The sequence below is a fragment of the Schistocerca nitens genome, chromosome 2, assembly GCF_023898315.1.
Source record: "Schistocerca nitens isolate TAMUIC-IGC-003100 chromosome 2, iqSchNite1.1, whole genome shotgun sequence".
NCBI lineage: Eukaryota > Metazoa > Arthropoda > Insecta > Orthoptera > Acrididae > Schistocerca > Schistocerca nitens.
The window spans coordinates 490,963,218-491,107,396 of record NC_064615.1 but is presented as its reverse complement, the minus strand read 5'-3'; the positions used below and the strand labels follow the sequence as shown (position 1 = coordinate 491,107,396).

Here is a 144,179-nt window from a genome sequence, read left to right as displayed (position 1 = left end):
GTTCTGGCCACTCACATGAGCCAGTGTCAACTTAGTTTGCACAAACGACCATGCTTGTTTTCATGAAATTACTGGGATTACATATATTGACCTGTATAAAAGAAGCTTTCATTAGGCATTTTTTCCATTCCTTTCATGCACAGAGCATGGGAAAAATGATTGTTTAAAATCCTCTGTATGTGCAACAGAGTTGTATGGGAGGTTATCGTATATTCCCGGAGTCATCATTTGAAGCAGATTCTTGAAACTTTGTCAGTCAGCTTTCATGGGATACGAGGGGCACTTGAAAAGTCCTCGCAAAAATAGGAACTACTTATGTGTTTGGGGTAAACCTTTTTTATTTTTCGACAGTCCCCTTTTAGACTTATACTCTTCGTCCAACGCTGTTCTAATTTGTTGATCCCTTCCGAATCATGGGAATTGTCCAAGTGTGCAAAATAGATATTAGTTGCTGCAATCACCTTCAGGTTTGAATAAAATCTTTGTCCCACCAGCCATTTCTTCAAATTGGGGAACAAAGAGTAGTCCGAGGGAGCCAAGTCTGGAGAATAGGTGGGATGTGAGACGAGTTGCAATCCTATTTCCATTAATTTTGCGACCAAAACTGCTGAGGTGTGTGCTGGTGTATTGTCGTGATGGAAAAGAACATTTTTTGGGGTCCAATTGCCTGCATTTCTCTTGCATCTCGGTTTTCAGACAGTCCAATAACGATGAATAATATGCACCTGTAATAGTTGTACCCTTTTCCAGATAGTCGATGAGGATTATCCCTTGCGAATTCCAAAAGCCAGTCGCCATAACCTTTCCGGCCGAAGGTCTGGTCTTCACCTTTTCTTGGTGCAGATTCTACCTTGGTAACGCATTGTTTAGATTGTTCTTTGGTTTCAGAAGTATAGTAGTGTATCCACATTTCATCCACAGTGACGAAACGTCGCTTTAAGACCTGCAGATTCTTCCTGAACAGCTGCAAACCATCCCTGCAACACTTCACACAATTCAGTTTCTGGTCAAGCGTGAGTAATAACGGAACCTATCTTGCGGATAGCATTGTCATGTCCAAATGTTTATGCAAAATATTATGTACCCGTTCATTCGAGATGCCCACAGCACTAGCAATCTCACACACCTTAACTCTTCTGTCATCCATCACCATATCATGGATTTTATCAATCATTTCTTGAGTCGTAACCTGCATAGGGCGTCCAGAACGTTCGGCATCACTTGTGCCCATATGGCCACTCCGAAAATTTTGAAACCACTTATAAACTGTTCTAATCGAAGGTGCAGAGTCACCGTAATGTTTATTAAGCTTCTCTTTAGTCTCCTGAGGCGTTTTGCCTTTCATAAAGTAATGTTTAATCACCACAGGAAATTCTTCTTCGTCCATTTTTTGACAATCACTCGACTTCCTGATTCACACATATGCCAAACACAAAGAAATAGACCATTGTGGCTGAAACTTGGTGTGCGTTCTTTCCAAAGATGCTACTAACTAAACATGACCTCGATACACACCGGTGGTGAAATCTCTCGGACTTTTCCCTCGTAGTTTCCATCAAATCTCCAGGAGTCTGCTAGTTCAGTTCTTTCAACATCTCGGTGACTTTTCGCGAGTCAGACAAACTGTGACCATTGTACTGCCTGTCTCTGTATATATTCAATATACCCTGCTATTGTCAGTGACTGTTAATGTCCTCTAGCCACACAGCTCACAAGGAATGCTGCATTGTCAACTTGGCAGGAAGTGCAGAGACAGTCACTGTCGTACGTTACGCTCCTGCACCCTAGCAACAGTGCACACTGGCTCACTTTAAAAATAAGGTCCCTTGCCTGTTTATTTAACACTTAGTGCCTTCTAGGTGTTTCAGCTATTATGAGAAAACTCCAGAATGTTACAGAAAATCAGTCAACTGTAGTTTCACACAAGTAAAACATAAGTGTGTAAGACAAGGCTGTAGCCTTTCGCCCCTACTCTTCAATCTCTACATTGAGGAACCAATGATGGAAGTAAAAGAAAGGTTCAGGAGTGGAATTAAAATACAAGGTGAAAGGATATCAATGATACGATTCGCTGATGACATTGCTATCCTGAGTGAAAGTGAAGAAGAATTAAATGATCTGCTGAACGGAATGAACAGTCTAATGAGTACACAGTATGGTTTGAGAGTAAATCGGAGAAAGACAAAGGTAATGAGAAGTAGTAGAAATGAGAACAGTGAGAAACTTAACATCAGGATTGATGGTCACGAAGTCAATGAAGTTAAGGAATTCTGCTACGTAGGCAGTAAAATAACCAATGACGGATGGAGCAAGGAGGACATCAAAAGCAGACTCGCTATGGCAAAAAAGGCATTTCTGGCCAAGAGAAGTCTACTAATATCAAATACCGGCCTTAATTTGAGGAAGAAATTTCTGAGGATGTACGCCTGGAGTACAGCATTGTATGGTAGTGAAACATGGACTGTGGGAAAACCGGAACAGAAGAGAATCGAAGCATTTGAGATGTGGTGCTATAGACGAATGTTGAAAATTAGGTGGACTGATAAGGTAAGGAATGAGGAGGTTCTACGCAGAATCGGAGAGGAAAGGAATATGTGGAAAGCACTGATAAGGAAAGGGACAGGATGATAGGACATCTGCTAAGACATGAGGGAATGACTTCCTTGGTACTAGAGGGAGCTGTAGAGGGCAAAAACTGTAGAGGAAGACAGAGATTGGAATACGTCAAGCAAATAATTGAGGACGTAGGTTGCAAGTGCTACTCTGAGATGAAGAGGTTAGCACAGGAAAGGAATTCGTGGCGGGCCACATCAAACCAGTCAGTAGACTGATGGAAAAAAAATAATAAATAAATAATGGAATGCTCAAATATGACAGAAGTTTACACAGTAATGAAAGCGGAGAAAAACTGAGCGCTGATTGGCTATCTGTGTAGCTGTCTACTGTGCATCCCAGGCCCAGAGGCCATAAACACTGTTGCAGATTATAGTCCTGTTACATTTCATTAATACTTGTTCCATATATCATGAATATGACATTTCATAATGACGTGGAGTGTGTCACTTTAACATAAGGTTCCTTTAATGATTTTTTTTTCCAATTACTACCTCACATCTAAAAATTCATCTATTGAGTAGAATGAGTATTCATTCAAAACTTCTTTTAATTTGTATTTAAATGCTGTTTGGCTACCTGTCAGACTTTTAAAGCTATTTGGTAAATGCCCAAAGGCTTTTGTGGCAGCATAATTCATCCCTTTCATTGCCAAAGTCAGATTTAACACAGAATAGTGAAGATAATCTTTTCTTCTAGTGTTGTAGCTATGTGCTTTACTATTCTTTTTTAATCAGGATGGGTTATTACTTATAAGTTTCATAAGTGAAAATCTGCATTGTAAACATTGTGTGAATATCCTAAGTTCCTTAAATAAATGTCTGCAAGGTGATCTTGGGTGGGCTCCATCTATTATTCTGATTATTTGCTTTTGTGCAATGAATATTTGAGAAAAGATGAATTACCCGAAAATATGATGCCACATGAAAGTAGTGAACGAAAGTAAACATGGTAGGTCAATTTACTGATAAGTTTACCACCAAAACTTGCATTAACCCTGAGAGCATAGGTACCTGAACTCAAAAGTTCAGCAGATCATCAATGTGTTTCTTGCAATTCAATTTCTCATCAATGCACACATCCAAAAATTTTGAATATTCAACAGACTTCTGTTCAAAGTCCATAGTTATAGATGTTATTAAGCCATTTACTTTACAGAACTATATATATTGTAGTTTCTCAAAATTTAGTGAAAGTTCATTTGCAGAGAAATACTTAATAATTTTCTGAAAGACATTATTTACAATTTCCCCAGCTAATTCCTGTTTTTTTGCAAGTGATAACTACACTTTTATCAGCAGCAAAAAGAACTAACTTTTCTTCTTCATGAATACAGAGCGGCAAGTCATTAACATACATTAAGAACAACAAGGGACTTAAGACTGAACCCTGGGGGACGCCAGTATTGATACCTTCTCAGTTAGAGAACTCTGCTGATTTTTGCGAACTGTCTGTAGTGCTAGTTACAACCTTCTATATTCTTCCAGTTGAAAATAAATTAAACCATTTGTGCACTGTCCCACTTATACCACAATACTTAAACTTATCTAGAAAACATTTCATGAGTCACAAGTCAAAAGCCTTTGAGATCAAAAAAATCCCAATGGGTGATGTTCGGTTATTCAAAGCATTTAATATCAGTGAAGCATGTATAGTATTTTCTGTTGAAAAGCCTTTGAAATCTGATGTAACATCATAAAAACTGTAATGTATTTTTGATATTTCGTCCATTTGAAAAAATTGTAAGTAGGAACAATTTTCATTACAAATCCAATAGTTAAATTTGTCGGTTCAGTTAAAGAATTCAGTAATAACATTACCATTATATGAATGGGAAATGCACTTAAAAGTAATTTTAGGTTCGTATGGGGTGTGTAACGCAGCAAGTTATAACGAGATAATATTCGTTGCATTAAGTCACGCAGCCATCTAGTACAGTGGCTACTGGATGGCTGTTTTTTTTTTTTTCGCTCTGCTCACAGTACAGCAGACACAGCCTCCATGAGAACTGCATAGCGTAACATTCAGTCAATATGGAAGGTACATACCCTCTATGAATCTAAATAATCCTATTATTAGATTTTGTTCAAATTTGGTGCACAGCCTTTTGTTATTAATGGAATGATGCTGTCAAAATTTCAAATTTATATTTATGATTGTTCCAGAGATAAAGTCCTCAAACCTATGCTTGTTTTTTAAAACTAGTTAGGAACAATAACAGATTAACTTTCATTATCATTTGAAGACATTACCAAGTTGTCAGTGCATAAAAAACAATTAATTAGAATTTTTTAAAAGCTTTAGTCACTTTGCATTACGTAATAAAAAGTCGGTCAAAATTATTATTTGATTATATTTTGTTGTGCGAGTGCGTGAGAATGATTGAGAGAGTGTACATGGGACATATGTTAAAATTTAATATTTAAACCATGATAGACATGTCTATGTGAGCATGCTTTCGTATAAAAGCAGCAGGAATGGAAGTTAGAGGCGGAATAAGTTTATTTATCAATTTGAAGAATATTTCGCCCTTTGCTTATTTTGATTAAACATAATACAAGAAACTGAAGGTTTGCTGACGTTAATTACTATCGAAATAGTGATTGGATAAGGCAAGATTTGCTGCGAGAATGATCAGGAAGGAACGTTCTGATTGGTTGTTTAGATCAACAGCCAATCAGAATTAACCTTCTCCAGCGCGAATAGAGAGGAGAGTACTTCGAGGGAGTCACTTGCTAGCCGGCCTACCGATAAGGCGATGTTAGATCGCTCTTAAAAATACTCTGTAAGATGAGGAAATAGTGAGCTAATTTCAGTTCGAACATATCATGACTGAAGCGACTGGAGTTACGAACATTTTAATTAAAGTTTGGTGTTTCTAAGTTAAATAGTTTGAGAGATATGAGCATGTGAACTTTCTGGTTGTAGTAACGACTCCACGTGACGTCTTTCGTGCTCTGTACGGAATATTTTGGCGAGCACTTCTTATGAAGAAGACCACTGAAACGACCGAATGTTTAACTTGCGAATAGTTGTAGGCCTGTGTCCTGGTTGCTTTTCGCGTGAAAATTTGTTATACAGACAGTGAACTTTCAACGATAATGTTTCGCCATATTAAATACGGACTTGATAGCCATTTCATGTGTTTCAATATAAATAAGAAGAGAGTTAATTTAATTTTAAACGCTTTTCTGCAAGCAGACTGAATATCCCGAACGCTCGATTTTTTAATCATGAACTTTCAAGAACTGACTTTCAACTTGAGTTACGCGGCCTCTGTGTGGTAGGTATTAGGTAGTGGTTTCCTCGACGCTGCTTTACACTGCCTCTGCTACCACAGAGTGAAGGGGCCGCCGCAAAAAGAACCCGGTAGTCAGCTAGTCATGCTACTGACCGTTGATTTTCTTTGAATGACTCTAGAACTGCCACAGTGGAATAGAGGGGCTGGTAAAAACATTCAACAATTAACTTAGGCCGGCCGCGGTGGACGTGGGGTTCTAGGCGCTGCAGTCCGGAACCGCGGGACTGCTATGGCCGCAGGTTCGAATCCTGCCTCGGGCATGGATGTGTGTGATGTCCTTAGGTTAGTTAGGTTTAAGTAGTTCTAAGTTCTAGGGGACTGATGACCTAAGATATTAAGTCCCATAGTGCTCAGAGCCATTTGAACCAATTACTTAGTATCACCTACACCTGTTATACGCGACGAGACGACTTCACTGTCACATTCAACTTTGATCTCAATAGAGACAATGTTTTTGTCAACTTCAATGAAAGCTCCCCCTCCTACAGCACTTGCTAAACATGTTACAGCTTTCCACTTCGGGTTTCAGCCAGCTCTCAGTCCCAAGAGAGCACGAGAACTTTCCTGGAGAGTAATAAATTTGGAAACTTTATTAAGAATACTTTGACAGTTTGCTGATAAAATTGTCACTGTTCAAGTGTCTTTATTCTGAATGCTGTTTCACTTCCCTTGCTGTGAATCGCCTAGCGTAAAAAACCCTCCTGTGCACTCCACAAGTACTCTGCTACTCAAGTAGCTGCTTTCTTTGTATAGTGCACCCCTGACCTATCAAGGGGAGTCCTACAAATCCCCAACCAATAATGCAGGTCCAGAAATCTATAGCCGTCACAGAGTCAATGAAGATTTTGGTTGAGAGCCTCCACTTGGCTCCAAACCAAAGGACCCCAATAAACTCTGGAAACAATGCTGCAAATTGAGAGCTCTGCTTGCACCCTGCAGGCAAAGTCAGCAGTCTTCACTACCTCCTCCAGCTGCCTGTACGAACTGAGGATCATCTCAGAACCAATGCAACAGGTATTGTCAGTGCCAACGTGAGCCACAACTTGCAGATGACTGCACCCTGAATGCTCGATGGCCACCACCACATCTCAGATGAGACCCCTCATAGACATACTGCACGCACATAGGCCTTCTTTCAAGCTTTGAACGCTATCTGCCTAAGGGCTCCATAACACGCCTAACATTGGAGATCACAAATAACCAGTAAATCCCTTCCCCAGTGTACCTGCTCAGACCCTACTGAAGGGGCAACCACCTGTCCACTCACAGGATGCCGGCCGAAGTGTCCGCGCGGTTCTGGTGCTGCAGTCTGGAACCGCGAGACCGCTACGGTCGCAGGTTCGAATCCTGCCTCGGGCATGGATGTGTGTGATGTCCTTAGGTTAGTTAGGTTTAACTGGTTCTAAGTTCTAGGGGACTAATGACCTCAGCAGTTGAGTCCCATAGTGCTCAGAGCCATTTGAACCACTCACAGGATGAATGGGCGAGGCCAAGTGGCCAGTCCCCACATTGGTCACAAGCGATGCGAACGCGTTACCACCTGCCATGGATCCACTGCATCGTGTGCACTAGGAGATGCCTTGGAAGCAGAGCCTGTGTGCAAAACAAGTGATGTGCCACCGCTACACCTTGAGGCAGCAGCCTGAAGGTAGGTGACTAGCCAACAGCACATTCAGCTGTTCGCAAACTGCGGCCAGCTCCTCCTGCGTCCGCATACAGCATGCACAAATCCTAGCAAGACTAACTGAAGAAGTGAACTATGGAAGCAGACAATCCTAGATATGAGACTTGGTACTCTCCTGATGTGTCACCAATGGACATTGATGTGTTAAAGAGCTACATAGCTGGCTGTTCAGTGAGCAAATATTGCGCTAAGACTGAATGAATTTACACTTATAAAAGATTAACCCTCTTCAACAGAGAAACATGCATGAAATTTAATAAATATATTACGTGGAAAAACAGTAAAAGAGAAACACTTGAGTTGCGGCTCTGTAGATGCACTCGCACCACAGCCAAGAGATTGAGCATGACTGACTAATTTACTAAATAAGTGGATGGTTGCTTTCAAAGCAAATGAGCAACTAATGCGCTTCAGACTGAATGAATTTATACTTACAAAAACGTCAGATTAACCTTCTTAAACAGAGAAACATGCATGAAATATAATAAATATACTACGTGGAAAACAAAAGAAAAGAATGAATACTTAACTTGCTGCTCTGTAGACTCACCTGTATCACAGCCGAGAGCTGGAGCCTTCCATAGTCTAAGCCCCGCCCCTGACCAGCCATCAATTCTGCCCACTGAATTTACATCAAACTTCAATTTACGACTTTTCCAATACAAAATATAAGCTAAAATTTTTTTGTTAGCGTCACTTATCAGTTAATCTTTACAATGGATAAGTGCCTGGTCATTTATGAATTTTGGGCATTTGTCCACATATTTATCCTGGGCATTTGCCCTAACTTATAAATGACCAGGCTTTTTACACCTCCACATAGGCCAGGCAGCAATAATATTCTGTTTCTTTAGTCAAAAATAGCTCCAGTCTGAACACAATGCTACACTTTACTTTTGAAACTTCAGTTTGGAGGCAATGTTACTGTACGGGAACACACACGGTAAGAGATTGACAAGCTGCCAGTGTCCAGAGAAGATTGGTGTCTCACAGCAGCCAACAGACACAAATGGACCTCTGCCTTTGTCGCAGCATCCTTCGGCGCAAAATCTAGCATCTTTGGATATTTTCCAGAAGTTCCTGCAGTAGGTGCTTGATGCGACTGTCTCAGGTTAAGATCTGGTTACTGGGACACACAACAACCTGCTTGCAGTGCTCCTTGCCTGAGTCACAGATGACTAAAAATACACACGGGATAATTAGAAATTCTACTTTTCTTCTTTGAAACTGGGAATTTCTTGCAAACTGTGCTTCTTTATCTCTTATGAGCAACTTCTATCTCACCCCCTCATCTACATCTCTCCTTGCCTGGGTCCAAAAGGAGGCAATAAAATCTTCCTTACATGTGTGTGACTGAAAGTAGTTTATGTTGAGAAAGACCCCAACAGCATCAAAAATGTTAGCCAGTTAGGACAGAAATGAGGCCAGGAGTCGCCTCCACTCACCCTCCCCTCCCCAACCCCATGCTCCAGCCACCTACTCACACAGTCCTCACTCAAACTCTGACCATCTGTAACGCACTGTTCCTGCTCCAAGCTTTAGCTCAGTGTGCACTAAACCAAGAACCGTATGCTAAAGCACAATGACTGCTTGTTAGTGTTCTAAAAAGGGCGTTCAAAAAGAAATGAGCTGGAGTCTGGAATGCACAAATAGGTGACAGGAGGGTAATATCATAGCGTGTGTAACGAGGTGTGGTTCCAACCAGAGCGTGGAAGTTCACAGCCCGTCACTAGAGGGCACGCGTGCACATCACGTGACTATACAGAGCTAGCAGCAGCATGCATCAATCGTCCTACGCTGCCAGTCGCATTGGAGTGACATGGTGGCATCAAAAGACGAGCAAAGAGGCGTTGTTCGTTTTCTGGCAGCAGAAGGAGTAGGAGGAACGGACATCCATCAACGAATGTCACAAGTGTACCCCTTGCAGGGGTCTTGTGTGGCACAAGTGCTTCAGGGAAGGACGGGTGTTGTTAGCCGATGATACACGGTCTGGAGCACTACATTGCATTACCAATGACATCGTCCAGCTGGTGGACGCACTCATTACCAGGACACCCCGAGTGACTGTGAAAGCCAAAGTCCCCTTAAAAAGGCTCTGAGGGGCAAATGATTCACCTGGGACGACAACGTCGAGCTGTACGTGCGGAACTGGTTAACATCGCAGACCCAGGAATTTTATGAGACAGCCATTCATCACCTTGTGTCACAGTGGGACATGTGTCTGCCTCGTGATGACTGGGTGTTGTGTGATGTCCTTAGGTTAGTTAGGTTTGAGTAGTTCTAAGTTCTAGGGGACTGATGACCATAGATGATAAATCCCATAGTGCTCAGAGCCATTTGAACCATTTTGACAAGTGTCTCAACAGCCAGGGTTAATACTTCTTACAGGTACAGGTTTCTGTAATTATGCCTCCGGCTCTTTTCTTTTTTAATGCCCCTTATAATTACACTATTTTATGTCTACCACTGAAGAAATATAATCAATCCTATTTGTACACAATTTAATCAGATTGATAGGTGTTGGCATGTACAAATGTAATTTTTCAGCATACATACAATACAATGTGATGTATGCAAACCTATCACGGCCTAGTATGCCCGATTCAAAATAAACTGGTTCAAGTAGGCCACTATCACCTAAAAGCACACATCTTTCAGATCACATCATGCAACAGGGTAATATTTATATTTGAACAGATGTAAATGCAAACCATACCAAATAGTCATCATCACAGATAGTTGCTGGTTACACTGTGTCACAAACACACAAAACTATGACACAACAAATCAGTGTAACATGGGCAGGCTGCAGTGACAGGTGTGCAAAGCCATTCCCTATCTGCACAGCTTGTCTGTGCTTGGCCAGGCCAGGCTGGCCACTGCATTGGACGGATTGATGGGAGGGGTTGGGAGATTGCAAAATCTTGATGCAGTGTGGTCACATAGCACTCACCTGATGGTAACTGGCTGAATTCTTGATATGGCGACATGAGTGTCCTATGAGGGGTTTTATGAACCACAGATAGATGTTTGGACAGTCTACATGTGACACTGTTGAGCCATCAGCTACTGGAAAACTGTCAAGGGATCAACAACAAACTTGTCAACAGGGATGAAGGTTATTTTATTTATTTATTTACTTATTTAGCAGCTTTGGATGTACATATATGGATCAAATTCAAGAACATTTTTGCATTGTCAGGAAGGGAATAATAATCATATACATTATTTAATTATCATTTTTAAATACAATAGCATCATGCATAGTTGCACATTTTGTAACCGCAGTACAGTATACCAATGAACTTCAGTTTTGTTCTACCATTCATAAGAACAAACATAGAATCCACTAAGTATCTATCTATGCACATTTTAATTCGATTACAGTGTACGCCCCCCCCAGGAACCATGGACCTTGCCGTTGGTGGGGAGGCTTGTGTGCCTCAGCGATACAGATAGCCGTACCGTAGGTGCAACCACAACGGAGGGGTACCTGTTGAGAGGCCAGACAAACGTGTGGTTCCTGAAGAGGGGCAGCAGCCTTTTCAGTAGTTGCAGGGGCAACAGTCTGGATCATTGACTGATCTGGCCCTGTAACACTAACCAAAACGGCCTTGCTGTTTTGGCACTGTGAACGGCTGAAAGCAAGGGGAAACTACAGCCGTAATTTTTCCCGAGGGCATGCAGCTTTACTGTATGATTAAATGATGATGGCGTCCTCTTGGGTAAAATATTCTGGAGGTAAAATAGTCCACCATTTGGATCTCCGGGCGGGGACTACTCAAGAGGAGGTCGTTATCAGGAGAAAGAAAACTGGCGTTTTACGGATCAGAGAATGGAATGTCAGATCCCTTAATCGGGCAGTTTAATGAAATATATAAAAAAGTTATATATTTATTATTTAAAAAAAATGAAAATAAAATGAACGAGAAAATGGATTTGCAAATGTGGGGATGGAAATGTTGCTTTAAATTGTTTTTTGTTATTCGCTCTTTCAGTACGAACTTTGTTGTAGAACCCCCTTATTTACGTGTGGTAATAAAAATTCATTTAGACAGAATTAAGCACGTTTAAAATTATGTGAACCTTAGCAACCCTCTCATGCTGATAAATTCATACTAACTGATTAATAAAATTTATTTGAAAATTGTATAAATTAAATTTTTACGTATTTCGGCCTTGGCACACATTTTCTAAATGCAGTGGTTTTTTAAATGTTTACTGAATTCTTTCCCGGCGTTAGCTATGGAACACAAGACTGTCTCTGTTAGCAGAATGTGGTTAAATATTGCCAAGCCGACCTGAACGTTTAATTATCATTGACAAAACACACTTCACTATATGTTAAAGTTATTTGCTTTAGAAATTGAAAGAACCAACACATTAACAACTTCAACATTAATTATCCGCCTATGAATGCGCAAATGTAAAACCAGTAATAAATTCCGTCAGCCTCAGGATCGCTGTAAAAGAAAAATATTTCGTAATTCACTGCTAGTTTTATCTGCTCCCGATTTACGGGTTTGGTTAATTTTTTTAGCGGAACAATTTTTTAAATGTGCCGCCGCTGCAAATCGTTCGGTCGTGGCACAGCCCAGCAACACCAATGATAATTGCTAGAAATGCTGAAAATTCTTTAAAGAAATATTATAGATGACATGGGCAAGCTAATTTACATTAGTAATACACAATTTTGATAAATTATAATGTATTTAGACCACAACAACAATTAAACTTACATTAGTTTGTAATTTCTCCTCTAATGGCGGCTAAAGATAAATACAGACAAAAGAAGTCTACTCATGGATAAAATGCTACGTCACAGGTTCCTCTCTCTCTCAGCTCTCGAGGAAGACGACAAAGAATGCACATTATGTATTCCTATTCATACCACTGCCGACCGTTAATGTCTCTTTGCAATCTTACAACATTACTCCCCTCTGTGGCTGTATTTTACATTTTTCTTATCACAGATATTAACATATTTCGTAATTACATTATGAGTATAGAAATATTACAATCATAAATACATCGAGAATATTATTACAGAAAATATTACAATAATAACGAATGTCCTTTATACAAAATTAAATAATTTTTTTTAAACAATTATGGTACAAACAAATTGCTTCATAGCTTACATAGTACAATTAAATGTCATTTCATTTTATTAATAGTGTGTGTGTGCTGCCAGGGAACGTTACATTGCCTCCTGGCAGCATTTGGCAAAGAGTTTGTATACTTTGACACAATGGTGCCAGTAACGTTCTTTACAATTCTGTATTTTTTTTATGGAATGACTCTTTTAATTAGTCCCAGGGTTATATATGTTCATGGCTCCCCCATTTGGGCGAAGGCAGACAGGAAACCTGGGCAAAACTGTGCCGGAGCCCAGCCATCCCAGTTGGTTCATGATTAATCTTGTGTCTTTAACAGTCATTCTTTCGAAATGATTTAGCAGTTTGTCATCAACAGTTACATAATATCACCGTCACATACAGTTAAACGAAAGTTTGTTGTGTGTGATTAACAACTCGTAATTATCATTTTTGCGAAATACTGCAAGGTTACTTGTCCTAGGATATATCACTTAGTTTTTTTAAATCATTTAGTACAACGTCACTTTTCATAATGTTCTCACTACCTACGTGTTACAAATCCATCTCCTAAACTTGTTAGTGTTCATTTTCTCTCGTCAATTTACGGGTATACATAATAAGTGTTCAAAGTTTGTCAAACATAGAGTTCATTGACATGTTATGCAGTTTGGGTAAATATTTTGGAATGTGTCAATAATGCTGTAGTTGGTGAGCGGTGCGGAGTGATTGTTGAGCGGTGCTCGGCACGGCGCGTCGGCTCCGTGTAGGTCACCACCCCCGGTGTTGACAGCCACGGCGTGGAGAGGCGTGTGGCTGTCTGGTCTGCTACGGGCTGCTGCGGCCGCGGCATGGCTGAAGTAGCCGGATGCGCGTTGTATATCAGCTCGCCCGTGTGACATCTTCTTGCAGTGCTCCAGCAAACATGCAACAAGTTCACAAACAGTGTACTATCCTTATGGGCATTTTTCCTGCTGTGGGAAAGAACGCACATAGTTATTGGCAGTTATTATTCAGTAAGCCTTCACCAGTCTGGTTTGCACAATGTTTCGTTGTCACAGTAACGCGTTTTATGGGCACACAATATTTTTTCTCCATGTCATGACTTGTCATTAGTCACATGCAAGTTTTCACCTTAGAACAAAATGTATCTCTGTAGTCAATGCACTTTCCTGGCGTCCCTTGACACACAAAGAGTTATAGTTTGACACTAGCTTGGTCCACCGTCTGTTATCGGCTCACTGTTCGTGTCGTGCTAGTTCCTTGTCTACTTGCACACACGGCGATGATACAGTTTCTTATTGCTTGTTAAAAAAACCTCGTGACGTATTGCTGCAGTTGTAACAGTCTCTGTCTGTCTTTGCCACACAATACTGCACTTTTGTTTAAGTTTTTTCAGTTACAATGTCCGTTGTGCAATTTTTTGTAACAGCACATGCGTAACTTCTTTGTTCACTCTTTACCAAGGTGTGTGATAATTGCGTACATGGTAACAAATATTAAAATTTCGTATTAGTTTGCCCAAAAATCATCTATATTTATGTTCGAGTAGATTTTATTTGCGCATTCCAGCCGGATTCAGGCATAGTATTGTTCAATAACTCCTTTGAAATTATGTCTCACTTTACTTGCAAGGTACTATGTAACTACAGTGTAGTCTCTGTAGGCTAAAACTGACTTGGACTGTATCAGGCTAGCTCTTTTTACTGATTCGATCTTCACATGCTTCAATTGAAGCTTCTTTGTGCGCAACTTTGCGTTACTTAAATTTGCAATAAGTTTGCCTCCCATGGTGCCCTCGGGTCACTACTGGGTGCATTACTCTCTTTGATAATACTGGTTGAAAATAAAGTTCCCAGGGTTTCATATTATTGATATTATTCTGGGTTAGAACCTGTCAGTCTGACAGCTACACACTTATACATATAATAGAAAAGACTGTACCAAGAAATATTTCAAGTGTGACACACATACAGAATATTATGCAGTACACAAACTAATCACTACTAAAATGTTCCTCCTGACTGATCTCTGCCACAATTTAACACTACAAATAATTGCACTAATCAGGTTATCTGTGCAGACATTTAGAGCATGTTTAACACTAATTAAAAAGAAGACATAACACTAATAATCATAAACAAAAGAGAAAGTCAATCATATTCTTATAACGAAATACTTCTACACTAGTACATTATCTCTACAGATCACACATCATTAATGTTCATTCATTTCCAAAAGAATGGTGTACCTTTTTACACATAACACATAGGACTATTAGTCATTTACTGTAGGAATATTTTCACATCCTTACGCGGATACAGTCCCCATACTCTCCCTGACTAAGAATCTGCTAAGAGATAGCTACTATTTCCTTCTTGGACCAAGTAATAGAGTATGAGGCTCGACAGTAGGTTTTGTGAGGCTTCACCTCGATATTGTATTGATATCCCTTAACAATTCCTGGTCATTCTGAAAATACATTTGCATAGTTAGATAATAACTGTACCAAATCCTGCTGTTGCATTGAGTTCAAATTTTCGGACTGTGATACTTTGTTCACAAGTGCATCCACATTTGCTTTTAATTGATCACTTTGTACGTCTGGATAATAGAGATTTTGTCCTAGAGAATGATTGTCTAAATGTAGTATCCACTGATTCCTACATTTTATGTTAATAGCATTACAATTAGGCACAGGTACCTCTTCAGATCCGAGCATGGACAATTCTATTCTCCTACCCGTGTTCATCAAACTTAGTTTTCCCCGAGAAAGGTCGATTACTGTGTCCCTTTCTCTCAAAAAATCTACCCCCAAAATGCAGGCTACCTTTAAACCCTTTACTACCAGGAACGAGCACGCTATGGCTTCTCCCCCTATATACATCTCTACCCGCACTTGGAGTTTAATTATTTGTCGCTGTGCACTGATGGCTCCAGTGACTTTGCAATTGTTCACAGGAAAAGTCAGCATACGGTTTTCTTTCCCCAGTACTCTGAATAAGTCCATACTCATGACACTAGCATTAGCACCTGTATCTACGATTGCTTGCACATCAATATTGTTAATTTTGATCTCTATTATCGCTTGTACTTTGTCTTTGTGCTCCTTTATGCACGTGGGTGGTTCAGTTATTAATTCATATCCCATCTGTCCCCTGTCATTATACCTGAGGATACAGATTTCCGATGTTTTGTTCTGTGTCGGGCTGCTCTCACTCCAAACCTCAGCCGACGATGGAGAGCGTATCTCGGCTGAATCTAGTTTGTTGGATTATTACTGGTGGATGGGTGTGGCTGCTCTGTGTCGCTGACCTCTACTATGTGTAAGTTGTGTTGCGTCGGCCGCCACGGTTGCGCAATTGGCGCATTTTGTGGTGGCGGTCGGTTATTGTCATATCCTTCACTGTTTCGCCGGTCCGGACTGGGCCTCTGGTTCTGTGGCCAAGTTCGGTTTGCATCGTTATAGGTATTGGTGTTCCACGGCCCCCTGGCATTTTTCCATCTACTATTGCTTGGTGGGCCTGTTTCATATCGATCATTGAACCTCCTTTTCCGGTCATTGTTCACCGGCGGACTATTGCCGTTCCGGTCTCTACCTCTATTCCCGTTTTGTACATAATCTTGTCTCCTATTGTTACCTCCGCCGTTTCCATTATTTGGTGGAGGCGTGTTATTTCGACCATTTCTGTAACTGTTTCCGTTACTTCTAGACTGTTCAGAGGCTGCCTTAACATCCTCCTGAATCAGGTCAGTTGAGTCCAGAACAGACAAGAAATGTTCCATGTCGTTCTCCGGTATGTGTATAAGTTTTTCCTTTACGTGTATCGGCAAGTGTGATTTCAAAAGTCTGATCAAATCCCGGGATGAAATCTGCTCTTCCCAGTAACGGGTCTTATTAATGTATTTCTCAAAATATTTTCGCAAATTGCCTAATAATGGATAATACGGCTCTGGATTATATACCTCTTTCCGTAATCTCTCCTGAATACATGTTGACCAATATTTGGCCAAGAATGCCTTTTCAAATTGCTCATATGTGTCGCAACTGTCAGCTGCTTCGGTTGCCCATAATGCAGCATCTCCTTGTATGTAAGCCATAACGAACTGTATTTTCTGTGTATGACTCCAAACGCTAGGCAAAATGTTTCTAAATCCTTTGATAAATACTACAGGGTGAACAGATTTCTTCTCCGTTGTAAAGATCTGAAACTGTCGGTTTTTAATTAGGTTTTCTTCAATCACTATTTTGGAGTGACATTTGTTTGTTTCGCAAACATTGGTTGCCTGTTCTGTCTCGCAGTCGCAATTTTTCACTGCTGCATTTATATGCCTATCATTGTTGGACCTGGCTGGCGTGACACACGCCTGTCCGTCGTCGTGCAACAAGCTGTTTTCCAGCTCCGCAAGACGACGGTTGACATTCCGCTGCCACAGCGGAATGTAAGTGTGCACCGCCCTTTTTAGGTCCTGCACTTCCGCACTCGAGCCCAAATCCTTGGCCTCAATCGCGGCGTGCACCTTCTCGTCTATTTTTATTATAAATTCGTTTTCAATTTTGTTCGCCTGTTCGGACATTTTCTGCTCTATTGCTTGACTTGTGTCAATTTCTAATTTTTCCATCCTGTTAGCCAGTACACTGATTTCACCCATGATACTGGCGTTAGCCACCTGGATATTATCTACTCTTTCGCTCAGTTCTTGCACCGCTTTGGGTATGGTTTCATAGTTTTGTCTCAAACTAACAATCTCACTTTGCATAGCTTCCAAAGATTGCATTAACTGCAAGTCTCTCTCATACTGGCATCGATCACGCTCTGCTTGTTTAGCATCACGTTCACTATCGCGTTCTGCTTGCATACGTGCAAATTCAGCTTGGAAATTGAGCATGCGCTCGAACATAACCCTTAATGATTGCACTTGTGACACCTCACCACTCTCTGGTCCATGTCTAGTGCTTGTGGGTGGCACAGTATTTCTACTTTCAACTGAATCACTGGCTGGCAGTGGCAACATTTCTTGCCCTTCTGCCCCCAGATTCTCACATTGTACTTCCTGAACTACGCCACTAACATTATTTTGTGCCCCACTTTCTAACTCGGTATCACTGCTTGCTAACTGTTGTTCATTATCCATGTTTATATTTTTCTGACAACGCAATCTAACCATAGTCAACAAAAGAAACAAAATCTGAACTAAATACCCTAATACTCAGGTGTCACTGACATAGTCACACAAGAAATGGTCATTTGTTGAAACACACTTATTATATACTACGATGACTAACTACTCAAATGTACTGTTATCTTAAAAAAGGAACACTAACAACAAGCACACCACTAATGATCCGAGAACACCGCACTGAGGCTACTTTACTACCCACAGTACAACTACACTGTAGCTTTACCTTTTGGTGATCTATCTTGGGTGCAGCTGCCCCCTGGTATTGTGGTAGGTAATTAATTTTTTGATATAATGAGCTCTCTTCTTCAGCTTGCCTCTGGGTATATAGTGTTCTCATGCAAAAAATCATATACAGGTATTAGCACACAATATTGGTTAGGCAATACATACAATACATGAAAAAATTACTAATTGTTCTCCAACAAAGTTCGACTACAATAATTCCCTAGTTATCTCATGGGTATTTTGTGGCCACTACTTATTCGAGCCCCGCATTATTGGGCGCCAATTTAATGAAATAATATATAATGTAAAAAAGAAATGAAAATGAATGAAAATGAGAAAATGGATTTGCAAATGTGGGGATGGAAATGTTGCTTTAAATTGTTTTTTGTTATTCGCTCTTTCAGTACGAACTTTGTTGTAGAACCCCCTTATTTACGAGTGGTAATAAAAATTCATTTAGACAGAATTAAGCACATTTAAAATTATGTGAACCTTAGCAACCCTCTCATGCTGATAAATTCATACTAACTGATTAACAACATTTATTTGAAAATTGTATAAATTAAATTTTTACGTATTTCGGCCTTGGCACACATTTTCTAAATGCAGTGGTTTTTTAAATGTTTACTGAATTCTTTCCGACGTTAGCTATGGAACACAAGACTGTCTCTGTTAGCAGAAAATGGTTAAATATTGCCAAGCCGACCTGAACGTTTAATTATCATTGACAAAACACACTTCACTATATGTTTAAGTTATTTGCTTTAGAAATTGAAAGAACCAACACATTAACAACTTCAACGTTAATTATCCGCCTATGAATGCGCAAATGTAAAACCAGTAATAAATTCCGTCAGCCTCAGGATCGCTGTAAAAAAAATATTTCGTAATTCACTGCTAGTTTTATCTGCTCCCGATTTACGGGTTTGGTTAATTTTTTTAGCGGAACAATTTTTTAAATGTGCCGCCGCTGCAAATCGTTCGGTCGTGGCACAGCCCAGCAACACCAATGATAATTGCTAAAAATGCTGAAAATTCTTTAAAGAAATATTATAGATGACATGGGCAAGCTAATTTACATTAGTAATACACAATTTTGATAAATTATAATGTATTTAGACCACAACAATAATTAAACTTACATTAGTTTGTAATATCTCCTCTAATGGCGGCTAAAGATAAATACAGACAAAAGAGGTCTACTCATTGATAAAATGCTACGTCACCGGTTCCACTCTCTCTCAGCTCTCGAGGAAGACGACAAAGAATGCCATTTTGTATTCCTATTTATACCACTGCCGACCGTTAATGTCTCTTTGCAATCTTACAACATTACTCCCCTCTGTGGCTGCATTTTACATTTTTCTTATCACAGATATTAACATATTTCGTAATTACATTATGGGTATAGAAATATTACAATCATAAATACATCGAGAATATTATTACAGAAAATATTACAATAATAACGAATGTCCTTTATACAAAATTAAATATTTTTTTAAACAATTACAGTACATACGAATTGCTTCATAGCTTACATAGTACAATTAAATGTCATTTCATTTTATTAATAGTGTGTGTGTGTGTGCTGCCAGGGAATGTTACAGCAGGTAGGCTAGAAAATTTAAAAACGGAAATGGATAGGTTAAAGTTAGATATAGTGGGAATTAGTGAAGTTCGGTGGCAGGAGGAACAAGACTTTTGGTCAGGTGAATACAGGGTTATAAATAAAAAATCAAATAGGGGTAATGCAGGAGTAGGTTTAATAATGAATAAAAAAATAGGCGTGCAGGTAAGCGGTAAGGATTAAGGAAAGCTATTACAAACAGCATAGTGAATGCACTATTGTAGCCAAGATAGACACGAAGCCCACGCCTACTACAGTAGTACAAGTTTATATGCCAACTAGCTCTGCAGATGATGGAGAAATTGATGAAATGTATGACGAGATAAAAGAAATTATTCAGGTAGTGAAGGGAGACGAAAATAAAATAGTCATGGGTGACTGGAATTCGAGAGTAGCAAAAGGGAGAGAAGGAAACATAGTAGGTGAATATGGATTGGGGGAAAGAAATGAAAGAGGAAGCCGTATGGTAGAATTTTGCGCAGAGCATAACTTAATCATAGCTAACACTTGGTTCAAGAATCATCAAAGAAGGTTGTATACATGGAAGAACCCTGGAGATACTAAAAGGTATCAGATAGATTATATAATGGTAAGACAGAGATTTAGGAACCAGGTTTTAAATTGTAAGACATTTCCAGGGGCAAATGTGGATTCTGACCACAATCCATTGGTTATGAACTGTAGATTAAAACTGAAGAAACTGCAAAAAGGTGGGAATTTAAGGAGATGGGACCTGGATAAACTGAAAGAACCAGAGGTTGTACAGAGTTTCAGGGAGAGCATAAGGGAACAATTGACAGGAATGGGGAAAAGAAATACAGTAGAAGAAGAATGGACAGCTTTGAGGGATGAAATAGTGAAGGCAGCAGAGGATCAAATAGGTAAAAAGACGAGGGCTAGTAGAAACCCTTGGTTAACAGAAGAAACATTGAATTTAATTGATGAAAGGAGAAAATATAAAAATGCAGTAAATGAAGCAGGCAAAAAGGAATACAAACGTCTCAAAAATGAGATCGACAGGAAGGGCAAAATGGCTAAGCAGGGATGGCTAGAGGACAAATGTAAGGATGTAGAGGCTTATCTCACTAGGGGTAAGATAGATACCGCCTACAGGAAAATTAAAGAGACATTTGGAGAGAAGAGAACCACTTGTATGAATATCAAGAACTCAGGTGGAAACCCAGTTCTAAGCAAAGAAGGGAAAGCAGAAAGGTGGAAGTAGTATATAGAGGGTCTGTACAGGGGCGATGTTCTTGAGAACAATATTCTGGAAATGGAAGAGGATGTAGATGAAGATGAAATGGGAGATACGATACTGCGTGAAGAATTTGACAGAGCACTGAAAGATCTGAGTCGAAACAAGGCCCTGGAAGTAGACAACATTCCATGGGAACTACTGACAGCCTTGGGAGAGCCAGGCCTCACAAAACTCTACCATCTGGTGAGCAAGATGTATGAGACAGGCGAAATACCCTCAGACTTCAACAAGAATATAATAATTCCAATCCCAAAGAAAACAGGTGTTGACAGATGTGAAAATTACCGAACTATCAGTTTAATAAGTCACAGCTGCAAAATACTAACGCGAATTCTTTGCAGACGAATGGAAAAACTGATAGAAGCCGACCTCGGGGAAGATCAATTTCGATTACGTACAAATGTTGGAACACGTGAGACAATACTGACCCTACGACTTATCTTAGAAGAAAGATTAAGGAAAGGCAAACCTACGTTTCTAGCATTTGTAGACTTAGAGAAAGCTTTTGACAACGTTAACTGGAATACTCTCTTTCAAATTCTGAAGGTGGCAGGGGTAAAATACAGGGAGCGAAAGGCTATTTACAATTTGTACAGAAACCAGATGGCAGTTATAAGAGTCGAGGGACACCAAAGGGAAGCAGTGGTTGGGAAGGGAGTGAGACAGGGTTGTAGCCTATCCCCGATGTTATTCAATCTGTATATTTTGCAAGCAATAAAGGAAACAAAAGAAAAGTTTGGAGTAGGTATTAATATCCATGGAGAAAAATAAAGATTTTGAGGTTTGCCGATGACATTGTAATTCTGTCAGAGACAGCAAAGAATTTGGAAGAGCAGTTGAACAGAATGGACTGTGTCTTGAGAGGAGGACATAAGATTAACATCAACAAAAGCAAAACGAGGGTAATGGAATGTAGTCGAATTAAATCGGGTTATGCTGAGGGTATTAGATTAGGAAATGAGACATTTAAAGTAGTAAAGGAGTTTTGCTATTTGGGGAGCAAAATAACTGATGATGGTCGAAGTAGAGAGGATATCAATTGTAGACTGGCAATGGCAAGGAAAGCGTTTCTGAAGAAGAGAAATTTGTTAACATCGAGTATTGATTTAAGTGTCAGAAAGTCGTTTCTGAAAGTATTTGTATGGAGTGTAGCCATGTATGGAAGCGAAACATGACGATAAATAGTTTGGACAAAAAGAGAATAGAAGCTTTCGAAATGTGGTGCAACAGAAGAATGCTTAAGATTAGATGGGTAGATCACATAACTAATCATGAGATATTGAATAGAATTGGGGAGAAGAGGGGCTTGTGGCACAACTTGACTAGAAGAAGGTATCGGTTGGTAGGACATGTTCTGAGACATCGAGGGATCACCAGTTTAGTATTGGAGGGTAGTGTGGATGGTAAAAATCGTAGAGGGAGACCAAGAGATGAATACACTAAGCTGATTCAGAAGGATGTAGGTTGCAGTAGGTACTGGGGGATGAAGAGGCTTGCACAGGATAGCGTAGTGTAGAGAGCTGCATCAAACCAGTCTCAGGACTGAAGACCACAACAACAACAGTGTACGCCTATTTTCAATTTTTTTGCATTTAGTATGCATTCACTGACTGAACAGAAAGGGCTTTCTATAAGCAATAGTTTTATGGTTTAGTTAATTTTTTCTTTCAAGCTTAGGTTTGAAATATGAAATGGTAAACAGTTGTACAGTTTTACTGGCATATAAGCAGTACTTGTTTCTAGTTTACCTGTGTTGTGCTGTGGAGCTCCTAACTTTTTATTGTTTCTGGTAGCATGGTTATGTATATCTTCATGCTTACGGGACTTGTTTTTATGTTCCAATGCTAACAGCAGTAATACATATAGAGTAAAAACTAAAAACTTTAAGTTTTGAGTAGTGGCCTTCAGCTGTGTGTTGTTCCTGTAATATCCAATATGTTGTTGGTTACTTTTTGCAGTTTGAAATTTATTTATTGTATTTTTTTTTTGCATCACTCAACTAATCCCATATTTATGTTCTATAGGTAATTATAGAATAAAAATATGAGAAACACACAATTTACATCGCATCATCTGTTACTAGTGGTTTAATGTTTCTGAGAGCAAATATAGCTGAACTTAAGTTTGCTTGTTAGAGTTGCAATGCAGTCTCCTTCCACAGTAAGCAGTTATCAATGGTGAGCCCCAACAATCGCGTGTTTTGAACACATTCATATCCAGTTCTTGTAATTGTGGCAATTCCTCTACTCTCCTTCTGTTGCTGTTCCTAAATATTACTGTTTTAATTTTCTCTTTTATACTGAGAATTAGTCTATTGGTTCCTAGCCACCGAGTGATGGACTCAATATCAACATAAAATCTTTAGTGATAGAAAAATGTAAATATTCATTCAACGAATTTTAAGACTGTGATTGCAAACAGGAACGAGTAGCATATCTACTGTAATGTAATAAAGTGCAATAAAGACATGATTAATTCGTTGTGTGCTGCAGTGTTATTGCTGACTCCCATTTATTCTCTGTTGTCGTACATTTTCCCCTTGCCTTGTAATGCTTGAGTTATTCAAGCTCTCACATGTTTGTGCATATTTGAATGTTGTTAGTAAAGTAAACAATGGAAAACTCAGGATGGAATGTAACAATATTATGAAAAGAAAAGTTGCTACTCACCATATAGCGGAGATGCTGAATCGCAGATAGGAAAAACGAAAACACACACACACACACACACACACACACACACACACACACACACACACACACACACACAGAGAGAGAGAGAGAGAGAGAGAGAGAGAGAGAGAGATTACACATACGACTGCAGCATCAGGCAACTGAAGCAACACTCAATTTATTTGTGACAGTCTTTTTGTTGTGCCTATCTGCAACACAGCATCTTTGCTGTATTGTGAATAGCAACTTTCCTTTTCATAATATTGTTATAAAGTAGTTATACTAAAACCAGAACATTTTTTGTGACCACCAATGCTTCAAGCCATGTCTCACCATAATATGAAACAACTGCTTTGACCGTGCCATGTATCTTCCGTGTACTGGTACCAGTACTGAATTGTAATCATCCACAATGCAGAAGCCGAGACTGCCTGTTGACGTGCCTACAACTGCACTGCACTGGTCAACCATATAATAGTTAAACCATCACCATGGTGTTCACAACTCCGAATCAATTTGAGTTAGTGCACGGAACTTCCAACAGAATCAAATGTAGTTACATCACTACTGTTCTCAATGAGGACATGGCTACAGAAGTGTAGGACATTTTGACCCCTCCACTAAACATCGATTAGTATGTTGCCATTAAAAATGTTCTAATCAGTTATTTGTCTCAATCTGAAGCCAAACAATTACAAAATTACTTCGCACAGAGAATGTAGGCGATCACACACCTTCACTATTGTTTTTGTTGCTTGTGGACCCTGGCATGCAGTGCAGTTAATAAAGATATTCTATGAATAATCTGGCTGTCAAGCCTACTGCCCCATGTACAGAAAATACTCACCACATGTCCCGACGATTGCGACATTTTAGCATAAATAGCGACTGCATTCCAGAGATGTACTCGTCCATATGTGTTGCAGGCACACGCCCACAATCAGATAATGTGCTTGTAATGAGCTTACTGTACAAGTCACAGTCCTTCAAACACAACTTTCCAGTCACCAGTAATGGTGCACTGCTCACCGAGGAGATGCTGCCATTCACCTTTAGCTGAAAAGGTATGTTTGTACCCCATAATATTTGGCTCCGATGCTCTAATGTGCTGTGCCCAGTGTGAGATGGAAAATAAGCCCAGAAGTCAGTAATGATGGCAACTGGCCTTGGACTGTTGGTGCAAAATTGCACAAAATTGCATTTTTAGTGGACACAGGCGACAACGTATTGGTATAACTGTCTTCTCAACTGCTTCGCAGCAGCATTGATGATTTTTCTCCTCTGTTTTGCCACCAGCTGTGCAATTAAGGCATATAGATGTTTTACACTCTCACTGAACTTAAGCCTTCATCCTAAGTAGCTGTGGCAATTCATTGTGGTAAACGTAGTATACCCCACACTTGGAGCAGACATTTTATCATTTCAGGCCGGCTTCCAGAACTATGCCGCTGCCATCTTCTCGATACAACTACTCACTCAGATGGCCGTGAATGCTTACACTGTGTGGACAACACTGCCAAACACATGTTCACTGGTGAATCTCTGAGTTTAGAACTCATTAAACAGTTCCTGGAGATTATTCAGCAGCTACACACAGTAACACATAGCACCAGTACCGCAATCAACAATGCACTACATTCTAACCACACCAGGACCACTGATTATACTCGATCTCAAAACTCCCACCTAAGAAATTGAAGGTAGCTAACAAAGTATTTTCCTGTATGCTTGTGCGAGAGATCTGTCATACATTGAACTGCAGATGGGCATTGCCTTTCCACATAGTTCCAACGGAGATTACGGTAATGGAAGTCAACCATGCAGGATTACCAGAAACTTAAATGCCAAAATAATCCCCAATCACTATCCTATTCCACATGTTGAAGATGTAACGCCGGAAATGCATATCCTCCTATTTCCATCTATCTTACTATAATTTTTTCCTTGTTTTGTTACCTCAAGATATGACATTTCTGTGTCTTTATATATTGTAATTGTTTTACTATATATATATATTTGCATTTATGTCGATGTATAATTGGTTTGTTTTGTAAATATTATTTGTATTTTACGCTGGGTCTTGCCTAGGGAAAACTATGCTATTGAACGAATACATCGATAGGTCGTGTGAAGAACGAAAGTGTTTAGGATCTTTGGTAGTGTTAACTCTGCCGCGTGGAGCGCGGGGCAGGGAGAGTCTGGCTGGGGTAGTGCAGTGGAGCAGGTGTGTTGTGTGACGCTCCCGCGAGTTGCCGCGCTTTCAGGGTTTGGCAGCATGTAATTGCGCTCGACTTGCGATGATAGTTTCTGACATGGTGTCGCGGACGGGAAGCATTAGCTGGCGCACATCAAGAGCCCGTTTCGTCTGGTGACCGTGTCGAGAAGAAGGCGCGCCAACATCCAGCTTCTGCAACAGCGACGGCCGACAATGAGTGACTGTCGCCACCTCCTCGATCGACAGCTTCAAACCTTCAATCAACCAACAAGGAAGACTGGAAGCACGTAAAGTTTCAGAACTGTATGGCAGGCCTCAGCTTTTAAAATTGTTGCATCATAAAATTACAGCAACTTAGCATGAAACTTTGTTGATCATTGTCCCAATTGCATTGCCAAGGAGGGTCCCTTCCTTTTCCGAAATGAACCCGAGTGTCGTTGAAATTCAAACGCCAGCATTAAAATAATATAATTCAATTTCACTGCTTTAATTTCAAAGTTCAGTTAAAGTATTCATAGCTGGCTACAATATTTAGATTACACGAGCACAAATTAAGAGTGCAAGTTTTGTTAGCATATTTTAGCTTACCTGTGACTGCAGCTCAGCTTGGTACGTACTAAATTTTACTATTGTTAATTGTTCAGAATCATTTAATTCAAGTTCGAAGTTAAATCTCTTATTTCTAAATTGCATAGATTCAAGTAGCTTTTGAAATGATTGTTGAGGTAGCCCAAGACTAACTGTATTTTAGTGAATTTCGATATGCTTCAGAAACAAAGTTCACTATTAATTTCAGTCACTAAATTAACTTTCAGTCTTCCAGTTCTATTAATTATTTTGCTAAATTAAGTCAGGGTGTAGCGAAATTTATTACTTCAGACAAGCATTCAGTTTCCACACAACACGTGTCAACCTTCAGTTGCCACGCTTTTAGTGCTAATTATATGTGCAATAACCTTTCTTTTTCAGTTATTATAGTAATTGTCCATAGGACTGGCGACCGTAATTTTCCCCAAATCTCAAATATCTAATTACCGCTAGTTAATTGTGAACGTAACAGCCGCACATTTACTTTCTTTATTAACTTTACCCCTTTTCAAAATTAATTTCCACCAGTTTCATTTGCATTTTTCCTTTCATTTAGATGTAACCCTTTCCTCCCTCTTTACCGACAAATTAACTTCGGTGACGATTGCTTTTCCCAAATTTCCATTAGGTACACGCGGTTTAATTTTTCACTGTCATTAAGGTCGATAAGTGAGGGGGACGTTACACGTGGCGACCTGGTGACAGGACAATCTTCAGATTTGAGGTTGTTCTGGACCCGAATTTTGCATTGTGCAAATCTCATAACAAAGTACTGGTTACAAAATGGTCGATACGTCAGCGAGAATATTAGTGTGAAGAATCCTAATTAGATTTGAGATTTGGCATTTATATTGAAAATTATTAAAATGAGTGAAGGCAACAATTACCAAAATTGGGTAGACTTGAATACGGAACAATCGGTCGAACAGTGGGAAACGCGCACCGCGGTACCCATTGTTCAGGGGCAGGCGGCTAGCATGAAAGACGCGACCGCCGAAACGCAACAAAGAGCAGAAATGGAATTCCAAACTTTAGAAAATGTTTCGGAATCGGAAGTGAAAATCAAATCTGAACCCCTTGATGACGAATACGGGGGGACAATTAATGAGGAAGCCGCTACGGAAGTAAAACCGGTAGTTTCCGGGAATTTAACTGATTTATTGAATGTTTTGATTAATGAAATCAAGAGTCAATCGGCAGAAATTAAAGCTCAGGCTGCCAAGCAAGAAGCTCAGGCTGAAAAAATTGAACGGAAGCTAGACAATCAGAACAAAGCTATTAATGTTGTTAACAACAATGCTGGAGTTGTTAACACAAAAGTTGATAAAATGAAAGAAGATATTGTCGTAATTGATACCGAAATCGGTAATCTTAAACAGGAAATGGTAAGCGTTCAGGCGGAAATTGCGAGCATAAATACTCGTTTTTATTCCGAAATTAGCAGAATCGAGTAAAGTGTAGGAGAAGCAGTTGCTCCGATCATCGAGAATAAGGTGACGGAACAAATTCAATTAGTGAAAAAAGAGGATCAAAAGAAGTAGGAAACTTTAAAGGCTTTAGTATCCAAAGTAGATACCAAAGTGACGAAGCAGGCTAATACCTGCGAAGAGAAAACAAGGGAAGTAGAAACGCTTGCGACAACCACTTGCCAAGTAATTACGAGAGTGTCGGAATTAGAAAAGAAACTTGACGAAAAACAGAGCTACGTGCCAATCTGTGCACATAGTTCGGAATTGTTGACGAAAGAGGAGCGGTTCGACCCCTTAAAAAAAGGCGGTATACACCCGACGGATTTCATTGAAAAATGTGAAAGAGTTTTACCCAGATCATGGACTAATGAGAGAAAAATTAATGCGGTTATTGATGTGTTGGCTGGTGATGCCAAGCGTTGGGGCCGGCCGCGATGGTCTCGCGGTTCTAGGCGCGCAGTCCGGAACCGTGCGACTGCTACGGTCGCAGGTTCGAATCCTGCCTCGGGCATGGATGTGTGTGATGTCCTTAGGTTAGTTAGGTTTAAGTAGTTCTAAGTTCTAGGGGACTGATAACCACAGCAGTTGAGTCCCATAGTGCTCAGAGCCATTTTGAACCAAGCGTTGGGGCTTAAACCTCAACATTACGAACCTGACTTTTGACGAGTTTAAAAATTTGTTTCTGGCTGAATACTGGTCAGAGCAAAAACAACAAAGTGTCTGGCGCGGATTTGTCGTATCGAGGCCTTTCGATGCGAATTCGCGCGTTTCGATGAAAGAGTTTTGTGAGGGCTGGATCCGCAAGTTGGAATATTTGCGTGATCGCCGCACGGAATCCGAAATAGTTTGGGAACTCTACAAGAAGCTTCCAGATGATAACGCTACGTAGGAAGCAATTACAAGACAATCAATGATTTCCTGGAAAGAGTTGAGGACGAGGACAATTGGCGCAATGATCGCGACAGTGGTAGAGGCCATGGTAGCAACAATGGGTACCACAACAACGATAACCATGGGAATAATGCATACCGCAACCATGGCAGCATTAACAATAATGGTTCGGACCGTAATAACAACCGGTACAATGCAAATAATAACAGGAATGACGGAAACCAGTGTCATACTAACGTGATACGGGCTTCATAGAATAGTGATAACGCCAGAGGGTGTGACCAGCCGCCTCAGCAGTATCTGGGGAGCGTATCTGCTGGGACGAGACAGGGAAACCATTAGCCGCGCCGGTGAGGGGCCGACCGGGCGTGGAGAAATTTTGGCGGCCCAATAACAGGAGAAAACCCAGGTGTCGTCGTTATGAAAATTCCGTGTGGAATAATCAACGGCGCGAGAGTGTGCCAGTGTTAGGAGAAAGGAGTGCGCCCACGAGTAGTAGATCAGCTGTAGACACGGCAGGAGAAAATACATTCACTGTCAGTGAGAACAATTTAAGTAGTGTTCCGGAAATTGATTATAAAGTGGCAGCTATAACACCCACAGCGAAACTGGAGATTGATTTTGAGAATGATTCGCAATTGTTGAGAGAAGATCAGATGTCGGATAACACGTCCGTCATCGAGCGAGGGGATGCAGAGAGGGATGAGGTCTGGTTAAGGCAGTTCGGTCGCTTATACGACGAACTAAGAGATTATAGGGGCCTGTACGGGAGAAGTGTTAATGGGGAGCGCGGGCAGGATTTGCCGCGTCTCGTCCCGCAGGAAGATAGTATTTGTGAAGTGATAGAAAGTTCTGGCCCTAACCGGCAGACTTAACTAGAAATAGTTGATGTTAATGGGGAGCACGAGCAAGATTCGTCGTGTTTCGTCCCGCAGGAGTTGGATGTTGAAGTAGTAACGGAAAGTTCTGGCCCTGACCGGCAGACTTTACCGAAAGTTATAGTGTTAGAAGTAGCCGACCCATCCGACGCAAACCTCCAGTTTAAACATTGCGAGAGTATTAAGGAGAAAGATTACGAAAATTTTAGTGATAGCCGGACACGATTGGTAGAAAAGCACATAGATTACAGCGTGTTTGAGGTTAGAGCTGACATTATATGGTCAGACGATAGCAGTGTGTGTTGCGCAGATCTAGAGGAAGTAATTGCAGATACTACTGGGCACATTTCTCCAGGTAAATTGGCAGACGAGATCAGTCTGACCAAAGAGGAATCAACGAAGGCGACAATTAGTGAATTGATAGCAAAGCAACACTCACTAGTTGACGAGTTACAGGAAAAGGTTTCGGTATTGGAGGCGAAGCTACAGACTAAGCCTCAGGACAAACGTGTTGAAATTAAAACTGTATGTGAACAGAGGCTGAAGAAGCCGCCAGATAAGCCGGATTTAGGATCAAAGCCGGATGGTTTTTTCTGGAATGACGTGGATATAGACGACGATTTACTGTGGGAAAATAAAGAAACAGTCGAGGACAAGTGTAGACAGATAGTAGTGTCTGTTAATATGCACGGCCTACAACTAAACGTGTTGATTGACACCGGTGCAGAATTGAGTGCTGTATCTGGGAAAATATTTGAGTTACTGAAAGACAGACTTGGTATCGTAGTTATGCCAGTAACAGAAGTGAAAATTATCGGTGCTACTGGGAAGGCCAGTAAACCGGTCACAAAACAGATTTTTGTCAACTTCGAGATATGTGGGGCACGATTTGAACAAGAGTTTGTCGTCGTGCCAGACTTAACTACGGAAGTAATTATCGGGTTAGATTGGCTATTAAAGTACTGTGCAGTGATTAATTGAGAAAGCAAAACTTTGACATATACGTCACAAGATAAAACAATAGTAGTTAGTTTTGATGAGGCAGGAGACGGTGTGCATAGGCAATACCAGCCTATACAAATTGTTAAGTGGCCGGATGTCATTGACTTAGGTATGAATTTGAACTACTGTAATATGAGGAATCTCGGCATTGACAACAGTGTAGAAAGTGAATTGGAATGTATTGTAGACGGTGTGTCAAACGTAACACACGAACAAAGATTAGGCCTGTATGAAGTGATAATGAAGAATAAGAGTGTGTTTTCAGACAAACCGGGACTAGTGGAAGAGATAAATTCCCTCCACGGATTGACGTTAGTATTGGTGTGAAAAAAGATCATTTGCGAGAAATAATGAAGCTAAAAGCCGATGCTCGCATACGACGTCATGACGCTAAAGCGCGTTTTGCTAAGTTTGCAATCGGAGACTTAGTACTTGTAAAAGATCATGAGAAATCGAGCGAGATAGACAGTGAAATCTCTAAATTTAAGTTTGTTTATAATGGACCATATAAAGTCATTGGTATACCTCACACAAATGCTTATTCCTTAGAGTATCCAAGCTCTGGAAAACTATTAGGTGTAAGGAACATTGTAGACTTGAGATTGTACCAACCTAGGATTGATTAATACCACAGAATGGGTAATTTGTACAGTATGTAAATATAGAGTGTAATATTTAACGATTTGCTAGATTGCCATACTTTTGCCTGACCAAGAGGACATTAAAGAAATTGTAATTAATAAGTAATTAATTTTGACTAAATGATTTAAGAGAGAGTGATTATTTATCAATTGAAAAATCCAAGCTGCTAGTTTAAGTTTTCAGCTGAGTCACAGTAGATTAAGCAATGTAAATATGATTTTGTAACTAGCTGTAAGATTTCATGAATATGTTGTGGGGCGGCGAGTATGGTAAATTGAAAATTAATCGTTTGCTGTTTAAAATGTTTGTATGTTGAATCAGTTTCTGGCTATTAGAATGTTGTTAATGCTGTCTTTCGCCGTTCTCAACACTGGCTCTCTATTTACCTTTTAGGCACCCAGAAAGTGATTTAACAAAACGTGAAGCCTGTAATTAGAGTTCCTAGTGCCCACTTCATCTGAGAATCCCATTATAGCTGCACCTTATAGCTCTGAGAAATTAGGAGATTGTCCGGGATTTCTAATCAAAAACGATTTTCCAAAATAGTTGAGTATATTCTCAAAGTCACAAATAAAAAAAACACAAGTATCCCTACAACCTAACTAACAGAGCAGTTCAGAGTCTAATGCGCTGATGCAACTATAAATGTCCGAATTAAATGTTAAAAGAATGCTCGCCATAATTTGATGAGAGTATTTCATCAAACGCCACGCTAAATTATTGGTAGAATGTCTGTCCCGCGACGGCACGTGAAAATACGACAATACGCAAACTGAAGCTAGATAATGAAAATCACTTGAAATGATTTCATGGTTACGCGCATCTCGAGTAACTGAATACGGCACCCGAGGCTGTTTGTCGTAGTGATACCGATGCGACGCGACTGCCGACACAGATGGCTTGTTATTCAGCGTCTGGAGAGAACTGGGGCCTTCCTTCCTCGCGCAGCGCTCTTATATATAAAGCCGCGGTGCGGACGGCTAAGGGAACGCCTGATCAAATCGGCTGTCCCGACTAGCCGCTGGGCTAGTAACGCACCACTTCAAGTTACATAATAAATTATAGCTTCTCTTGCTGATGGCCAAATGTGCATTCAGCACGCAGGTAAGTATTGATAATAAAATTTTGACGTGGCTAACTTAAATATTTTGGGCGAGAGAATTAATTTAATTGCACTGCACGCAGCAGATGAGCTCTGAACTGTCCCTTTTGAGATCCGCTATCGCTATAATTTTGTAGGTATTCAAAAGAAACTTTTCACATCTTCATAGTCATAGCGGACCTCCAACCTATTTAAATCTAAACATCCTAGCCTTATTTACTAGCCTGCTTAATCTATCTTGCTTCCTTCAGTTTTGAGACGAAAACCACAAAATCATGAATCTCCACTAAAATCTTACTCTGTAAAATCCAAAGTACTGTTTTTATTAAATCATTATGAAAGATGAATCTAAATATAAATTTTGAAGTCTCTAGCTCTTTTCTGTTGCGCCAATGATTTTTACAGAAAAACGTCCAAATTTCGGAAATGGCTTAAGTTATCGAACTGATATTCAACACACATTAATTTAGTATTATTTCAGACATGCCAGAAAAGTTTTAGGTTATTTGCTTGATTTTTAACATATTGCGCAACATTTATGACGTCAGAGCTATTTACAGCAGACTGGCTGGCACACAATGGAAACTGATGTGAATTTACTACATCGTGAGTAGGCTGCTTCCCTACAATGTGTTTTACTTGTCATTGCCGATGTACTTAGACGCTGTTTTAAGTTTCAGGCTAGTACATGCTTGTGATGATGGACAGTGTTGAGTTATCCACTGTGATAGTGTTAATGGACTCCTTGAGATTACTCGGGAGTGAGTTTTTCCGAAAAAATTCAGTGAAACGGACGTTCTGGAAATGCCGTTTCACAGGCGAGTGAGATCAAGCGTGCCGCACAGGTGGGCGCAACAATACTGGCGAGGCGGAGCCGCTGTCGGCTCTTGTACCGCTCTCGGCATTCCTTGTACTTGCGGGTACGAAAGGCGGAATAGTTTTTCTTCCCGGACAGCTGATGTGAAAGAATTCTGCTGTCAATATTTATGTTTTTTTCGATCCACTGAATATTATATTCTTGTTTAGCATTAAGAGGACTCTCATGTCGAGAATGATAATTATGAAAAGGTTACATAAAATGTGTATTCTATGTAATTAATTGTTAATTTTGCGTATTTTGATAAACCTGTTTTTTTTTTTACCATGTACTCTGGTTAATTTTGTAAATAGAATTTCATTTCTTGATACTGTTAGGAATTTTGACGATTTTAGAATAGCTAAACCATTTTCTTTGTTTTCTATGAGTTTTAATATGTTGTCAACCTGTTTTATTTTGTGCAAGATGACAGAGTGGAATAAGATTAGGAGTGTCTCCACACAATTATTATGGTCTAAAAATTGATTTATGCTTAATTAGACGAATACTAAATTTTGTTGATGTTTTGAGCACATGCATTTCCGCTGTTTCTTTTTTGGGACATTTTCTGAGTTTGTTTAGGTTACACGAACATCTTCAGACAATGTGGGGCACGTGTAACGCCGGAAATGCATATCCTCCTATTTCCATCTATCGTACTATAATTTTTTTCCTTGTTTTGTTACCTCAAGATATGACATTTCTGTGTCTTTATATATTGTAATTGTTTTATTATATATATATATATATATATATATATATATATATATATATATTTGCATTTATGTCGATGTATAATTGGTTTGTTTTGTAAATATTATTTGTATTTTACGCTGGGTCTTGCCTAGGGAAAACTATGCTATCGAACGAATACATCGATAGGTCGTGTGAAGAACGAAAGTGTTTAGGATCTTTGGTAGTGTTAACTCTGCCGCGTGGAGCGCGGGGCAGGGAGAGTCTGGCTGGGGTAGTGCAGTGGAGCAGGTGTGTTGTGTGACGCTCCCGCAAGTTGCCGCGCTTTCGGGGTTTGGCAGCATGTAATTGCGCTCGACTTGCGATGATAGTTTCTGACATGGTGTCGCGGACGGGAAGCATTAGCTGGCGCACATCAAGAGCCCGTTTCGTCTGGTGACCGTGTCGAGAAGAAGGCGCGCCAACATCCAGCTTCTGCAACAGCGACGGCCGACAATGAGTGACTGTCGCCACCTCCTCGATCGACGGCTTCAAACCTTCAATCAACCAACAAGGAAGACTGGAAGCACGTAAAGTTTCATAACTGTATGGCAGACCTCAGCTTTTAAAATTGTTGCATCACAAAATTACAGCAACTTAGCATGAACCTTTGTTGCTCATTGTCCCAATTGCATTGCCAAGGAGGGTCCCTTCCTTTTCCGAAATGAACCCGAGTGTCGTTGAAATTCAAACGCCAGCATTAAAATAATATAATTCAATTTCACTGCTTTAATTTCAAAGTTCAGTTAAAGTATTCATAGCTGGCTACAATATTTAGATTACACGAGCACAAATTAAGAGTGCGAGTTTTATTAGCATATTTTAGCTTACCTGTGACTGCAGCTCAGCTTGGTACATACTAAATTTTACTATTGTTAATTGTTCAGAATCATTTAATTCAAGTTCGAAGTTAAATCTCTTATTTCTAAATTGCGTAGATTCAAGTATCTTTTGAAATGATTGTTGAGGTATCCCAAGACTAACTGTATTTTAGTGAATTTCGATGTGCTTCAGAAACAAAGTTCACTATTAATTTCAGTCACTAAATTAACTTTCAATTTTCCAGTTTTATTAATTCTTTTGCTAAATTAAGTCAGGGTGTAGCGAAATTTACTACTTCAGACAAACATTCAGTTTTCACACAACACGTGTCAACCTTCAGTTGCCACGCTTTTAGTGCTAATTATATGTGCAATAACCTTTCTTTTTCAGTTATTATAGTAATTGTACATAGGACTGGCGACCGTAATTTTCCCCAAATCTCAAATATCTAATTACCGCTAGTTAATTGTTAACGTAACAGCCGCACATTTACTTTCTTTATTAACTTTACCCCTTTTCAAAATTAATTTCCACCAGTTTCATTTGCATTTTTCCTTTCATTTAGATGTAACCCCTTCCTCCCTCTTTACCAACAGATTAACTTCGGTGACGATTGCTTTTCCCAAATTTCCATTAGGTACATGCGGTTTAATTTTTCACTGTCATTAAGGTCGATAAGTGAGGGGGAGGTTACAAAGACTTCTCACTCAGTATCCACAGTAAACAAGTCTTCCCAACAACAGGATTTCTACCAAATATCCATTGCTCCAGAACACCTATTTAAGACCACTGTCTTTACCTCATTGCCCTATTTCAGTTCACTAGGATGCCTTTTGGAATATTAATGCTGTGCAAACCTTCCAGCATTTTATGGATCCCTACTTCTACTACATCTATAGTGATGATGTTTTGGTTACGTCCAGCTCCCAATTGAAACATCTGGAACATCTATGGTAAATCTTCACTTGCCTCGGTTCACATGATTTACTCATCAATCCATTGAATTGCATATTCGGGGCTGCTGATGTTCAGTTCTTGGGTCATATAACTAACGTTCAAGGAATTCAAAGGTGTAGGAGAGTGGATGCCATAAACAACTTCCTACAGTCCATGACAGGCCTTGAGTTTCTAACTTTTATTGCTGTTCATACACAACCTAACACTGCTGGCTGCTTCAGTGAATAACTTCTACAATGTTCACATAAACCAAGTAGCAAATTACAGTGGACTAGCAAAGCAGAAACTGCCTTTAACAATGTGAAGACTGCTATTGCTGAGGCTGCATTCTTAGCATACCCTGTTGCACAGACGCATCACACTTTGATGGTTGAAGCATCTGCAACTGCAATAAGGGCCCCACTTCAACAACAATACTGGCAGCCCTTGGCGTTCTTCAGCTGGTAACTATCTCCATCACAGAAGAGCTGGTCAACATGTGGCCAAGAGTTATGTCTCTATGTTTCCACAAATAAATTCTGACTTGTGCCTGAAGGTTGACAGTTTATGCTGGTCACTGATCACAAGCTGCAGATTTATACCTTTCATCAGAGACCAGACAAAGCATCACCACGTCAACTATGACACTTTGACTACATAGGCAATTCATGATATGTGTCGTCCACGTTGACGGAGAACTCACTACACCAACAGACATCTTTTCCCATGCAGATGCAATTACAAAGTCTACTACAAGGTACTCACCTTGGTACAACTGCACAAAAGTGAGCTGCAAGATTTATTTGCCTGTTCATCTAGTTTACAGCTTTGTTGCATCTAGATTCAAATATAATGTTGTATTATGTTGTTTCTACATTAAATGCATGCCCTTCTGCGACAGTCAACTTCAGACAGCAGATCTTATTTCCGCACAATTTGTCCCAATCTGGGGTCTGGAGTACAACATGACTGGTTATGTGCTTTTTATTGTGTCTGAATATGGAAAGAGACTGCAAAACTCTTGTGCACCAGTGAGTGTCCTGTCAACGTAATAAGATCACCCATTACATAGGTGCACCCCTTGACACTTTCGTTCAACCCAACTCACAATTTGAATGTGTGCACATAGACATTGTAGGACCATTACCACCATCTGAAGGACTGCCTCTGCTTCACTCGTTGGCATGGAATGTTCCCCAATAGTCAATGCCACTGCTGAAATAGTTTCAATCACATTGTTTCATGCATGGGTTGTTTGTTTTGGAGTGCTCTCTGTATCAGCACCAACCAAGGCAGGCAATTTCAATTGTGTCTATTCAGGTCACTCACTGCTCTGTTAGGCATGAAGCATATTCGAACGGCAGTGTATCATCCAGCCAGCAAATGGCTTAGTTGAGCGTTTGCACCGCCAATTAAAAGTATCCCTGTGATGACATGGATCATAATATTAGATAGAAAGTCTGCCAATTGTCCTACTGGATCTCTGTGTTTCTGTCAAGGAAGAACTTACCATCACAGCAGCAGAACTGGTTTATGGCCAACCAATTCCAGTGGCTGGTAAATTCTTTGGCATTATGCCTAACAACCCTACTAAGGCAAGAGACTTTGTTCAAAAGTTTGTAATTTTTACAAGTTATTCATGCTCTTGTATGTTTGAGCGTATTTAAATGTTGTTGATAAAGTATTAATATCAAACCCACAACAGTATCAAATAAATACAAGATACACCAATTTTAGTATGTAACATTTTGTAAGTATAATGATTGGCATACTATTATTTCTGACTTTCGCAGAAGCTGTAATTGAGATGGCTCCATGGAAGGAGAATGTACATAATAATAAATATATAAATAAATAAAAGCTCTTAAAAATGTATCAGTATCACATATGAAATGAATATTATTAAGATTTTTGACTTAACATTACCCTGATTGTCCCGCAACAAACTGAAAGTTTTCTCCAACAGATAACATTTTATTTATTAAGACAGATGCAAAGAATAGGAAATAACACCACAAAGCTAAGCTTCTTCAGCTTCATAATTTTGGCGTGCTTATGTCCCAACTCTTTCTTCCATTTCTATCAAGAATTTTATAGAACTATAATTCTGTGAAGTATAATGTTTGAGTCGTAATTCATTTCATTATAAATGTAATGAAGAGTATCATAATTACAGACTTCAGAGTTGTAATCTTTCTTTTTCAGGAAGATGATTCATAGCACAATAATGATCCAATGACTTTGCTTAGTTATACAATATTTAACCTCAATGACAACAACATGATAAAGAAATTTCCAATAATAATAATAATAATAAACCACGTGGAGGCCCGGGAAAAGAATAGGCCTCCGGTATGTTCTGCCAGTCATAAAAGGCGACGAAAAGAACAAACCACTAATAGGGCTAACCCCCCTTTTAATGTGATTAGTTGGTTCAGGATAGAACTAATGAAGCCTTGGACAAGCGCTGTCATGGTCGGGGACGACGCTTGAACCCTATGCCCGTCCACAATGGTAACGACACTGCTAGCCACATGGAAAATGATTTAAATCCAAATAGAGGTGTTTTGCAGGATATGCTTCCTGCAACCACTCTACAAGGAAAACAAAGACAGAGGATGAGATGGTCAGATGAAGTTAACCGACACTTCGTGTTCTGTTATTACCAAGCAACAAACTTAGGAACCAGCACAACTGGATACAGATCACAAGTATACACAACATTTATTACCAGATACCCAGAATTAAAATTTTTAACAGAACGATGACTAGCTGATCAGATCCGTGTAATAATCAAAAATTACAGTATACCTCAGTCAGAATTAGAAAACATCAAACAAGTATGACAAATAATGGAACAAAATAATGTGCAATCAAAAGAAGAAGAAAATACAGTCATGGACTCAAACATCCCAGAGCAAACAAACAAACAAAGAACAACAAGCATCAATTAAACAATCAGAGGAAAACGAAATCTTAAGACAGCCACCAGAACAAACACAAACAGAACACGAAGTGACACACATGTTAGATATAGAAGAAAAATGTCAGCTGACATATATAGAATACAAAGACACAAATACAGACATTAGACCATTCTTGCATAGCCCCCCAAATAACCCACAAGTCGAAACAACAATAACTATCAACACAATCATACACAACAAAATAAATGAAAACACAACTATGGAAGAGTTACAACTACTGGTTTATATAGGAGCACTCATTACACTAAATATACACACTAGGCAGAGATCAGAACCAACCAACACACAGAAGAAGCCCACAAAACCAGCATGACAACCCAGGCTACAGATCAGAATAGAAACATTGAGAAAAGACATCGGACAGCTAACACAATTTATAAGAAATGAAATATCAGACAAAAAACGAAAAAGGTTAGGTAAAATCTCACAACAAGAAGCAATAGAGCAATTAGATGAAAAGAAACAGAAATTACAAGCATTGGCCAAATGACTTAGAAGATGTGAAAATAGAAGGAAACAAAACCAAACATTCAACACAAACCAAAAGAAATTTTATCAGACAATAGATAACACACACATTAAAATAGACAATCCACCAAACATAACAGAAATGGAACACTTCTGGAGCAACATATAGTCAAACCTGGTACAACATAACAGACATGCACGGTGGATACAAGCAGAAACAGACCCATACAAGATGATACCACAAATGGCTGAAGTGATAATTTTGCAACATGAAGTCACCCGAGCAATTAATTCTATGCACAATTGGAAAGCCCCTGGAAAAGATAAAATAGCAAATTTCTAGCTAAAGAAGTTCACCTCAACACATTCACATCTAACTAAACTATTTAACATAATTGGGAAACATTCCACGCGGGAAAAATATATTTAAAAGCAAAGATGATGTGACTTACCATACGAAAGCGCTGGCAGGTCGATAGACACACGAACAAACACAAACACACACACAAAATTCTAGCTTTCACAACCAATGGTTGCTTCGTCAGGAAAAAGGGAAGGAGAGGGAAAGACGAAAGGATGTGGGTTTTAAGGGAGAGGGTAAGAGGTCGTTCCAATCCCAGGAGCGGAAAGACTTACCTTAGGGGGAAAAAAGGACAGGTATACACTCGCATACACACACATATCCATCCGCACATACACAGACACAAGCAGACATTTGTAAAGGCAAAGAGTTTGGGCAGAGATGTCAGTCGAGGCGGAAGTAAAGAGGCAAAGATGTTGTTGAAAGACAGGTGAGGTATGAGCGGAGGCAACTTGAAATTAGCGGAGGTTGAGGCCTTACCCAATCTATTACCCCCGGAAACCATCCTTGTAACCATTAATGCCACTTCCTTATACACAAATATTCCGCACGTCCAGGGCCTCGCTGCGATGGAGCACTTCCTTTCACGCCGATCACCTGCCACCCTACCTAAAACCTCTTTCCTCATTACCTTAGCCAGCTTCATCCTGACCCTCAGCTTCTTCACTTTTGAAGGCCAGACATACCAACAATTAAACGGAACAGCCATGGGTACCAGGATGGCCCCCTCGTACGCCAACCTATTCATGGGTCGTTAGAAGAAGCCTTCTTGGTTACCCAGGCCTGCCAACCCAAAGTTTGGTACAGATTTATTGATGACATCTTCATGATCTGGACTCACAGTGAAGAAGAACTTCAGAATTTCCTCTCCAACCTCAACTCCTTTGGTTCCATCAGATTCACCTGGTCCTACTCCAAATCCCATGCCACTTTCCTTGACGTTGACCTCCATCTGTCCAATGGCCAGCTTCACACGTCCATCCACATCAAACCCACCAACAAGCAACAGTACCTCCATTATGACAGCTGCCACCCATTCCACATCAAACGGTCCCTTCCCTACAGCCTAGGTCTTTGTGGCAAACGAATCTGCTCCAGTCCAGAATCCCTGAACCATTACACCAACAACCTGAAAACAGCCTTCACATCCCGCAACTACCCTCCCGACCTGGTACAGAAGCAAATAACCAGAGCCACTTCCTCATCCCCTAAAACCCAGAACCTCCCACAGAAGAACCACAAAAGTGCCCCACTTGTGACAGGATACTTTCCGGGACTGGATCAGACTCTGAATGTGGCTCTCCAGCAGGGATACGACTTCCTCAAATCCTGCCCTGAAATGAGATCCATCCTTCATGAAATCCTCCCCACTCCACCAAGAGTGTCCTTCCGCCGTCCACTTAACCTTCGTAACCTCTTAGTTCATCCCTATGAAATCCCCAAACCACCTTCCCTACCCTCTGGCTCCTACCCTTGTAACTGCCCCCGGTGTAATACCTGTCCCATGTACCCTCCCACCACCACCTAGGTCCTGTAACCCGGAAGGTGTACACGATCAAAGGCAGAGCCACGTGTGAAAGCACCCACGTGATTTACCAACTGACCTGCCTACACTGTGAAGCTTTCTATGTGGGAATGACCAGCAACAAACTGTCCATTCGCATGAATGGACACAGGCAGACAGTGTTTGTTGGTAATGAGGATCACCCTGTGGCTAAACATGCCTTGGTGCACGGCCAGCACATCTTGGCACAGTGTTACACCGTCCGCATTATCTGGATACTTCCCACTAACACCAACCTGTCAGAACTCCGGAGATGGGAACTTGCCCTTCAGTATATCCTCTCTTCTCGTTATCCGCCAGGCCTCAACCTCCGCTAATTTCAAGTTGCCGCCGTTCATACCTCACCCGTGTTTCAACAACATCTTTGCCTCTTTACTTCTGCCTCAACTGACATCTCTGCCCAAACTCTTTACCTTTACAAATGTCTGCTTGTGTCTGTGTATGTGCGGATGGATATGTGTGTGTGTGCGCGCGAGTGTATACCTGTCCTTTTTTCCCCCTAAGGTAAGTCTTTCCGCTTCCGGGATTGGAATGACTCCTTACCCTCTCCCTTAAAACCCACATCCTTTCGTCTTTCCCTCTCCTTCCCTCTTTCCTGACGAAGCAACCATTGGTTGCGAAAGCTAGAATTTTGTGTGTATGAATGTGTGTGTTTGTGTTTCTATCGACCTGCCAGCGCTTTCGTATGGTAAGTCACATCATCTTTGTTTTTAAATATATAAACTATTTAACAGTTACATTGCAGACCCGTACACAGTCCCTGATACACTTACACAAGGAATAACTTATCTGAAACCTAAAGATCAAGCAGACACAGCAAACCCAGCAAAATATCGCCCCATAACATGCCTACCAACAATATACAAAATATTAACTTCAGTCATTACACAGAAATTAATGACACATACAACACAGAACAAAATTATACATGAAGAACAAAAAGACTGTTGCAAAGGAGCACGAGGATGTAAAGAGCAACTGATAATAGATGCAGAGGTGACATATCAAGCTAAAACCAAACAAAGGTCACTACACTACGCATACATTGATTACCAAAAAGCTTTTGATAGTGTACCCCACTCATGGTTACTACACATATTGGAAATATACAAAGTAGATCCTAAATTGATACAGTTCCTAAACATAGTAATGAAAAATTGGAAAACCACACTTAATATCCATACAAATTCAAATAATATCACATCACAGCCAATACAGATTAAGCGTGGAATATACCAAGGAGACTCATTAAGTCCTTTCTGGTTCTGCCAGCTATCCAACATGCTAAATAATACAAATTATGGATATAATATATCTAAAAAGAAAAAGTGATGAGACTTGCCAAACAAAAGCGCTGGCAGGTCGATAGACACACAAACAAACACAAACATACACACAAAATTCTAGCTAGCTTTCGCAACAAACGGTTGCTTCGTCAGGAAAGAGGGAAGGAGAGGGAAAGATGAAAGGAAGTGGGTTTTAAGGGAGAGGGTAAGGAGTCATTCCAATCCCGGGAGCGGAAAGACTTACCTTAGGGGGAAAAAAAGGACGGGTATACACTCGCGCACACACACACATATCCATCCGCATATACACAGACACAAGCAGACATTTGTAAAGGCTTGTGTCTGTGTATATGCGGATGGATATGTGTGTGTGTGCGAGTGTATACCCGTCCTTTTTTTCCCCCTAAGGTAAGTCTTTCCGCTCTCGGGATTGGAATGACTCCTTACCCTCTCCCTTAAAACCCACTTCCTTTCATCTTTCCCTCTCCTTCCCTCTTTCCTGACGAAGCAACCGTTTGTTGCGAAAGCTAGCTAGAAATTTGTGTGTATGTTTGTGTGTCTATCGACCTGCCAGCGCTTTTGTTTGGTAAGTCTCATCACTTTCTTTCTTTTTAGATATATTTTTTCCACGTGGAATGTTTCCCTCTGTTAAATTATGGATATAATATTACTGGAACATACCAACACAAAATCACACATTTACTATACATGGATGATCTAAAACTACTGGCAGGAACAAATCAACAACTCAACCAATTACTAAAGATAACAGAAGTATTCAGCAATGATATAAATATGGCTTTTGGAACAGACAAATGTAAGAAAAATAGCATAGTCAAGGGAAAACACACTAAACAAGAAGATTACTTATTGGATAACCACAACGACTGCATAGAAGCGATGGAAAAAACAGGTGCCTATAAATATCTAGGATACAGGCAAAAAATAGGAATAGATAATACAAATATTAAAGAAGAACTAAAAGAAAAATATAGACAAAGACTAACAAAAATACTGAAAACAGAATTGGCAGCAGCAAGAAACAAGACAAAAGCTATAAATACTTAAGCAATACCAATATTGACCTATTCATTTGGAGTAGTGAAATGGAGTAACACAGAACTAGAAGCACTCAATACACTTACACGATCACAATGCCACAAATATCGAATACATCACATACATTCAGCAACAGAAAGATTCACATTAAGCAGAAAGGAAGGAGGAAGGGGGTTTATTGACATAAAAAACCTACATTATGGACATATCCAAAAACAAAGATGATGTGACTTACCAAACGAAAGCGCTGGCGGGTTGATAGACACACAAACAAACACAAACATATGTTTGTGTTTGTTTGTGTGTCTATCTTTTCCCACGTGGAATGTTTCCCTCTATTATATTAACTACATTATGGACAGGTAGACAATTTAAGAAAATTCTTTATAGAACGAGCAGAAACTAGCAAAATACACAAAGCAATCACTCTACATCGGCTACACCAATGCAATTTCATAACCACTTCTACAACCCTTTAGATCACATCACAACAACAGATACAAAGAAAGTAAATTGGAAAAAGAAAACACTACATGGCAAGCACCCGTATCATCTAACACAACTACACATCGATCAAGATGCATCCAACACATGGCTAAGAAAAGGCAATATATACAGTGAGATGGAAGGATTCATTATTGCAATACAGGATCAAACAATAAACATCAAATATTACAGCAAGCATATTATTAAAGATCCCAATACCACAACAGATAAATGCAGACTTTGCAAACAACAAATAGAAACAGTAGATCACATCACAGACAGATGTACAATACTAGCAAATACAGAATACCCCAAAGACATGACAAAGTAGCAAAAATAATACATCAACAACTTGCCATACAACATAAACTAATAAAACAACACGTTCCCACATACAAGTATGAACCACAAAATGTACTGGAGAATGATGAATACAAATTATACTGGAACAGAACCATTATAAAAGTAAAACAACACCACATAACAAACCTGACATCATACTCACCAATAAAAAGAAGAAATTAACACAACTAATCGAAATATCCATACCCAATACAACAAATATACAGAAGAAAACAGGAGAAAAAATTGAAAAATACATCCAACTGGCTGAGGAAGTCAAGGACATGTGGCATTAAGATAAAGTTGACATTATACCAATTATACTATCAAGTATAGGAGTATCCACCAGTACATCAATGCAATACAGCTACATCCAAACCTATATATACAACTACAGAAATCAGTAATTATTGATACATGTTCAATTACCCGAAAGTTCCTAAATGCGATGTAACATATACCGTACAGTTAAAAGGAAGTCACGCTTGATCAAGGTCCGTGTCACTTTCCATTTTTAACCAGACATAACGTCTGAGAAAGGAAAGAAATAATAATAATAATAATAATAAACTATAATGATTTAATAAGTTTAGATAATTTCTAAAAAGAAAAAGATGCAATAGACTTACAGACTAATAATAGTAGTAACTGCTACAACACTGTAATCTGTTAACCCTTTCCACCCGAACCCACACAATCACCTGGTCCAGTTTTGAATTTTGTATGCCAACCTGCTGCTTCTGCTTTGCTTCCAACCAGCCTGAAACGATCGTGCAACTTGTACGCTACAAGTTTCACTTGTTTTTATTCTGTTTCTGCCCTAACAGAGCACAGCAGCAACGTAGAAAGTGAGTGTAAACAGAAGCGTCAAGTGTTCTTCAGGTTAGTAGCTGATTTATTTGTGTTATTTAAAGTATAACCGCTTGTGTTTGTTTGATATTGTATATACAACAGACTGGCAATGAAAAAGTCAGTAATCTCATACTTCTTAACAATAAATTGGCACCAAACCTGTACCAGCATGATTGTGCCAGTTAGATTTTACCTTGTGCCGCATCCGTTTTTACTGGGCAGGTTGTTACGTCGCTATTTAGTTGGTTTTACTTCTGATTTCCATACAACAATAAAAACGACTTGATACATATCATTTGTTTATACATGCAGGTTTAACAGACGATTAGATTCTGTCTCTGTTAGAGGATTACGAACTAAGTGGTGTCTCTTCTGATGAAGATGAAGAATTCGCTCCTTCTCCTACAAATGTTAAACAAATTCACAACGAAATTGAAGATGATTCTATCTCAGATGAAACATGTGAAGTACAGAACACTTCAGATTGTCATAGAAGAAAATCCAGACCTTTGCTTTATCGTGAAATGGATTTCACAGAGAAGTGTCATCCACCACAAATAGATTATACTCCTGTGCAGGTCAGTAGAAAATATGTGTCACATGAATTAGGCTTTATATTTATTACTTACCATACACCTTAGATTTTTTCTTCTTTGTTACAGAATCCTTCGCCCGTTCAGAGCCCTGCTCAGTATTTTTCTGAATATTTCAGTGAATATTTCTTCGAAAATGCTGCCAAGTTCACAAACATGTATAGTGTGGCTAAGAGTGGCACATCATTAGATACAACAGCTAGAGAAATTAAGCTGTTTTTTGGAATTAACTTAATTATGAGATGCACAAGGTATCCTAGGTTACCTATGAATTGGCAGAAAAGCATTTCTCAGGGTGCAGTCAGTGACAGTACATCTCGAGACCATTTTCTTGCCCTGCAATACAACATACATTTTGTAGATACTGTAGCACCACCTCAAGATGCCCAAACGAATAGACCATGGAAGATTCAACCACTCATTGAAGCTGTGAGAGAGATGCCATACTTTATCCCATACATTATTACAGCATTGATGAACAAATGATACCCTTCACAGGGCATTGTAAATTAAAACAATATGTCAAAGGCGAACCTAGGCCTTTAGGGCTAAAGAACTTTGTTTTGGTTTCATCTTCAGGTATAGTTTTAGATTTTGAGATATATCAGGGTGCCAGCATGAATTTTCATGACAAATCATTAGGCTTAGGACCATCAGTGATTTTGTGGCTTCCCCAAACTACCTGAGGGAAGTTTTATCTATTTCTATAGATATTTCACTATCATTCGCCTCTTAGAGAAACTCAGAGAGAGGGGAATCGAAAGTACAGGGACAATATTGACAAAAAGAATAAAAAATGTTAAACTGAAAGGTAAAACGACTAGAGGAGAATGTCATCAGTATGTTAGATCAGATGAGGCAGTCATTATAACTCAGTGGCAGGATAATCAAAGGGTTGTTGTGGCATCCACTTCTGCTGGCATAGAGCCAAAGTGCAAAGTCCAAAGGTGGAGTAATAAGGAATATAAATATTTAGAAATAGACTGTCCTGCTGTCATTAAGAAGTACAATGGGTGGAGTAGATATTAATGACCAACAAATTGAATGCTATCGGACATGGTTCAGAACCTAAAAATTGACTCTTACTTTGCTTTATAGACCTGACTGTAGTAAATTATTGGTCTATGTATAGACAGCACTGCAGGGAACAGCAACTTCCATAAAAGAATGTAATGGATTTGCTGAAATTCAGGATGTCTTTGGCTGAGGCTCTATTGTCATGTCCAGATAGGAAAAGGACAGAAGAATGTGAAGTACAATCAGAGAGAGAACTAGTTCCACCTAAAAACGCAAAAATGTACAAACCCCATCAAAAACCAGGACAGGACAAGAGGTATGATGGCTATGACCACTGGCCAACAGTGGATGACATTTATTCCCCAAGGACTTGCCAGTTTGAGTACTGCAACAGCAGGGCAAAAACTAAATGTGTCGAATGCAGTCAGTACTTATGTCTATCCAAGGAAAAAAACTGTTTCAAGTCATTTCACAAAAAAATAATGTTTGATTTTGTGATGTAATTTTTAATTATTGTAACATTTTTGCTACAATTTTAATATTTTTGATAAATTTTATAATTTGTAATACCTTTTTGCTGTGATTGTAATGTTTTAGACGAGTTTTGTAATTAAATATGGAGATAAAACATGATTATGTTGTAATTTATACAGTAAACTTCAAAATTTTGCCTAAAGTAACAGCATGAGATCTTACGAACTTTCTACTCAATTAAAACCTGTCCCGCATGATCATACCAGTGCTTTTTTTTGCATAATTATACATGAAAAATTTTTTCAGTATTTTTTTCTGTAATCAAGGACATCAGGACACTATAATAATGCTTCTTGCAGTACTTGCACACTGAAAAATATTTTCAGGGTGGAAAGGGTTAAGTGAATGATACTAAGATCAGCTGATAACTATTGCAATGTATGTGGAACTTGTTAAAATGTTATTCAGAAAGTGAAAAAGGTATACATTACAAGAGATAACAGGTTATCTCATGAGAGATTTGTATATTTCAGAGCATGAAACAATCACAGTGGACAATATACAAAAGGTGTAAGGCAGTTACTAAAAAAAAAAAAAAAAAAAAAAAAATCAAGTTATCGTATGTGGTTTTGAAAAAATATCTTCAACATATTTACTATGATAGTGTGTACATGAATCATTCACAAATTACATCCTACAAATAATGATAATGAGAGAGATTCTGCATCTTAACATCAAGGACTTACACCCGAAATTCCAGAAGCAGTGACAGTGAATTTGCAGCAGCTCTGCTGCAGAAAAGGTGAAAAAATAACACGTATGTTTCTGATGCCTGTTTGCCTATTTCGAAACATCTGGAGGCGTGTGGTCACCATATTAGCCCATGCCAGACCAAGTGCAGGAACAGAGTTTTGTTCATTGTTGCTGACTCCAGCTGTTACCTACAGGGTACAAATTCGCATGTGAGAAATTCATAACAACTTGTAACATTTCCAGAGAAAGAACAATGAAACCTCAAATTTGTTCTATGTGGTGACACTGGACTATATCAAATCCATATAATGACAATACAGTATTATGAGAAGGTTAGATTGCTACTCAGCATGTAGAGGAGATGTTGAGCTGCAGACGCGCACAGCAAAAAGACTGGAATACATTTAATCTCTTGGACAAAAGGCCCTGCAAAGCAGTAATTCACACACAACATACGACCAATGCCCATAGCCTCTGAGGCAGGTCTCTGCGGCCAGAGACAGTGTTGTTCGTGTGTGTGTGTGTGTGTGTGTGTGTGTGTGTGTGTGTTTTACTTTGTAAGAAGGCCTTTTAGCCAAAAGCTTAAATGTGAAGCAGTCTTTTCGCTGTGCCTGTCTGCAACTCAACGTCTCCTCTCTATGGTGAGTAGCAATCCATCCTTTTCATAATATTATCGTTATTTCATCCAGGTTTTTACATTTTCAAAACCATATAAGTCATTTTTTGTATTAATTCTCACTGTAAATGTTCATGTTAATTTTACTACTGTAGGTCATAGTGGCCTATCAGCTGCAAAGTTTGAAGCATTAATTTTCCTTTAATTATTAATTTTATTTTTATCATGCAATCAAAAACATCTCATTACATTAAAGAAATAATAACTGTACAGAACAGCAGCATCAGCAAATAATATTTTCTAATTCCATTTTCATTTACGATTCCCGTCACAGTAAAATACGACACTTTGTATTCTTCCAGAAAACAGTACACTGCAAAGAGAAAGCCTTTAATGCTGGTTTGAAATTACTAGACTTGTCATGAAGTCCTCTAACTCTGAAAAACACAATTTTCTGAATTATAGAAGTGGATATATTGCCAGCAGAAAGATTATTTTTCCATTTTGTGTTCACTGAAAGGACATGGTTATTCCTTTGAAATGAGTGAGAACAGTGAACAATAAACCTGATGAGTCGATGAACAGCATACACTGATAAACCAAAACATTATGACCACTGCCCACCACGGCGCTGGATGCTCCCCGGTGACGTTGCGGGCACATGACACAGTAACAAAAGTGTGTTAGCGGAGCAGGCACAGACAGAGGATCAGCCTAGTGAAGATATGGGCTGCAAATGGTAAAATCCATTGAAATACAGGACTTTGACAAAGGGCAGATTATTGTTACACAGAGCGTGTAGACAAGTATCTAGAAAACAGTGAAGCTGGAAGAATGTTCATGTGTTGCTGTCGTGAGCATCTACAGAAATAAGTAGGAGGACAGTGAAACTACCAGTAGGTGGTGGTAAATGGTTGGACATCCACAACTCTTCACAGAACGTGGGGTTCAGAGGCTTGCCTGCTCTGTAAAGTAGGGCAGATAGTGATCCTTGGCATCTTTGCCGAAAGAACACAGTGCTTATACACGCACAGGTGTTTCGGAGCACATCATTCATTGTACATTGTTGAGCATGGAGCTCCGTCGCAGATCACCTGTACGTGTTAACATGTTGACCCAGTGACATCGTCAATTACGGCTGCAGTAGGCACAGAATGGTCATGATTCGACCATCGATCAACACAAATGTGTCGACTCTTTGAGTGAACCACATTTTTGCTACACTAGGGCAATGGGTCATCTCCACAAATGCAGTCATCGACGTGAACAGTGCCTCGAAACATGCAGAATGCCACAGATGCAGGCTGGTGGGAGCAGTATCACGCTAGGGGAGACATTCTCCTGTGCTTGCAGGGGACTCGTGATAGAAACCAAAGACATGCTGACAGCTGCAAACCATCTGTATCCCTTCATGCTCGATGTCTTCTCCGACAGCAATGTCATCTTTCAGCATTATAACTGTCCATGTCTCGGAGACAGAACCATGCTACAGTGGTTTGAAGAGCATTATGGTCAACTCATGTTGATGTCTTGGTGAACAAATTTACATGATGTAAATCCTATGGAAAACATCTCAGTCGCTATTGGGCACCATCACCACGTATGCAAATTGTGGTTATTTACACAAATTACATGACCTGCACATAGACATCTAATGCCACATACCTCCACAAACCTACCAACAATCTGTCAGATCCCTGATACACAGAGTCAGTTATATATTTTGTTCCAAAGACGACAAACAAGCTATTAAGCAGGCGGTCATAATGTTTTGGCTCATCAGTGTATAAAAATCCACAACATGAATTAACATTTTGTGTTTCCTGGATAGTAAACTGCTGGACTAAGTATGCTCTTATGCCTGAAATGATTTAACTCCCTGGTATAGTGTCAAAGAATGAAAGCAGCAGAGTAAATCATCTTAAGTTGTGACCAGGGTCCAGCTTCTGCCTGAGACACACCACCGACAGAGCAGCAAGTTACACATTTAGGTTCTTTTTTCTTTTCTTTTTTTAAATTAGTTCATTTCTTAAATTCATTGCATGTTTTTGTACTTAAGATGTGTAATCTCATGTTTTAATAATTGTAAAGTGTATATTCACATAGTGTGTAGCACAGTTGTCATTACATCTGAATGGCCAGCTACACAGCTTAGTGAGATGTCAGCTTCTTTTGGTGTCACTTCAGTTGGGTTGTGAGTTACCTATTTAGCTTTCTCTGTGTGCTTTCATTGTCAGTTCTTAAGTTAATACTATTAGGATGGATAGGACGTGTGCATGCTGTGAGTGGACGCAGGAGGAGATGGACACAGTTCGCGAACAGCTGAAGATGCTTTTGGCCAGGGTTGTCTGTCGACAGGCTACTGCCTCTGGGTGTAGCAGTTGTGGTTAATTTGGCACAGCACATGGGACATCTCAGGTGTCACTTGTTTCACCACTGGGCTCTGCAGCCAAGGTACCTCGCAGAGTGCCTGATGAATCGGATCCACCCTCACCGCAGGATGAATGGCAGGTGGTAATGTGTTCCCATCGCTCAACATGGACAAAACCTGGATGAGAATCTGTGGGCTGAAGTGATAAATTATGTGCTCTTTATACTAAATCAAACTGGAAGTAGTTCATTAAAAGGGATGTGTCCTGACGAATTGTGGTTTGAGCTAAAAACAGATCATACTAAGCTGGGAAGTTTTGAATGTGACTCCTGTGTTCTGATGAAAAAATAAATAAATAAAATAAAAAAAAAGCTCTGAAAAAAGGAACCTTTGTCAGGTTTGATTTGGATTTGCCCTGCTGAGGATGAAAAGGACATTGTTGCCTCTGACAATGTTATATCTGACAATAGAATCCAAGATAAAAAAGAAGCTACTATAGTTAACAACTTCACAAGAGAAAAAAGAATGAAATCGAGTATCCAGAAGGAAACCATATATCTACTGATTCAATCTGTGATGTCTATGAAGATTGCAGCATGGCATCTGATCACATAACACAAAATAGTGTCTCAGCACCAAAACTATGTGACTGGCAAAGCCTTAGGTGGCCTTTCACATTTACAGACTATAAAATGGATCCTGTGGAATACCACCATAGTGCAAATTTTGTCACAACAGGCAACAATGAAGAAATTTCTATTTCAAATGCCTTGAGAACAAAAACTACTACAGTGCAATGTCTGACTATTAAAAATCCATAATAAAATTGAAAAGTTGGGAGTCTTGCAGGATTTCCAAAGAACATAAAACCTTCACCTGCCACCGGGAACTGCATAAAAAGCAAGATGGACGTTATAAAGCCAGACAAATAACAAGAGGTTTTGAGCAAGAGGAAGGACTAGACTATATGGAAACCTTCAGTCCTTAGCACGTTATGCATCAATTAGACTGCTACTTAGTCTTACAGCTACAAATAAAACGAAAATAATTTTTCATGTGAAGACAGCATTTCTATACAGCAGTCTGCATAGGGGATATCTAGATGAATCAACCTGACGGATTCAACAATGATACAAATGGAGTTTGTGGGCTGAAGAAGATTTTGTGTGGCCTAAAACTAGTTCCAAAGAATTGGAATGAGAAACTCTCAGACTACCTGATGGCATTAGGATTTGTAAGTACAGTACTGGTGATGAGCCTTGTATCTATTACAATAAAGACAGAAGCATCATTATCACATTGTTTGCTGCTGATAGACTAGTTACTGGAACAAGGACAGACAGAATTACTGAAGTTTCGAACAAGATGAATCAAAAATATGAAACAACATTTGACATAACATTTCAAACTGAAATGCCATATCTTGGAATGGAAATTAAAATAAGCCCACATGAAATTTTCACATATCAGTTTAAGTATACAAAGAAAATCTTAAGATAGTTACAGCTATGGAGTGTGGAATGGTGACAGATGAAGAAAATCTTGGCAATGATAAGCCACTGGAAAGGATTGTATCCTATCAAGAAGTATAGGGAGTCTACTTTTCGTTGCAACAATATCTCACACTGATACCAGTTTTTCCATTAATTACTTGAGAAGATTTAGCAATACACCAATGGTTAGTGACTGGGAAATGGTGAAATGCATTTTTCACTACCTAAAAGGAACTATGATGTGTAGTATATTCTTTGTGGAGGTTCAACACTGCTTGCCCATGCTGATTCTCATTATGTAGCTGATATCTTGGCTAGATGCTCCACCAGCAGAGCTCTTATTATGCGAGAAGGCTCTGTCATATGGTATGCTCGGAAACAACATACTGTGGCAACTTCAACAAATGAAGCAGAATACCGTGCCGCTCTCTCTTCATCAATGATGCATGTTAGATATGACACCTTGGACAAGGTTTTGAATCAGCTGACAGAACTGTATATTGACAATCAAGTTGCAATACATATGATGAAGAATACCTATGAAGGAAAAATAACAAGAGTCAAGAAACACTGAAATTCCATAGAAGTTCATTCAACAACATATTGGAATGAATATCAAACCAAAATATGTTGAAAGCTCAAATCAACTTGCTGATGCACTGACTACACCACAGACTCAAAGTGTTTGAAGAATTAAGACGAAAAATAACTGAGGAGGTGTGCTGAGGGTTAATTATTTTTGTGTGTTTTATTGTTGTATGTTATGTAAGGTGTTCTTATACACATTCCACATTTTTTAAAAATAATTTTGCATTGATGCCTGCCCACTTCACTCTGCCAACATGTTACATACATTCTCGCCTACTGGCGACAGTCTTTATTCTAGGGTACAGAACACTCCCCATCATTAGTTTAATGATGGCTTTTGTGTTGGGATGGGCGAAACTATGGATACTCTCAATAACTGCTCTACATTGGGTTTCAGGTGTGAATGGTCTGGGTGTGGGTCTAGACAGATCACAACAAATAAGGTCCTTTGCACATAATAACTGTAGTTGCTTAAGCTGTACAGTGATTGCCTTGTTTTGAAGATATTCTTGCAGCTATTTATATGCAGCTTGCACTGCAAAGAGTTGACTGTAACCAATGGTACACTAGATGGCACCAATCATAGAGAAGAAAAAAAAATTATTACATTTCCTATTCTTCTTATACACCTTATGTCTGCTGTAAACTGACTAATAAATTCTAACTGTCCAAACCGCCGCGAAAAAAAAAATCCTCCTTGAGTTTGCTAAAAGCAAATGTGATTGATCTGTGATCTGTATAGATTATTGAGTAGCCTGGCCTCCACATATAGGCAGGAGTGCTGCACAGCTTCGTATATGGCTAACAACTCTCATTTGTATCCATTCCAATTGGTCTGAGCCTCCTTCAGCTTATGGAGGCTTCCAACTCTTCTCCACATACTGGTGGAAAGCTGTGCCGACTGCTTGTTAGCTAGCATCTACCACTATACCTAATGACACATCCCAGACTGGGTTGGGACAAGAGAATTGCTTTTTATAAGCTTGCTTTTACTTTATCAAAGGTGCACTGCATCTCTGGCATCCTTGGTAGGGGGGTCAGCCCATTGCATTGATACCTGACAGTTCTGATGTCAGTGGTGCCTGTATCTCTGTTGCTCCCACCTCGTGTCATTGGTGGGAGTTAATGATTCCCCTGACTCCTAGGAATCTTCTCAATTGCTTGAAATCCACTGCATGTGGAATGTCTTTAATAACCTCAATCTTCTTTTCTTGTGGCCATTCACAGCCACCAAAACTGTATGACAGGAAAGTTATCTGCTTCAGGCGCAGAACACATTTTGCTTTGTTTACTATCAGACCATACTTATACATTCTGCTGAACACTGCACTGAGGTGCTCCTCATGTAATACTGCCACTTTGGAAAATATCACAATACCATTGAGTTAGACAAAACAGACATTCAGACCCCTGAGTACCTCATCTAAAAATTGCTGCCATGTCTGTATGGCATTTTTTAAATTGAATGGTATGCACAGGTTGGTTGGTTGGTTGGTTTGTTTGGGGAAGGAGACCAGACAGCGTGGTCATTGGTCTCATCGGATTACGGAAGGATGGGGAAGGAAGTCGGCCGTGCCCTTTGAGAGGAACCATCCCGGCATTTGCCTGGAGTGATTTAGGAAAATCACGGAAAACCTAAATCAGGATGGCCGGACGCGGGATTCAACCGACGTCCTCCCGGATGCGAGTCCAGTGTCTAACCACTGCGCCACCTCGCTCGGTATGCACAGGTATTCAAAAAGTTATTACTGTGGTCTTGAGGGTATCCTCTTCTGCAACTGGGATCTGATTATAAGTCTTTTTACCGTTGATCATGCTGAAGATCGTAGCTCCAGCTAGCACATTTGTGAAATCCCCTGTGTTAGAACTAGGTAGCAGTTGGACGATGGTATGTGCGTTTAAGGTGTAGTAATCTCCACAGGCCCCCAAGTGCTATCCTTTTTACCAGTTTCTATAGGGAGTCCAGGGCTGTCCGATCTGCATATGGTGCCAGTTTTAACATTTCTTCAAATTCTGCCTTTGCTGCAGAAAAAACAGTTAGGAGCTAATCTCCATGGCCAGACAGACCAGCTGTCCAGGTTTTTTCTTAAAACAGCACACTGTGGTATGCAGCACTTTACCTAATTGGCTGCCAACTTCCTGTCTAGTTTCTGGTATAATCGAGCAACAGGTGAGGCAATGGTATTGGTAGTGCCACTGTATATAGCACCTGTGCTCACCTCACTGTTCACCTTAATCTGTGCCATACTGAGATTTATCTCCGAGCTATGGTGATGATTAAAATCTGCCCTCAGTGTTGGCTCATCCAATATTCTTCAGCACAAACTTCCACTTGAACTTTCTACTGAAACCAAGGTCAACTGTTACATCACAATCATGATATGTTGTTGGCTGCCATAAGGTGGAGAGGCATGGGTACCATTGCATTTTAGCTCTGCCTGAACAGTGGCAGACTTACGTCTGAACCCGAGCCGATTAAATAGGAATCATTTGCTTTCTTGTCCTTCGCATAAAAAATGCCATGATAATGTAAGCAAGCAGGACTGGTTTCCTGCACTTGTGGGTGAGCTGCTGTTAATAACCAGTCCAACCACGGATATTGTGTCTTCAAATATGGTTAAGTTCTTAATGCTGCTGTCAGGAACTGTGTCATTTCCTTCATTTATAATTTAACACACTTGTGGAAACTTGGGGCTAGTTGTGCCTACTGCAGGCCACTATGGCTATACGGGAATTTGGACAGGGATGTCAGCCACGTGGCCTTTTTTTCCTCCTTTCTCTTTATTTAGGGCACAAAAACAACTCAAGTCATAAGTGCCCATGTCATACCTTTAGAGCACCCATAAGTAAAAGAAGGTAAAAGCGAATGTATGTTAAGCCCGATTGATGGAAGGAAAGAGAGTTACAAACAAATACTTCCCTTGAGGTAGGGAACACAAAACATGCCGTACGGAAAGCGGAGATTAAATGTCCTTTACTATAAAGCTAAGACAGGTAAAAAGTAAAACACGGCAGACAGCCCATGCATCATTCGCTAAAACGGCCAAAACTGTAGATAGCAAAAATATAGTGGAATTTAAGCAGTTAAAAAAGGGGCACTGGGTCAGTAAATGGCAAACTGTCAAAGGTTGATGACAATGAGCACAAAGTGGTGAGGGATCACCATGTAACAAATGGTGATGGCTAAAATGCTAATGCCAAACACACAACCTAGCTAAAATGATATCAGAGTGACACCATCTGCCGACAGATGGCAACAGGGAGACTATCTGAAGGAATGAAAGAGCTAGCATCTCAACGTAGGACGACTGCAGCCTCAATTCCCGTCACACCAATGTGATCAGGAAACTACATGAACATCACACAGTGCCTCCCTCAACAGCGAGCAAGTGGACCCATTGCACCACAGGATGGCCTGTGTGCAGCACACAGAGGTTCTGAAGGCCACTGAGAGGATCAAAGCATATTACACAATTAAAGAACCCCATGTCACCAGATGAACTGGGTGGCCTGATAGAGGGCAAAGAGCTCTGCTGCAAAAATCGAGCAGTATTCTGGAAGCCCATACTGAAAATGGTTGGTGCCACTGACGAAGGCACAGCTGACACCATGGTCGGTCTTAGAGCCACCAGCATCAATGGAGGTGCTATCGCCACATTCTGTGGGAAGGTCAAGAAACTTACAGCAATAGATCGAATATGGAGCAGTGGTCTTGGGAAGTGAATAAAACCCAAAATGAACATAGCCTGCCACATGAAGCCACGGCAATGGATGGTTCACGCCCATTGGGAACATAGCAGGTGTTGCTGGAACAGTCACTGAAAACGAAATCAGGGAGGCAACAGAGAGGAAGGGCGTGCCCCATACTCGAGGTCAAGGCAATCATCGAAAAAGGGGGGATAGCATGGGTGGCCCAGCCTTGGCAGATAAACGACATGCATACCTGCTGAAGAGAACATCACGCACGTATGACAGTGGTAGTTCGGCAGCTTCTGCATAGACTCTCTCGATCAGAATAGTATAAAAAGTGCCAGTGGCCAAATGTATTGCACGATGGTGGATTATGTTAAGGGGGCATAGGATTGGCAGATGTGCAGAGAAATAAATGGAACACCCACACTCTAGTTTCAAATGGACAAGGAATCTGTACAAGCATAGGAGGGTGGTCTGCTCCGCTCTCCAGGAAGTATCACTTGGACACGTAGGACGCTGAGGGACGGGGTACAGCTTGAGGCCAGATAAGACACGTGGGAGGACCAAGGAAGTTTCCTATCAAGCATGAGCAACAGGAATTTTGTAGTTTCAGTGAACAAACAAGCAACAGGACCAAGATGTAAAGATGGTGGAAGAAACCTATTGCAGTGCCAGAATTTCATGCAAACGGTTCTGCCAGAGGAAAAGTGAAAGCCATTGTTGATTCTCTATGAGTAAAGACAATCACGACATCACTGAAGACATTGCTCAAGGAGACAAGTCAGTGGAGAACTGCAATAGATCACAAAATTGTCAACAAATAGGGAGCTGGAGATGTCTGGCAGCAGACAGGCCATAATATGGTTAATAGCTATAGCAATGAGGTTGATGTTCAGGACAGATCCTTGGGGCACCCCGTTCTCCGGATAAAGCTGTCTAACATGGCCAAACCAACAAGTTCCTTGAAAACTCTGTATTTTACAAATTCCTGAAGGAAATGGGGCAGGTTGCCTCAGAAGCTCCACATGTATAGAATATCAAGGATACCAGTCCTCCAGCAGGTGTTGTATGCTTTCCCCAAATCAAAAAACACAGCCTCAGTCTGTTGTCGCCACAAAAGCTTTTCATGACTTGGGTTGACAAAGTGACGTGACTGTCAACTGCAGAACTGCGTGCACAAAATCCACATTGTGCAGTGATTAGCAGATTGTGAGACTCGAGCCACCATATCAGCTGGCCATGAACCATACAAGTTGGGAATACAAGATAAACAGGTTGCAGGTGGCATTGTGCATGCTGCTCTAGTTCCTGGAAAGAGAGAGTTTCAAGGAGTGAGACAGAATACAGGAATTTGGAATAGCAGAGAAGCAAAATTTTACAGATGGAGAGGAGGCACTGCAAGGAGGTTCAGACCTGATTTACATGGTTTGACTGAGTTGCTGAGGCCTAAGGATTGGTGAAATCTGAACAGATGTATGTCACTGACGAAGGAGGGATTTCAGCTAGATATGAGTAATTAGATGGTAAGGCCATTTGGGGAGATTCCATGAGCCAGGCACCAAAGCAGGAACCTCACAGCTGACAAACCCTGTTGAATCCTGAATGAGTCAGTTCACTCCTCCACCCAACCATGATCCATCCTCACTGCCCCAAGATCACCCCCTGTTAACTTCTCAGAACTTCTTAACCTTGAACTTTGTTTCAGCATCATTCCCCAAATTGCTCAACTTATAAGATAACCTTACATCCGCAAAAACAAACAATTTTCTACCTAAAAACTGAACCTGACCTTATGATCCTACCTGCTGATGAAAGCTCCATCATTATAGTTTTGAACTACAGTGATTGCCTGGCAGATGGACTCTGCCAACCGTCAGATGCGTTCACAACGATTCCATTCCAGAAATACAACAGGATCTCCCGTCTCTCCTCAAATCCTTAGGCCTGTTCAAGAACTTCTCCCTGAATCTCTGGGACCAATGACCTAGCAGTTTGGTCCCCCCTCCTCTTTTTGATCAATCGACCAACCAACCAACCAGAATCTCTCTCTCTCTCTCTCTCTCTCTCTCTCTCTCTCTCTCTCTCTCTCTCTCCCTCCCCTACCACTCTCTGCACTCCTACACTTTACACACTTCCTAAAATCCATAAGCCCAACCACCCAGGATGCCCCCCATTGCAGCCATTGAGAGAACCTCTGCTCTTGTAGACCAATACCTTCGGCCTATTACTTGCAACCTAACCTACTGTATAAAAGACACCAACCATTTCCTCCATTGATTACATCTCCATTGGTACTCCAGAATCCACCTTATGGCATGTTGCACCACTAATAGTCATTTCCTTTCCTGTTCTACTCATAAATAGAATGAGGGAAAAATGATTGTTTATATCCCTCCGTAATAGCCCTAATTTCTTGTCTATGTTATTCTTACATACAATGTATATTATTTTTCTAGAATTCTTCCAATAAACCAAAGATGACCATTCACTTTCCCTACCACATTCCTCACATGCTCATTCCATTTCATATAGTTTTGCAACATTACACCAATATATTTACACGATATGACTGTGTCACAGAGGACACTACTAATGCTACATCCCAACATTGTGGTTTCTTTTTTTCCTACTTATCCGCATTAAGTTACAATTTTCTACATTTACAGTTAGCTGCCATTCATTACAGCAACTAGACATTTTGTCAAAGTCATCTTGTATTCTCCTACAGTCACTTAACATCAAGGTCTTCCCGTATATCACACTGTCATCAGCAAACATCCGCATATTGCAGCTCACCCTATCCACCAAATCATTTATTTATACAGAGAATAATAGCGAACCTATCACACTTCTCTAGGCCACTCTTGACCAACATACTGGGTTCAATAACTTAAGAAGTTGTTGAGCCACTCACATATCTACAAACCTATTCTGTATGCTCGTACCTTCTTTAATAGTCTGCAATGGGGCATCATGTCAAGCACTTTCTGGAAACCTACAAATATGAAATCTGCCTGTTGCCCTACATCCATAGTTTGCACTATATCATGTGAGAAAAAGGAAAGCTGAGTTTTACGTGAGCAAGTGCTTTCTAAAACAATGCTGATTAATGGACATAAGCTGCATGGTCAAGAAAATTTATTATATTCAAACTGAGAATATGTTCAAGGATTCTGCGGCAAACCGATGTTAAGGATATCAGTCTGTAATTTTGTGGGTCTGTTCTTTTTCCCTTATTATATAGGAGTGACCTACATTTCACTTGAGACTTTGTGCAGGGGCGAGACATTCATGATAAATGCAGGTTAAGTAAGGGGTCAATACCATAGAGTACTCTTTAAAAAACATAACTGGGATTTATTTGTTTTCAACTCCTTCAGTTGTTTCTCTAAACAAGAGATCCTTATTACTGCGTCATCCATACAGGAGTCTGTTCGATGGTCAAACGATGGGATATTTGTAAAATTCCCCTGAATGAACACTTTCTTCAACATAAAATTTAAAATTTAGGTTTTTATTTTGCTATCTGCAACTGCCAAACCAGACTGGTCAACAGGTGACTGGATGGTAGCCTTAGACCCACTAAGCAATTTTACACAGGAACAAAATTTTCTTCAGCTCTCTACCAGATCTTTTGTTAAGGTATGACGGTGGTAGTAGTTGTATACTTCATGCATAGGTCTTTTCACAGACACACAAATCTCTAATAACCTTTGCTTGTTGTCATTTGTACATTCTCCTTTGAACTGAGAGTGCAACAGTCTCTGCTCCCTCAGCATTTTCCGAATCTCGTTATTTAAAGAATCGTGTGTCTTTTCTGTTTCTAAATCACTTCCTAGGTACATAATTCTCCAGACCACAATTTAAAATCCATTTAAACTCTGCCTGTAATTCCTCTGCGTCCATCTTACTGGAACTAAGTGATGGTTGGTTGGTTGGTTGGTTGGTTTAAAGGCGGGAGAAGGGACGAAACTACGAGGTCATTGGTCCCTTGTTCCTAATAAAACAATGCTACAAGGGTGAGAATAAAATGGACAAAACATATAACACAAAACGGAAAGAAAGGAAAAGCCACAAGAACAAAGGGAAGGCAACAAATACTAAAAGGAACAAAAGAGGACAAGAAAACAACAGCGAACTGCTACAAACAGAAGGGAGTAAAACATGAAAGCAGATTTCAGTGGCTGGCCAACCACAAGAATAAAAAGGGAAAGCCAGCCACTCTGCAACACATTAAAACCTCCACCCTAAAAGCACTAGGGTGGAGGACACGGAGGGACAAAGGACATGCGCTAAAACTTACATAGAAGTATAAAACCCACTCTCACAGATAAAACGTAAAACTGAATCTGCTGTGGAGGCATTGACGCCCAACACTGAAGGCAGGGTGCTGGTAAAGTTAAAATTCTGCCACAGAGCGGCTAAAAGTGGGCAGTCCAGCAAGAGCTGGACGACTGTCATTTGGGAGCCACATCGATACAGAGGTGGGTCCTCGCGACAGAGTAGGTAACCATGCATTAGCCACGTATGGCCAATGCGGAGCCAGCAGAGGACAACTGATTCCCTGCAAGAGGCCTGCATGGAAGGCTTCCCCACATTCATACTCTACTTAATGACACACAGTTTCTTGTGTGCGCTGTTATGCCATTCTGTTTCCCAAAGCCGGAAAACCCTGCGGTGTAAGACACAACGCAGATCAGCTTCAGAGATGCCTATCTCCAGGAGCGGTTTCCGCATCGCCTGGTCACCGGACTCGTCCTAAAAGCTTCTGTTGCTAATTGAACCCCACAGTGGTGCACAGGGTAGAGTAAATGCAATGCTGAAGGCGATGCCGAACCATAAACCACACTCCCATAGTCAATTAGGGATTGGACAAGGGCTCTGTAGAGCTGCAGCAGCGTACAGCGATCTGCACCCCAATTGGTGTTGCTCAGGCAATGGAAGGCACTGAGGTGCTGCCAGCACTTCTGCTTAAGCTGACAAAGATGAAGGAGCCAAGTCAATCGAGCGTCAAAAACCAGTCCTAGGAACTGATATATCTCCACTACAGTGAGTGGATCGTGATTAAGGTAAAGTGCGGATTCCAGGTGAATGGTACGACTCCGACAGAAGTGCATGACACACGAATTTGCGGCTGAAAACTGGAAGCTGTGCGCTAGAGCCCATGACTGCACCTTGTGGATGGTTCCCTGGAGGTGCCGCTCAGCAACAACAGTACTGGAGCATCAGTACAAAATGCAGAAGGAGAAGTTATAAGTTTCAAAATGACCTTCCTACTAAACTTTATACAAACACATAACCATGTATGCTTGTTCATTTATGCATCAATCTAGTACGCGATTTTTCCTATTAATCAAATGCTTTTTTTGTTGAAATTCTTACAAATAAAACAACGAAAAATCTCACACTCTCTCAACAGTACTTTCCACATTGAGTTAAACTTTATACCTAACTTCCCAAAAAACATAAAATTACTGATGTCAAAGCCTTTGAAGTTATAATTACAGCATCACTGCTTTTATTTCAATTAAGAATATTTAAGTTTATGAAGTGTGCTACATAAATAATTAATTGTGCAGAGTGTGATATTTGTTATTTTAAACATGCATGCACAGAAATCATCCAAAAGCTGCTTTCTTAGGCTAAAGGAACAATAAAAATGTAATACAATACAATATATAACTATTACTTAGCATAAGTACCTGATTAACACAAACAACTGCTGCTTTGTATTGTTCTGCAAGTGCATGAAGTTTACCACCCACATTTCGAAGGTCTTTTGCTCTGCTCAAGGCATCTCCATGTTCGTAATTGCGAAAAACACCAGCAATTGAGTCAACTACAATAAGCTTCACATTACGCTCTGACAGTAAACGGGGTAGACGAGTAGCAACACATTGCTTTAAAACCTCCTGTATGGAAACAGAAAGAATTCATCAAAGAACTTATGAACACAGAAGATATATTTTTAACGTATAAATGCTACTTTTTTGTTTTTCAATAAGTCTATAGAAATGCCTAACGATTTATTAGGTCTGGCAAGCAATATAATGGAACAATCGTTCAAAAAATTACATTTGAAAAAGTATGGAATGCAAATCATTACCATATTTGAATACAAAACATCTTGATAATGTGATGGATGCTTTACAGTGTAACAGAAATCAACGTTGGCAGATGTATGTGCCTCCAAATTGTGTGGACTGTTTCTCCAATAGCTTGAAAGTAGAGGTGCAAGACCCTCAACCCTGTCATTGTATCATATCCAGGTGCTACTGATGGTTTCACCGCTTTTACACTCAACTGTTCAGAGCAGAGTTAGTGGGCAATTAGATAAGGTGAGGTTAGTGTGTTCTTTGAACATTCATGTAATTTAACGTATCTGGGATTCACTTAGAAGACATATTTTAGCTGGGCCAACATGACAGGTCATGAGTCTTCTTGTCTAAACAACTTATTGTCAATGTTTCACATCTATACATGGCTACACTCCATGCAAATACTTTTAGAAAAGAATTCCTGACACTTAAATCTATACTCGATGTTAATAAATTTCTCTTCTTCAGAAACGCTTTTCTTGCCATTGCCAGTCTACATTTTATATCCTCTCTACTTTGACCATCAACAGTAATTTTGCTCCCAAAAGAGCAAAACTCGTCTACTACTTTAAGTGTCATTTTCTAATTCCCTCAGTATCACCTGATTTAATCTAACTACATTCCATTATCCTCGTTTGCTTTTGTTGATGTTCATCTTGTATCCTCCTTTCAAGACACTGACTGTTCCGTTCAATACTATTCCAGGTCCTTTGCTGTCTCTGCCAGAATTAAAATATCATCGGCAAACCTCAAAGTTTTTGTTTCTTCTCCATGGATCTTAATTCATACTCCAAATATTTCTTTTGCTTCCTTTAATGTTTGCTCAATACACAGACTGAATAACATTGGGGGTAGGCTACAACCCTCTCTCACTCCCTTCCCAACCACTGCTTCCCTTTCATGTCCCTGGACTCTTTATAACTGCCTTCTGGTACCTGTACAAATTGTGAATGGCCTTTCGCTCCCTGTATTTGACCCCTGCCACCTTCAGAATTTGAAAGTGAGTATTCCAGTCAACTTTGTCAAAAGCTTTCTCTAAGTCTACAAATGCTAGGAACGTAAGTTTGCCTTTCCTTAATCTAGCTATCTTCTAAGATAAGTCGTAGGGTCAGTAATGCCTCGTGTGTTCAAACATTTCTACAGAATTCAAACTGATCTTCCCCAGGGTCGGCTTCCACCACTTTTATCATTTATCTGTAAAGAATTCGTGTTAGTTCTTTTGCAGTGGTTACTTATTCAACTGATGCTTTCTTTGGGATTGGAATTATTATATTGTTCTTGAAGTCTGAGGGTATTTCACCTGTATCATACATCTTGCTCACCAGATAGTAGAGTTTTTTCATGATTGACTCTCCCAAGGCTATCAGTAGTTCTAATGGAAATTCCTCTACTCCTGGGGCCTTGTTTCAACTTAGGTCTTTCAGTGCTCTGTCAAATTCTCAAATTCTTCATGCAGTATCATATCTCCCATTTCATCTTCACCTACGTCCTCTTACTTTTCCATAATACCGCCCTCAAGTACATCGCCCTTGTATAGATCCTCTACATACTGCTTCCACCTTTCTCTTTCCCATCTTTGCTTAGAACTGGTTTTCCATCTGAGCTCTTAATATTTGTACAAGTGGTTCTCTTTTTCTCCAAAGGTCTCTTTAGTTTTCCTGTAGGCAGTATCTATCTACCCCCAGTGAGATAAGCCTCTACATCCTTACATTTGTCCTCTAGCCATCCCTGCTTAGCCATTTTGCACTTCCTGTCAATCTCATTTTTTGCCTGCTTCACTTACTGCATTTTTATATTTTCTCCTTTCATCAATTAAATTCAATATCTCTTCTGTTACCCAAGAATTTCTATTAGCCCTCACCTTTTTACCTAGTTGATCCTCTGCTACCTTCACTATTTCATCTCTCAAAGCTACCCATTCTTCTTCTACTGTATTTATTTCTCCTGTTCCGGTCAATTGTTGCCTAATGCTCTCTCTGAAACTCTCTACAACCTCTGACTCTTTCGGTTTACGCAGGTCCCATCTCCTTAAATTACTACCTTTTTGCAGTTCGTCAGTTTTAATCTACAGTTTATAACTAATAAATTGTGGAGTCCACATCTGCCCCTAGAAATGTCTGACAATTTAAAACCTGGTTCCTAAATTTCTGTCTTACCATTATATAATCTATCTTCCAGTGTCTCCAGGCCTCTTCCATGTATATAACCTTTCATGATTCTTAAACCAAGTGTTAGCTATGATTAAGTCATGCTCTGTGCAAAATTCTACAAGGCGGCTTCCTCTTTCATTTCTTCCCCCCAATCCATATTCTCCTACTATGTTTCCTTCTCTCCCTTTTCCTACAATCGAATTCCAGTCACCCATGACTATTAAATTTTTGTCTCCTTTCACTATCTGAATAATTTCTTTTATCTGATTATACACTCCTGGAAATGGAAAAAAGAACACATTGACACTGGTGTGTCAGACCCACCATACTTGCTCCGGACACTGCGAGAGGGCTGTACAAGCAATGATCACACGCACGGCACAGCGGACACACCAGGAACCGCGGTGTTGGCCGTCGAATGGCGCTAGCTGCGCAGCATTTGTGCACCGCCGCCGTCAGTGTCAGCCAGTTTGCCGTGGTATACGGAGCTCCATCGCAGTCTTTAACACTGGTAGCATGCCGCGACAGCGTGGACGTGAACCGTATGTGCAGTTGACGGACTTTGAGCGAGGGCGTATAGTGGACATGCGGGAGGCCGGGTGGACGTACCGCCGAATTGCTCAACACGTGGGGCGTGAGGTCTCCACAGTACATCGATGTTGTCGCCAGTGGTCGGCGGAAGGTGCACGTGCCCGTCGACCTGGGACCGGACCGCAGCGACGCACGGATGCACGCCAAGACCGTAGGATCCTACGCAGTGCCGTAGGGGACCGCACCGCCACTTCCCAGCAAATTAGGGACACTGTTGCTCCTGGGGTATCGGCGAGGACCATTCGCAACCGTCTCCATGAAGCTGGGCTACGGTCCCGCACACCGTTAGGCCGTCTTCCGCTCACGCCCCAACATCGTGCAGCCTGCCTCCAGTGGTGTCGCGACAGGCGTGAATGGAGGGACGAATGGAGACGTGTCGTCTTCAGCGATGAGAGTCGCTTCTGCCTTGGTGCCAATGATGGCCGTATGCGTGTTTGGCGCCGTGCAGGTGAGCGCCACAATCAGGACTGCATACGACCGAGGCACACAGGGCCAACACCCGGCATCATGGTGTGGGCAGCGATCTCCTACACTGGCCGTACACCACTGGTGATCGTCGAGGGGACACTGAATAGTGCACGGTACATCCAAACCGTCATCGAACCCATCGTTCTACCATTCCTAGACCGGCCAGGGAACTTGCTGTTCCAACAGGACAATGCACGTCCGCATGTATCCCGTGCCATCCAACGTGCTCTAGAAGGTGTAAGTCAACTACCCTGGCCAGCAAGATCTCCGGATCTGTCCCCCATTGAGCATGTTTGGGACTGGATGAAGCGTCGTCTCACGCGGTCTGCACGTCCAGCACGAACGCTGGTCCAACTGAGGCGCCAGGTGGAAATGGCATGGCAAGCCGTTCCACAGGACTACATCCAGCATTCCCACGATCGTCTCCATGGGAGAATAGCAGCCTGCATTGCTGCGATAGGTGGATATACACTGTAGTAGTGCCGACATTGTGCATGCTCTGTTGCCTGTGTCTATGTGCCTGTGGTTCTGTCAGTGTGATCATGTGATGTATCTGACCCCAGGAATGTGTCAATAAAGTTTCCCCTTCCTGGGTCAATGAATTCACGGTGTTCTTATTTCAATTTCCAGGAGTGTACATTTCTTCTATCTCTTCCTCATCCGTGGAGCTAGTTGGCATATAAACTTGTACTACTGTGGTAGGCATGGCCTTCATGTGTATCTCGACTACAATAATGCATTCACTATGCTGTTAGTAGTAGCTTACCTGCACTTCTATTTTTTTATTCATTATTAAACCTACTCCTGTATTATCCCTATTTGATTTTGTATTTGTAACCCTGTATTCACCTGACAAGAAGTCTTGTTCCTCCTGCCACCAAACTTCACTAATTCCCACTATATCTAGCTTTAACCTATCCATTTCCCTTTTTAAATTTTCTAACCTACCTGCCCGATTAAGGGACCTGACATTCCACTCTCCAGTATGTAGAATGCCAGTTTTGTTTCTCCTGATAACAACGTCCTCCTGAGTAGTCCTCACCCGGAGATCCGAATGGGGGACTATTTTACCTCTGGAATATTTTACCCAAGAGGACGCCATCATCATTTAACCATATAGTAAAGCTGCATGCCCCTGGGAAAAATTACGGCTGTAGTTTCCCCTTATTTTCAGCCGTTCGCAGTACCAGCACAGCAAGGTTGTTTTGGTTAATGTTACAAAGTTAGATCAGTCAATCATCCAGACTGTTGCCCCTGCAACTACTGAAAAGGCTCCTGCCCCTCTTCATGAACCACACGTTTGTCTGGCCACTCAACAGATACCCCTCCATTGTGGTTGCACCTACAGAATGGCTATCTGTATCGCAGAGGCACAAAAGCCTCCCCACCAACAGCAAGGTCCTTGTTTCATGTGGGGGTATATACTAGTTGTACAAAACATACATCCATATATTCAAATGTACCTACACTTCATTAAAAAAAATACATACAGTGAACTTAAGGCTTTTCTTTATTAATGTGTTAGATTTTGACTGGTCTAATAACTTTTTGGCAAATGTACTGTCGCATGGTGGAACATAACTGCTAGTGAACCAGGCTATCACTGATGTTTCAAGTTTGTTCTTACAAATGATACAGATGACCAACATAAGGATTATACTGAATGCTTTAATCTGCTGCTGACAATCACTCTTGCCAAATCATTGCTTGATCACTCGGTTTTTACCTCTGTCAATCTGCTGTTTTTTTACGTACTATTACACAATTTAGCACTTCAATTGCCCGAGAACCCTCCTTTTCGAAACACACTTGTACTGACCTGAAGATCCCATGGCTACCTATTCCAGATAAGCAACAATTATCTCGTGTTTGAGTTCAACATGCTACTGCTGCCAAATGGACTATAATCCATGTGATAGAAAAAATAATTGCTGAAAGTGGCATTGGATGACTTTCAACACAATCATTAAAAAAGTTTTTGTGACTGACCACAAATGCAGCTACTAAATTATTGTCTTGTGTTTACCTCCCACCAGTTGACTTTTAGTTGTTAGGTGCAATGCTTTTTTCAATAAGCAAAAATTATTACGTTTTGCACAGTAATCAGTTGTTCTGGTTCATGAGGGACAGACGGAGAACATAATCATCCACGATATCATACAGAATGCTTTTGTGGGCTGAGTCCAGTATCTTATGATAGTGTAATCGACACCTCTTTACCCAGGTATGCTTATACTCAAACAATATAAAATACTTGAAGCACCTGAACTTACTTCCTGTAGAAGTCAGTGTGATGTAATGAAACAGCACCATGCAGAGCTTTGAAACTGCTCTGCTTCAAATACCTAGCTTTGCAGTCAAAGGGATGGTTTAAATAAACAAATACATTAAATCTTGAGATTGATAATCACTGTTTATTCGCAGTGGACTGGAACTGATCATGGAAAAAAATATGGATTATGTGATCACTGTAGCTTTTGTTATTGGACTACAGCAGTGTAGGTACACCAAAACATGGTGTAGCATTTGCCCATCTTGTCCTTGTCAAATGTGCATTCTGTACCACTATTCCACTCTGTATTAATCACTTCAGTGAAACTTCACATCTGTGTCTGACAACAAATAAGGGATAAACACATGACAACAGAGCAATTTCTACATTGAGCATGTTCAGCTTTTGCCACATAATACCTCATTTAAGAATCGTGTGTCTCTTGTGACTTTAGGATTGTTACTGTGAAATGTAGAATGTTCTCTTGCTGACATAGTTGTGACCACCTTATGCAAAAGTGCAGTTAAATTAATTTTATCAGATGGATAATGGAGAAGCTAAACCCTGTTGCTTTAACCAATTAATGACTTGTGAACTCCCATGTGTATCAGCACAATTAAGATATTTTTAAAAAATCAAGAAAAGCACTGTTCATAGGACTTCCTTAATGCATGGATGGATTTTTACGTTTCTGTCCAGGGGCCAACCAACACATCTGTCACATTAATCCTAAATAAATTCAGTCAAGTTCAGTACATGCAGACCAGAATTTGTTATGAAATAATGTTCTCTACTCACAGGATATTGAATTTTTTTAACGCACTGAATTTATTCAAAATAATACCTTTTTCACAATTAACAATTGTTTCTGTGTGAGTGTTTAAATAGAACAATATCACATGTTCAGACAAACTTCTGAAAAATACATGAAAAATAATTGAAATTCTTTAGCACATGTCTAAAGTTACATTTTCATAAACATGAAATAAAGAAATTCTAAGTGCAGATCACTCTCTTAAGTTAACTGCGGAAAAGCTTTTAAAGTTTAGTTTAAAGTTGCCTAACCCAAAATATTCAGAAGCCACACATCAAAAATATTGTTAAATATTTGTGATCAACACATGTGAATATCACAAATCCTCAAAGCAACCAGTTCATCCGAAGTGAAATTTTCTAAATCCACATAAGGTGAAAATCTTTCAGTGTTCACTATAGAAACACATGTTGGACAAACACATACCGGACAAATGCAAAGTGTTTCCCCCCCCCCCCCCCCCCTCTGCACATGAAAATGGCTCTTTTTTTTTTATACCCTTGCCTTTATTTGAGTCAAATTCAAACACTTCCGACTTTCGAAAACATACTTAAACCTATACATTACCTGTATTATATATCAGTTTGGACATAAATTTTATAAGCTTATATCAGTTTCGACATAGATTTCATCAGCTTTCTAAAGCTGATCCTAGTTTTTATGTAACTTAAATGGTTTGGTCACAAATAATGTTTTTCTCCATGTAGACAATACTCTGCACCGTTATGCTGTAAGTAAAGATATAAAACTGAAACCAAATATCCTCATACTTCCCCAATAATATCTAATTATTAATGGTGCCACTACTTTGAATATTCCCTATCTTATTTATGAGACAATTCAAGTTTTTATGCTTGGAATGGAGATTCCTGCCTGTAATTTGAAATACATAATATTCACAAAGAATCTACTATAACAGTTCTATAGTGCTCACTGAGACCTAACCACAGACACTTCTTTTGTAAGAATCTCTTAAGATGATACTGAGACATTCATTTTTAAAGGTTATTTTATACTTCATATATTTGACATTAAATAATGTGGCCATATTTTCTGAAGCGGAAAACAGGACATGCCTCAACAGATTTTTTTTTTTTTTAAATTAGCATTAACTTTTAAGCTTTTATGTTAATGCAATTAGAAAATCTGAAACCTTATTAATGTATTTATTAGTAGCAAACAAAATATAACTATCAGGATTCTCAATGTATTCATTATGGCAAAGGCAATGATAGTACAATATACAAAATAATATTTTGTGTAACATTACTATTACTATAAATATAAACACCAAAATTGTTATGTTACATAAATCATAAAACTGTTTGTTATTGGACATTGTTTTCAGAAGAATAAATTTTATTCAGAACTTTCTCATTCAGCTTCAAGTAACTGAAAACTTCAAGACAGCTTTATTTGAAATTTATTTTTGAAAGAAACAATGATTTCAGCATTTCAACTCTCCATTGCATTTATTCTGATGTCCATATTTTGTTCATGCTCACAAAAACTCTCTCTACAAGTGCATTAGTATCTGGCAACAATAATCAAAATTCTACCACCTTAGAAAAGTTGCTAAATAATAACTTTTGAGAGGTGAAATACCAAAACATTTCTACCCATCTCAAATGAACTTCTTTTCCCTCATAATTCCACTCAGCAATTCTGTCTGCAGCAGCTTAATATAAACAAAATGGCATTATCATTGATATTTGTTGATTCAGCAGATATGTATCTAATCACTGTATTTTAACATGACTCCATTTTAGGGCATCGTGAAGCAAGATAGAGACAAATTTCTCATGCATTTCAACTCTGTCAGTCCAGACTGTTAGGTATTCAGTAAATGAACCACAGAAAGAATATGCTACTGTTTGGAAATCCTTTACTTTCACCTCACTTTCACATTCTAATTTGCGGAAAGCACATTTTAAAACATGGGATAAAGCTGTGGTTCTTTTGTCAGTCATATTTCTTTCATCTTGGAAACAGCCATGGCTACTTCAACATCTGTTGTAAGCTCACTTTTTACCTGGAGAATTGCCTGCTGGAAAGTTGTGGTTTGGTTGCAGAGAAAAAGAACAACTTTTGCCAACGTATTTTCCAAAAAGGCTTTTACTATCACTAGACATTTTTCCTGACAAAGAAAAAAGGACCTCTGTTGTGACTCGCCGATCATTCAAAGCGCCGCCGCGCAATTACGCCCGTCCTCTACGTGCGGCGCTGTCTGCCAGCCATGCAGCAGCTGCGCCACCTAAGCGGCCAGCTGAGCAGCGGCCGCTGGACTGGGACTCAGTGCTCATTTGAATGTTAACGTGTACACATGTCTTGCTTGTCAACTTACTCTGTGACTTATATGTGTTGTGTCGTTCTGAAATATATGTGTTAAACTTGACGTTATAACAATTGGCGACGAGGTAGTGGATTTTTCCTTTTCACCGTTGACCCACAGGTTTCCATGGCTACTGTCGAGCAACTATTGCAAAATCTCCTTGAACAGCAAACGCTTCTAACAGCGGCGATTCACGATTTCATTGCGGCGTCAAATGCGGGGCGTTTCTCGGCGTTGGCTATACCTCCTTTTCCTCCTTACGACGAGATGGCGGAAGACTGGTCTGATTATGAAAAACGTCTTTGACAGCACTTCTTGGCATTTCATGTCACGGACGAACAACCATGTCTCTGTTCCTTTCCTGGATTTCACCTCAAATGTATCGGTTGTTGGTCGCAATTGGCTCCTTTGAAGGATCCTGCGTCTTTGTCCTTTGCTGAAATGTGCTCACTTCTGTCCGTCTATTTTCAAAAGCAAACGCATGTGGTAGCCTCTCGTGTTGCCCTTTATCGTTGTCAAAAACAGCCACATCAATCCTATCGCGCTTGGACTGCTGAACTTCACAGCCTCAGTCGAAAGTGTCAATTTGTTACTGACGTTCACAAAGAATCCTATGCCGATTCCATGGTACGGGATGCTATTATCCGGTCGGCGCCTGACAAAGAAGTTCGGCAACGGGCCCTTCAGTTGGCAAATCCGACTCTAGATGAAGTTCTCTCCATTGCGCAGTCTTTTGAAATTTTTCGCGCCGCTGGGGCGCAAATAGAGGCGTGGGGTGATGTCGGGGAAATACAATCTCTGTGCACTGTTGACAACGCGTGTGGCGCGTCCCCGCCGGCCGACGTGGCCGCAGTGCACTCCCGCGCGCAGCCTTGGCCTAACCGTAAACAACCTGCTAAGAAACTGCAGCAAAACCCCCGGCAACTTCCTTCATATCCGCGGTGTTTTACGAAACATTCACGCGAGGATTGTCCCCAACGTTGGGCTGTGTGTCACAATTGCAAAAAGAAAGGTCATGTGTCTTCCGTTTGCAAATCCGATCGCATACATGATGTTCATGAACATGACTCTGATTCTGATTCTGTGTTGTCTGTCAATTGCACTTCTTCCCTTTCAGGGAAGTTATTCCTCACTGTCCAAATCCTTGGTCGAGATGTTCGCATGCAGATGGACACCGGTTCTGCTGCCATTATAATTAATTCTCAGACGTATCTTTAGTTGGGTTCTCCACTCCTGTCACCTGTCACTCGGCAATTACGGACGTACAATAAACAGAAGATTTCTCTCTTGGGACAGTTTCATGCTGAGGTATCTTACAAATCCGTCGTTCGGACTGTTCCCATATTTGTGGTCGACCAGAGCAACGCAGAAAATCTTTTTGGTTTCGATGCCTTTCGCGTTTTTGGGTTCTCCGTAGATGACTGTCAATATTGTCTCTGATGCTATTCCTTATGCTCAACTGGATTCCTTGTCGATGACATTTTCGTCCCTTTTTTCTCCTGGGTTAGGCCGTGCAAACGACTTTGAAGCTCATATCACGCTCAAACCCACTGCTCGGCCTGAGTTTTTTCGGGCTCGACCCATTCCTGTGGCCCTTTGTCATCGGGTAAAACGGGAGTTGGATCATCTCACTACTTCAGGGGTCTTGCTTCCTGTCACTTCCAGTGAGTGGTCCTCTCCTGTTGTTGTCGTTGCTAAGCCAAATGGTGATATTCGTCTCTGTGGCGATTTCAAAGCCACTGCAAATGTTCAATGCCTCATCGACACTTACCCTATGCCCCGTCCTGAAGAACTGTTCACTAAACTTGCTAGAGGCCAGTATTTTTCTAAAATTGACCTGTCAGAAGCTTATCATCAACTTCCTCTCGACGCTGCTTCCCGGCAGTTTCTGGTCCTTAACACGCCTTTCGGCCTCTATCAATACCAACACTTGCCATTCGGGGTTGCTAGCGCCCCTGCTCTCTTTCAGCGATTCTTGGAACAATTATTGCTCCCTGTCCCTGGGTGTATCAATTACATGGACGACATTGTTGTCACTGGCTCCACCACTGAAGAACATCTTCAAAATCTCCGCGCACTTTCTCATGTCTTACAAACTGCCGGTTTTAAGTGTAATCTTCAGAAATCACAATTTTTTCAGGCATCTATCACGTACTTGGGGTTTCAACTCTCTCAGGATGGTATTCGTCCGCTACGGCAAACTGTCGCCGAGATCGATGCCCTTCCTCGCCCTACATCTGTTAAGGAACTGCAGGCCTTCTTGGGGAAAATAGCATACTATCACAAGTTTTTACCGTCTGCGGCTTCGGTGGCTCAGCCGTTGCATCGCCTGTTGCATAAAAACGTGCCTTTTCACTGGTCCACGTCATGCGATGCGGCTTTCCAGAAATTGAAGACTATGCTGAAACAGGCCCTGTGCCTGGCTACTTATCGACCTGGCCAACATCTTGTTCTTGCCACAGACGCCTCTGAATACGGGGTCGGTGCAGTCCTTGCGCACCGTTTTTCTGACGGTTCAGAACAACCCATTGCTTATGCCTCCAAAACGCTCACGGATGCCCAACAAAAGTATTCTCAAATTGAGAAAGAAGCTTTGGCCATTATTTATGCTCTTCCTAAGTTTGGTGTTTTTCCTCTATGGCTCAAAATTTCATCTTGTTACGGATCACAAACCACTTGTTTCCTTGTTTCATCCATCAACGTCACTTCCCGACAAGGCTGCACACCGCCTCCAGCGTTGGGCTCTTTACTTGTCTCGTTTCAATTATGAGATTCATTTACGGCCAACGGCTCAACATGCAAATGCTGATGCTCTGTCTCGCCTTCCAATGGGTCCTGGTCAGGCATTCGATAGGGACGAACTTTTATGTTTCCACCTGAATGTTGCCGAGCAGCGGGTTGTGGACGGGTTCCCCATCACTGGGGACATGCTGGCGGCTGCTACGGGTTCTGACCCTACCCTCTCCCGGGTTTTATGCTGTATTCAGAAGGGTTGGCCAGCTTGCCCGTCCGCTGAGACTTCTGATCCGTTGCGGAACTACTACGCTTTGCGCTACCGCCTCACGGCTAGGGATGGTGTTATCCTCCTTTCCACTAACAATGCTTCGCCGCATGTTGTGGTACCTGCGTCTTTGCGTGCTTCGGTCTTGTGCCTCCTTCACCAAGGGCACTGGGGTGTGTCTCGCACAAAATCTCTGGCACACCGTCATGTGTACTGGCCTGGCATCTACTCTGAAATAGCACACATGGTCGCTGCCTGCGGCCCTTGTGCATCACAGGCCGCTGCCCCGAAGTCATCTTTGTCACCGTGGCCTTCGCCTGAGAAGCCCTGGGAGCGCATTCATGCTGACTTTGCGGTACCCTTTTTAGGTACTTATTGGCTCCTCGTAATTGACGCCTACTCTAACTTTCCTTTCATTGTCCGTTGCACGTCGCACGTCGCCTACCACCGTGGCAATCACCAGTGCTCTCGCCCGCATTTTTTCTTTGGAAGGCCTCCCCTCTACTCTTGTTACTGATAATGGTCCGCAATTTGCCTCTTCCGAATTTGCGGATTTTTGTGCTCGTCACGGCGTTATGCATGTCACGGCCCCGCCATTCCATCCACAATCCAATGGTAAGGCTGAACGACTGGTCCGCACATTTAAGGCTCAGATGCGGAAACCTCTGACTTCTGCTGCTGATGATGCACTTCTACAGTTTCTGGCGTCTTACCGTTTCACCCCCATGGGCGACCACAGCCCGGCTGAGCTCTTACATGGCCGACAGCCCCACACGCTACTTCATCTTCTGCGGCCTTCCACCTCACGGCCACGGGTGTCTTCACTTGGCCGGTTCACCGCCGACGACCTCGTCTGGGTACGGGGATATGGCAGGCAGCCAAAATGGAGCCTGGGCCGTATCTTACGACACCGTGGCAGACGCCTGTATGAAATCCAGATGGACATGGGTGTTGCAGTGCGTCATTCAGACCAGCTTCGGCTTCGTGTGCCGGCAACGCCTGTTCTGAATGCCGCTACACCACCTTCGGCTCTACCTGACGCTCGGGATGTTGGCATCTCTCAATACTCACAACGCAGCCCTCTCACCGTCATCGTGATGCCAGCACAAGAACGGACGCCACCAGGAGACGTGCCCATGCAGGAACCGGATGACCATCCTCTGTCAGAGCAAATCTACTCGCCTCCTCCTCCAACGGACGCCGACACATCGCCCATGTCTCCTGTCATATCAATTGGACTTGCCGCAATGGGCAGATTGGTGCATGGGGCCCCAGCAGATTCGACCCCTACGTCTCCTGTCATCTCGACCCGTTATCATCGGGGACACTTCCATCCGTACGGGAAGCCTCCTCCTAGAGACTTTACGGCAAGTCAAACAACGCCTATGGACGTTAGCCATCTCCAGGACACCTCCATCAAGACCAGTGCAACAATTTCAAAGGGGGGGAAACGTGTTGTGACTCGCCGATCATTCAAAGCGCCGCCACGCATTTACGCACTTCCTCTACGTGCCTCGCTGTCTGCCAGCCATGCAGCAGCTGCGCCACCTAAGCGGCCAGCCGAGCAGTGGCGGCTAGACTGGGACTCAGTGCTCATTCGAATGCTAACGTGTACACATGTCTTGCTTGTCAACTTACTCTGTGACTTATATGTGTTGTGTCGTTCTGAAATATATGTGTTTAACTTGACGTTATAACAACCTCAATCCTTCAAAAAGTGTAAGAATTCTTCAAAGTGCTGGTATTAATGTTAACCATCTAATGTTACTATAATCTAATAATATCCTGTACTCAACCTCAGCACATCTGCAGAAATCCGTCAGTGATTTTGCTTGCACAGTGTATATGTGAAAATGACAGTAAATTTTGTGAGCAACACTTTATATATCAGTAGGTAAACAATCTGAAGCAGGGGATGGGGTAGACCATAATCGAACATGGACCAGCGGTTTGGCAGTCAAATGCCTTGACCACCAAGCTCACTATGCTTGATGTGTAGAATGACGGGTTCCCAAACTATATCGTGAAAACACAAAAACATTACTGTTACTGTTATTCAATATTTTCTCTGTTCAGTCAAGTTAGCCATGGCTAGCCTCCAGCTAGCTGACCTGCGCTCTGGATTTCTCCCATTCAGAGCTTTGTCAATCCCCCCACCTCAAAGGGTACCACCACCTATTGATGGAGCTAGTGTGGCCCAGCCTGGCCTTCACAGCAGTCAAAGCACACCTTCTTGGTTCTCACAACAGTTGCCAATTTGGCTGCTAACATTACAACAGGACACACACACAGCTGCACCTGTTTTTAAAGTTTCTTTTAACTGTTTCTGGGATGTAGTGTCTCATTATGCTGGACATAGCTGTATGTCACATTTTTTTTTTTTTCAGCAGCTTATGCCTCAGTAATCTTTAAATTTATTAACCTACAAACATTGATTATATGCAAATACAATCAATCTGGCCTTAGCAGTTGGACTTCGCAGTCATGTGTGCTTGACGTGTACTTGCTTTTGTGTATGAATGGTGTGTGTTCCCCTGTTTCTCTTTTACTGATGAAGGTTGTGGCCAAAGGCTTTGTGAAGTCTCTTACTTGTGCCCGTTTGCAACATAAGGTGCTTCTTTATGCTAAGTAGCAGTCTATCTTTACCTACATTGTTAAATCTTCAGTAGCCATTGTTAACTGCTGTAGAAACAAGATGACTATAAAGGTTCTGTGAGCAAGGCACTGGTGCTTCTGCCAGAAAGTTTTCAGCACTGATCAGATGCTTGTAATCCCCATTACTCAAGGTGGGGTCAAGAAGACAACCAGAGATATGAAACAAAAAGTTCTTTCGGGGTTGATAGTATTTCTACAAGGATGATTAAGCATTGTTATGAGTATAACAGTGCAGTCCTAAGCCCACAAGTTTCATAACTCTCTAGAGCGACGTATTTTTCCACAGAGATTAAAATACGGGTATGTGAAACCTCTCTTCAAGAAAGGTGATAAAACTGATGTATCAAACTATTACTGAATCTCTCAGTTAACACATTTTCCAAAGTTCCAGAGAAACTGAGGTTCAGAGTTGTTGATTACCTGAATAGTCATGAAGTTTTCAGTTGATATTAGTTTGGTCTGTGGCAAGGTCTATAAATAGATGATGTTATTTTCACCTTCACTGATCAAAATCTTAGTTCTCTAAACAATAAACTGGCACCAATCAGAATCCTAAGCAACTTATCAAATGCTTTTGACTATGTACAGAATGAAATTTCTCTAATTAAAGATGACTTTCATTGTTTTCGCAGGTGACAATTACTGATAGTAATGGCTGTCCAGCTTCATTAGAGTGGGGCACAATAAACAATGTAGTACCACCAAGCTGAGTACTGGGCTGTTTGCTACTTCTGATGTTCATAAAAGACCCATCATTCTGGTTTGCCCTCTAAGCAAATGATACGTCTCTCCAAGTTGATAATAAAGCACAATAAAAAACCTGGAAACATATGCTATACATGTCTTTGCTGATATCCTAAAACTGGTTCAACTATAATTGACTCACTCCAAATATCACTAAAACACATTATGTACAATACCATGTGACACCAAGGAACAAGCTGGCATAAATAAAAAATAAAAGACGTCAACTCCTCCAAGTTATTAGGTGTACACACTGACAGCAAATTAAATTGGTCTGGTGATATTCCAGATTTGGCAAAGTAACTTAATTGCATCAGCTACACACAAGGATGCAGTCTGAGCTATTTACTTTGGATACTTCCACACATTATTGTCTTAGGGTGTCAACTTTTGGTAACAGGCCACTGCAAATAAAAAATGTTTTGCACAGGAGAGAGGAGTGTGAATTACAAGAAGTGTCCATCCAAGACACTCTTGCAGGAATAATATATCTTTCCTCCCAACATGTTTTGTTAATAAAACCATTTTCTCTTCAAAATCAATAGTGCATATAATGTAGCACAGCAACCTAACTAACTTTATCTTTGTTGCAGAAAGGCATAGAAAGTGTTCCCACTTTACTAACAGACATCAAAAGCTTTGTTCATGTAACATTGAAATTCCAGAGCAAATTGAAGCAATACATGTTGCAAAAATTGTGTTACTCAGAGTGGTGAGATTTTTCAACATTTATGAGCACGTGGTTACATATTTTATTAATGTGATGTCTCATTACATGTAAACTTAAATACAAATTGTCATGTTGTGTGTCAAAATATCCATATTTATTTTCAAGAATTTGAATTGTTCAGGGAGTTTCAGTAGTCCTTGTGTGAATACAAATTCTTATAGTATATTGTAAAATACACAGTGGCTTTTTTAATAGTAAGATTTTATGCGTCAATGTGATTATTAGCTTGAATGTCTCACTGATGTATGCATAGATATAAATTCTTTTTATGTTGTATAATTTACTATATTTGTATTAAGAAGTCAGTTAGTAAGAGGTATAGCATGAATGTACACCATATATTACCCCACTCTATTCATTTTTGTAGTACAGGGGTAGGCAACCACAAAGCCTTCATGGTCTACTATCCCGTACCAACATATCAAAGTGATCTACTTTTAAAAATTCAATTGCTATATTTTTAATTTTTGGATACCGGTACTGTAAAACAACTATTTAAAATAAAAGTTTTAAATCTTCACTATTTATTTGAAACATAATAATTTTATTTCATAATATTCTCAAGTATATTCTTACATTAATAACACAAGAATTATTTTACATTTAATGTGAAATCTGAGTAACTGTTTTGTCAACAATGTCCCTCATATTTGGTGTGTAACTTGTTACACTTAGTCGAATACACGAGTCCAGATGTTCATCAGTCAACCTCGTTCTGTTTGTTTTTAATGAAGTTCATATTTGAAAACAGTGATTCACACAGGTAGGCATAAGCAAACAAGGCCTTTATTCTAAGAGCAACATTAACTAAGATAGGGTATTTCTCCTGAGGAATTAGAGTCCAACAGGTTTTGGGTTCTGCAACACTTTTTAGAAACAAATAATTTTTAATGATATTATTTCAAGTTCAAGAGCTGCCCTATATTTGTCAAAAACTTTTTCAATGGAAGAAGATATATTCAATAGTTCACTGTTAGCCCAAGGGGCTGGGTTACCACTGAAATCTTTTTGAAGTCTGAAAACCGATCACTGAAATCATCCCTCAAATTGGAGATCATTATTGCATGACATTCACTATAGCAAGGTATCTCAATTTCTTCTATTTGTGTCTTCAGAGTTGGAAAATGTCTTAATTCATCCTTCTTAAGGCAGCACTCCCACAAAAACAATTTTTCAGTAAAAGAATTTACTTCAGATATCACATCAGCAATATCTTTGTCATTGCCTTGAAACTTCAAATTCAGCTCATTAAGCTTTTCCGTTAGATCAATTAAGAAAGCAAAATTCATAAGCCATAGAGGATCTTCAATACAAGCTGACAGCCTATTCTCATCTTGTTCTTGCAAAAACAATTTGATAGCCGGTAAAAGCTTTTGGAAACGTTGCAGCACTTTTCCCTTGCTGAGCCAATGCACTTCAGTGTAGAGCAGTAAATCTCCATACTTTAGTTCTAGTTCATTTGCCAAATCTTTGAAAAGTTGTCTTTGAAGAGAACGAGACCTAATTTTGTTGACTATCTTTACAACAGTGCTCAAAGTTTCATTCAAATTTAAAAACTTTCCACACAGAGACTGCTGGTGTAAAATACAGTGATAAGTTAAAAATGGTGGAAAACTTTCATCTCTCTGACACAGAGCAATAAAACCACTTTTAGAACCTCTCAAGGCTGGGGCTCCATCTGTGGTAATGCTTACAAGCTTGTGGATAGGTGTTTTCTCCGATAGAATGAGTTGCTTCTGGGCAAAAAATATATCTTCTCCTCTTGTATGGCCTTTTAAAGAAATTACTTTCAAAAGTTCTTCCTTGACAGTAAAGTTATTAAAAATCATCCTTACAAAAACTTGCAACTGAGCAGTACATGTTGCATCAATGGACTAATCTAATTGCATTGAAAAATAACAGCACTCATCCAAATCTGTTTTCAGTTGAGAGAAAACATCATTAGACATATTTTCAACTCTCCTTGTGACCGTTCTTGATGAAAGTTGATGGGATTCAATGGCAGCAACTATTTCTTGAAATAAACAACTTGTCAGTAGCTTCTCGAAATGCTTCTTTTATGAATCCAACATCTTCAAAGGGTTTCTTCCTTTTCGCCAATACATTCGAAACCTGATAAGAAGCAAGAGTGACAGCATCACTTTTGTCTAATGGTTTCATGAACATGCTTTGTTGAACACTTAATTGATTTTTAAGTTTCTCGATTTTCTCTTTTCTCAGTTCAGAGTTTACAGGAAATTCTGTTAACACGTGGGTGCACAGTTTTGAAATGTCTCTCGACATTTGTCTTTTTCACAAATGCAATCTTAGCGCCACACAATAAACAAATGCATGTGCCATTTCTTTCTGTTATGAAAAATTCGTGTTCCCATTTGGCATGAAAATGATAAATTTTTCATTTTTTTGATACACAACACATTAAGCGTGAAGTCACTGCACTACTCGTATGTTCTCGAAAAGTCTTAACAAGGTATGCAACTAAGCATGCTCAGTGCTGAGTACTGACGGCACAAAAAAGTTCTACCCATGTCCTTTCCATGCACTATTACATCGTAGAAGTTGGTAGTACACGGCACGAAACTCACTGCCTTCTCCTGACACGTATGTAACACATTTCACACAGATGAGTGAAACAGTGCAGCAATGAGTGGTACACAGGTAGCGGCTGATTTAACTAATGCGGCAAAAAAGTTTAGAGGTTCAAGGTAGATGCTGGTACCAGTTCTACGCTGTTATTAACAAACAAAACAACTTGTGTCGAACGAGCACACATTTTTACTGCTACGGAAAACAATTACAATTTAATTCAACAACTTTTCTTTTGCGCTCTCAGTACTCAAGCGATCTACCAAATAAGCACTCACGATCTACCAGTAAATCGTGATCGACGTGTTGCCGACCCCGTAGTAAATATTCATTACTGAAATGGAAAAAAGAACACTGACTCATTCCATATACTGAAACTCTACATCTATTGTTATCAGTTGAATTCCTAATAATATAAATCTTTGACTTTTCAGTGAAGAGAACCCACCACCATAGACCCAGGTTTCATCTCAGGTGTTTCGTAACCCACCTTTTTCACATACCATGGAGTTGGGGGATTGATACTGTTACTTGTAATGAACTACTGAAGACTAGCTGTAACATGTGGGGTCAGTTACATATTGTCTGGGCCAACACAACCCTCCCACTTCCTTTGAAAAAGTGCCACACACTACTAAACTATGCTGATATTGCAGGTTTACTTTCAGCGTCATTACACAGGTAGCTGCTCATAGCAGTCAGCTGCAGTCAAAAGAATACTGGGAAAGAGGGTTTTGATATGAAAAAAAAAAAAAAAAAAAAATCAGAAACTATGCCAGTCATGAGGGTGGCAGAGGAATTTTTTTTTGAGTAATTCATTCTCAGAAGATGAAATGCTGTACTATTCATATATAATTACACTGATCAGCCACAACATTATGCCCACCTACACCATAGCTGGTATGTCCATCTTTGGCAAGGATAACAGGGACGATGCATTGTGACATGGAAGCAAGGCCTTGGTAGGTCACTGGAGGGACTTGGCACCACATCTGCACACGTGAGTCATCTAATTCCCATAAATTACGGGGAGGCAGGCAATGAGCTCTCATTCCACATTCAATCACGTCCCCAGATGTATTCAATTGGGTTCAGATCTGGCAAATTGGAGGGCCAACACATCATATGGAACTTGCCACGTGATCCCCACACCACTCCATCACACTACTGGCCTTATGACATGATACATTATCTTGGTCCTCTGGAAGATGATTGATTCAGACCCTCCCCATCGACATGCTGAAGCAGGTCTTGGGATTCATCAGACAATGCAATGCTATATCACTGCACAAAAGTCCAGTGCCAATAGTCATGTGCCCATTTCAGCCATGGTTGTCAATGTTATGGTGGTAACATTGGCACATGCATTGGAGGCTCATCATTAGGAGTGTTCAGTGCTGTGTGTGTTCAGACACACCTGAACACTGCCCAACATTAAAGTATTATGTTAGTCCCACCACAATCCGCCCAGCTTACGATGTCCGACGTCTGTAATAAGGGATGGCTGACCAACCCTACAATGTTTGGATGTTTTTTCACCTTGGCTGCACCACGTGTTGAAGACATTCACCACCACACTCTTCAAACAGCTCACACGTTGTGTAGTTTCAGAAATGCTCATGTCAAGCATCCATGCTATCACAAACTGCCCTCAGTCACACTCAGATAGATAGCACACCTCCCCTATTCCAAACAAGTACAGCACACTCACTGGTACTACATGTGTTTGTGTCTGACTAGCAGTCATTTCTCACCAGGTGACGCTGCTGTCATCTGGACAGGTTTGTATCGATAGCAGGTCGGTGGTCAAAATGTTCTGGCTGATCAGTGCATCAATGCATAACTTGTAAAATCTACAATGATAACTAGAGACTTCAATGTACTAGATTAAAAAAAGTTGTTATTTATGATTTTTACAGCCCATATTCAGCTTCTGTCAATTACGAAAAAAGAAAGAAAACATACCACATCAGCTATATGTTCGATAAATATGTTATCACCAAAATTAATTTTTTCACGCATCAATTTGCCTCTGTTCCATGACACAGGAAAAGTTGTAATGAGCTGCTGTAATCTCTGATGAGGGAACACATCTTCAGTACAAATGAAAACTGCACCTGAAATAGAAAACACTAAACTGTTAGCTATAATTAGCAAAAGAGGAAAATTGATTTTACATTTCTCATGTGTGATAATAGAAGTACAGGCAGAATATGAAAACACCTGAACTGTGCCAGAAGTAGCGAAAAGTAAAAATTCACAATGTAAAACATCATAAACTATTTCGACATACATAATATGAAATTTATATTCAATTTTCACAACTTAACTCATTACACAATATTCCTACAAGTAATATGTTGTATCTAGATTCAGTAAACAAAAACACAGGTAAAAAATACGACACGTGTCAATATTCACTGGGCACCCTATTCTTTTAGAGGCATCTTTATTTACAGAGTAGAATTTCAAACTCAGCTTGAGATATCGAAATAATGTTTTTGGCACATTACAGTGTATAAATGGGCATGTAGTTTTCTGAACATTAATACTCAAAATATTTTTTTTTTATATGTCAAAGGCATCAAGTCACTGCCTTTGAGGAAGGTAGCACATGATTATTTTCCATGCAGGTACATAAGTGGAGTTCAAATGAAATAATATGTATTTTAAATTGAAAAAGTCACTGTGTAGAAGAAATAAATGGAACCATGTTTCAATAGAAGTTTGACTGCTCTCTAGTGGCAATCATAATATACGAGGTGTGGCTAGAAAAAAACCGGACTGGTACTGGTGAAACAATAAAACTAATGCAATAAGGCTGAAAGTCGCGTGGCCTGTCACGTGACTCTCGCTCCGCCTACTGCTCGAGTTTCATCTGCCTCCTGCACTCAGTCTGCCCGTGGCGTCTGTTTTAAGTAGTTGACGTTTTGTATGTGCGTTGGAAAATGTTGAGTGTACAGAAAGAACAGCGTGTTAACATCAAATTTTGTTTCAAACTAGGAAAATCTGCAAGTGAAATGTTTGTAATGTTACAACAAGTGTACGGCGATGATTGTTTATCGCGAACACAAGTGTGAGTGGTTTAAACGATTTAAAGATGGCCGCGAAGACACCAGTGATGACACTCGCACTGGCAGACCATTGTCAGCAAAAACTGATGCAAACATTGAAAAAATCGGTAAACTTGTTCGACACTTTCCTTGTCAACTCCTGTTAACTCAGACACTGCTCTGATTGTTAAACGGCGATCTTGTCGAACAAGTTTACCGATTTTTTCAATGTTTGCATCAGTTTTTGCTGACAATGGTCTGTCGGTGCGAATGACATCAGTGGTGTCTTCGCGGCCATCTTTAAATCGTTTAAACCACTCAAACATTTGTGTTCGCGATAAACAATCATCGCCGTACACTTGTTGTAACATTACAAACGTTTCACTTGCAGATTTTCCTAGTTTGAAACAAAATTTGATGTTAACACGCTGTTCTTTCTGTACACTCAACATTTTCCGACGCACAGACAAAACGTCAACTACTTAAAACAGACGCCACGAGCAGGCTGAGTGCAGGAGGCAGATGAAACTCGAGCAGTAGGCGGAGCGAGAGTCACGTGACAGGCCACGCGACTTTCAGCCTTATTGCATTCGTTTTATTGTTTCACCAGTACTAGTCCGGTTTTTTTCTAGCCACACCTCGTATCTTCCATAACTGTAAGAGATAATGCCTCACATCATTCAATGATGATTGATTAGACAGCTACTTGCCTCTGGAACACAGGATATTATCAGGTGGCAGAAAGAGGGAGGATAAAATCAGCTATTGGAGCTCATGGTTTGTAATGAATCACAGTTCCCTCTGTTGTATATGAATTAACTACACACTTTTACCACAAAATTCCAAGAGTGACAGCATACCATTGCCATTTTAATTGCATAGAACTTGGGTGATGGCATAGGATAAAGAACAACACAAAATATATGCTGGCAGAAGCAGAGCAACTGACAAAGGACACTGCAAACTAAATTTCATTACAAGAGCATCAAAACTCTGTGAAACATAAAATGTAAGTACGAATAAATCTCTGGTTGAATGAAGTAGAAAATAAGTTAAGTAATGTTATTTGATTAAATACTGACAGCTGTTTTAGTGAGCACAAAGATAAAGTTGAAAGTGATTTACTATTAAGGCAGTGCTTCTGCTGATGGTGCTAAAAATGTATAATTTGTTGGAAAATCTATTATTCTGAAACATTTACTGTGTGAAGATTACATTCATCTTCTGCTACCATCAAGACTAATGCTCCCAACAAAGACACTGTCAATCACAATTTCCAAGTACATGTTCCATTTAATTTTCTGTTGCATGCAACTACTGATTGTATGGCCATGTTTTATGCCGTGAACTAGCCAGCAACACTGTCCCCCTGGCATCACTGTCACATGTTGACCTCAAAGTTATTTTATTTGTTGTATAGTGATAGTTAATATTTACTACAGCATGCAGAAATAGTTTCTTGCAGTTTTTTCTCTTTGTATAATGTATGCATTGGTTCATTCCATAGTTCTCCTTCATGATGCACTACACAGAACAGGATGAATGAATTAATGAGTTTTTAATGGTACTCAATTGTTTACTTACTGACATGAAACATCATTCAGTAGTTCAGTTTCTCACAAAATTTAACCACTGGCATTAGATCTTTGTGCAGTAATACATCTACCCTTCTAGCACTACTAGATTGCTATATCTGGCAAGTATTGCATGAGCGTGTTAGTACACTGAGAGTAGAGACACTGCACATGTGTACTTAAATCAACTGCCAACTGTATCAGTGCAAGCTGGTCTTTAGGTATGTCATAGGAAGCGTGCACGTGGCACGGTCTCCGTCATGTCTTCTGCCGGTACCTCGCGCCTATATAAGCACGGAGCAACACTGAATTAATCCCACTATGTTCTTTTAGTCTGAACTGCTCACATCAGTTGTTCTGTGTATTGTTTATGTTGTATCTTCTGTATGATTCTTTTCTCTTGTTATGTGTGGAGTCATGAGAGGTTTATTTCCATTACTGCTCAGAGCTTCAGATATAAAGACATATTTGTATTACTTGGATCAGTTTGGTGTATCACTTGCTTTCTACATGATTGGCGACGAGTTTGGAACAGTTTCCGTGTGTGTGGTCTTTAAGAGCAGTTTCATCAGGTTTAGTCACTATGAATGCTGTGCTACCAGACCTGATTGAACAGCTTACATCAGCACTGACCACTTTGTTGGTTTTCGTTAACAGATAGGGTACAGTTCCACCAGTCTATCCACTCACTTTTCCTCTATTTGATGATTCAGCCAAGGATTGCAGAGCTTCCAAAAAGGATTCGGACAACATTTTCTGACTTTTGGTGTGATAGACTTGTATTTGTGCAAAGCCTTATTCCTCTCGTGGATTTCACCTGAGGTGTATCTTACAAGAACTGGCAGCTCTTACTTTTGATCACATATGCAGTTTATTGTCCAACTACCATCGCAAACAAATGCATGTCGTAGTGGTGCGAGGTGAATTCTACTGATGCGGCAAGAAACCAAACCAGTCATACAGGGCCTGGGCAGTCGAACTTCATGGCCTTAGCCCTTAGTGATGACTCTTATGCAGACTCTATGGTGCAAGACACAATTATCAGTCTAGCCAATGATGAGGAAGTGCACCAGAAGGCTTTACTCTGTGAAAACCCCCCCATTGGCAGACGTTTTGAAAATAGCGCAATCCTTTGAAGTTTCTTGGGTAGCAAGTGACCAGATCGAAGCGTGGGGTGATGTGCCAGTAGTGTCATAAGATGTGCCCTTTAGGATGACACATAGCTTGCATGAAAAAGCAGCAGTGGCAGCAGTAAACATGCAGGCCTGGCACCGAGCAGACCAAGTCCGGCCCAAGCAGCTGCGATCACCACGGTACCAGCGTCAGCATTCTCTTTTTCCATCTTCTGTTGTGTCCAGCACGGACATTTGGTGTGCCTTAAGCACTGGGCTACTTGTAATGCTTGCAGAAGGAAGGCCATATCGTCTCTGAGTGTCATTCATCAAAGGTTGCTCAGGATAGGGTCATGGACGTAAACTGTGTCACTTCAATGTTCGTGACTTCTCCCAAGCTGTTTATCAATTTGCAATGGCAATGTTGAATTCTCAAACTGATTTGAGTTTAGGTTCACTATCGTTGACACTGGTCATGCAGAAGCTAGTCAGTTATAACAAACAGAGCATTGTACTGTTCGGACACTTTACGACATCTGCCTCTTAAAAGTCAGTGGTTTGCTCTATTAAATTTTTGGTGGTTGCTGATACCAGTGTTCAGAACTTTTTCAGAACGGACACATTTCAGGTACATGGATTTCCTATCACTGACACAGTTCATCTTGTGTCAGATTACGTACTGTATACTCAATTGCACACAATGTGTGAGGAGTTTTCGGACTTGTTTTTGGAATACATAGGGTGTGCTACGAATTATTCTGCACATGTTTGAAATCCATGGCTTGGCCTTGTTTTTGTAATGTATGTCCAATTCCTGTCATCCTGAACGGTCATGTGGAAACAGAATTGTACGGACTTCAATCTTTAGAGGTGGTGCGACCTCTTATGGCTAGCAAATGGTCATCTCTGCTGGCTGTAGTTCAGAAGCAGTTGGGGAAACTTCGCCTCTGTGGTGAATTCAGTACTACTGTCAATGTGCACTCAATCATGTCATGGATATATATCCTCTCCCATACCAGGAGTAACTGTTGGAAAAAATATGGGATGGCTAGTACTTCCCTAAAATTGATTTGTCTGAAGCATATGTGCCAATTCCTGCGGACGAAGAGTTTCAGAGTCCTGGTTTTGAATATTCCTTTTGATCTCTGTCAACATTTATAACTTCCTTCTAGCATCTCTGCAATTTTCCAACGATTTTTAGAGCAACTGACTATTCCTGTCCTTGGATTCACTAATTATCTGGACGATATTGTCATCATGGGCTCCTCCACAGCCGATTACTTGAAAAATTTGCATACTTTGTTTCCTGTCTTACTGCTTGCAGGCTTATGGTGTAACCTCGTGAAATTCCAGTTTTTTTTATCTTCTATTGTTTATTTGGGGTTCGAGGTCTCACAGGATGGTGTTCACTCTCAGCCAGGCCACATCTCTGCTATTATGTCTATGCCCCTCATCTACAAAGGAGCTTCAGGACTTCCTACGGAAGATAGCCTACTACCATAATTCCTGCCAGGGGTGGCCACATTGGCCCATCAATTGTATGCTTTGTCACATAAAAACGTACCTTTTTGCTGCAGTCCAGATTGTGAATGTGCTTTTCAAATGGTGAAATCCAAACTACTCTCAGCCCCTGGTTTAGCTACATTCTCTCCAGAACAGCAGATAGTTTTGGTGGCTGACAGCCTCAGTGTGGCCCTAACGCACTAATATGCTGACAGCTCTGAACAACCTGTTGCTTTCACCTCTAAATCTCTCACTCAAGCCTGGAAGTTATTACTTTCAGACGGAAAAAAGAGGCTCTTGTCACAGTCTATGTTCTCTAGAAATTTCATGTTTTTTTTTTTTTTTTTTTTTTGTATGGCTCCCAGTTCCACCTTATTACTGAGCACCAACTGTTGGTTTCCTTGCTTAACCCTCACACTTCCTTGCCTGACAAGGAAGAACACCACCTACAATGCTAGGCACTGTTCCTGTCTCGTTACAACTACAAAATCCATTTTTGACCTATGTCTAAAGATCTTGTCCCGCCTTCCTGTGGATCCTGATCCAGACTTTGATCATGAAGAATTGCTTTGCTTCCATCTTGATACTGAAACATAGGCCACAGTCGAGGGCTTCCCAATTACAAACTTGCACATAGCAGCTGCCATTGTTGTCGATCTGGTAGGTGGTTTGATTTTTTTAACAGGGCTGGTCAGATAAATCGTCAGGTCAGGCTTCAGAGCCCTGTGCACCTATTTCTCCTGATGGTATTGCTTCTCTGTTTCTGAAGGTGTTTTGCTGTTGTGCACGGAAGACTCTCTCCCAAAGTAGTCATTCCCACTGTGTTACGGCACAAGGTTCTACGCCTTCTCCACCAGGCTCAATGGGGAGTTCCGTGCACTAAACCATTGGCTAGGAGACATGTTTTTTGGGCAGTGATTGATGGAAAAAGTGTCCATTTTGTTGCAGCTTGTAAGCAGTGTGTCCAACAAAAGGCAGTTACCAGGGTGTCTCTGCCCCCGCCGGATGTATGCCAGCCATGGGAACACATTCATGTAGGCTTTGCGGGTCCCCTCCTGAATTTCTATTGGTTGTTGGTTGTGGATGCATTTTCCCAGTTTCCTTAGAGTCTCCAGTGCGTATCAACATTGCCTGAGGTCACAATTCATACACTTCAAGTTTTTTTTTTCTATTGAGAGGTTGTCTTGTACCTTATTTCATGATAATGGTTCCAGTTTGTTTCTCACACCTTTCAAAAGAACCAAATGAAAAAGTCTGATGTGGATTTTTCACGGGATGACACCTTCTCTGTTTTCTGAGAACCTATCACTTAATGCTTTTGGGGGAGCAGAGTCCAGCTGAGTTGCTTCACAGCCAGCAGCCATGCAAGTTCCTTCACCTTCTGTGGCCTGCAATGCATCCCGCAGTCAATTTGTCTAGCCATTTCATGCCAGGATCAACCGTGTGGGTGCAAGGATTCGGTTGTCAGGTGGATACCGACCACTGTTGTCCGCCTCCGGGGACACTATCTTTGTGATGTCTGTACAGCCAACGGGCTGTTGGCATGCCACTTTCATCAGTCCTGCCCCCAGTCACCATCGGACCTCACCGTCATTGCCTCAGTGAACGTTGCCCAGTGGGTCCAGCCCTGCCTGCTCCACACTGGGCCCTGCCTGCTAATGTCAACGCGGAGACGGCGACGGCACTCTTCTCCCTGGTGCTGTCATCTGGCATCGTGCGCACCCATCACTCTCGGGTGTGCTCGCATCTCCACACATTTTGGTCCTATGCTCCAGTGCCTGCCCAGCACAATTTTCCGACCCCACCGTCAGCACCAGTTGCTGCCACTTTGGAGCTGATGGATATGTCTCTCGCCGGGCTGCCAGCATGTCCTATGTTACCAGGGTGTCCGAAGGGGAGGCATGTTGAATCCTGCTACTAGGGCATGTGAGTGTGAATGCGTCATGTGTAGTGTTGCTGCGCATGTGTACTTAATCACCAGCTGTATCAGCATGGTCCGGCCACTAGAGGCCGCCTGTAGGAAGCGTGCACGTGGCATAGTCTCAGTTGTGCCATCTACTGGCGACTCGCATCTATATACGCACAGAGCAGCACAGTTATTTTTAGTCTGTACCACTCACATCAGTTCTGTGTATTGCTTGTGCTGTACCTCAAGTAAGATTCTTTTGTCTTATTATGTGTGGAGTCACAGGAGGCTTATTTCTGTTATTGTTCAGAGGCTTATGAATAAAATCGTATATGTGTTATTTGGATTGGTTTCAAGTATTACTTGGTTTCTACATAGATGAAAGTAACAAATGGAAAATATTTCATAACATTTACTTAAAGTATATAAAGAACAACACTGAATGAACGTTCAGAACAAAAAGTACTGATCATTTCAGGAAAGTATTGCATTGTGAAAGGCACAAGGTTTTGTGTTTCAACCTAATGTTTATTTTTAAAATAGTATTGCACAGAATTTTCAACCAAAGATATATATATATATATATATATATATATATATATATATATTTCTTAAATAACATTGCTTGTAATGACTAACTTCACTATTTGCTGTTAGTATCCTTCATCACTTAAACAGTTCCTATGGTATAGTTTGGATGCACACTATATATTATTCTTATTCCAAATTTTTTTGCAGAGGATACCTCGAGAAGTTATAGAACTGCATCAAAATATTGAAAACTACAGGCCAGTTTCACTGCTGTCTCTATTCTCAAAAATGGCTAAGCAATCATGACAGAGACAAGTTATGTGAGTAGACCTAAATACACTCTCTTTAATGAAGCACAGTTTGGTTTTAAAAGTGGAAGAAATACAATATCGGCCATTGCTGAGTGAAAAAAAGTGGTACAAACATCTTCTTAGACTTGTCCATAGCTTTTGACACTGCTGACCACAAAATACTATTGACACACTAGGTACAAGAGTAACGCTGAATGAGCGGTTTCAGTTTCACTTGGAAAACAGGGTGCAGACTGTGGAGATTGTTCTCACATCTGCTGACAATAAGTTTTTAGTAAAATAATTGTCAGACAAGAAATATATCAATACAGATCTTCCTCAGGGTAATGTATTGGGTCCAGATCTATTCTTAATATATATCAGGTGACTTTACAGACAGTGAAAGACATGTAGCAAAAGTTCTCTTTGGCAATGACAACAACATCATTGTCACTGATGAAACATTAGAACTCCTACTACAGAAAGCAAAGGAAACCATTAAGGATGTTTACAGTTGGGTGGCATGTAATACATTAACTTTGAACATAAAGAAAATGAACTTATGCACTTCAGCATAAAGAGAGGAAACAACTCCGTCACTTTAAGCATAGGTAATAAATCTATAATAGATTGTGTTGCAAACACGAGTTTTTAGGGATGAAAATTCATTGTCGGCTAATACGGACTGAAAATAAAATGGTACTGGTAATGTCATCAGCATACTATGCTCCTTAGTGAGTAAGTGTCAATTTGTAACAACCAATGTCTTGTGGTGATATCGTGCACCTATGTATACTCAGTTCTAACTTATGTGCTTCTTCTCTGGGGATCGAAGGCACAAACCACGAACACAGTTTTTAAGCTTCAGAAAAGAGGAAAAGAATAATAACTGTAAATAGTGATTGGGCTCAATGTAACGAGCTATTTAAAAATTGGGCATTCTTACTGTACCAAGTGAGTGCAGACACCAATCTGTGGTACACATCAGGGGAAGTATTACTAAATACTGCACTAACAGTTCTAAATATATTCGTGGAACAATAGCCAGTTTGAAATTACATTTACACAGGAAAACAAACAAACAAACTCAAAACAGAATCAGGGGATAAAATGGTATAATAAATTGTAAAAGGAAGTGAAAAAGATTACAAACACATTTGTTTAAAAAGGCAGCTAAAACGTTCTCCACAAGTAATGCATATTACAAAATTAAAGATAACATAGAGGACTCAGACTAGTTGAGAAAGTAATGAAAGGGGGTAACTACAGCACCTTGTCACATTTAAATACAAGATTATGGTTTACTGCTTTCACGAAAATCATCAATGTAATGTCTGTTGTCTTAGTTTTTCAGGTGGACAGTACCACATAGTTGAACATGGAGTCCAGCATTGAGGTAATGGGCACAGCATTTTCTCAGTCCACAAGTCATCAGCTGGTGTCTTTAAGTGTAAATAGCAGTGTACATTGGAACTATGTTTTAGACTGCAAGAGACCAGACACTGTTCAGGAGTCCTCAGTAGGTCGTCTCAGTTTGTGGCCAGTGCAGAAGGAAACCATGGTTAATATTGCAAGTTACCTGAAACAGTTTGTGCGTAATTGAAAGAACATTATACAATAAAGAGTTGCCGAATGAGGGAGTGCAGCTCTTAGGACACTGACCTCATATTTAAGAGGACTGAGCCGCTCTTTCCCGCCATCCTGATTTGAGTTTCCCTAGACTGCTAAAGCAACAGCTGGGTTAGTTCCTTAATTGAGCTGACCATACATCCTATCCCTTAGGCTACCTGTCTTATCCTCTTAAAGCATGTTATGTATGCTGTGTGTTATATTTTGGTTTGCTGGTCACCATTTTATTACCTTAACAAATCCTATATCATTGCAAGATGATCCTTGGATGAATACAGATAAATAAAATAAAATATGGTACTCAATAAATTTTAAATATTTGTTGTGAAAATCAGTAATCACATTCAGAGAAATAGTTGCTGGACTACAGTGTTTTAAGAAAGTATGTAATATATGCTTTCCAGTTTAAGTTCTTCATAAAATAGAGCAGAACAGAATAGAATAGAATCTTTATTGTCACATGAGATGTTAATTACAATCATTTGACTGAAACATTGGTGACTCATCAATGAATAATTCTATTCTTACGTAAGTGTACCCTGAAACAATATAAAGAAAGCATATGGATACTCCCAGAAACACATTACAACGTACAAAGATAAACATGTTAGATTTCTTCCTGTTTCTTAAAATTTTCCACAGTGGTTTAAAACCTTTGTTTTTAATTATTTTTCATGTTTGTTTCTCTAGTTTATAAATATGGTCATACTTTATAAGAGCACAAACTTCCACAAAAGTAGTATACATATATACATCTAAATATTTAGATACATAGTTTATAAGTATAGACACACATAAAAAGTACATGTACCTCCATTAAGAGAGAACCTAAGCATACACAGAGCATAATGTAGAAAAAAAAAACAGAAAAACAAGTGTAATATCCCCTACTTGTGTTCCTCATTTATAAAATCATCCACACTGTAGTAACATTTGCTTTTTAAATATTTTCAATGTTTCCAACTGTGGGTTCCAGCTTGCAGTTCTTTAATTTTGAATGCATTTTATTGCTAAACTTCAAAACCATGTAATATGGAGTATCTTCAAATAGTGCTAGTCTGTGGCAAGATAACATGCAATCTTGTTTGTGCCCATGTTTCATAAGCATGTGTAAACAAATTTCCCTCAGAAAGATGTTTTTTAGCTCACAGAGCAGTGTTTCATATATAAACATAGAAAGAATTGTCAGTAAGTCAATGCCTGCAAATAAAGGTTTGTGTGATTGTCTATTGTTCGTTCCACTCACAGCGATGATTATTTTTTTCTGTATCTTGAACACTCTAAGGAGGCTTCCTTTTTCAACTCCCAAAAAATTACGCCATATCTTACAACTAATGTAAAATATGCACAATACATGATTTTCCTAGCAGCTGAGTCAGTTTATTTAGAACCCTCACTGCATAAACAAAACTATTTAACTGCTTCAGTAAGCAATCCACATGATCAATCCACGACAATTTTTTGTTTATGATCACTCCAAGAAATTTAACAGATTCTGCACTGATCAGTTCTTTGCTTTCATAACTTAACTATGTTATACATAGCTATTTATGATTACGACTTTTTGTTTTTTCAGCACCTATTTCAGTCTTGACAATCTGCCATACAGCTTTTGATTTATTTGTGGCATCTGATATGTATTTACTGTATGCCATTTGTTTTGCCTGTTTAATTACTCTCCCAAATATTCTTTTGTATTTGTTTACATCGCTGAAAAACTCTGCATCATGGTTGTTCTTTGCTTTCATGTGCAGTTTCCTCTTTTTAATGCTAGAGATCCTGATGCCTTCAGTTATCTATGAGCTTTTTTTTCCCACCCTCTCCACTCATTATGAAAGGGAAACATTTATTGAAAACACTAACAATTTCTGATACAAAAGCATTGTAGTTTGTGTTTACTGAGTACATCCAAACAAAAATTTTTGAATGTGCTGTTTTGTCAATTTGCATGAATTTTGAGGCTAACGAATCAAACTCTTGTAAAAATTGTACACTAATGTTTGAAAAGAGTAAACTGAAAATATGAAATAGTTATTCCAGATTTTTTACACAGTTAACTCCCAATTCATGATAATTTTTGGATATCCACTGCAAACATGATTCAATTCAATAACAAACAAAACTTAGTGTACATGATATTGTTAACTATTTCAACAAAGGGCCTAAAAATAAACATTAAATTATCCCAGAACCAACCTGCCCTTAAGCCTCCAATGGAGAGAGGATACTGCACGGTCAATGCCAATTGCAAACATAACTGTGTCTTGCCACAGCTGCTTTCCCCTGCAACTTCTGTGATGCCACATACTTTTATACCACCACGCAAGAAATCGTCCAGGATTTTGCAACCCACAGATAAATAGTAGTGGTTGTTATTCAGTGCCGATTCCACTGAAACATAAAATTTTACTAATTATTTGAAGAAATGGACTTCTCCTAACTCAAGTATTGCAGCTTGTAATGTAATCAATGGAGAAACATTTCAATTGTGAAACTGTGAGATAATAATGAAAGTGGTATATTTAGCGCATTCTGAAAACAATTTAAGACTCAACCATTAATATCCGAACTTTTTCTTAATTTTAACTCTGTATAGTTTTGCACTGGTAAAGTTGGAAGGCTTTGGGCAATTATATTTTACTCCTACTGCTGCCAACAACGATAGCTGAGGGGCCCTACAATAGTCATGAGAGAATGCTGTGTCATACTGTCAGTTTCTCTGGTTTGAAAATGAGTGAAGGAACATGGTCTGCTACATATGCTACCTGCAACTTCTTGCAAAAGAAATATTCATACTGAAAAATCAGAACATAATAATAAATGTTGCAGACCATTGTGATCACAAAAAGGATAAAAAGGAACTACTTCGCCAACAACTCACACCAAGTTGCTACTTATACATAAAAAGTTCAATACACAACAAGGAGGAAACAGCTTTCCAGCATTTGTTCTGGTGATTCAGTTGCAAGGAATACATTTGAATAGTTCAATGCAATTCAGAAGACTGTACACAGTATGCAGAATCTTAGGCCAGTTCTGCAAGATAAAGTAGAAGATTTCTTTCTTTTTGTAAATTATTGTTCTGTTTGTTATCTATACAGAAAAAGGTCAGAACAAGCTTAAGATATCCTGCCATAATGGTTCCATTTCATTCTGTAGATGAAACAGAACAGGGAAACTGACTTTGAAATCATTTATTTGGAGAGACCTGGACAGGCAACACATCTGGAAACCTGTGGCAATTACTGGTTACAAGATGGAGATGATGTATCATGTCTGGAAGCATTTATAAATGTCTCATAATTGGCAAGTGTCAGGTCAAAAAAGAAATTTGTCAGGGTACCTCAGCTCTATTCATGGGGATTATTACGGGTAGATAAATACAAGGGATACACATAGCATTTTAATCACATCAAAAAATAGAAAATAAAATGCAATTAAGCTTTTATTTGTTTGTTTGCAGGAACATGTCTGAAGTCCTCGTACAGAGAACCCTCGCATCACAGTACTGTATCACACAATTACATGAGTCAAACCAAATGCACAGCCCACCGATAAAGTGGAGATGGGTTGTGCTATTTTGTTTCGACTCATCTAGTTGCATGCTATGGTACTACAATACAGAGATATCACTGCCTACCAGGACTGCAGATGTGTTCATGCCAACAAACAAAAAATCACATAATTTTATTTTTTTGAAATGATGGTCAAAAGCTTCATGAGTAATGCTCGTGCTGTCTATTTTAAAAATTGAGTAACACCCTAGTAACCAGACACAAAGCTCCATACCAAATCAGACAAATTTGTAAACCACTGCTACAATATTACACTAACCTGAAGGTAGTTAAACAGCTGGGAAGGGGAGGTATCCACTGCAAAGACAACATGAGGAAAGATGATCTGTACTTGTTAATTTGAGTAAATAACCTAATCGATAAGTTGTATGTAGTAGATGCAATGGCTAGGTGGAACACTATCATGGTATTTGGATTAAGATACAGACTTGCTGTCATCAAATTGTAATCTGAATAATTAGAACCATCATATGACAAAACTCAAAGTTGTATAAGAAAGCACATCATCATAGTGGATAGGATTGAAAATTTGCAGAAACTTGCTCCGATTTCCTTTTAAACAGTTACTGCAGAAGATGGGGTGGTATACAATAGAAATATCAGGTAGCTCAAGGATGAACAACAGATACGCGACAGTACCATGAACACTGGCATCAATGGTATTACTACTAACATGTCATTATATGACACTAGTGATAATGAGTCTTAGTAAGTAGTCATGGTTGCCAATGATTATACAAGTTACAGACAGGGGTTACGTCTCAGTCTTTTTAAATGCTGGATGTAATAATATGATACTTTATTAAATGTTACCAAATGATACAAAATAAGTAATTTCTTTTTTAGTCATTATCAATAAGTTAGTTTTATAACTAGCTCTTAAATTTAACATTGTTTTTGAGAACCGATAGTCAATTTGTACCTATAAGTATCACTATTTAACATGTCAGAAAAGTAATTTAAGTTTTGATTGCATGAAATATTTAAGCAATTACCACTCTAATGTAGTGCCCTACTTTTATAGAAGTTTGGCACAGTAACTGTAATGCAAGAAGAAGACAGAACTCCATTTATTCGGTAGAGCTTGCTTCATGGATTGCCCTCACCCTCAAATCCACCTTTTTCCCACCTTATTGCCTCTTGCTCAAGCTACATTGCAGTTAGGTCGAGGAACTTGGTTTTTCCAAGCAAGTGTCAACACACAAAGGACTGTCACAGCCACTAATCCACAGTTATTTTCTTCCCACTCATTCTAATTTTTAACTCTGGAATTCCCTCTTGTTGGAGACACCATATTTAGATTCCCTCTTGTTGGAGACACCATATTTAGATACAGACACTGTCACTTTCATTGGTTCTAAATTGCAATGATTGACAACCGTAGTCCTCGACAGTGTAAGGTTTGTAGCGGTAATAAGAGTAACACTCTCACCAATTTAAAAACTCCTTTATGCATCAGATCCTTGTGTCTGTGTTGAGCTGTCTTCTATTATAAACTAGCTTTTCAAAGGCTCTTGCCAAAAGCTTTGTTCAATTCAGGATAAAATGTCAATGCTTTTCATGCCACAGCCTAGGATAAGGGTTTATCATCTTGAGCATCTGTATGTACTTTTATTCCTAAAAACTTACACACACTGAACGAAGTACGTAACAATTTAAGCACAGAATGAAATTTTCACTCTGCAGCGGAGTGTGCACTGGTATGAAACCTCTTATTAGATTAAAACTGTGTGCCAGATAGAGACTCAAACTCGAACTCTAACTCGGGACCTTTGCTTTAGCAGGCAAATGCTCTACCAACTGAGCTACCCAAGCACAACTCATGACATGTCCTCTCAGCTTTACTTTCGCCAGTACCTCATCTCCTACCTTCCAAACTTCACAGAAGCTAACCTGCGAAACTTGTAGAACTAGCACTCCTGGAAGAAAGGATATTGCAGAGACATGGCTTTCATTCTGCCCCAGTGCTTGGGTAGCTCAATTAGTAGAGCACTTGCCTACAAAAGGCAAAGGTCCGACATACAGTTTTAATCTGCCAGGAAATTTCAATTTAAGCACAGTTAAAAAAAGGAAAGAATGGGATTTTATGTCCCATAAGCAACATGAGCATTGGAGCTGGAGCTCAAGTTCTAATAGGACTAGAATATGGAAGGAAATCATATGTCCTTTTTAAAGAAACCAGGCCAACATCCATCTTAATTAATATAGTATGGAAATTGAGGAAAATCTGAATGTAGATGGACAGATGGGAATTTCGATCCTGCTCATTCTGAAAGCAAGCCCAATTGCTCAACCGCAGCACCACTTAGTGTGCTGCAGATATTTGAGAGAAGCATGTTATAATCCACTTATGTACAGTGTATCTTTTACATGCCTTTGTGGTCTAACCACCTTTTGCAGTGCAGACCACTGCGAGACATGCAGGAAGTGTGTCAGTGAGGTTGTAGAAGATACTGACAGGTATGTGAAGCCATCCAGTCTCCAGTGCCATGGCCAGCTGCACTAGGTTTCTCAGTTGAGGATCCATGGTACAAGCAGCCCAGTCGAACTGATCCTGCAGATTCTGAATTGGGTTTAAATTTGGGGAGTTTGGTGGCCAGGGGAGCACAGCAAAACTCCATCCTCGTGCTCTCCAAACCACACACATACAGTGAAAGCTGTGTGACATATCGCATTATTCTGCTGGAAGAGGCCATTTTGAGGAGAAAAGACAAACAGCACCTAGGCGCGGATACGATCCCCAAGGTACATGCATACTTGCACTGATCCACTGTCCCTTCCAGAGTGACGAGATCACTCAGGGAAGGCCCTATGGCCAGGACCCTTCTGACGATTGTGTTTGCTTTTAGACATTTCACACCCTACATGCCAACGGCCATGTGTCCAAACGAGCATACAGTGTGAATCATATGAAAAGGCCACTCAGCAGATATGCACTTGTGGCACTGGCTGCAAATTCCGGCCTTTGTTGTCGATTAACAGCAGTCAGCATGGGTGCATGCATCAGGCACCTGCTGCTTAGGCTCATATGCAGCAACATTTGTTGAACAGTCACTGAGGAGAGACTGTTGGTAGGCTCTTGGTTCGCCTGGGCAGACAATTGCTCAACTGTTGCCCATACACATCTTCACAGGCATCGTCCACTACTGTCATGGCCTGTGGGGCACCACAGTTGCCTAGGTGCCAGTTTTGGGTAGCGTCATTTTGCCACACACTGTATACTTTAACCACGGCAGCAAATGGACAGTTTACAAACTTAGCCATTTTGGAAATACTACCACCCTTGGCCTGACAGCCAATGATCGCGCCCTTTTGGACGTCATATAAATTACCCTCTTTCTGCATTAAGGCAATGACAACAACCTTTTCCATGTCCCCCGACACAATTTATATACCCTCCACTTCTGCCATCTGTGAGTAGTTATTGTAAATTGATGTTGAACACTGGTGGTAGTCACATTAATGTGACTAAAATGTGTATATCGATTTAGATACGTAATGTTACATCACGGTCAGGCACAGATTCTAAAAATCAGAGGTGGATTGCAATGTGTACGTACCCACGAGCAGATATAAACTCAGATCACAATTTAGTAATGATGAAGATCAGGCTGAAGTTTAAGAGACTAGTTAGGAAGAATCAATGCACAAAGAGGTGAGATACAAAGTACTAAGGAATGAAGAGGTACGGTTGAAGTTCTTTTAAGCTATAGATTAGGGTGTCCATTCGTCCCGTTTTTCCCAGGACAGTCCAGTTTTTTACCGAAATGTCCCGCTGTCCCGAAAGTTTTTTTGGGGACACTCAAATGTCCCATTTTTTTATGATTCTGCTTGGCTAGAGTATTTTACGCTACTGGTTGTTTGACTTGCTATTAACTGCGCAATTATTTACGTTAGAAAGCGTGTGATGACTTTCAGCATACCCCAAACATGTACCGAACTGTCAAAAGCCGCAAGTAATTTTAAACGCACTATAGGTTACGAATAATAACGAAGATTCTACTCTTCTAAATCGATCCACTGAATCCGTCCTTTCGGTCCAGAGATACTCTACACCACTGATACTTCCTCTCTGACTTTCGTCACCACACTGTTAATATTTTGCCCGCATCTCGTGGTCGTGCGGTAGCGTTCTCGCTTCCCACGCCCGGGTTCCTGGGTTCGATTCCCGGCGGGGTCAGGGATTTTCTCTGCCTCGTGATGGCTGGGTGTTGTGTGATGTCCTTAGGTTAGTTAGGTTTAAGTAGTTCTAAGTTCTAGGGGACTGATGACCATAGATGTTAAGTCCCATAGTGCTCAGAGCCATTTGAACCAATATTTTGCACTGTGCAATCACTGTTTTATTATGCCAAAACGAAAGTGTAATTTTAACAGCAATATAAAAAGCGAGTTTCTTTATCACTGGTAGTGGAGAAACTGTAGAATGTACGTTGTGCAGATAAAAATTTGCTATTGGTCATGGTGGAAGGTCTGACATTGTGAATCACATTAAGACGACGAAACATCGCATGAGTGATCAAACGAAAAGAGCAAATAAATGTGTGAGTGACTACTATGTAAACTTAAAATCAGTAACAGAAATGGACAGGCAGTTGGCAGCACAAGAAGCTACGTTTGCATACCACAGTGCAATGCATAACCATAGCTTTAAGTCAATGGACTGTACTACAGCAGTTGTTAAAAAAATTTCAATCCTAAATTCACATGTTGACACACAAGATGTAATGCAGTCATTTCAAATGTTATTGCACCGTATGCAGCTCAGCAGGTTTTAAATGAACTGAAAAGTGCTCGATTTATTTCTGTAATGATTGATACATCGAATCATCTGGATTTGAAGTTGGTTCCTCTCCTTATCAGGTATTTTCACCCTGAAAATGGCATCACGGTGAAAGTGCTCGAATTGGTTAATTTAGCTGGAGAAACTTCAGATTTACTTCAGAATTATGTACTGGAGGTTTTAAAGAAATATGATCTTGAGGGAAAGGTGATTGCAGTTTCTGCAGACAACACTAACACCAATTTTGGTGCTAAGCAGAGGAAAGGAAAAAACAATTTGTTCTATAAACTGCAACAGAACACAGTGAATAATATAGTAGGTGTTGGCTGTCCAGCACATGTGGTGCACAATTCCTTACAAACTGGCTCAGATTGCCTACCCATCGACTGCCAATTAATTGTAAACAAAATCTACCAGCATTTACACATATATACAGTAAGGGTTGAATCTCTGAAGCCATTCTGTAAGTTTACTAAAACTGAATACAAAACTGTACGTGGGCACAGCAAGACGAGGTGGCTATCTCTGCTACCAGCACTGGAAAGAATTGTAAAGATATTTCCTGCTTTGAAATCATATTTCATTTCCCTTGATAAGTGTCCTATTATCCTTAAACAATTCTTTGATAATCCTGAGTCTATTGTTGTTCTACATTTTCTTGTTAGCCAGCTAAAACCTTTCTCCACAACAATTAAATATATTGACAAACAAGAAATCACAATAATGGAAGTTTATCAAGAAATAAATTATTGGGCAAATTTCAATGTAGAAAATCTGAAAGATTTCTCACATCCTTTGTACATGAGACTCTAAGAAAGCTGGAAGAAGAGGGTGAAATTACTGTAGAACAATTTCATGTTTATGCTGAGGTCTTCCATGACTCTTGCATTGAGTATATTAAAGAATGGTGTTCCCCATTTCTCACACCTTTTAAAGCATTTGACTGGGTTAATACTGAAAAGGAGCAGCTACAGTGGAAGGATATTCAGGGCTGTTGTGTTTTTGTTAAAAGTATTGAACCAAATTTTCCTGTTGATGAAGACGAACTGTTCGATGAATTTTCATGTGCACAGAACTTCATAAAAAGTGAAGAAGGAGACAAAGAAAGTGTTAGTGCACGTGGTGCAAAATATTTGCTTATTTCAAAAGTAAAAACACTAACATGAAAAACATGATTCATTTGGTGCAGTTTTGTCTGGCAATGCCTGGGTCAAATGCTGCTGTGGAACGTGTGTTTTCGTTAGTGAACTCTTTGTGGTCAGATGAATAAAAACAGAATGAAAGTTGAAACAGTGAGGACCTTGCTCATTGTCAAAACACACTTTAATGGTGTATCATGTACTGACTTTTATGATACAATTTCAAACGAAAATGCACTTCTTGATAAAGTACATAAAAGTGAAACGTACAGTGATAGTGTGGCAGAATAATTGTAAAAAGTGATTTGGGATCATCTGAGTGCACATTGTAAAGGTAAACTTGTATGTGTATTAAATTTAGTCACTACAATATTTATGTCCTGTTTTTTTCTTCATTGTCCCAGGTTTTTCTCTAATTTATTTTAAATGTCCCCTTTTTCAATGAAAATGAAATGGACACCCTACTATAGATACTGTGATTATGAATAGCTCAGCAGGTAGTTCAGTTGCAGAACAATCACAGAAGTTGGAAAGATAAACACAGTTACAAGGAAGATAACTGCAAAGAAATCATAGGTAACAAAAGAAATACTTCAGCTGACTGACGAAAGAAGGAAGTACAAAAATGTGAAGAGAAATTCAGGAATATAAAGAAACAAGTCACTTAGGAATGAAATAAATAGGAAGTGCAGGGAAGCTAAGGCAAAATGGCTGCATGAAAAATGTGAAGAAATTGAAAAAGAAATGATTGTGGAAGGAATTCCACTGTTAAATGCAGATGAGATAGTGGATAGGTGGAAAGAGTACATTGAAAGCCTCTATGAGGGGGAGGACTTGACTGACAACATGATGGAAGAAGAAACAGGTGTGGGTGTGTGCACTCAACAGCGAGGTTATCAGCACTCTTACACACCTTAAAAGAAACAAATGTGGATAAAATTATGAAAATGTTATCACAGAATGTAAAATGTGTGTAGAATGTAGTTGATTTGTCTCATAACGTACAGTTACAAATCAAAAATTTTTGTACTGGAAACAGGTCAAATTACTTTTAAAAAATAAGGTTATAATAATTAACATATTTAAGCAGGGATTTTTGAATTTTTAGACATGAGAAATTTAACAAGAACATATATAGCACTTATGGTAATTTTGCGGCTTCCAATACAATTAATCCAATATATTAACAATTTATTATACAATACATAATCTTTAATGTTTCTTTTCTTTTCAAATTGCCAAACTATCCTGCATGAGTTCTTCAATTGAATAATGACTTTTTCCACTAGTGTATTAAATAACAATCTTTTTAGTAGGTCAAACTCCATATTTAATAGATTTGTGTTATTTAATTTATTGTAAATTGCAAAGACTTGCTGTTATGGAGATGCTTAGGTGGACATTGAAATTAACATTGCATGACCACGTCACAAATAATGAAGTTCACAGGCTGTATGGTGTTGCACAAATAGTAGACAAAATGAGAGAAAGCTGCCTACATTGGTATGGGTATATCCTTAGAGCAGATGAGAAAACAGTGGCAAAGATTAGTTTCAACCTACATGTAAATGGGAAACGGCCAGCGGGATGGCCAAGGCAGCGACGGCTTGACACCCTGCATGAAGACCTCAAGACCTCAGGCATAAGATCGCAAGAAGTTGTGACAACAAGCCAAAACAGTGGACCCCACCAGCAAGAGAGACAAACGCTAAGGAAGAAGAAGTTTTTAATCCCATGTACAATGGTGTTTGCATGTAAAGTTTTAAATTATGAGAGGGGAGTTTCAAACTGTGTCTGTGTCAAGTACTGTAACAGTGGACCCCGCCAGCAAGAGAGAGAAACGCTAAGGAAGAAGAAGTTTTTAATCCCATGTACAATGGTGTTTGCATGTAAAGTTTTAAATTATGAGAGGGGAGTTTCAAATTGTGTCTGTGTCAAGTACTGTAATTGTGGTTGAAATGAAAATTGTCAAGCGAGTTTTGATTTTTATATACGAAAATAAAAATTTCATAGATGTATGGAGAAGAAATGGTTAGTATTTTTAATTTTTTAAATAATGGGCAACATGTTCTTTTTTGGACTAAAGACATGTTTCTCATGATTCTCTTTCGAAGTGTAAGTTATCTCGACTGTTCGTAGAGTTTCCCCCAGAAAATTATTCTGTATGGGATTATAGTTTCAAAGTAGCTGTGTTAGAATACCTTCCTGGTGTCAATAAGAGTGGAATTACATAAGACATTCATCAGAATACCTTCCTGGTGTCAATAATAGTGGAATTACATAAGACATTCATCGCATAAGCTAGACCTAGAAATATTACATATCTTGCTTCAGTCATTTCCTGATTGCGGTGGATTATTCTTATGGGAGGCACTGAATTGCACTAATTGTGTTTTTGCGACATTGAATTTTAATATCTTTTGCTGAAAGCATAATTCTAGGTTTCCCATTATATTTTCCACAGTATCATGAATTTGTTCTAAATTGTCATTTTCAATTAAAACCAAGGTGTCATCTGCGAATAAAACGGAGTGAACATCAATGCTTAAAGGTAAATCATTTACATACAGCAGAAAAAGATAAGGCTCTAAAATGAGCCCTGCGGGACTCCTGTACAAATCTTTTTCCAGTCCAAGAATGATTTTTTTCCCACTTGAATTTAGAATAACTCTGCTTTCTTTCAGACAAATAAGATTTGAACCACTGTAATGCCCTGTCCACAATCCCATATCTCTCTAACTTGTGTAGAAGTAATGAGTGATTGACCGAATCAAAAGCTTTGGTCAAATCAAAAAAATACCTGTGACCTTTTTACCCTTGTCTAATGCACAGCTCGTCTTTTCAGTAATTCCCTGATAGCATTTATTCTATTTTTCCCCCTTTTGAAATCCGTATTAATTTTTAACTATAATATCGCTTTCTATAAGAAAGTTTTCAAGATGTTTTGCAACAATCTTTTCAATCACCTTAGCTAACACTGGCAGCAGGGAAACAGGGCAGCAATTTCCCATATCATCTGGTGAGCCTTTCTTGAACAATGGTCTTATTTCAGCATATTTTAACAATCTGGGAAATATACTTTCTCAAATAACAGATTAATAGTTTTAGCGAATGGATGAGAAATGATGTTATAAACAGCCTTGACTACACTGATAGGAATTTCATCCCACTCAGTTCATCTCTTGTTTTTTAACAACAATACAGCATCTTCTACATCTTTTGGGATAACTCTTTTGAATGTTTTAAGGCTTGCAGTTTGTTTTATATTTACAAAGTTGACATCCTGGCGGGCTGTGGTATCTCCTCCTGATTTTGCCACATTTATGAAAAAATCACTGAAACAGTTTGACATTTGGAAAGGATCTATAATTATATCATTTTTAATTTTAATTTGGACAATTTCTTGGCACTTGTTCTTTACTACCAATTCAGATTTGATGACACTCCAAACTGTCTGATTTATTTTTATGTTTACTAATATACACGTTGTTAGCAAATTTCTTTGCTGCCTGTACAACTTTTTTGAATGTATTCTTATCTCTCTTTACACACCGCACAAAGTCAGTATTTTTGTTACGTTTTAACTCATTGTGAAGCTGTGGTTTCCTGGCAATAGAAACTTTTATTCCTGGTGTAATCCAATTTATTTTGTTGGACACTCTGGCACCAGGCTTGAGGGGGAAAAGTTTCATTGAAAACATCTATGAAACAGCTCTATGAGCAGTGCTGAATGATCTGATATGCCTAAATAAAACAGAGTATACTTCCATCCTCAGACTGATAATTTGTCAGAATATTGTCAATACACGTTTCAGATGGCTATTTCTTCTAGTACATTCAGTGAAATTTAAATTAAAAGCATATTTCTGAATTAAGTCACAAAAATTTACTGTGTCATTATTATTATTATTATTATTATTTAATACAGTTATATTAAAGTCTGCTGCAATTACATTTTTTTTTTCTTTCTGAAGTCTTTCTAATAAACATTGAAATTAGGATAAAAAGAATGTTGTTACAGCACTTCCAGGAATTCTGTACAGAGATACAATTACAGTATTTAAATCAATTAGATCCACTTCATAACTTTCAAAATTACCTTCCCCATTCAAACAATTGAACTCAGTTCTCTCTTTAAAATTTGAGTCATTTAGAAGGATGCAGCAGCCTACACGAGGTCTGTTACCTCTACAAAAACTACTGGCACTTGTAAAATGTTCAGTTTTGTTTAGAATCCCTATACGGTCTTTTCAGCCAATGTGAGGGGGACACCTATAAAATGACACTCATGCACTCACTCCCACCTCACTTGCATTGACCACACAGTCACTCCATCACACATGCCTTAAGACAACAGAGAAAGGGTGGAAGGTGCTATACCCGAGATTAAAACAGTAATAAAATGACAGATGACCTAAAAGAAAGGCACAGAGAGATGTGACAGGCTGACCTTGAGGTTGAGGGATTTTTTATAGAGACTTTTACCAGCCTCAAGATGAGGGCGGTCAAGCCAAAATCTCATGTCCCTGAGACACAAAACACTCCACTACTGTGCAATACAGTGGTAATGCCCAGATCCCCTGAGGGGAAGAAACAAGAGTCAACAGAAGAGATAGCAGATCTAATATTAGAATCAGAATTTACGAGAGATTTGTATGAATGACTTCAGGTCAAATAAGGCAGAAGGGATAGATAACATTCCATCAGAATTTCTAAAATCATTGGAGAAAGTGTGTAGAATGTATGAGACTGGCGATATACCATCAAACTTTCAGAAAAACATCAGCCACACAATTCAGAAGATAGCAAGTGCAAGAAATACCGCACAATCAGCTTAACAGCTCACGCATCCAAGTTTCTGACAAGAGTAATATGCTGGAAAATGGAAAGAAAATTGAGGAAAATTGAGAATTGGTTATAAGTCTGGTTTTAGGAAAGGTAAAGGCACTAGCGAGGCAGTTGTGATATTGTGGTTGATAATGGGAGCAGTACTGAAGGAAAATCAAGATGAGTTCATAGGACTTGTCAACCTGGAAAAAGCTTTCAACAATGTCAAATGGTGCAAGGTGTCCACAATTCTGAGAAAAATGGGAGTACACCATAGAGAAAGATGGGTGATATGCAGTATATACAAGAACTGAGAGGAAACATGAAGAGTGGAAGACGAAGAAAGAAATGCTCAGATTAAAAATAATGTTAGACAGGGATGTAGTCCTTTGCTTCTATTATTCAATCCATACATTGAAGAAGCACTGACAAAAATAAAAGAAAGTTTCAAGAGAGGGAATAAAATTCAGGGTGACAGGACATCAATAGTAAGATTTGCTGATGACATTGCTATGCTGAATCAAAGTGAAGAATTACTAGATGTGCTGAATGGAATGAACAGTCTAAAGAGTACAGAAAATGGACTGAGAGTAAATTGAAGAAAGACGAAAGCAACGATAAGTAGCAGAAATGAGTACAGTAAGAAACTTAACATAAGAATGTGGAATCATGAAGTAGATGAAATTAAGGAATTCTGGTACCTAGGCAGCAGAATAACCCATGATGAACAGAACAAGAAGGACATAAAAAGTAGACTACCACTGGCAAAAACGGCATTCCTGGCTAAGAGAAGTCTGCTAGTATCAAACATATGCCTTAATTCGAGGAAGAAGTTTCTGGGAATGTATGTTTGGAGCAACACAGCATTGTATGATAGTGAGACATAGACTGTGGGAAAACTGGAACAGAAATGAATCTAACAAGGGAACCTCCCCATCGCACCCCCCTCAGATTTAGTTATAAGTTGGCACAGTCGATAGGCCTTGATAAACTGAACACAGATCAATTGAGAAAACAGGAAGAAGTTGTGTGGAACTGTGAAAAAATAAGCAAAATATACAAACTGAGTAGTCCATGGGCAATATAAGCAACATCATGGATGATCGAAGCCCAGGAGCGCCGTGGTCCTATGGTAGCGTGAGCAGCTACGGAACAAGAGGTCCTTGGTTCAAATCTACCCTCGAGTGAAAATTTTACTTTTTTTTTTTTTTTGCATAGTTATTATCTGTTATAGTTCATTGACGTCTCTGTTCATTGTCATAAGTTTAGTGTCTGTGTTTTGCGACCGCATCGTAAAACCGTGCGATTAGTAGACGAAAGGATGTGCCTCTCCAATGGGAACCGAAAACATTTGATCGCAAGGTCATAGGTCAACCGATTCCTCCACAGCAAAACACATATGATATATTCTATACGACACTGGTGACGGCATGTGCGACAGGAGTATGTTGTCGACCCACCTAACTTGTACACTTGGCGAATGGGTAAAAAGATTCTTCTACCTTGCCCGATTTAGATTTTCTTGTGGATGTGATAATCACTCCCAAAAAAGTGATGAAAACATAAGAGTTGGTCACATAAACTGAAATTAAAACTTTTCACTCGATGGAAGATTAGAACCAACAACCTTTCGTTCCGCAGCTGCTCACGTTACCACGACGCTCCTACGTTCCCAGTGATCTTGATGTTGCATATCTTCCCATGAACTACTCAGTTTGTATATTTTCCTTATTTTTTCACAGTTCCACACAACTTCTTCCTGTTTTCTCAATTGATCTGTGTTCAGTTTTTCAAGGCCTATCCACTGTGCCAACTTATAACTAAATCTGAGGGGGGTGCGATGAGGAGGTTCCCTTGTAAGTAACTGAGATGTGGTGCCACAGAAGAATGTTAACAATTAGGTAGAGTGATAAGGTAAGGAATGAGAAGGTTCTCCACAGAATTGGTGAGAAAGGGAATATATGGAAAACACTGACAAGAAGAAGAGACATGATAATAGGACATCTGTTAATGTATCAGGAGCTGTAGAGGGGAAAAAACTGTAGAGGAAAACAGAGACTGGAATACATCCAACAAATAATTGAGAATGTAGGTTGCAGTTGCCACTATGAGATAAAGAGGTTGGCACAGGAGAGGAATTCATGGCGGGCTGTATCAAAGCAGCTGGCCAGCCAGAAGACTGATGAAAAAAAAGTAAGTGAGTTAACTAAACGCAAGTATGGAGGTGATAGTCTTTTCACTGTATCATACATGGTGCAGAGTCCCTCAACTTCCTACTCTCTTTATAAGTTGACAGTTTGGCATTGTATGTTACTATTTGAGCTAATAGTGGATGACTGGGACTCATTAGTGTCATTCACAAAGTTTCTGAACTAAAAAAATTATCAAAATACATTCCATAAAAACAAATATCTTAAAAAAATAGGGATCATGAATTTGACTAATAGCACATAAATAGTTACAAAACAGAAAGTTTTTAAATCTTGGTTGATGTAATACAGGATGAGGTGCTAATTGTTCCTTCGAGCAAGTGATGCAGCTGCTTGGAAAACTGGTCTGACCGACATCCAGGCATGCGCTGGAATCTGTCCCATGCCGAGAGCCATTACGTCTTTGCTCCCACATATCACGAAGGTCTTAATCTATTATGAAAGCTTAGCACATGTCATTTACATCAGTGGGAACTAAGTTGTTAGAATTTTGATGATAGTGGATCTGACATGAACCTTTCAGGCTGACATACCTTCAGCAGCTGCCCAGTAGTTGCCACCAGATGGAAAATGGCAGATTACCAATCTCAGAGTAGGGTTTGGATATTAGGCTGCTACAATGAGCACTTGTGGCCAGTTTATGTCTCTCATGGTAGACACAAGAGATGTTTAATGATCATCAATATTTACAAAACATCAGTGCCCAGAGTTGAAATATTGATGTTTCAGTGCTGGTACTGAAATCTTTAAAACATCATAACATCAGTGTTAATGACAAATGTCAGCCTTCTGTGATAGCTAAAAAAAGACTAAATTTTTTTGCACTCCATTAGGCCATCTGGTACACCAAACTTATACAGAATATTTGAATTAAAATCAGTCTTGGTTGCAACTTACTCTTTCATTACAACGTGTTGTGCCTTCTTGGGGCATCCCCAGATTATCTGTAAGGATAACAAAATAAGCAAAAATTAGAGTGTGGTCCTAGCTTGCACAGTGCTGAATGTGAATCAGGAATTGTTACTGACCTTAAAATTTTCCTTTTAAAAGATTTTAAAAATCATAAAATGGCTCTGTGCTAGACTGAAGCATGTGTCAAATCAGATGAACTCACAGAGACCTTTTCCTTTTTACAACATTTTAAAAAACCATAAAATGCTCTGTGCTAGATTGAAGCATGCATCAGAAGAGATGAATCCACAAAGGTCTAGTCAAAAACAACTAATATAAAATTGTGTAACTGAGGGATAGATTACTTAATAGGTAATCAAATGGACAAGATACACCTTAATACAGTTATTTTAGTGCGTCAGAATGGTACAATAACAGAAGGAGGAGATTAGTGTTTAATGTCCCATCGACAGTGAGGTCATTAGAGACAGAGCACAAGCTCAGATTAGGGAAGGATGGAGAAGGAAAGCAGCTGTGCCCTTTCGAAAGAACCATCCAAGCGTTTGTCTTACTTGATTTAAGGAAATCACGGAAAACTTAAGTGCAGTAAATAAAATCAACAAAAGAGGCATCATATTAATGAAAACTATCCAGATATGTGCATATGCTGATGACATTGTTGTATCAGGAAGAAATATCAGTACACTCCAAAAAACATACCAGGCAACAGAAACAGAAGCCTTAAAAACTGCCCCCATAGTAAATGAAAACAAGACAAAATATATGGCAATGTCACAATCCAAGGCCAGAAGAACCCCTAAAGACCTAAACATCAATGAGAAATGCTTCAAAGGAGTGCCCCCTTTTAACTACTTGGAAGCCCTAATAACAAATTATAAGAGTATTGGGAAGACCATAAGGGAAAGAATACAAGCAGGAAATGGAGATTACTTTGCAAATAATATGCAACTTTTCAGAAATAGCCTTGTTACTAGAAAAAGAAAATTGCTAATATATAGCTTCCCAGTCCACCCAGCTACCACATACAAGTCACAGGTATGGACATTGACAGAACATGACAAAAATGCACTAAGAACCTTTGAGCGGAAAATACTGCGCAAAATCTATGGACCAATAAAAGAGAAAGAAGGCTGGAGAATACACTACAATACCAAATTACAAGTTTTAATACAAGGTAGGAACATACTAAAATTTGTGAAATCTCAGCGAATACGATGGCTAGGACATGTGGAGAGAATGGCAGAGGATACAATTCCACAGAGAATTATGAGAAGGTGTGATCAATTCAGAGAGGCGAAAAGAGAGACATAAAAGAAGATAGTCTGATGACGTAGTAGTTGATCTCACCAGTATGGGAGTCCGGGGCAGGAAAAGAGCAGCAAATAACTGAGAACTGTGGAGGAAGATCGTTGAAGAAGTCGAGGCTCACCAAGGGCTGTAGCACTACCTAAGAGGAAGAAGATGAAAACCTAAATCAGGATTGCCAGACGCAGGTTCGAACTGCCGTCGCAATGGTAGGACCACACTCATGTATTTAAATATAAGATACAGTGCTGCCACTGTAACTTATGGCACGAGCATCAATTGGGCAAACAGGCGAGCAATGGAATGAGGCTTATGTACAGTGCCTGCAGAGGACGCACTGAGGTGGCACTCGAGGCAGTTATGTGACTGTCTATATATTTAATGCTTACAGGAAATGTCTAAAAATGGTTGATTCACTACAATGAAATTAAGTGGTTACCATCAATCAGAACACAGTTACCCATAAAGGAACCTTTAAATGATGCCAAGCAGATAAAATAGTTACATCAGACATAACAAAATAAAACTGTAAAATAACTGTGTTGTATAATCTCATTATAGTGAATCAACTATTTTTAGATCTTTTCTGTAGGCATTAAATATATAAACTGTCACGTAACTGCTTTGACCGCCACCTATGAGCATCCTCTGCAGACAATGTATGGAAGCCTCATTCCACTGCTCATATGTTTGCCTGTTTGATGGTCCTGCCATGAAGTTATGGTGGCAGCACTATGTATTCTGTTTAAATGTGTACACTTCCATGTGAGTCTGGTCCTACCACTGCACCACTCTGGCATGCTGGAGTAACTGTATTAAGATATGTCTCATTCAAATTTATTACCTTGTAAGTGTTCTATCCTGCAGTTACACAATTTTATATTAGTTTTTGACTAGATCTCTATGGAGTCATCTTTTTTGACATGTGCTCCAATCTACCACAGAGCCATTTTATGGTTTTTTTAAATGTTAGAAAAAGAAAAAGATCTGTGTGGTTTCATCTGATCTGTCACATCCTTCAGTCTATCGCAGAGCCATTTTATGGTTTTTAAAATGCTTTAAAAGAAAAACTTTAAGATCAGTAACAATTCCTTATCCACATTTTCAATCAAGCAAGCTAGGACCATACAATAATTTTTGCTTATTTTGTAATCCTTCAAGATAATCTGAAGATGCCTCACAAAGGTGAAATTCATTGCTAATAAAAGAATAAGTTGAAAGCCAAGACTGTTTTTCATACAAATAAAAAGACTAGATTGGTTGGTTGGTTTGTTTAAAAGAGGGGGGAGAGGGACCAAACTGCTAGGAAATCAGTCCCTCGTTCCGATTAAAATATTTCCACAAGGGTGGGAGTAAAATAACTGAGACATACAAAATACAGCTGGAAGAAAGGAGAAAACCACAAGAATGACAGAAAGGCAACAAACACTAAAATGGGCAAAATCGGACATGAAAACCACAGACACACACAAGAAACATGTAGAAGAGATCAAAACAAGAGAGCAGATTACCATGGCTGACTGATCATGAGAATAAAAAGGAGAAGCCAGCCACTCTGCAACACATTAAAACCTCCACCCTAAAAGCACTAGAATGAAGAACACAGAGGGACAAAGAACATGCGCTAAAACGTAGATCAAATGATAGAACCAACCTTCATGCATAAAATGTAAAACTGAAGCTGCTGTTGAGGTGTTGTCACCCTACACCAAAAGTAGGGTGCTGGAAAAGTTAAAAGTCCACCACAGAGTGTCTAAAAGTGGGTAGTCCAGCAAGAGGTGGATGGCCGTCATTTGTGAGCCACGGTGACGTCGAGGTGGGTTCTCGCAATGGAGGTGGTAACCAAGCGTTAGCCACGTATGGCCAATGTGGATCTGGCAGAGGACAACCGATTCCCTGGGAGAGAATTGCATGGAAGACTTCCACACATTCGTAGTATCCCTAATGACACGCAGTTTGTTGTGCATACTGTTATGCCATTCCGTCTCCCAACGCCGAAAAACCCTGCGGTGTAAGACAGAACACAGGTCTCAGAGATGCCCATCTCCAGAAGCAGTTTCTGCATAGCCTGTTTGGCAAGTTCATTGCCTGGGATTCCAACGTGTCCTAGGGTCCACACAAACACCACTGAATGACGGGACCATTCTAGGGCATAGATGGACTCCTGAACGGACGCTACCAAAGGATGGCGAGGGTAACACTAGTCATGAGCTTGTAGGCTGCTCACGGAGTCAGTACACAGGAGAAATGACTTGCCAGGCCATGAGTGGATGTGCTGAAGAGCACGAGATATGGCCGCCAGCTCTGCAGTGAAAACACTGCAGCCATCTGGCAAGGAGTGCTGTTCAATATGTCCTCCATGAACGTACGCAAAGCCTACGTGACCATCAGCCATCGAGCCCTCGCTGTAAATCACTTCATGGCCCCGGTACATGTTGAGAATTGAGAAGAAGTGATAGCGGAGAGCTGCGGGGTTAAAGGAGTCCTTAGGGCCATGCGAAAGGTCCAGAAGAATCTGTGACCTTGGTGTACACCATGGAGGTGTACGTGAATGGTCCTCGAGGAGAGGTGGTAACAGGAAGGACTCCAGTTTAGACAGAAGGGACTGGACATGATCTTAAGCCCTGACCTGGGCCGCCGATGTGGGAGATGAACCCCCATGGCTGGGAAAAGGAGACAGTAATTCAGATGCACAGGAGAACTACGAATGTGTGCAATGTAACTGGCGAGCAGTTGTGCTTGCCTAACCTTCAATGGAGGGACTCCGGCCTCCACCAGGACGTTGGTCACCGGTCTCGTTCTAAAAGCTCCCGTCGCTAGGCGAACGCCACAGTGGTGCACTGGGTCAAGTAAATGCCACACTGAGGGTGCCCCCGAACCATAAACCAGATTCCGATAGTCAAGGTAGGATTGAACAAGGGTCTGTAGAGCTGCAGCAGCATAGAGTGATCTGCAGCCCAGTTGGTGATGCTCAGGCAGCAGAGGGAATTTAGGTGCTGCCAGCACTCATGCTTAAGCTGACGAAGGTGAGGTAGCCAAGTCAATTGGGAGTCAAAAACCAGTCCTCAGAATCGATAATTCTCCACTACAGTGAGTGGATCATAAAGTTCTGGTTCTGGATGAACGGTGCAACACCAACAGAAGTGCACAAGACACGACTTCGCGGTTGAAAACTGGAAGCCGTGGGCTAAAGCCCATGACTGCGCCTAGTGAATGGCTCCCTGTAGGTGTCGCTCACCAACACCAGTACGGGAGGAGCAGTACGAAATGCAAAAGTCATCCGCATACAGAGAAGGTTAGACCGATGGCCCTCAGCTGCTGCTAGACCATTAATAGCCACTAAAAATAGAGACACACTCAATACGGAGCCCTGTGGATTGCCATTCTCCTGAATACAGGGGAAACTATGGGAGGCACCGACTTGGACATGGAAAGTATGGAGCGACAGGAAGTTTTGGATAAAAACCGGGAGTGGACTCCACTCATGCAATGTGGCAAGACTATGATGTCGCCAGGTCATTTCGTATGCTTTACGGAAGTAAAAAAAAGATGGTAACCAGATGTTGGCGTCTGGAAAAAGACGTTTGGATGGCACACTTGAGGGACACAAGATTATCAGTGATAGATCGACCCTGGCAGAAGCCACCGCCCTGACATGGAGCCAGTAGGCCATGTGACTCCAGGACCCAACCCAACTGCCGAGACACCATACATTCCAGCAGCTTACAAAGAAAGTTGGTGAGGCTGATGGGCCAGTAGCTATGCACATCAAGCAGATTTTGACCGGGTTTGAGCACTGGAATGATGGTGCTCTCCTGCTATTGCTACGGAAAGGCGCCATCACACCAGATCCGGTTGAAGATGACGAGGAGATGTCGCTTGTGGTCAGATGAGAGATGTTCAATTATCTGACTGTGAATCCAATCTGGCCCAGGGGCTGTGTTGGGGTAATGTGCAAGGGTGCTGAGGAGCTCCCACTCTGTAAATGGGGCGTTATAGGGTTCACTGTGGCGTGTAGTGAACAAGAGGACTTTCCTTTCCATCCGCCATTTGAGGGCGCGAAAGGCTGGGGGGTAGTTGTCCGAGGCAGGGGACTGAGCATAGTGCTCAGAAAAGTGCTTGGCAATTGTGTTTGTGTCAGTAGATAACATGCCATTGATATTAATGCCAGGGACACCTGTTGTGGTGTGGTAGCCAAAAAGACTTCTGATCTCTGTCCAGACTTGGGAAGGTGACATATGGCACCAAATGATCGACATGTACCTCTCCCAACACTCCTGCTTCCATCGTTTTATAAGCTGGCGAACGCAGGGATGGAGCTGCTTAAAGACTATTAGGTGTTCTACAGAAGCATGCCACTTATGTCGCTGTAGAGCTTGCTGACACTCTTTAATTGCCCTAGCGACTTCCGATGGCCACCAAGGGACTGTCTTTCACCAAGGGCACCCTAAAGAACAAGGGATTACGTTTTCCACTGTAGAAACAATTGTCGTAGTGACCTGCTCAACGACAACATCAATGGCATCATGTGGGGGAGATTCAGAGGTGACAGCACAGGTGAAGGCTACCCAGTCTGCCTTGTTTAAAGCCATCTGAGTAGGCATCCGGGCGCATGAGGCCGGGGGAATGACAGGAGGATGGGGTAGTGGTCACTACCACACAGGTCATTACGTGCTCTCCAGTGGATAGATGGGAGAAGGCCAGGACTGCAAACACAGAGATCAATGGCCGAATATGTACCATGTGTCACACTGAAATGTGTGGGGGCACCCGTATTTAAGAGGCAGAGGTTGAGGTTTCCTGAAGGGCAATAAGCAGGTGTAAAGTTAACAGTTGCCGTAGCTCAACCAGGTGGTGGAAAAAACCGCCGCAATTCCCCTGGAGGATTACGTGATCATGATACTGGGATGGCATGAAACACTCAATGAGGCTGTCTACGCCTCAGGGTCACCTGCTGCCACCAGATGAGTGCCTGTGCAATCGACATCCATTGTATCTGAGGGCCCACTGAGATTTAGGGCCTCGATGGACACCAGAATCTCCACATCATCCTCAGACACGGAGCTTGTAGGTAGTGGTGGTGTGGGTGCCACTGCAGTGCCTTAGTTCTTGGGAGTCTTTATCTTTTTAGGTTTCTTTCAGTGCTGCTTAGGTTTGTCCAGCTGGGAGGGCTTCACTAATTCAGTCTCAGGGACTGAGAAGCCCTTCGACCAGCTACCTGTGGTTGCTTCAGCCACTGTTGGATGTCAGCTTTGCCACTGGTAAGAACCTGGGAAGGGAGTGACCCAAGGGATCCCTTCCTGGTGAGAGGAGCTGAAGAAGACTTATGCTTATCTGGGTGAGAAGTGGGGACGGACATCCCTGGTGGTTGGGGGTGGAGGGGGAGGGGGTTGGGGGGGAGGGGAGTGTTGCTCCTGAAGTAGGTTGTGCAGGAGCAACAGGGAGGGAAGTGGCCCCCCCACCATCAAGGGGGCAGGTGGAGTTTGACGGCTCTGAGAGCCAACTATACGCGGTGGAACAGAAGAAGATAGAACAGTTGTAGCGACGGTGTAGGTTGACGTCATATGCACAGGATGTAGCCTCTCATACTTTCTCTTAGCCTCAGTGTAGGTCAGTCGGTCCAGGGTCTTGTATTCCATTATTTTTCTTTCTTTCTTTCTTTCTTTCTGGAGAATCTTGCAGTCTGGCGAGCAAGGTGAATGCTACTATCTGCAGTTGACACAGATGGGAGGCGGGGCACAGATAACATCGGGATGTGAAGGACATCTACAATCCCGACAGGTGATGCTGGAAGTACAGCAGGAAGACATATGACCGAATTTCCAGTACTCAAAGCACCGCATCAGGGGAAGGATATATGGCTTTACGTCACAGCACTAGACCATCACCTTGACCTTTTCAGGTAATGTGTCACCCTCAAAGGCCAAGATGAAGACACCGGTGGCAACCTGATTATCCCTCGGAGCCCGGTGGATGCACCGGATGAAGTGGACACCTCGCCGCTCTAAATTGGCGCGCAGCTCATCATCTGACTGCAAAAGAAAGTCCCTGTGAAATATGATACCCTGGACCATATTTAAGCTCTTATGGGGCGTGATGGAAACAGAAGCATCCCCAGCTTGTCACAGGCGAGTAGTGCCCATGACTGGACAGAGGATGCTGTTTTGATCAAGACTGGCCCTGGCTGCATTTTGGACAAGCCCTCCACCTCCCCAAACTTGTCTTCTAAATGCTCTGCCAGAAACTGAGGTTTCATTGACAAGAAAGATTTCCCATCAACTCTCGTACATACGAGGTACCAGGGTGAATAAGCTCCGCTTTCATCCTTAGCCTGGCGTTCCTCCCATGGTGTGGCCAGGAGGGGTGAACGATTTGGGGTCGTATTTCGTAGCATTGAAGTTAGACCTTGACCACTTAGGGACAGCTGGTGTTTGACCACCAGCAAGAGATGACGTACTATGTTTCATCGCGTGTCATCCGCCCTGATGCCACACACTCAGACCAGTTGCAACAAAAGCCACCTGGCAGGATGGCCATTGCCGGGAGTCCCAATGACCAGGGTGATGCGCATCTACTCCTTTGCATAAGTGGGGAGTTAACGGCGCTGGCATCATCAGAGCAATCCCTGTGTGGTCAGGGGGCTACAACCAACAGGGTACATGGTGGCCCCACCACAATGGACTGGCTACTGTGCTGGATATCAGGCGCAAACGAGCTAAGAAGTCCATTATTGTCGACAGCGCAGAAAGCGATACTGCACTGAGGATGGAGGAAAACGTACCCAGAAGAGTGACCTCGCCCAACAGCTGGAGAATGAGCAGAAGTGCAGATCCACGTCTATGAAGGATGTGAGAGGTCTCAGCGCATGATGTACCATGTAAGGCACCCTTCCCCTGTTGGCTCGCTGTTCGGGAAAATTTTGAAAAATGCAGGTCAAACCCTTCAGGGGACCTTCACAAAGGCCGAAACGTGTGAGACTCCTTTTAGTCGTCTCTTACGACAGGCAGGAATACCTTGGGCCTATTCTAACACCCGGACGCACAGGAGGGAAAAAAACTAGATTAATAACCACCACAGTCAATAATTTTTGTCATTTAAATGATTCTTTTCCTGAGTATGTCTCATAACGGCACCAGTTTTGCCTATCTAGTGGCACATTTCTTTCATTATGTTGAATGTGCCTTATTTCTTCCCATTTTTCAATCATAATGAATGTACCCATTCGGTGCTCAGCATTTACAAGTTAGAAAAGATCCGCTGCATAAATATCTTCTTCTGATGGAGATGATATATTCTGATCTATTTGAATCACAGTTGTCCCCGCATCTTTCTGACAACGCAACTTCAGGGAGAATTTCTCATGTCCCGTTGGCATCACATCCGTAACTCGCTGCCACCAGGCATCCATGCCTTGTCATGTGTGTGTGAATTGGGCCTTACAGTGCTGTATCTGCTCATGGTCTAGTGGTAAATGTCTTGCAGTGTAGACACAAATACACGAGATCGAATCCACTCCTTCCTTTATTTTAGAAACATTTCTGTGGAACAGCTCATGGCTGCATAAAGTTCACGAGTTTCCTTATTCTAGAGTGGCCACCAGTTGGCCGACACCAGCCTCCTCCTGACCAGGTGATAGCGGCACAGTGCATTGCACTTTCAACAAGTTTCTGCTAAAAGAGGTAAGCATAAAACTGTTTCTTATTGTAGTCTGAATTTCCACACGAAATAGCTTCAGTAAATCAAGTGAACACTGCTCAGTAACACAACCGCATAGGTTGGATGCAGGCAATGGACACAGCCTGAAACACCTGCATCATGTGTGAGGCAAAGACTATTGGAACACATCATATCAAACTGATTTTCTTTTGCCATGAAAGATAGTTCTAGCACGAATTAGTTTCCCCATTCAGGACACCTCGATTATTGACATATTTGATGAACTGTGAGATTTACATTCAATAGACTAGATGCAGAGGTTGGGTGTAGGACTACTGTATGCTCTAATTCACAGTAACAAAAATCAAAGGGGTGACTATTAAAACATTTTTGGTTTAACATCATCAGTTCACTCATGGAGCATTCATAGGCAACATTGTTATTGATGATGTTTAATGATGCCTTTATGTTAACTACTAATGAAGAAATTACAGGCTGATCTCTAACAAACCACATCTCCTTGAGCAAAAGGTAGTTTAAACAGATACTATTTTGTATTATCTGGTACAAAAGGATTTTGTACTGTGTTCATCACAGCTGGTATTTCTTGCCAACAACTGAGACACTTTTCAGTCACAGTATAAGAAAATGATCAACAAAACTGCAATTGTTGCTACTACACACTAATGCACTCTTTTGATTTTACACAAGAAATTATCCAGTAGTTTGTCTGGGAAGTCTTCCTCACACACTGTGCTGATCCGGCACCCTCGAATGTTTACTTTTCTCATTCTTTATCAAACAGCTGGCAAGAAAATTCAATTTCAGATGGAAATTCACTTTGAACAAAACTTTACTTCCAAACGAGTAGTTTTCTAGTGACATTGAATTGGTAAAACACCTGAGCATTTTCAGACTGTTTTAGATAATTTTAGAGAATATATTGTTGATGATGAATTCCTCTCTTCTTTACTGTCATGTTCAATAAACTGACAGAAAAATGCTATTAAAATATGTACTCAAGTAATAGAAATGAATTAAAACTTACCATGATGACCTAATGACAATAGTCATAGCATGAGCATGCCTATATCTGCACAAAAAGGTCTGCGGCATTTGAAGCTGACTGCTGAACAATTCTATTGCTGCCAGCACATATTGCGCATACGGACCACAGAGATAGCATACGATAAATTAGGGCTCATACAGGGCACCTAAGACAGTCATTTTCCCATCATTCTATTTATGAGTGGAACAGGAAAGGAAATGACTACCAATGGTACAGGGTGTCCTCCGCTGAGCACTGTACGGTGGCTTGTGGAGTATCAATGTAAATGTAGATATAGATGTTTATGAGCTGTCCTGTGTCAAACTAAAGTAGCATGGAAGTTTAATAGTTGGAGTGGATGCACAAAGAAGGCCAGTTAATAAATTATTCAATGACTCAATTTCATAAAACTTTATATTCACAAAAGCAAAAAATTACATTGGCGGAAGCATTATCAAGTATGCAGTATCTTAAGTTTTTGGTCCTTAAAATATGGGCTACTGGAAGTAGCGAGAGGACTGACATCATTTTATTGGTTTTCGGTCTGGCTGTTTGTACTGCTGTCACAGAATAAGTGTTAAACCTGCTTCTATCAAGACTGGAACTGAGAGCTAATGCAGACTTCACTTTACAGTGCAATCCCATTACCTCACAGCTACCAAAGACATGTGGCTTTGTCTCTCTCTTATCGCCCCAATGGTGCCTAGCACAGATAAATTACAACATAAAACATGAGATAGTTCCAGTTATTGCATGGAACCACCTCCCTGGACTCAAAATCAGAAACTGATAACCCACTGTCACATCTTAATTGAAAATCACTCAGATTATTCAACTGAAATTGCAAGAAAATATCAAATTAATTTAGCAGTACATTTCTGCACCATCCACGATGGAACTCTATGGTCACGGAGTTGCCAAATGTGTGTGTTTCCAGTTTCAATTATACTACCAGCAAGAAGAAATAATTTCACTATCCGACGTGTTTCTCGAGTCGGCTCCAAAGTGACTACAGATTCTGTCTCAAAGATGCAGCTGCTAAGGGCTGGAATACCAAAACTATAATGTCCAGTGTTTGAAAATTATATGTTAATGAGTAAACATCATAAATCAATAAGTGTACTCAATGACTCATTTACCAGAGAAGCTTCACTCTTTTGGATCATCTCCAGTAGTTTACTGTCAATAGTATGAGTGAGCAATGTGTCTTTTGATCATTATAGACTTAGAAAATGGCACCATTCCCAAAATACAGGACCACAAACGAAAAGTCAACAACACAGTATTTACTGCTAAACATGAACATCCACAGAGAGACTTTGTACGCTACACACAAAACGTTCCAATTCATGAAAGTCTGCTATGTGAGGAAACTATAAAAACTGTAAAGTAAATGAAACAAATGAATGTGTAAAGTGCAAGCTCAATTTCAGCTTCTGCTAATATGAAAGGACAAGTGTGTGTCATCAAAACCCAAAAGAACACCACAGATAGTAATGTCTAGAATTAGTCATTTTTAAGCAAAACTGCCAATCAGTCTACAAACACTTAAAGAATGACAAATATCATATATTCATAATGATTACAAATTAAGCCTTTGTGATGCTTTGTCATAAAAATGAAAAGTGTCTATGCTGAAGAGTTTTTTTCAAATTGCAGTAAGCTTCAGACAAAGAACATCAAATAACAATAGGTTCAGCATGATGCTGATTTTCTAAGTAATGTGTCACAGTTTGCGCACGCTGTTATCAATTTACTTCCTGATGGCTTCATATGAATGACATCTTTAGTCCGCAAATATCTGTACATGATGGCCATTGTTAGTCAGATTATAGTCCAGACTTAACTGCTGTCTGTGGAAGAACTGCTAAAAAGTGTGTGAACAGCATCAACATCCCTGTAGCCCACACACAACACAGTCTCATTCTATGCTAGTTAATCCCAACAAAATGTCCTATGCTTGCATCTTTCTGTCAATGACTTTTTTTTTTTTTCCAACTGGCTGTCACATTTTTGTGGTGGCAATAAACAAGTGTTATAGTCTTTCACACTATATCTACGACACCTTAACATTGGAGTACTGGTGTAAACTAATTTGTCAAGTGTAGGAGCAACAATTTTTTATAATGTCATCTAGTCAAATGCCAAATGCACGCTGCAATTTTTCATGGAATAAGTAATTCGCACAAGCAAAACAACTCAACAGAAGCTTGTTTCATACTATATCTAGCCTGTTATAGTACCGCTTTTGAACATTCAATGAGTCTTATTCACCTCATTTGTAAATAACATTTTTCATATTACATGACAAGACAAACATTGCTAACTTTGCAGTTAAATCATGCACTGCTGTTTGCAAAATACATTTCAAGCTCAATCTGAAAATGATGTCTTTTGTATTTGGCATAAATCTGAATAATTTGACATAATGAACGCAGTCCTCACTTTATGAGGTGTTAATACTACAAATAGTGCAACAGAGTTCATTGTTGAAAATATATTGATTCTGTAGGCAATTGCATAACTAATATTATTGCTTGCCATGCAACTGAAATGACAGTCACTGCACAGGTTCTATAAGTTACAGTTAATCAGCTCACAGCAGTCCTGTTTCCATTGTTCTGAAATATACCAACCATTAGTTACTTTACAAAACTGGTGCTGCACTGTAAGTTGTATGTATTTGACATGAACTGGCACTATCACAAACCAATTGTTAAGTAAAGAATGCTGTTAAAAATTGTATTACACTAATAAGACAAATACTCACAAATCACTTGCACTGTCTCAAAAAGAAATACATAGATACAGTGGCACCCAGGAAAAATTTGGCAACTCGGTGAATGTTGATGGATTCTCAGGACTGGAGCTGAATTATCTGAATAAATTCACTAGATCCTTACTTGTAATTTTGATACAATATTTTGAACAATCCTTGCATAATAAGATACAGTGAGTTACAAAACTGAATTATTTGGCTGCAAGAACATTAATTTGTGAGTAAATTACAATTTCTCTCATCTTTTAGTTTTTGAGACCTCCTGCCTCAGGAACAGTAGTGGCAGAACATTTAAGGGGAAATTTGGATAATATTTCACATAAATTTCCTAGTCATGCTGTAGTATTAGGTTGGGTATTAGGATGGGTAGTAGGGACAGGTGAACCATTTGAAACGGTATTAAATGCCTTTTCCAAATATCGCCTTGAGCAGTTGCCCAGAGAACTGACTAATGATTGTATGATCTTAGATCAGCTGGTGACAAACAGACTCAAACTTTACGACTCAGTTATGTAAAAACCTTTAATAAGAGTTTTCACACACAAAATTTGGAGGCATTACTTTTCAGCATGCCCTCACACATAGATTATGCAAAGGTACTTGCCCCTCTTCTAGCAGCTGTGTACTATAGGTATCTGGATGAGCAAAGTGTTCCTCACAATTAGGAAAAAACCACATGTTATTCCTGTTTTCGAGAAGGGTTGTCAAACAGATGCACTAAACAACGTAGATCAGTTGTAGAATTTTGGAACATGTTTTATGCTCAAATATTGTGACATTCCTTGAGATCGAAAACCTTCTCTGTATGAATCAACATGGACTCCATAAACAGCGATCATGTGAAACCCAGCTCACTCTACAAGACCCAGAAGACTGTAGATACCAGTGCCCAGGCAGATGTCATGTTCCCTGATTTCCATAAGGCATTTGATACATTTCTGCACAGTCATCTAATGAACAAAATACAAGAATGCAGAATATCAGATCAACTGTGAGACTGGATTGAAGAGCTTCTAGGAAACAGAACACAGCATGTCATTTTCAATGGAGAGAAGTCTTCAGACATAAAAGTCACTTCAGATGTACCCAAGGATGTCTTATAGATCTAGTACTCTTCACAGTATATATAAATGACATAGTAGGCATCAGAAGTTCCATGAGGCTTTTTCGCAGATTACGATGTTTCATACAGTGAAGATGCAACACTACAAAATTTTAGGAAGACCCGCAAAGGACCAACACTTGGTGTAGGGAGCAGCAATTGACCCTCAACATAAATAAATGGAACATATTGCATAGGCATTGGCAGAAAGACCCATTATTGTGTAACTACATGATAGCAGAACAATCACTGGAAGCTGTTACTTCCACGGAATATCTAGGAGTATGTGTACGGAGGGATTTAAAATGCAAAGACCACATAAAACTATTGGCAGGAAAGGCCAATGCCATGCTGAGATTCATGTAGTTCACCCACAAAAGAGATATTCGTAGCTTACAATACCCTCATATGACCAATACTGGTGATATTGCTTGTCAGTATGGGATCCATGCCAGATATGACTAATCGAGGAAATAAAGAATTGAATCATCACTGAAGAATAAAGCTGTTTGTTGTACAGATGCATGTAATAAAGATAATGTGTGTCCACTCTAGAACCTCTTGTACACCACTCACTACATTTGCTCTGCTGTAAAGTTTGTTATCAACAATTGATCACAGTTTGAAAACAACAGTAACATTCATAAAAATAACAGTAGAACAAGAAATGATTTAACCTATCCATCACTCAGCCTTGCCGTGACGCAAAAAGGAGTGAGGTATTCAATCATAAAAACTTCGATCACCTATCCAGAGACAAAGAATTTAGCTGACAATAAAATTAGCTACAAACACAAACTGAAATCATATCGTGCGTGTGTGTGTGTGTGTGTGTGTGTACACGCGCGTGCCGAGAGAGAGAGAGAGAGAGAGAGAGAGAGAGAGAGAGAGAGAGAAGAGGGGGGGCTGCATATGGGAAAGGGGGGCAAGATTGACAAAGTTAAGTATAAAATATTGTATGGATAATGAAAGATGCCTTCATATATTCTTTGACACACTTGACACACTAAACATCTCACACACATAAAATGAACAAAGGTGTCTGCACATAAATAAAATCCGGCCGGGGTGGCCGAGCGGTTCTAGGCGCTACAGTCTGGAACTGCGCGACCGCTACGGTCGCAGGTTAGAATCCTGCCTCGGGCATTGATGTTTGTGATGTCATTAGGTTAGTTAGGTTTAAGTAGTTCTAAGTTCTAGGGGACTGATGACCTCAGAAGTTAAGTCATATATAGCTCAGAGCCATTTGAACCAATTTGAACATAAATAAAAACAAAAAGGGTTCATTTACAGTCACACCCCTCTTGCAGAGAGAGATTATGCACTGTCCAATACATGAAACACCATATATGCTGTGGCACCAGAAGCTAATGATTGTGAATTTCAGACAGAGTAGCTAAAGCACAGTCCAACACCAGACCTCCACGTCCAAATGGGAAGAACAGCAGCATTCACAGAGGCCAGAGGAATAACAACCATCAAAAATCAGACAGCACATCTCTGGCAAGCCGCTACATCATCGGAAAACAAGCTTCCTTGGTAATCAGCATGGGTTTCGAAAAAGACGATCGTGTGAAACCCAGCTCGTACTATTCGTCCACAAGACTCAGAGGGCCATAGACACGGGTTCCCAGGTAGATGCCGTGTTTCTTGACTTCCGCAAGGCGTTCAATACAGTTCCCCACAGTCGTTTAATGAGCAAAGTAAGAGCATATGGACAATCAGACCAATTGTGTGATTGGATTGAAGAGTTCCTAGATAACAGAACGCAGCATGTCATTCTCAATGGAGAGAAGTCTTCCGAAGTAAGAGTGATTTCAGGTGTGCTGCAGGGGAGTGTCGTAGGACTGCTGCTATCCACAATATACATAAATGATCTTGTGGGTGACATCGGAAGTTCACTGAGGCTTTTTGCGGATGATGCTGTGGTATATTGAGAGGTTGTAACAATGGAAAATTGTACTGAAATGCAGGAGGATCTGCAGCGAATTGACGCATGGTGTAGGGAATGGCAATTGAATCTCAATGTAGACAAGTGTAATGTGCTGTGAATACATAGAAAGATAGATCCCTTATCATTTAGCTACAATATAGCAGGTCAGCAGCTGGAAGCAGTTAATTCCATAAATTATCTGGGAGTACACATTAGGAGTGATTTAAAATGGAATGATCATATAAAGTTGATCGTCAGTAAATCAGATGCCAGACAGATTCATTGGAAGAATCCTAAGGAAATGCAATCCGAAAACAAAGGAAGCAGGTTACAGTACGCTTGTTCGCCCACTGCTTGAATACTGCTCAGCAGTATGGGATCCGTACCAGATAGGGTTGATAGAAGAGATAGAGAAGATCCAATGGAGAGCAGCGCGCTTCGTTACAGGATCATTTAGTAATCGCGAACGCGTTACGGAGATGATAGATAAACTCCAGTGGAAGGCTGCAGGAGAGATGCTCAGTAGCTCGGTACGGGCTTTTGTTGAAGTTTTGAGAACATACCTTCACCGAGGAGTCAAGCAGTATATTGCTCCCTCCTACGTATATCTCGCGAAGAGACCATGAGGATAAAATCAGAGAGATCAGAGCCCACAAAGAGGCTTACCGACAGTCCTTCTTTCCACGAACAATATGAGACTGGAATAGAAGGGAGAACCGATAGAGGTACTCAAGGTACCCTCCGCCACACACTGTCAGGGGGCTTGCGGAGTATGGATGTAGATGTAGATGTAGAAATGCCAAAAGTTACCATCACTCATTGTCAACATTCTTGTATTGTGCCAGCAGTGAAATTCCACCACACATACGTTTCTACCAAAATCACCTTTGCATTTGCTCCCTCTGTTGTAATGCACAGAGTCTTCAAGAATAAATACTTAAAGTTACATACCAAACTCATGTTGTAAAGAACTGTTGTCATTTTCCAGACTCCTGTATAGCTGTGTAGCTTGGACATTATCACCGTGACATCATGATGTTTATGAGCACTTTAACCAACAAAAAGATACATCTTGAACATTAAGTGGGAGGACTGTAACCGACACTGTAGTTCTAGAGAAAGTGCATCTAAACAGCATTACTGCTCATCAATTGAGATGCTTGATTGTTGCACGAGTTATACTATGCTTCCCTGCCAAATCTTTTATGGTGAACTCTGCTCTGGTAGTAGACCTCTTGGAGTCCCTCCTAAGGGCTCTAAGGACTAGCTGAAACACATAATGAAAACAACTGGTGTAAATATACAAAGATAGAAAGACTGTGCTGTGGACTGCTTACTGTGGAGGAACACTACATCCACTTCTGTCCACTTGTTTGAAGAAGAACGCCACAAACATGAAGAGGCCAAGTGACAAGCAACAAAGCTATGTCAATTACAAACCCACCTTCCTCCTACCATTCAGTGCAATTTGGGTGGACACATGTTTCATGCTAGTCATTGGAACACATTTATATGCTGAGTTGAAATGCTCACTCTATGCAGGAAGAAATTATGCATACTCAGAATCAAGCTGCAGCTGACAATGGCAACGATGAAAGAGAGAAAGAGCAAGCATTATTGGACAAAGCATATATTTACATCATTACAACAAAACTCACAAACCTACATGATATGTCACTTCCTTTGAAATTGTAATTTTATTAGCCACCAGACTGCTCGGGTATTGTGAGTGTAAAAAGGTTTAATGTAGACTGAAACCTACCTCATGTGATGCTGCCCGGCCCAAGGACGTTACAGTCCCAAAGGCATTCATTTAACTATAAATTTGTAACACAGTTTCTCCTCAGTCAATTTTGATTCAAAAATTGTAATTTTATTTGTGACATCCTTTAACATTTCTATGTCATCTCATATTTCCAGTAACTTCCTGTAGATGGTATTATTACAACCAGTCTACAAAACGGCACCTACAACTGAGATGCATTCCAAGCAAAGAGGAGTTACTGAATTTCTTACAGCAGAAAACCAGATCACCAAGAAACGTTTATAGGCATTTACAGAATGTCTAAGGAGATAAGGCTGCAGATAAAAGCATGCCAAGTCACTGAGCGAAGCATCTCTTGTTAACAGAACAAAGAGAAGAAAATCTGTCTGTTCTCCCGCACCCAGGGTAGCTGCACACAGCTGTGAAGCCCGTAATACTGCAATGTGCAAGGTGATCAATGAACAACAATCAAGCAACTCAATGCTGAAACACTGCCCACTGGGCTCTTTGAAGCCTAAATGAAAAGCATAGAGGGGAAAGAAGGAACATCTGTGCCAAACTGCTTGCTCATTATGAGGCTTAGGGTAACAATTTATCATGTTGACACAGATGATGAAACATGGATTCACCACTTTGAGCCTGAAGCAAAATGACAGTCCTTAAGAATGGCACCTTGCAACATCCACTTCAAAGAAGTAGTTTAAAAGCATACCCTCAGCTGGTAAAGTCATTGCTGCAGTTTCTGGGACTCTGAAGGGGTTATTCTGTTTTATGTCCTCCCTCGTGGTCAAATGATGAACTCCAGACTGTACTGTGAGATTCTCAGGAAGCTCTACTCCAGACTCTATTGTGAGAATCTTAGGAAACTGAAGAAACAATTACAGCACGTTCATGGCCACAAAAAAAAGTGAACACACTTCTCCGATGATAACGCAAGGCAACACACAAGTCTGTGCACCTGAGAAGAGATCCAAAATTTTGGAGGACTGTTCTTCCTCATCCATCCTACAGCCCAGATCTCGTCATGTTCTAACTTCCATCACTCTGGCCCACAGATGGACTCTGCGGGTAGCACTACAGCAATGATGGGGAACTTATTAATGCACCAAGAGCTTGCCTGAGAAGCAGACCTATAAAATGGTATCATGACAGCATACAGGCTCTCACATTAAGGGGGTATGCTGAAAAATAGGGTTTTATAGCCAAAGAATTGGGGAACAATGACGAGTATTTAAATCGGCCTGCTTTGAGGAAGAAAGTGTTGTATTACTTAGTGAATGACCCTTGTGCGATTACTCCAGTACTGTTTTATTCTTTATGGACATTATTACAGCATAAGTAAGAGATTTGTAAAGTTTTAGAGCCACATTTCAGTTTATAACACATATGACAGTTGTTGTATTTGAAAGACATATTTGTTCTAAATGCTTGATTTTGGAACTTTATTCAATGACATACACTTTTCTCTCTTAAGGAACAGATTGTGCTGCACAACTTTTGATGTACCTTGCACCAGCTAGTTGGTGTACATATAGAGGGGTCCAGAAAAATGTAGACACTCTTTAATAGTCCACATTAAGGGAAAAAAAGACATACTATTAAAAATATTGCATGGGGGGAGGGGAGGCTATTTTGTGTGTTCAAAGTACCCCCAACCAATGTTGATGATGCTGAACTGCTGACCAAACTACAGCTGCCAGTATGATAGCCGTACAGGACACCTTGACAGTTTCTTGTAGCTCATTCAGTATAGCTCCAAATACCTCTCAGGTATCAGATAAAATCTATGTCTGCAGCATATGAGGATACACCTCACAAGTTATGGTACTTTCAAAGAAGAATGGGCCACCAAACCGCATGTTGACAGACCACACCAACACAGATTAATGTGTTTCTCCACATGAACTTGAGGATTTTCAGGAGACCAGTACATGCAGTTGTTGCCAATCAATTTGAATTGCAGCTCGTCAGACCAAATAATCATCCCTGCAAACCATTCATCCTCATGAAGCTTGCCTTCAAACCACTTGCAGTACTCCATCTTTCGATCTGGGTCGTTCTCATTCACAGCATGCAGAGATCTTGGCATGTACACTTTCCACTATGCAACCTTCAGAATTCATCACATACTTGATCAGCTTAACCCAATTTCATATGCAACCTGCTTCACAGATTTTTGAGATGGCCTAGTAAAATGCAGCAACATTGCAGCACTGGAAGCTGGGCTTGATGTTTTTGGTCTGCCAGACTTTCCTTACGCACATCTTACACAGTAACATCAGCTTCAAATTTATCCCGAATATGATAAATTATTGTTCAGTAGCTGAGTTTTGTAAACATTATGTTGTTGTTGTTGTTGTACCTTCATCATGTTTTCATACGTCCAATACGACTTCAATACGGCCTTGCGTTGCTCAAATGACAATCTTACTTCATTCATTTCTGGACTGTCATCTGCTGCAAAAGGCGCCCCAAGATCTGTTGAGAAAACAATGGACAATCTTACCGGGATACACTTTTAAAGACCCTCTGTATTTGAGAAATGGGTATACTTAAAACTACATACATGGTATGGAAAAATCTAAATTAGCATTATATTAGCACTTTTCTTACTCATGCGAGTTTATTCTTCCTTGTATGTTGTATTCGCCTTTTGGCATCAAATGCTTGAATACAAGCACTTAGTAATATTTTGCTAGTTTGATATTCATGTTAACATTTGTCTAGCTGAAGACTTATTTCTGCACCTATGTGCTTACCGACACCATTTCACCACTGAAGAGGTTATTTATGCATATTTCTTGTTAGGCCTCACAGTCATAATTGATTCCTTGTGAGTTGTCACTGTTTATCTAACACTATAAATGTGAATGTGTAAGTCACTAGAAGAGAATACTCTGGCTATTATATCTGTAGTAGAAAACGTCTCTCCCTTTTGTCAGTTAAGTCATATAAAGAAAATTGACAATAACTGCTATGCTTAACACTTTCAGATCTCTGGCTACGACTGTGGACATTAATATCTAGTGTTTATTAGCTGCAACAGAAATATTTTTCCTCAATGGAAACCTCATCTACACATCTGTGAATGTTCAGTCTTTTCATCATGCCCAGGGTGGCAAATTCTTAGGTGCAGCAATTTTTTTATAAAAAAGGAAAGAAAAGAAAGAATACAGTGGAAATGGTTGTGGGAATTCATATCAGTAGAGGGAAATTGTGGGTAGACAAAAGGAGACGAGCATATCATGCAACTGGCAACACTATCTTTGCAATATTTTTGTTGGGCTAGGTGCTGATGCATCAGATGGTCAGCTCAAGACTATGTCTGCAAAAGCATAAATCAATAAAGTTCTTACGTGCATTTCTGAAGAGAAAATTAAGAAAGTTGTGATTAAATCAGAATCAATGGGGAGACTACAAAAACTTAGCTCTAAAGCTATTGCATTCATGGCTACAATGTGGGGTAGTATTTTGGAAGGTTTCAATGGAACAGAAAATGATCTGACTGAGAAACTGGACTTTGAGAATGGGATACATGTGTTTGTCAGTAGTTCAATAGCTTTCTTCTTGCCTTGCTATCAGGATTCTTTGCTGATATACTAATCAATTTTTGGTTTCTAGTGAGTTAGACTTTGTATGTATGTTTGTTTAGTTAATAGTAGTACATGTTTGGCATTTCCATCCCGAATGACACATGCTGCAACTAATCTTTCTAATCTGAACTCAATATTTTCCTTTTTGAAGATTTCTTCTTTCAATAATATGTATCTATCTTAACCTGTTCACAATCATGCTGCTCAATGTTTTTCAGAATTGCATAAGTTTGTTGCTTCCATGGTGAACAAGTTATTGGACCCACGAGTGTAACATTATCTAAATACTGCACTGGGCCTCTCTGCAGGGTGATATAGTAGTAGAGCGTCAAATACTGTGCTCATGTGAGTTGTACGAGTTTCTGCTTATCTTCATTTATTCACTACCAGCAGTCCGGCAACTACTCTGGCCTGTATACCATCTCATTGCCTTGCCAAGACACGCCCACTCCTCAGGAAAAGGACAGTTACATAAATGAATTGTTGTTCTTGTTGTTTCTTAATAGCCTTCTCAAATTTTATGTAGCACTCAAATGTAACACAATCAAATGGCTACTTTGTCATTTTATCCTTCCTCTATTTGTTACAAGCCCCCAATCACACCTAAATTACCATATCACGTGGATCTTCTGGAAGAGGGAGGAATATACAATGTATAACTATTAATAACAAAATTGGGGTCGACCGAAGCGTCCGATCCCACCCGTCGGCTTTGACCCGTGACATAAGGCTGTTGTCACTACGGCGCGGAATTTAGTTTGTGAGAGTGGTGTGTTTGTAGGTGTCGTTTTGATGCGATCGGTGGTGTTATCTGGTGGTGTGTTAGGTGATGTTTTTGGTTTAGTTTGCGAGTGTGGTGTCTTGTGTGAATTTTGGGACATTGCTTTTTTTATTTCTTTGTAGGTATGGATATGACTGACAGGGTCAACAGTTTTCTGTTGTCGGCTATGATGGGGGACAGTGCGTTGTCTCTAATAAAATTTCTTTAACTATTCAGATTTTTTGATCAAGTCGTGAAGTGTTCAGTATGTCATGAAGAAATGAGGCTTACTTAAAGTTCCAGTGTCTCGGACCAGGGACAGCTGTATGTGGAAATGTCGCAAGGATAACAGGTCAAGGGAAGTGTTCGATCCCAATGTGTGGCTGTTGGTATTGGTATCTGGAGATGTTTCTGAGCTATATAGGTCAAGGGAAGATGGGTAGATCACATAACAAATGAGGAGATATTGAACAGAATTAGGGAGAAGAGGAGTTTGTGGCACAACTAGACAAGAAGAAGGGACCGGTTGGTAGGACATGTTCTGAGGCATAAAGGGATCACAAATTTAGCATTGGAGGGCAGCGTGGAGGGTAAAAATCGTAGAGGGAGACCAAGAGATGAATACACTAAGCAGATTCAGAAGGATGTAGATTGCAGTAAGTACTGATAGATGAAGAAACTTGCACAGGATAGGGTAGCATAGAGAGCTGCGTCAAACCAGTCTCAGGACTGAAGACAACAACAACAACAACAACAACAACAACAAGTCAAGGGAAGTGTTAGGTCCTAATTTATGGGATCAGGAGCTGCTGTTGAGCTATATAGGTCAAGGGAAGTGTTAGATCCCAATTCATTGGATCGTGAGTTGTTGTTGAGCTATATAGGTCAAGGGAAGTGTTCGATCCCAATTTATGGTATCGGGTGTTGCTGTTGAGCTATATAGGTCAAGAGAAATGTTCGATTCCAGATGATACTGTGTTTAGTGGTATTTGGGGAGTTTTGTGATGTCGGTTTTTTTCGTCGTTTTGCGGGTTTTGTATGGGGGTGGGTGTCTAAATTTGTTTATATTTAGTTTGTCCCCGCCCAGAAACCGCCTATTTCCCACGCTTGCCCCGTTAGTGTCATTAGGGTTTTTGTGGAACGTGTGTGTCTTTGTTTTTCGATATATTTTCGTCCTCATGATGTCTTTGTTTTTCGATATATTTTCGTCCTCATGATATGTACGTAACGACTTTATATGCGCCATATTGGAATCGTGGTTTATGGTCGTTTCCGCCATATTTGTGACGTCATGGGTCAAAGAAGACGGGCGGGATCGGACGCTTCCGTATTTCCCAAAATTGTAGCAGTTTCAATGCCTTCCGTTTCTTCCACCCTGACCAGAGCGAGGATGTGGGATCCCATGTGCCATACTTCCAGTGCCACTAATGGTATGATGGTAACCAGCACATCAGCTCACAATCAAATTCTGAGGTTTACCTACAGCTGGCCTGGCAGCTGGTTGCTCTCCCTGTTCTTGGGCACAATCCATGACAGGCTGATCCTAAGCCCTGCAGCCAAGCTACTGAAGCCTATCACTATTTCTTCATCTATGAAGAGCCCATGTATCCCTCTGTGAATAAATTACTTGTGTTTTTAAGTACGAATTTTTATTAGTCCTACATGCTCCTCCTATTCTGAAACACACTACTTAGCTTGTCCAATCTGTACATTGGTCTGTTTGGCAGATATAACTACCAAAATGGTGGCTAAGGCCTTCAAAACACATTTAGTATTTTGTTTTGGTAACTAGGATCACTTCTCCTTAAGTAGATCGCTGTCAACAAAATACTTCAGCGTTCGGAGTACAAAGTTGGTGACAGAAATTTCATGAGAAGATCCCACCACAACAAGAAACGCCTTTGGTTTGATGATGCACACCCTGTATCATGTCCGTGACACTTTCTCCTCAATTTCTCAATAATACAAAACATTGTGCACTTTCAACTTTCTCAATGAACTCTATTAACCGTATCTGGCAAGGATTCCACACAGCACAGCAGTACTCAAAAAGACGAGGACAAGCGTAGTGTAGACAGTAGATCTGTTGTATCTTCTAAGTGTTCTACCAATAAAATACAGTCTTTCGTTTCCCAACAGAATTTTCTAAGTGTTCTTTCCAATTTAAGTAGTTCATAATTGTAATCTCTAGATATTTAGTTGAATTTACGGCCTTTAAATATGATTAACTTATAATTTAATTGAAGTTTAGTGGATTCCTTTGACCACTCATGTTAAATGACCACATCTGTAACTTCATGTCCTCTTATTTATGCAGGTTAGTAAACTGCTGCAAATTAAGGAGGAGCACATGACACAGCTTCACATGAAAGCTAATGACAGGTTGGAATGTGTGAAGAAAAAAAAACAAAAAAAAAAAAAAAAAGTGCTATCATAATATACTCATGGATGAATATTGAATATAATCTGGAGACAAATACTACAAAGTAACATTGCTGCCACTGTTAAACAAATACAATAAAGTCAGGAGGTGTGAAAATTCCTCAATTTGAAATTGGAGACTGAATGTTATTAAAATTTGTCCACTGAAATTGGTAGAACGAAGCAATGGGATAGGTCTTTCGTAATATCCCATTTAGCCTACCCAGTTAATACTGAACTGAAGCTGCTTAGGATAACTGTGCATTTTAACAGACTGTAGCAGTATTGAAGGAGCCATGAAGCCAGACCTTCTGGAGTCACCAAGACGCAGTGCAGAGTTAGTAGGTACCCGCCACAAGCACCCAAACCATGTCAGAAACTACCACTAATCCACATTTATCAATGTAACAGCTTGATGTCAGCTCCGCCTCATTATTTATGTTTAAAGATTAATAAATTGATACAGCTTGTACTCTAATGTTAAATTATAATTTCATGTCTAGTGCACGTTTCACAAGTTGTGTTCTGTCATTTGGTCACAGCTGGAGTGAGCTGGACACAGGAGCCTGCTGCCATTTGTATTAGGGCAACCTATGATACTCCACCAGCCTCTGCCATTTCCACACATCTACTGAGACAGCTGCTTAGCAGTGGCCACATGTGGATTAACAGATCTCTCCAATACTGACAAATACAGAAACGGAGCCAACTTTGTGCCATTATTTGTATCAACAGTAACAACATAAATGCCTATTACATTAATTTTACTACTGAGTTCGGCAAATTCATGTCCATAGGCAGATGATAAGAGTGATGCCTATCATGACTGTGTGCCAACTCTTAGAGAATTTCATTTAAGTGTTGGCCCATATTACCATAATGAAACATACTTGTGGTTTCCTGGATTTGCAAACTGTCGTCATCTGGTACTTAAGAAGTGTAATACATTAAATATTAATCAACTGAGAATAGTTAAACATGCCAATCACTGGACCTTCCTGCTGAAAAAGAGTTTATGGGCAATTCGGTGCATAGGGCACTGATACCTCATATGTTGCGGCCTGATGTTGGCAAACCTATGTCTGTATTCTATGACACACTTGAAAATGGGCACACTGTCCACACTTTTGTATCGCATCACTTGACTTTTTACTGGCCTTTTGAGTAAGGTGGTTGATAGAAAATATCAAGAAAGTTACAGGATAAATGAAAGTAAACTTGGAGATAATAATCAATACGCCCTGTCGCAGCTATTATGTGCCAAAAGTCAAGGAAAATGAAAAGCAGTTTAAAAAAGATTTCTTATTTTTAGATTTTACCTGAACGAAAAACAACCGTTGTAACACATCGGGCCGCTTCTGACAATACGTAGCGGCAATCAGTAGCCTGAACATTCGCGAGTCTGTGGAGCTGAACTTCCGGACACAACAGCACCGCCGAAGGCTCATTCAAGCCAGCTACAATAACAATTCAGCGTTTATGTAGTATACGAAAGAAACGTTACAAAGTACATCAGCGAAAAGCAACGGATAATTTACACTTTTCCAAACTTGCAGCAACTTTTTCTGGCAATCGCTGCAACCATGTTTCCGTTGTCATACTACAAGTTACCAGTGTTACGTGAAGTCATTACTGTACAGTGTACAGTGCAACATTATTTCGAGGGAAAGTTTTGACAGATGGGCACGTGACTCACGATAACCAATCACATTGGGCAAATCACAGACCACCAAAATATAAGGGCAGGACCATCAAAGCGTACAGGCAAGACCATAGACTACAGAGTACATAAATCTATGGAGTGAGTATTGTCTACCGCGCATATTCTCAACATCAAGCCGGGTTAATCACTTGACTTTGGGACGACTCTGCTAGTTTGCAATTTGCGGTAATAGCGAAACTTGAATATTATACGTATTCGCCTTGTTTTAGATACGTCTCTGCACGTTTCAGTAACAGCTATGGTGCAATGTTGTCCTCGATGCGCATGTAAACTTTATATGTAAAGAGAAGTCGTGAGATGAGGACCAGCTACTTTTCATAGGTATCTACAAGAAGTGTATAATTGTAAATGTCATATTGATATGAGGCACTTTATATATTGAGAAATATGGTGACAAGGTATTATAAAGTCGTGTACTGCAGAGATAATTTCTGCGTCTTTATGGCCATATGTTTACGAGACAAGTGCTAGATAAATTTGCAAGTGTGGTTGAGTAAGCTGCCAGTGAGTGCATAAATACTGGTGCTATGTTCATATACAGATATAATTTACACTTGACAGTATGATTAATTTCTTCAAATGTAAGCAGGTTCTCAAATCCTTGTGCATGCCTAAGTATTTCTGAATGAGACATTTTTCTGTTGAGTATCAGTGTAACGTAATTAATTAGAATAGATTCGACAGTATGAAACTGCAATACAAAATCTAAAAAAAGTATTGTTGATGTGACTTCTTTCATTTCTCCAAAATGTATTTTTTAAATTTTTATGTATTTTTTATCCTATTTTTTGCGCATAGTGTATTGTTTTATGTTCTTGATGAGATGTCAGGGAAATGTTATAGACCTTTAACTTGTCCTATAAAAAGCAGAATGGTAAATAAAGAAAAGCTGGAATTAATAATGGACAAGTAGGTGGCGCAAATAACTTGACGTATTTAGTGTAAGATTTTCATTAGTTCCAAATGCGTTCCTTTTTTTTTTTTTTTTTTTTGGTTACTCTTCGTCGCCGTCTACAGTGTCATTGTAACGTAAGTAATTAGAATAGAGATTCGACAATGTGAAAAACTACAATAGAAATATTTATTAAGGAAATTAAGTAAAGTGCTATCTGAGCTATGAAACTGCCACGTGGAGGCATAATACCATTGATTTTTACGTCTGTAAGCCAGGTTTAGTTTCCGGTATCGGATTGTTAAGATTTCTGTAAAAAGCCTACACAAAGTTTCACGGTACTTGTGAAGGTTATCTATTCGTAGCAGCGAAATAATAACACTCAGAATACGCTAAGCGTTATACGGGTTAAAATGCGTGATCCATTATACTGTTTGGACAAGACCCTTGATAACGACTGGGCAACAGAACGACAGCAGCGCCCCTGTTGGCACGGTAATGACTTCGAATTCGTTGAAATATGACGGGAAGATCTGTGTTTTTTACTTCGAAACACGCGATTTACCTGACAGTGTTTTTCATATGTACTTAATGGGTGCACCTCGTAGTCTAGCACTAAACTGCTTGCGTGGAAACAGTAAGGTTTTTGTGACTTTGCAAAGCAATATATTAGAGAACTCTCAACCAAAAACGAAGATCAACTTCTCACATCTGGGGTCACAGTCGTGTGTAATTTTGTAAATGACGTCATGGTCGCCTTTTGACGGTAATATTATTTTTTTGTAAACCCCAGTATTGCAGTTTCGATTGTGTAGCATTAAAGACTGCCTTACCTAGGCATGCTCCCTCCCTAACGCACAACTGATCATAAAAGCAGGCGCAAGTGACTCAGCCACCAGCAGTGTGCTGCAACCAAAGCTAGAGGGTGTTCAGCAACCAATCCACTTTTCCTTGCACCAGCTCACTTCGTCACATAGGTGTATGGCAGAGAAATACTAGTACTGTACAAAGGAATGCACCACTTCAGGCAAGATGTAAAAGGATGTTCTCTGATTATTTACACTGATCATAGTGTGCTCACTAACTCTATCCGATACCCATCCTTGGACCCTGGTTTAAGCACTGAGACTACACTCAGATTACCACTGATGCCTACCACCTGAACGGTGCAGAGAACATTGTGGCAGACTATTTCTTTCACATAAGTACCTTGTCAACTTACCTCATCTACAAACAGTTTGCTGAGACACAAAAACAATATCAATAACTACAAGACCTCATTCATCACCTGTCCATGAACTTCGACCTATCCCAGGTGTGACCTGCCTGGACCATTGTGCCATTTCACAAAATCAGATAAGCCGCCTTGTACCTCAAAAATTCTGCCCAGTCGTCTTTGAACACCTCCAGAATTTTCCACACCCTGGCTTTCATCCAACCACCCACTTGCTAACAGACCAGTTTGTAAGACATAACGCAAAGAAAGACTGTAAACTTTGGGCTTGTGTGTGTATCCTGTGTCAAAACAACAAAGTTTAATGTCATGCACAACCTACCCTAGGTATTTTCAGAATCCCAAAAGGGCACTTTCAACTTATGCATATCGACCTCCTTGGCCATCTACCTGTCTCCATTGGTTACCGTTACATTGTCTCAGCAATTGATCACAACATGCAATGGGTTGCAGCAACACCTCTAAAGGAGATAACAACTGACTCTACCACCAAAGCATTTACCGAAGCGTGATCTCACACTTTGGATGCCCCATGTCCATCACACTCGATCTGGGCCAGCATTTCGAATCTGCCCTGTTCCTGTAACTGTGCAATATGATAGTCAGTAAGCAAATCCGAACCACAGCATACCATTCACAAAGCAGCGATCTTGTTAAGCAGTGGCTCCACATTTTAAAGGCAGTTCTCATACAGTGTAGCATATGGACTGAGGCACTACTGTGAGTACTTCTAGGAGTCTGTACAGCACAAAAACATGACCTCAGAGCCTCACTGGCTGAAATCCTACATGGGCAAATGCTATCCCTGCCAGTGGGCTTTGTCCTCCAAAAACTGTCAATCACATCCCCAGATACCCCAGATCTACCCGACTTGGTCTCTCATATCAAGTGAAACATTGTCGTCCTTCACATATCTCTGCCCATTTGGCATCTAAGAATTTCTACAAAAAGAACATAAAGATTGTGACTTTGTAATGTCATGAGATTACACAGTGCAAGTTCCACTAACCTTCCCATACTCAGGCCCCAACAAAGTGCTTAAAAGAGATGATCATGTCTTCCCCATATTATTAAATGGGAAACCTGCGTCTGTGTCTGATAATCGAGTCTAACCTATGTGGACACTACCAGATACCTCACCTGAAGACAAAACTTGCCAAGTTCTCCCCTCTGCGACACTTGTCGACGCTCCTACTACTGGTGCCATACTGTTAGCCATCGAATGCGACTGATCGCCCACAACTTCCTGCCTAAAGAACTCAACATCAAGCTCACAGCAATGAAATCCTTATCGAAGATCAGCATGCACATCACCAGACTGCAGATGGATCTTCGCACGGCACTTCTGCAAAACTTAAATTACAACATGACACTGAAACTGGTCTTCTCACCATCCACTTTTCTGACGATAGTATGATCACATTCATCCTTGTGTCTGGTGGATCTCAAACCATCACCACTGCTGCTAGCCCTTGTGACATACCCACCACGTCTCCAACCTTGGACACCATCACACACTCACACAATGGCCACCTCAATTGCCAGCTCACCACCATGACGACCACCTGTATGCCATCTGGTGTAAATCGCCACCTGATGACTACTCTGCTGCAGGTGACAATGCATCCAGAAGACCTCTCCATCTCCACACAGTCTCACTGCCCCCTCACTCCACACCTCTCTCATAGTGCTTAATACTATGTGAGGGATGGTGGTCTCTGTGGGAACACTGCATCTACAAACATCACCATTGGTGGTCGACTGGGAGCTTGTACAAAACTCTTTGCCTGTTACTCTGCCTTGGGTTGTTATCAAGTTTGGTTGCTTCTGAAGTGTATCATGCTTTTGTTAATAAAAGTGTGTTATACTGCATTTGTATTGTGTGATTATTTGTCATCATCACTGACTACACCCCATAGAACTACATACTCTTGAGCACTTAAATCGAGCAGTTCACTTATGAATTTTTGTGCTGGAACAATGTTTAATTTCTAAAATTTTATGTGTTACTGATGAATGACACTGACGGTACTCCTGGGCCACTGCGGCCACATACAATTCCAATACCCATGATGTGATATGAGACACAGTGTTAGATGTTTAGTTAGATGCTTTAGATGTTAGTTGTCTTCTTTTCTTTTAGTATTTGGGAACAACCACACATGATATGAAACTAAACAAAATGGAATATTATACTTGATCTTGCCTGAAGGCAAATAACAATCGCAAAGCCTGTGCCCAAATTCGTCAACAACTAAGTTAACGCAATCCCTCTTTTCAGTTAATTTCTTTCTGTGAACACTTCGCGTGTCCTCCCTGGCAAACTGAATGCTTCCCTCTGAGTCACTAGCCACCCAGCTCCAGGCCTTCTTGCTATCTCCTGTTTCCTCTACCTACTCCGCCGAAAACTACTTAACCACAATTAGTCTGTATATGAAAAATAGCATTGGCATTGTTATCCCAACTGGCAGCATGTAGTAGCATGCATGAGTATTTTAGTCTAGCTTGTCATAGGATAACTGCAAAAGCTGGAAAATTTACTTTCTGCCTTCCAATGAGTGGTCTCCTTTAATCCAAAACTATTTATGTTCTACAAAAACTTTCCCACAACATTTAAATGTCAACCTTCTTAACCCTTTACACCAACAATCACTTCAAAATATGAATCAAAACGCGTTGCCAAATGACAATCATCATACTGACATCTAAACAGGAAACATTTCACATCCTGACTGTTTTAGCGCCGTATTTTCACCTGGTGACAGAAAGTTCACCAATTACTTTTTTTAGCATACTCCATGAACATCCATTAACGAACATTCCTATGATATTTCAGTATCCTGTGATGTATAAAAAGCACACTGCACCACTCAGAACACTGTTAGTTTACTTACAAGCACCTGGTATGATAGTACTTATGTCTAGCTGTTATTGACGCCCATGAAACATCGATTGGTGCAAACCAGTCCTCCAAATACTGTGTTCAATTAACGATTTAACAGTTAAAAATTTTAGGGAAAGCTTGCAAAAGTTAGACAGGGATGAGGCGAACAGGGAACATGATGCTAATTTAAGATTTAACCTATTTCATGATACCTTTGTGAGTATATTTGAAAACAGTTTCCCTAAGAAAACAGTGAGTAAGCCATGACTTACTAAAGGGATAAAAATATCTTTTAAACAGGAAAGGGAAATGTATCTTATAGCTGGAGCAGTATGATCCTGCAACAGTGAAACGTTATAAAAACTACTGTGCTATATTAAGAAAAGTTATTAAAAAGTCCAGAAGTATGTGCATTATGTCTGAGATTAGCACATCTGATAATGAAATTAAAACAATTTGGAATATTGTTAAAAGGGAAACAGGGCAACTGAGAGCAGACGATGACTGTATGTCTATCAAACACAATGAAAAGTTTGTTAACAAGAAGTTAGAAGTAGAAAACATTTTTAATAATTGTTATGAAGAAAATAGGATCCAGCTATTCATTAGAAAATGCAAGGCAGTATGTGGAAGAGGCAGTACCTATGCAATTTGACAAAACTGAAATTCAATCCACCTCTTCCACTGAAATTAGGAAAATAATAGATTCACGCAAAAGTAAAAGCTCACATGGAATTGATGGCATTTCCACCAGAGCGCTAAAAGCTTGTTCCCAACAAATAAGTAGGATTGTCAGCCACATATGTAGCAGCTCACTGAAACAGGAAATTTTTCCAGATAAACTGAAATACTCTATTGTTAAACCATTGCATAAAAAAGGGGATATGTCTGATGCTAGCAACTTTCACCCAGTCTCGCTTCTGACAACTTTATCCAAAATTCTTGAAAAAGTAATGTACTCAAGAGTAGCATCACATATTTGTAAAAATGAAGTACTAACAATATGTCAAATGGTTTTCAGAAAGGCTTTTCAACAAAAAATGCTATATATACGTTCACTGATCAAATATTAAATGCAGTGAATTACTGAACATCGCCCATTGTGATATTTTGTGAGATCTCAAAGTCTTTTGATTGTGTAAATCATGGAATTCTTCTAGAAAAGCTTAAGTATTGTGGTATGAGTGGGACAGTGCTCACATGATTTAATTCATACTTAACTGGAAAAATGTAGAATGTGGAAATTAACAGTACAGATAGTCTGCAAAAACCAGCAGGGTCCTCTAGATCGGGAGGTATCAATAATGGTGTCCCACAGGGTTCAGTCTTGGGTCCCTTATTGTTCTTAATATATATTAACGACTTACCACTCTATATTCACGAAGATGCAAAGCTAATTCTTTATACTGATGATAGAAGTATAGTAATCACACCCTAGAGGCAAGAATCAGCTGAGGAAATTGTAAATAATGTCTTTCAGAAAATTATTAAGTGGTTCTCTGCAAATGGACTCTCACTAAATTTCGCAGGGGACCTGGGTTCGATTCCTGGCACGGACTGGGTGTTGTGTGTCCTTCATCATCATTGACTCGCAAGTCGCCGATGTGGCGTCACCTAAAAAGGACTTCCAACACGGCGGCCAACATCCCCCACAAGGGGCCTCCTGGCCAACAATGCCATACAATTTTGAGAAAACACAGTTTATACAATTCTGTATAGTAAATGGCATAACACCATTGATAAATATAGACTATGAACAGAAGGCAGAATACTCAAAATTTCTGGGTGTTTGCATTGATGAGAAATTGAATTGGAAGAAACACATCAATGAACTGCTGAAACAGTTACGTTCAGCTACTTATGCTATTAGGGTTTTTGCAAAATTTGGTGTTAAACATATCAGTAAATTAGCCTACTATGCCTATTTTCATTCACTGCTTTCATATGGCATCATATTTTGGGAGAATTCGTCATTAGGAGAGCAAGTATTCATTGCACAAAGCTGCGCAATCTGAATAATAGCTGGAGCCCACTCAAGATCGCCTTGCAGACATTTATGTAAGGAACTCGGGATATTCACAGTACCTTCGCAATACATATATTCACTTACGAAATATCTCATTAATAACCCATCCCAATTAAAAAATAACTGCAGATTGCATAGCTACAAAACTAGAAGAAAGGATGATCTTCATTATTCTGGATTAAATCTCACTTTGTCACAGAAAGGGGTGAATTATTCTGCCAGAAAAATCTTTGATCATTTGCCAAATAGTATTAAAAGTCTGACAGATAGCCAACCAACATTTAAAAGCAAATTAAAAGAATTTCTGAATGGGAACTCCTTCTACTCAATAGATGAATTCTTAGATATGAAGTAGTAACTGTAAAAAAATAAAAAAATAAAAATTAATTAATTATTCTGTGTAACGAATACTTATGTTAAAGTGACATGTTCCACATAATTACAAAATGCCGTATTCATGATCTATGGAACAAGGATTAACATATGTATGTATGTATCACTATCAAGCAATTTGGTTGTAAATTTTGTAGGTGGCCTTTTTATATGATTGTGGTAGTTACCTGTCAATCTCGATCGTTAATGTTGTTTAGATAAGCTTTTATTGTTAGCTATAGCGTTTTTGTTCTATTTACTGGGTTTTGTACTTTTGATAGCTTTACTTGACAGATCACTATGATGTTATATAATCACAGTTTTATGTTAATTTAACATTATTAGTCTATGAATTCCTATGTATTCGTGATTTTATCTTTCCTGTAAACGAATATTTCCATACAA

The 144,179-nt window shown here is 40.1% G+C and overlaps 2 protein-coding genes across 3 annotated transcripts; one reads left to right on the top strand and one right to left on the bottom strand.

The window, feature by feature from the left end:
• Nucleotides 1–45,070: 45,070 nt before the first annotated feature.
• On the top strand, nt 45,071–47,434 carry LOC126236440 (uncharacterized). Its single transcript, XM_049945753.1, has 2 exons — nt 45,071–45,779; nt 45,864–47,434. Exons 1-2 carry the CDS (start codon nt 45,726–45,728, stop codon nt 46,278–46,280), a joined length of 471 nt encoding a protein of 156 aa, XP_049801710.1. The 5' UTR covers nt 45,071–45,725; the 3' UTR covers nt 46,281–47,434.
• A 465-nt stretch (nt 47,435–47,899) lies between these two features.
• On the bottom strand, nt 47,900–136,491 carry LOC126236439 (DNA repair protein XRCC3-like). 2 transcript variants are annotated; one of them, XM_049945751.1, is made up of 6 exons: nt 136,182–136,482; nt 135,963–136,100; nt 95,035–95,229; nt 83,206–83,357; nt 62,502–62,711; nt 47,900–48,226 (listed from the first exon to the last, which is right to left on the bottom strand). In XM_049945751.1, the coding sequence occupies exons 1-6, from the start codon at nt 136,240–136,242 to the stop codon at nt 48,020–48,022; spliced, it is 963 nt and encodes a 320-aa protein (XP_049801708.1). In that variant the 5' UTR covers nt 136,243–136,482; the 3' UTR covers nt 47,900–48,019. The 2 variants fall into 2 exon arrangements, with proteins under 2 accessions (XP_049801708.1, XP_049801709.1); XM_049945752.1 differs by lacking the exon at nt 95,035–95,229 and having other exon boundaries at nt 136,182–136,491.
• Between the last annotated feature and the right edge of the window lie 7,688 nt (nt 136,492–144,179).

Coding starts and splice junctions, on each gene's coding strand:
- LOC126236439 (XM_049945751.1), bottom strand. CDS start 136,242: ATGACAACGGAAACATGGTTGCAGCGATTGCCAGAAAAAGTTGCTGCA. Junction 83,358..95,034: donor CATTGGAGGCTTAAGGGCAG/GTTGGTTCTGGG, acceptor TTTCTATTTCAG/GTGCAGTTTTCATTTGTACT. Junction 62,712..83,205: donor TCGAACATATAGCTGATGTG/GTATGTTTTCTT, acceptor GTTTCCATACAG/GAGGTTTTAAAGCAATGTGT.
- LOC126236440 (XM_049945753.1), top strand. CDS start 45,726: ATGGATTTCACAGAGAAGTGTCATCCACCACAAATAGATTATACTCCT. Junction 45,780..45,863: donor TAGATTATACTCCTGTGCAG/GTCAGTAGAAAA, acceptor TCTTTGTTACAG/AATCCTTCGCCCGTTCAGAG.